Genomic DNA, 139,420 nt, shown 5'->3' on the forward strand with positions numbered 1-139,420 from the left:
CAGAACATACAAGGCAGAACTAACAAGGCTAGGAGCTGGGAACAGGTAGTATCAGGGACCAAGACGATCTGTGTGTCTGTCTGTCTGTGCATCTCTCTCCACCTGGTTGACTGTCTCTGCCCGTCTCTGACTGTTTCTACTCCTGCTTCTTTCTGCTTGTTCATCAGCCCACATGGACTCCCCGGCAGCTGCTCCAGCCTCTGGCATTATGGAGCCCTTCAGCTTCAGAGACCACCAGCAAACAGACCCGAGGCCCTGGGCCTTGCTCTTCAAATTCTGCAAAAAGATCCTGATTGGTCAGGCTCATGGGTCAGGCATCCAATCAGCTGTGGCCAGGGAATGAAGAGGTCGTGTGGTACCAACATGGCAGCAGGGCCACCATGAAGCTGTGCTCTGTGAATGGAAGGAGAAGATGGTGGTGGTGGTGGGGACCGAGGAGGAGGAGGGGGAAGGGGAGGCTAAGCTTGAAGGGAAAGCAGGTGAGGCAGGCAAACTGACCATGAGCTTTGTAACAGTGATGCTTTTCCTTCTTGCCTTGCGCTTTGGCCTTAAGAAGCCCCACGTGGAGCCTCATGCATGGGAGGTGTCTGATTGCTCAGAGGCCTGGAGGCAGACATACGCGTTCTGAGACATGTTAAATGCACATCATAAACACGCGGGTGTATTCCTTCAGGGAGCCTCCCTGCACTGGCTTTGTCCCCAGTGAACTTTCCTTCCTGTCACCCTCCTAGGCTAGGTCCCTGGATTTAGTACTTGGAATTTCAGATTAGAAGGAAACTTAGAAGCCACCTAATCCAGCATTTTCCAAAGTATGTTCCATGAACATCTGTTTTCACTTGCACCTCTTATAAAGGATTCCCCGGTCCAGTGCGTTTGAAAAACACTCCTTAGGATGCCTTCCTCTTGGGGAATCACAAAGCTTCGCTACTCACTGAAGGTTCTGACAAGTCCTGCAGAAAAGGAACCTGTCTCCCTTTGCTAGGCCAGGGCTGCCCAAAGTTTCCTATGGAGCCCTTTCTTTCACACAATGAGAGCATCTCACTGGAATTATGGTGTTCACTGGAACCCATTTCAGCAAATAGTGAATAGTGCTGGACACTTCCTTCTATTTTGTGTATGTGCAGACTGTGCATCTGGGTGGTTAGGCCCAGATGGTAACTGAAAACCAAAGCCTTGAAAAGATGGGAGTTTCTTTCTCCCTTTTGCGAAAGACGTTGGGAAGTAGACAGAGTGGTGCTGTGACTGGAAGGGCTTCTCAGAGGAGCCTGGAGAGCAGCAGAGAGGCAGGGACTGGAGGAGAGCAGGGACAGGATAAGGCCGGGCTGGCTGTCTCCCTCCCCAGAGGTCACCTGGGAAGCCTGCATTCTGAACTTGCTGAGACACCCTTGACCTGGGATGTGTCGGCGGCACAAAAATTCAATTCATTTAGGCTCAAGTAGCTGTCTCTGGGGAGTCTTTCCTCTAACACCTGAACAGAGTGGCTTGAGGACCCTACCCCTTGTCCTGGGGGAAGCCCAGCCTCCCCCCACCTCATCTCCAAGGACTGATGCTGGGGCTGGCGTTCCTCCCGGCTGCCACTTGCTCCCATCTTTTCCTGCTGATGAACATGTCCACTCGGAAGACTGTGACCTGTTGCCCTACGAAGGATCCATGTTGGGCTGTCTTTCTGGTTCCTTCATTCTGTCCTCTGCCACTACCCCAAAGATGTGGTTAGGATTTTGCCAAGATTTGGAGGGATGAAGGGCGATTACAGAACAAAGCAGGGCAAGTGACAACTGCCAATCACATTTCACTGTCCTGAAAATGAATTGGCTGCCCCTACCTCACTGGATTGCCCCTTCTTAGGCACTTATATTCGTCACTCTCTACTCATACGCTTTCCCTTGCCACTCTTCCCTTCCCTTTCCCGGTTGCCGTCTTGAAAGTTCCTGTGACTTTTTCATGCAGGATAGTTTAACTCTCCTCTTCTCACCCAAACCAGGTTTGGCACTTAGCAATGCCAAAACTCACCAGGGACCTGTGGAATGAAGCAACGCCCGGGACCTAGGGGGAACCAGCAAAATTTGGGCATTCATTATTTCTTCAGTATACCCCAGATCATACTCTTGGAAGCCCTCCCACCCTCTTACTGATCACAACACGTCACAGGGTAGAGATGGGACTGGGCCGGTTCCTCTCGTTTCATATAGAGCACCTCCTATGGGCAATGCTGGGTACTGCATCTAGAGATGTGCGTCAGACAAGACCCCACCTCAAGGAGCCCAAACTCTAGGAGGGAAATTTAGCTCCCTCCTTAAAAAATAAGGAGTGCCAAGTGGAGAGAGGGGAGGGGACCTTGGCTCTTTCAGAGTGGTCAGAATTCTTCAGATGGGAAGGTCAAGGAGGGCTTCCTCCAGGAAGTGGCATTTGAAGGGGGCCAGAGCAGATGGCTTATCTTGGGGGCAAGCGTGGGACAGCCAACCAGGGTGATTTTTTTTTTTTTTTAAACCTCCCAACTCCACGTCTAACAGATTTCACCTAAACCAGCCTTGCTAAATCTCAAGCCCCATGAAACCCGTTTCTGTTATAATCTCTCTCTTATCTCTTCCTTGCCTTCCTTCCCCATTCTCCTCCCCTACAGGATGGGAAATCTTCAAAGAAAAAGATGTGTCACTGTAAGTATACAGCCCAAGAAGTGGGCCAGATAAATTATTAAAACACATAAAAAGACAGCGAGTGGTGCGGCAGGAAAACGGCAAAGGCCGAATAGCCACCCCAGGTGGACAGTGGGTTGGTGGCCCCTGGGGAGCCCCTCCTCAGAGGCCTGGACAGGCTGAGGTTTTACCACCAGGCCCACCTCTCCTGTGTCTCCCCCCAGGGTCAGGTTGGTGGGGGTGGGCGTGTCACGATTCCAAGAGCAGCGAAGTCCTAGGCGCCTGCTGGGCTGGGAAGGGCCAGGCTGAAGGTGGAGGGGGGCCTTTGCGTCTGGGCTGGACATTTGGGATTTACTTCCCCCAAGACTTAAAATGGTAACTGCAGTTTTAGTTCTTGCTTTTATCTCTTTTTGAACTGTAAAAAGAAATTCCCAAGGGGAAGAGGGGATACTTTTTTCTCATGCAAGAAGAAAGCCATGACCGGTTTAAGGAAGTAACCAACTTTCTGAGCACTGTGAGAAAGACCGCTCAGAGTTTTGCTTTGATTTAGATGCACCCTGGAGCTGGCGGAGGGCGGGGGTGAGAGAGACAGAGAGCACCCCCAACCGAATTCCATTTCCTTTGGAGGGGTCTGCAGGAAAGCTCCTACTGGAACTCAGACACACAGAGCCCCCCACCTCCCTCCTACTTCTGGTCCCTATCATCCTGCTCTGCGTTTCCATTTTCCTGCAGCTCAGGGGTTCTCACTTTGGCACTATTGACACCTGGGGCTGGACCACTCTTTGTTTTAGGTGGCTGTCCTGTGCATTGTAGGATGTTTAGCAGCAACCCTAGCCTCTACTTGCTAGATGCCTTCAGACATTGCCAAATGTCCACCAAAGTGCAAAACTGCCCACAGTTGAGAACCACTGCTATAGCTGGTGATGCCTTCTCACTTACCATACTGTTTGCCCATTCAATTATGTTTCTTCTCTGTCTTCTTCCCAGTAGAGTGCAAGATCCATGAGAGTGGGGATTGTTTGTTTTGTTCACTGATATATCTTAAGTGCCTAAAACAGTGCTTGGCACACAGCTGGCACTGAATCAGTATTTGTTTCCAGATGGGTGAGTCTCTCTCTAATGGTGGAATGTTAAGTTTGGACAGTGTTGGGACAACCTGGTGTAGTAAAAACAACATGGGCAATGGAATCAAGGGGCTTGGGTTCAGTTCCTAATCAGGTCATTGCCTAGCTGTGTGACCTTGGGCACGTGACTTCACCTCTCTGAGCCTAGTAGTTCCCTCCTTTGTAGAATAAGTACGAGCCTGCATCAAACAGTGGTTGTAAGAGTTATACATGACTTAGGACAATGGCTGACACACAGTAGGTACTGAATAGAGAACTGCAATATAAAATGGACAATAATAATGTTTTGGGGGGTCCCAGCACTCCTCAAATGAAACCAGCCTGCTATGAGCGTTAATGTACCTGCTTATAGGATTAGTCTTCATTTCCACACAAATGGGTGTGTAGAAAGCAAGTTTGGAGAAAGGAAGTAAGACACTGTTGGGTGAAGGGATTTATGACTCTGGAGGGCCACGCAGTTCCCAATATCCTTTTGAGACGTGTAGGTGCTCCAGAGTTATGATGTCCAATACAGTAGCCACCAATCACCCACGGGTATTGGTCACTTGAAATGTGGCTCGTCTGTGTTGAGATGTGCTCTAAATGTAAAATGCACACCAGGTTTTAAACAGTGCAAAACAAAGAATGTACAACATCTCATTATAAGTTGAAATTAAAGCGTTTTTGATATATCAAGTTAAAGAAAATATATTAAAATAAGTTTAATGTTTCTTTTTGACTTTAAAAAAAAAATGTGGCTACTAGGAAATTTGGAAATTACATATGTTGCTCACATTATCTTCCTTTTCGGCAGTGCCCCTCTAAGGAGTTGGCAAGAAGGGCAGAATTGAGCCTCCATTTTACAGACCATAAAACTGAGGCTCACACAGAGAATTCAGTCCTAGCACAGAGTTTTCTTTTCCCACGCCTAGGCTACCGAGTACCAGGAAGACCTTAACAGGCCCACAGCGTCCTTAGAAGAGCAGGCGTTCTCTCTGAGAACCACAAAGGTGGAGTGGAACCCCTTGATGTCGCCCTCCCCTCCGCAGAGACCTCCCCAGACAAAACAAACAAGCCCTTGGTCTGGCGAACTGCAGCGGGGAGCGGAAACCAAGGAAGATCAAAGACCCAGCGGTTACCCCCTTCCGGGCTGCACAGCTGGCAGCGCGCCCCGACCCCCGGCGGGCACCCACGGGCCCCGGGATGCGGGGACAGCGATTGGCTGGCAACTCGTGGCTTTCGGACACTTGTAGCCGCCGGGAGTTGGTTGGGTCCACAGCTGGTAGGAGGTGCAGTGGGGGCTTCTCCTGCACAACCAAATCAAAACGTAGAGAGTCGGAGGAGAAGGTGGGCGGGCACGGGGCGGGTAATAAGCGAACACTTTCTGCAAAAGTCCGATCGTGCAACGGAAGGGGCAACGCTGCGGGCGCTCCAAGCAGCGTCTCTTCTCCGACCTCAGTTTCATCACCTGTAAAGTGGAGTCGCTGAGTCCTCCTGTCCGCTGCCAGGAAAAATAGAGCGGAGGGAACGCACAGCCCCGTGAGCCAGAGGAGCGGTTACTGCAGAGCGGGCAGGACCCAAGAGGGTGTCTGTTCCAATACTCCTCCTGGCCAGAGCTCCTCCGCCTCCCATCACCCCCCCACCCCCGGTCCCCAGTCCCGGGTCCCCAGCCCCCGGCCCGGGTCAGAGACCGCAGCCTGGAGGGGGGCGCTGTGTCCAGCCCTGCAGCGCCTCTCCACGCCCCGCCCCCAGCCCGCCGGCCCCGCCCCCAGGCTTCTCCCTCCGCGGCCCGCCTCGCCTTTGATGCGCCGCGCCCGGCCAATGGGCGCGCGGGGAGGCGCAGGCTGCGGCGGCGGGCTAGGGGTTCGGCGCGCCCGGGCGTCAGTCCGGCCGCGGCGACGGCGGCAGGATCGTGTCGCGGCGACCTTTCAGGATCCGCTCGGCTTCGGGGCTGCTCCAGGAGGAGGAGAGCGAGGCGCGGCGCGGCGAGCCGCAGGGCCCGCGGGCCGGGCGCATGGCTTAGGGACGCCCCCTCCCGCAGCGCCCCCAGCATGGGGAAACTTCACTCCAAGCCGGGTCAGTGTCCCCGCCCGCGTGCCGGGCCCCTGGTCCCCGCCGCCCTCGCCCCCGCGATTGCTAACTCTCTGCCTCTCCTTTCTTTCCGGCTCCCGCCGCCGCCGCGCGCGATGTGCCTGCAGCCGCCGTGTGCAAGCGCAGGGAGAGCCCGGAAGGTAGGGGCGCGCGGGGCACGGACCGGGGGGGATAGACTGGGAAGCACCGCGGACGGCGGCGGAATGGCCTAGCCCGCGGATCTTATTACCAGGGCCACCCCCACCCGCTACTCCAGTCACCAGTCCCACAAACCCTCTCCTTGGAGCGGACTTTGTGTCCCCTCCTCTGTCCATCCTACCCCCTCCCCGCTATCCTGTGCTCTCTCTTCTGACTCTCAACCCCTCCTGTTGCGGTACCCCGACCCCGCACTCACTGCACCCCCTTTTCAGGCTCCTAAGCCCCTTCTCCAAGAGCCTGCGCCCTCTCTTTCTGGCCCTCAGCCCCCTCTCCCGAGATCTTGGCTTCTGCGCCCTCTCTCCCGACGCTCAGTTCCCCTCTTCCCCTCACCCCGTGTTCATCCCTCCCCTCCTCAGTCCTGGCCCCTGGCGCTCGCTCTTCTGATCCCCAGACGCGTCTTCCTGGGGTCCTGCTTCCCCCTTGGCTCCGCTCTGGATCCCCGCTCTTGGGGCTTCGCTGAACTCCCTTCTCCTGATTACCTGCGTCCTTCTCTCGGGTTGTGCGCGGCTCCCAACACCCTCCGGGTCCCTGCTGCCTCTGCCTCGCCCACTCTTTCTCTCCTCTCTCGGGTAACTTTCAGCCTAGGGGCCGGACTCAGGGGCTTCGTGTCGTCCCCGCCTCAGGTGACAGCTTCGCTGCGAGCGCCGCCTGGGCTCGGAAAGGCATTGAGGAGTGGATCGGGAGGCAGCGCTGCCCGGGTGGCAGCTCCGGATCCCGACAGCTGCGGGCGGCTGGCACCGTTGGCAGAGGAACGCGGGTACGATCCCCACCTACGTCCCTTTCAACCTCAGAGATGCTTCTCCATACCTACCCCCCGAACCCCAACTTTTAGCACCCTCTCGGCGCAGCTTCTAAGTCCAGAAATCCCTTCTCAGCTGCCCCTGACCCACCAGTATGATGACCCTGTACACCCCCTGCCTTGAGGAACCTTATTGGTGACACAGGTGGCAGTCTCCTGTTCAGTTGGGGGCAGAGGGCTGCCGTGTGTGTGTGGGGGGGAATGTCCTAGGTGATGTGGTGGTGCAGGTCCAGTTGATGGGGAAGCTTGTCTGCGCTGGAGGGATCTGGGGGCCTGCTCTGACTTCTACCTTGTTTCTGTGGCCAGCGCTCAAAGGTGGATTTGGAGTTGGGGCTAGGGAAGTGGGAAGGCATCTGGGGGTGTCTGGGTGGAAGGCAGGACCGTGCCGGCCTCTGATGTGTTCCAAGTGTGTGACATTCATCAGTACTATCTGTCCTGCAGCCCCAGTAGAGCCGGCTGTGATCTGGTGGTGGGCAGAACTTGGGGGGTACTGAGATCGGGGAGACCCCTTGGCTTGGCCCACAAGGAGAGAGAGGGCCTCATTCTGCTGTAGCCTGGGCCTGCCCCTAGCCCTCCCCCAGTGGGTCCCTGAGGTTGGAGTTGTTCCTAGGGGAGCAGTAGATGTGACAGGGGAGTGAGTGAGTCCAGCCTCAGCTCCTGGCCTGGCACTGGTGTTCACAGATGTCCTATGGGCTCCAGAACTCTGCACAGGGCTTTCAGATGGTCTGCGTGGAACTCGAGCAAGCCAAGGATCAAAGGATGAATCAACTTTTTGATGTGACATTTAATTTTTTTTTTTTAACTTAGAGGAGAACAGACTGAGTCTCAGGTCTGGTTAGTTCTTTGGTCTTGTCCATGGGCTGGGGAGGGGCCAGTGGACTTTTCAGCTGTGTGTGTGTGTGTGTGTGTGTGTGTGTATGTGTGTGTGTGTGTGTGTGTATTTGGTGGTGGGACCTGGACTGGGTGCAGCCAGTTGGAGGAGGTGAGCCTGTGGATAGAGTCGACTCTTGTGCACGTATGAAATAACCCCTGCATCTGGAAGAAGCTCCCATCTCCTCCTGCACTGCCACTGCTGAGCTGGGGGCCTTCTCTTCTCCATTTCTCTTCATCTGTTGGCTGGGTTAGAATTGGAGCTGCTGTCCCCCGGGAAAGGCCAAAACTTGGTGGGCGGGGGCACTGCAGTTGGGGCCCTTTAAAAACAGAACTCCAAACTTCCCTTTCTTCCCCCACCATTTCTAGTTTTTGATCTCCTTATTTATTTAAAGCCCAATGAAAATGATCCGATTTAGCCATATGAACAAATGCATTTGCAACTGAAGACAGAGGCCAACTGAGTGGATTTCCATTAATCAAGTTTTGGGTTTTTTCAGCCTGTTTATTTTTACAAAGTATTCCTGCAGAATGACATTTATTTGCAGTCCCCCCTGCTTTTTTTTTTTCTTTCCTAAACTGCCAGGGAGCTTGCTCCATGCTTTAGGGGAAACTTGAAATACAGCGAGGGCTTACTTCAATTGACTTTTATCTTCAAAGCCATAACAAATGTTACCCGCATGTTTTTGGTAGGTCTCCTTGGCATCCAGTCCTGGAGGATGGGAGGGAGGAGGAAGGAAGGAGAGGAAAACAAAAGTCTGTCGTTTTTAATTAAATAGTAGTGTTCCCAGCAAGAGGAATGCGAGCCAGTAAAAGTTGCCATTGGGGGAAATGAGGGAGGGGAGGGAGGGGGCCCCAGTTTAGGACTATGGCTTTGGTAAAGTCACGGAATTCTGTTGCCTGGTTTCTTCCCCCATCTGAGGACAGCATGGGATGGTGCTTGCCCCTCCTTCCCCAGCCCCCTCTCTCAGAGAAATGCTGAGGGGTCATTAGTGTTTGTTCAAAGCACTTTTGAAGATGTGAGACACAGAGCCATCAGCATGACATATGTTGGGTGGTGGAGCGTGGGACCTGCCATCCAACATATTAAGGGGAGGGAATCTCTGCTGCCTTGAGAGTTGTGCTTGCTGACTGGGACCTGGATGCCTGGGTTCCCACCATCGCTGGCCTCACTCCTGAGCCTGCAGAGGTGGGGATGGCCCAGGGAGAAGTCAGCGTGAGCCCAGGGTGTGGGGCTGCCCCGTGGAGGCCTGTGAGGTGATTTCAAGTGGTACCTGGAGGAATATTTCTTATCTTAAGAGTTACATTTTTTTTAACCAGAAAAATATAAATAACTGGGACATAAAACCCTTGAATTCGCAGATATTATTGCTTAGGAGGAAACTAAGTGGAAAGAGATAGTCTAAAGTCAATTCTGAGAAAAATATTAAGTACAACTGGTCAAAATTGTGAATGAGAACGGAATGCCCCACATTTGGGAAATGTTGAGATACTGAACAGGATAGCAGTAGGCAACCCCCGGTCTGTTTAATTTCTGTGATTTCCAGTGGCACGGAAAGGGTGGCTCCAGGTTCTTCCATTATCTCATCAGGATGTAGGAGGGCGTGGGCTCCAAAGTGTGCTGAGTTCCAAGGACTGGCAGAGGTCCCCTCACCAGCCCCAGACCCGTCCTGGGGTTGGCCTCTGTGTCCACTCGGTCACCCGGCCTTTCACCAAAGTGGCGGGGGGCACATTCATGGCTCATCCAACCAGCATTTTTACTGCAACAATAACTACTATTGATTAAGCGCCTGTGTGTGTCAAGCACTTTGCTTACATTATCTTAATCCTCCTCATAACCCTGTAAAGTTGCCAGCCGGCTGGTGTGGACTCTGGTTTTCTCCCATTCTGGACTACTTTCTAGGACAGTGGAAACCATGTGTGGTAAAGTTCCACACGAGAACATCTGCCTGGAGGGGGTCGCACTTATTCATTCCTGAGAGGTGGCACCCTGGCCGGCTGCCGAGTACTTTGGGATGAGGCAGGTTGTGGGGCAGGCAGAAGCATGAGGGGCCCCTGCTTGCCCTCTTCCTCTCTGAGGGAGCCTGAGTAGCTTAGTAAATGTTTAAATTGGGTCTGAGTTTCATGCAAGATCCTGGGATATGAGAGGGTGACCTCACCGGCAATTTAACCCATGCCTGCCCTCCCAAATACAAAACTAAATGAGGTCAGTCTCGGCCACAATAGCTTGTCACCTTGTATAAGCCGTTTTACCTTTGTCTACCTTACTTAGCTCATCTGCAAAATGGGTGTAATAACATGCTTATCCCTGGCAGGGTTCTGGCAGATAACTCTTCACTGAAAGTAGAACGTGGGGAGAAAAGTACTGGCAGGTCCCTGAGGCCCTGGGAGAGGTGGAGATGGGGGCCCATATTATGAAACCAGAGGCTCCCCCTCCCCCATACTCTGTAGCCTCACTTGGAGGGACACAGGCTAGGGCTTCTGCCCTTTCAGTGGGTACATGCTGAACTTCAAGGGAATATGAGCTTGGCAGAGAAAAATAATGAGAAATGTGACCTGTACAAGTACTGCAGAAGATGACTGATACGTGAACAATTTGTATGCCAGACAACAATATGCTAAACAATTAGAAATTAAAATAAGCATAATAATCTCAGAGATAAAGGACAGTATTAGAAGCACGAAGCAGCAACAGGCAGTTACAAGAGAAAACCAACTGGAAATGTTGGCTCTGGAAAATATAATGGGTGAAGTTAACAAGTTTAGTAGATGGATGGAGTAGCGTAATGGACGCAGAGATGTTGATAGGAGAACACTCAGAGAAGCAGAATCTGCGCGTCTGTGTACGCTCCTGCAGCGTGTGCACACGTGCGCATATATGAATGTGTACAACTGGATTTAAGACCCTCCCCTCCCCCACCCCCCAGTTTGGTCCTTTTGTTCTTTTATGGCAGAGCCGCCTGAAGAAACAGGCTGAGAGCTTCGGTGCAGGCAAGTCTGCCTCTGGATCAAAGGTGGCTGCCAGGCGGTTTGGTAATTTGATTAGGGGGCACCTAGTGCATTTTGATGTTTAGGGAAGATTGGGAGGGTGCAGGCCCTGTTGGAGCCCGTGGGGATGTATGGAGCTGGGCGATGAGATTGGAGGCTGGCCCAGCTGCTGCCTGAGTGCCGGATTCCAGGGGAATTACCCTTGAATGATACCAGTTGGCACAATTAAAAGGCCCCATGTCTTCACCATATGGAAAGTGTTAGGCCTCCTTACGTGGTTTCAAAGCTATGTGCCGGGAGGTGGACTTGACATTTGAGGTAAAGCATAAATTAAATATTTGGTGTTTCAGAATTAAAAGATGATTTGCTTTGAGGCCAGTGGAGGCGTTTGGACCTCCACTCACTGGCTTCTTTGAGTTCTCCACGGAGGGTGCCCTCTGCCCCTGGCACCCAGGCCAGCTTCATAGCCCCACCTGGCAGCTTTCTGGACCCCTGGGGAATGGGGAGGAGAGCTGGGGCAAGCTGGAGCTGAACAGAGTGCCAGGTGGGGCTTCTTGTTTCTGGTAGGTCTGGATCCCTCAGGAAGGTGGGAGGTGGGCAAGGTTGTCATTCTGGGTGCTTTCATTCATCTCTGTGATGGGGTCTCTGGTAGAGGTTCGAGGAGTGCCTTATCCTCCCTTCGAAACTTTTCTTCTTTGAGAAGGACACTGGTTCCCCGAGTCAGGCTGTGTGTGTGTTGTGTCCCTCGAACTCAGGAACAGACCCTCTACATTCATATCTTGTACAAACTGTCACAAACTCAGGGGGAAGCTAACCCAGGAGACAACCTCAGCATGTCCCACAAGCTCCTAGCCTTGGGGAAGGTTCCATCCCCTCACCCAGTGGGAGTGTCAGAAGTGAGGAGAGAAGGTGGGTGATAGACAGAGTGAATTCCTCCTCATAACAGGAAGCTTGGGCCCCTGGGCTCAGGGGCCAGACTGTCCCTTGGAGGGCTTAAAACAGCAAGGCTAAGCTGTCAGCAATGGAAGAATCACTTTCTGAGGAGTCCATCTTCCTTGTGGCAGCCCTGGGGCACATGGTGGGCTCTCATGATATATTTGCTGAATGAATGAATGGAGATAGATTAAGTCACCATCCCTGCCTCTTCCTCCCCCAGGTTCTCTTCCCCAGCCAGGTGGAGCTGGAAGTAGGAATAAAGGGGAGAGTGGAATTAGGCCTTTTCTTTCAGACACTCAGCTATTAATTAATTATGATCAATAATGAATTGTTATTAATTATGGATTCCCTAGCTGTGCTGGGCATTGAGGCTACAGTGGCAAATCACAGCGCTGTGGTGCCTGTCCTCCCGTAGCTTCCAGTCTAATAAAGGAGACAAAGAATAAGCGTGGTCACAGGCACACTGGCAGACAGTAACACTCATGAGAAGCTGAGGCAGTGAGGGAGAAAGTGTGGGAAGAGGGGATGGGTTTGTGCAGTGGGAGCTGGGGGAGACCCCTCACTCGCTAGTGTCCATGGACGATGCGTGGTGCTTGGGTTGGGCCCTTGAGAAGGGACTCTGGGCTCCAAGTGGCTCTGCAGCCTGTGGGGTCTGGAACTCTCTCTGGTGCTCATTCTTTCTGCAAAGCCCCCCATGTTAGTGGCTCTTGGCACGTGTGAGCTACCTTCCCCTCTGGACAGGTGGGTGGGGCGGAGCCAGGCGGGCAGCCACCAGCGCGCTCTGTAGGGCTGATTCGCAGGCAGCGTCATGCACAGGGACTTGGGGCTTTACTCCAGCTGTTTGGGAGGAGGGGCAGCCCCTGCTGCCCTGCGGGGGAGGAGGGTCAGAAGCCCAGCCGTGGTGGGATGTGGCAGCCTGAGCGGTGGCATTGGCAGAGGGAGGCACCCCAAGAACCAGGGGGCAAGAGGCAGTGACAAGCCAATCCCAGACAGAGCCCATCCTGCCCCAGAACTGCTGTGAACCTGTGCCTGAGGGAGGAGGGTCTTCTGCCTCAGTTTACCAGATGTGTCTGAGGAAGGGGCATGCAGCCTGACTCTCTGGGCCATGAGGCAGGGGCCCACAAAGAGATCTGCAGGCGCTGGGGAGTCAGGGACCCCTCAGTCCTCCTTGCTCGGGGGTTCTCGCAGCCTCACTCACTGGCTGTAGGTTCACAACTTTGGAATTTTTAGGTCGCGCGTTGGATTCCAAAGCAGGCACTTCCGGCTGCCTCCCTGACTTACCGCTCTCTTTTCCACTCACGTATGTTCTTTTTGTGGCTCTTGTCTCTCACAGACATTCTTTCTCTTCCTCTCGCTCTCTCTCCCCCCTCCCTTCCCCACCCCCTCCCAGAGGAAGGAAAAAATTCAGACTCTCACAAACAAAATATCTGCCATTCCATCTGAGGGAGAACTGAGGCAGAAGCCCAGAATATCCTGGAAGAAACGCCAGAGAGAGCTGAAGGCCTCAGTTGTTTAATCTGGAAGGCAGGCTTTGATGTCACCGTGCTCCGTTTATCCTGGGAAGCTGCCTGCTTCTTTATGGCTGGCTTCAGACTCTGTGCATGAAAAATGGCCGAGTCCCTTCAGGAGCTGGAGGGAAAGCCTGATCCCTCCCCAGAGGGCAGGCCTGGTGACGCTGCCGCTCCTGCCAAGCCCAGGTGGGCTGGGGAACCTTTTCCAAACAAGCATTTCCAGAGACATAAGTAATTCTTTGATAACTTCCCGGGAAAGCAGAGGAGGCTCTTTATGCATGTGGGTACCCGTCACGGGGCTTCGCGAGGGAAGCCTCAGGTCCCTCCACTGAAGTCACCCTTAGCCCCAGAAGGGCGGCACACAGGAGCTCTCACCAGACGGCTCTGCCCTCTGGGGCGCGTCCTGGATGTGTGTTTGTTTAGAGGGCTCTGAGGACTTGCTCTGGGCTTCGCTTTCCTTACTTGTTGAGCCATGTGGGCTGCGGTTTGTGTGTGGCTGACGCCTTTCAGAGGATCCCAGGGTAGTGGGTGGGCTTCACAGCGGTGTGCCATCAGCTGAAGGACCCCCCCCCCTTCTCTGGGCCTTGGATCTTCAGGCTGAGAAGTAGGATAAAATCATGTATTATAATTTAGAAACTATGTAGTAAATGCATTCTATTCAAGTCATTCATGCATCTGTGCAATAGAAATTGAGTACTTGCTTTAGGCCAGGTATACATTTGCTCTGTCAGTAGAGCATGGTCCTGGTTTTCATGGACCTTACACTCTAGTAGGAAAAGATAAATATTTTTAAAAGCAAATTACACAACCTAAGCTGTGATTTATGCCTCAAAGGAGAAGTGCTGGGTGCTTTGAGAACATTTAATAGGAATCAGACCTAATCTGGGTGGCTGTTCATTCTACAGATATTTGAGCATGGGTAGGATGTTGTAGAAACTATGAGGAAGAGAACATAGTTCCTGCGTCATAGAACTTGGAGTTTAGTGGAACTAAACTTTCATCTTTGCCTCTCATCTACTTTTCTTATCTTATTGCATTGGTTAGAATCGCCTCAACTTACTTAATAACTATTAAGTATGATGTTCATTGTTTATCTAGTTAAGAAAGCTTTCTTCATCTCCTGGATTGCTAGGATTTTTAAAACCAGGAATAATTATTGAATTTTATCAAATGCTGTTGGGGTGTTGATGGAGCTGGTGATTCTTTGCTAATATAATGTAGATTTGTATGCATGATTTACATAACTCGATTTCCTAGTGTTCAGCTTTCTTTGCACTCCTAAGTTAAATCCCTCTTTGCCATGATAGGCTGCTGCTTTAAAATGCTGCTGTATTTGATTTGCTAATATTTTACTTTGCATTGATATTCGTGTTTGATTGGCTCATGGTTTGGGAAGGTAGCTCTCGAATAATGAAGACGATGTTCAGGGAATGTTAGAGGATGCTCTGGGGGCTCTAGAGCAGGAAGTACCAACTGGTCCAGGGTCAGAGGGTAGTCTCAGAGGAGCTGGGATTTAAAGCCAAGGTGCATGGGGGGAAGGGTGGTGGTGAGCAGGGCAAGGGGAGAGGACATGTAACAGCCATGAGTGTTTGCCGGACCGACCGGCCACGTGTGAGAAAGCCCTGTAGAGAAGAGGGTGGTTCATTTGAGATGCTGGTTGAAGTTCAGTTGGCTGAAGAGAGGTCACAGCCTGGGCCTGGGGCCCTTCTCAGCCATGTTACGGAGCGTGGTCTTTGTCCAGAGGGGAGACAAGTGTGTGAAGGGCCTGTGTGAGGGGCCAGCAGGAAAGAGGTGAGCTCTGTGATCTGGGGGGAGAAGGAATGTGGGGATGGGCTCTCCCTCGTAAAAATACTTGGGAGGATAAAGAGGAATCAAGTGACTGTATTCTGTGGGCTCAGTGAGAGATTCTGGAAGGTCTGCATTGGTCCAGGCACAGTGCTTGGTTCTCGAGTGTCACCCAGGGGACTCTTGAGGAGGCCGTAAGCAGGTGAAGGACCAGGAGAAGTAGATTAGGACATCAGGCGGTGTAGGGTGGTGCTTAAAGAGCGAGAACTTTGGAACCCGACGTCTTGGGTTCAGATCCTGCTGCACCATTTGCTAACTGTGGGACCTTGGGCATAGTGTCGAACCTCTGTCAGCCAGAGGTCTAGTGGGAAACAGATGTACTCCAGAGAGTTTAAATGAAACTAGCTTCCAGAGGTATGGGCAGGGTTCAGGGATACTTTATGGGGCGTTGAGGTACCCAGGGACTGATGGTCCCTGGCAAGAGTGGGAAGCTGTTACCACCCCTAGGGCAGAAAGGGCCAGGGGAGGAAATGTTGGATATTTTAGATTGGATCCCTGTAGGAACCACAGCTGACGATGGGTGGAGACCAGGCAGAAGCTATAAAGATGGAGGATTGACCACAGTCAGACACATGGTACAGAAGTAGTGAGGGAGTGGAGAAGAAATACCCTAACTTCCATCTCCTCGTATCCTCCCGTTTCCTGCCGGGGCTTCGCATTGGCTGAATTCAGAAGCCAGAGGCCAGAAAGCTCCAGTGAATTGGTCCACAGGGTCAGCTTCCTGGAGGCACGGGGCAGTACAGAGAGGGTGGGGAATGGAGGGGGGTGGGGATGGCAATAGAATAATCAACTCTGCTTGTGTTTCCTTATCTGTAAAGCAGGGATGATAATAGTACCTGCATCATAGGGCAGTTGTGAGGACTCAAACTGTAAAACAGTTGTAATGTCAGGCGCACCGTAAGTGCTCAATACAAGTTCGTTCTTACAGTTATAAGACCAGGAAGAGACACAGGGTTATGGAGATTCGGGGAGGTGTTTCTGAAGGAGGTGGCATGTCAGTATCGCTCTAAGGACAGTAAGACTGGGACCAGGGGTCAGAATCTAAAGGCCAGAGAAGTCATATTCACGAACGCAGCAGGCTGGGAGGGAGACATCTGGGAGGTGGGGGGACTAGGGTGCCCTGGGGACCACATGTCCTGAGTCAAGAGAACAGCGTCCCTCAGCCCCAGCCAACTGTCGTCACGTGGGAATGTGGCCCTGGTATTGCCATCCTCTCGTTAAGAGAATCCAGCCACCTGGATTTTTATGTGAAATTTTTCTAATTTAAAAAATTATCATCAACTACATACAATTTTTCAAAAACACTTTTCTGGGTGGACCCAGACAGCTGGAGTTGGCCTGGCTTGTGACTGTCGATTTAGACCTACAAGATTTTGGTGGGGTATGAATATGTTAGTGATAATAGTCCGTACAAGGGAATATTAAAAGTGCCTAATGGTTTACATGCATTGTTTACATGTATTATTCACCCTGTGTACAGACGAGGAGACGAGCTCAGCAAGTTAAGTCCTGAGCCCAAGGGAGAGCGGAGTCAGGCTGCCTCCAAGGCAGAGGGTACAGACCGAGCCGAGGCTGGGTGCTGGGGAATCATGGGTAGCATGTTTCAGTTGCCGGGGAACAGGATAGGAGGGCAGGTGGGGTAAGTACAGTGTAGATGTGGTTTGGGCCACTTTATACTGAGGCCCAGCGTGTGCATGTAGTAGGTGTCGGGAGTGTGTTTAGAGCTTTCAGGATCAGACTTCCTGGGTCCAAGTTCCAGCCGCACCTCTCCCCAGCCGAGTGGCCTTGGGCCACGTGACGGCTCATTGCCGGTCCTCAACTTTCACAGCTGGTGGAATGGGCAGTCATGGTGGCTACCTGATGGAGTTGTTCGAGGATTGAAGTGAGTTCACTGGCAAATCAGGGAGGATAAAGCAGACGTCACCCCTCCTCTTGCAGCTTTCTCGTGTGGTTAGCTAACGATCACCCAGATGTGCGCTAAACGTGATGAAGGGGAAGAGCAGGGCGTGGTGAGAGAGAATGAGGAGGGTTCTACTTTGCACTGGGGAGTTAAGTTGTTGAGACCCAAAGGATAAATAGCCAGGTGATGAAAGGTTTAGTAAAAACATCTCAAAGGGAAGTGCAAAGGCCAGGAGGCACGACTGGCAATAGAGAGTCTTCAACCCACTTCTGGATGTCTGGCTTAGGACAGAATCCAGTCTCTGAGATGTTCAGGCAGACATACGCGGTCCGGCACCGGGGGTGGGTAGCTCTTGGTGGTTGCGGGACGCAATGCTCTATGTTGCCACCTGTTTTGTTTCTTCGTCCACCTGCTGCAAATCTTCTTCCACAGTTTTATTTTTATCGATGTCCGATCACTCCAGCTTCTCTCCTTTCTGGCTGGGTGGGAGGTTGGGGAGAACCTCTTGGTCCCATGAAGTAGTGTGAGCCGGGAGCTGATTGGCTGGTCTGCCACGTGCTGCCCAAGCCCCTGGCCTTGAGCTTGAGTACAGAGCTGGGGCCCTGGAGAGGGTAGGGCAGAGCATAAAAGTCCCTGTCAGCAGGATGGGCCTGGCCACCGTCAGGCTACAGGTGAGGCTGGGGAAGACTGGAACCTCCCAAACGGGCTCAGACCCAGGGTGTATCTCTGACTGCAGAAGTCTGCGCAGGCTGGTGGGCCCCTCTCACGGAGGCTTTGGCGGATGGTGGCTCCACTGTGTAGGTTTGGGGGTGCTACCTTGGGGTACTGAGGCCACTCCGGGCCTGGCTTCCAGAGGTAACCTTGTTACAGGGCAGTTTTTGACCTCGACCTTGTTTTACCCTTCTTTCCCCTAGGGATCTAGATAGACTTCAAAAGCAAAAAGATGATGTCAGAAAACTACTACAAACCAGGAACGAGGCTGCCTTTTCAGTGCATGGTGGGAGCACTTATCTTGCTCCCCTGCCCTGGAAATCCCAAGGAGCCCACTGCCCCGGTCAGTCTTGGGTATGTGCCTCCTTTCTCAGTGTTCTGTGGCGGCAGCCTCAGTGTGACTGTTAAGTGCCTGTGTATGCTGAGCCCTGTGCTGAACCATAGGTGCAGCATTAAGTGTCTGCTATATGTCAGGCCCTGGGCCAAGAGCTGTCCCTACCACTCAGTTCTCACAACACCATTATGAGGCAGGTACTATTATTATCCCCATTTTACTGCTGGGGAAACTGAGGCTTTTTTTTAAAAAATTATTTATTTATTTATTTTTGGCTGCGTTGGGTCTTCGTTGTGGTGCACAGGCTTTCTCTAGTTGTGGCGAGCAGGGGCTACTCTTCATTGAGGTGCATGGGCTTCTCATTGCAGTGGCTCCTCATTGCAGAGCATGGGCTCTAGGCGCATGGACTTCAGTAGCTGTGGCTCGCGGGTTCAGTAGTTATGGCTTGTGGGCTCTAGAGCGCAGGCTCAGTAGTTGTGGCACATGGGCTTAGTTGCTCTGCAGCATGTGGGATCTTCCCAGACCAGGGATTGAACCCATGTCCCCTGCATTGGCAGACGGATTCTTAACCACTGTGCCACCAGGGAAGTCCCGGAAACTGAGGCTTTAAAGAAATCTACCGTCTTGCCCAAAGTCACTTGACTTGGAAGTGGAATCTTGCTCTAGGAAGATTCAAATTCAGATCAGTCTGATTTTAGAGCTATCTTAAATCATTATAAGTGAGTTTTTTTTTTTCCTTAAGCTGTATGTTATAACCCCATTCATGGCTCATGAAATCCATGTAGTGACCAGCATTAAAAAAAAAATGAAATAGACAAAAATAAAAATATAAGAGAATATCCTATATAGTAATAGTAAATATTGCTTTGTGTAACTTTCTGTTTAGTTTATAGGTGTGGATAGCCATGTCTATAGATGATTGATAGATAGATATGGACATGTAGACATGGGTATCCATACCGATAAATAGATAGATCTATTTATAGATAGATATGTGTATATCTAAACGCACATCTATACCCAAACCCATATATACAGAGGCCCATTATAAAACATAATTCTTATTGTGGGTCACTATCAAAGTGTTAGAAAACACTGGTGTTTGGTCACTGGTCTAGACTCTGAGTCTGAATACCTGGTTTCAGGATCTAGCTCTGCTTCTCACTAGCTGTGTGACCTTGGGTAAGTTCCCTAACCTCTCTGTGCCAAAGTTTTCTTTCTTGGCTTCAGAGCCTTTTGGTTTGTTGACTTTTTGGCCAGAACAGATTGTCCCAGGATTGCCATGGTTGCTGTCTTGTTCATCAACTCCATTTGCTTAGGGCATGAAGAGGGCTCTTGAGGACCCTGATGTCCTCTCACCTTAGAAACCAGCCTCTGAACATGGCAAGCAGCAGTTGCACCCTGGCAACTAAATCTTTCTGGACAGAACATTGTTTTGGGAATCCTGAGCCTGGGGGTGGCTGCAGCGTAGCTATTAGGTATCTATTGTGATCTCTCCTGGCCTTTGCTTCCTCCTCTCAGAATGTAGGAAAGAAAAGGTGGCTGTCTAGATTATCTTTTGCTGTGTGACAAGTTATTCCAAAACTCACTGACTTGATATTTTATGATCTGCTTAAGATTATGCAATTTGAGCAGGGCTTGGCAGGGGCAACTTATCTCCAGCTCCATGTGCATAGTTGGGTTGGCTCAAACAGCGAGGGGCCACCTGCCACAGATCCACTTGGCTTATATGTCTGGGGCCTCAGTTCTCTTCCAGGTGTCCTCACCACTGGTTAGCTCGGGCTTCCTCGTAGTACGGCGATCTCAGGGTAATCAGACTTCTTACACTGTGGCTGGCTTCCCAAGAGTGCAAAAGTGAAAACTGCCAGGTTCTTTAGGTTTAGGCCTGGAATTGGCAGTGCCACATTCTCTTTGTTAAAGCAAGTCACAGGTCCAGCCCAGGTTTAAGGGAAGGGATTACACAGGGGCCTACATACTGGGAGGTGTGATTGATTGAGGGCCATCAAAGTAGTGTACCAGAGAGGATGTGGTCTCCCAGAGAGAAACGGCTGAGAGACTGAGTAAAAGGACTGAAAGGTGTCCATTGGATTTAGGGTCCTGGTGGTCTGGTGGAGTTGAATTTTAAGTATATTGTATTTGAGTTAATTTAAATGTAAATTTAAATAGCCACGTGGGGCTAGTGGCTTCTGCCTGGATAGCACAGCTCTGGACCAGTGGAGGAGATGCAGCACTGCGGTACATCAGGCTAACCCCCATCCCGAGGCGGGTGGGAGGGGCTATTTACAGCAGGTGATGGTGGAAGGCGAGCTCTGCCCCCAGGAGGCACTGGTGAAACCCTCCCTGGGGCCTCTCCAGACCCTGCTCCTGGGAGGCACAGCTTCCCTTGAGCTTGGAGGGAGGAGGCCCAGGCTGGCCACTGCTGGGGTCAGTGATGGGAAGGATGGTGGGTCTCCCAGGTAGGTGGATTGGTGTACCTTCTCCTGGTGTCATAAACTGGGGCCTTCTTAGCTTTCTCAACCTTGGAGGGCCTGCTTGGCATCTGCTTCTGGGCTTCATGGGTGAGGACTTGTCCCCTTGGCTCTGGTCTGAGGAGCTGGAAGGCAGAACCCGTTCGTGGGGCTGGAGCTCAGCACTGAGTGGGACCAGCTTTTCCCCGGGAGTCAGAGGCTGCATTCATCTCGAGCTTTATGGTTGGCAAAGCCTTACTCGCAGTGATCTGTCAGGCATTTACTATTTGCAGAAACCTGGCCAGGATCAGTATTAATACTATGGGGAAACCGAGACCAGACTGCAGAGTCCATGGGGCAGGCTCTGTGTGTCTCCCTGCTGCGTCCTCAGGGCCTTTTGCACTGCTTGGCACGTGGTGGGTGCTCAAGGAACATTTGCCTGGTGGATGTGGTTCAGGGAGGCCTAGCAGCTTGGCCAGAGGGCACATAGCCTCTGGAGGTCCTGTCCTTCCAAATTCCACCTCCTTTTGGCCTTTGATGAGAGCCTCCACTTGCATCTCCCCTGCCTTTCAGAAAGGGGCCTCGCCAGTTTTCTTTTGGTAAATGAAATCATGCACACGGTGAAAAACAAAAGGAAAAAAATTCAAAACAGTACTAAAAGGTATGTAATAAAAAGGAAGGCTTCTTCCCACCTCTGCCAATACCATTGGCCTCCCAGCACCCCTCTCCCAAGGCATCTGCTTTTTCTGGTCCCGGAGGTGCTTCTAGCCGTGCTCTGTGAGTATGGGCCCTTATCCCTGCACAGACAGTAAGCAGTCCTCTTGGCCAACAAGACTGGGAAGCATTGGTATTTGTAGGTTAATTGAAAAATTCATTTAAGGTGGGGATGCATAAAAAAGTGATAGAGACTTTATTTTCTTTTAACCTAAGTTGCATGTTATAATCTCGTTCTGCACCTTGCCTTTTTAACTTAACAGTGTATCTTGGAAATCATTCCATATCAGTGCATATAATCTAATTGCCCTTCAATCTTATTGCTCTTCATGGCTCTCAAGGCCTTCCATTGTAGGGATGGACCATACTTCATTGCACTGATTCCCTGTTGTTGGGCATCTACGTTGTTTATGGGCTTGTGCCTATAGTCTAAAGTAGACTATTAGATCAATGTGGGGCATTTCTGTAGCTGTGCTTCTGCACACACCCCTGCTGCCCCAGCACACACACTGCACACCTGATGTGAGCTCCAGGCATGGTTCTACTTCTTTTCTGGCAAAGCCAGAGTTTCTCCCGCAAGCCAGGGTCTTCAAAATCCAGGAGGGCAGCAGCTTCAGGGGGGTCTGTGGTTAAGTAAGTGCGACCTTTCTCTGTGTGGATGAGTCAGAATCCTTTGGTTTTTAAGCCCATCTCAGCTGTTTCGTACAGAAGCACATTATTGGCCTGTGTAACGGGGAAGTTGGGAGGGTGAATTGAATTCAGGGACATCTGGGTCCCAGCTCCAACTCTGCCCTCAGCTCTGGTTTCTTTTGGGTCGGCTTCATTCTTGGGCAGACTCTCCCCAGGTAGTGGCAGTTCGGCTCCCAGCGGTCTGGGCTTCCATCTCCAACTAGAAGAGAGAGTTTCAGTCAAAGCTCAGTCTGGCTCCCATTGTTTTGACTTGAGTCACATGTCCATCCCAGAACCAAACCCTCTGCCTCTGCCGGTTCTGGGTCACGTGGCTACCCTCAAGTGGGGGCTGGGATCAGCTTCCCCAAACCTCAAGGGCTGGGAGTGAGGGGGTGGTTCCCCAAAGAAAAACCACCTGTGAGGGAAAGGCTGCAGAATGCACGCTGGGTGGACAGAACCAACATCTGTGCGTTGTATGAAACTCACCGACAGCAGCTCCAGGCAGCAGCTGGCAAGCGTGGATGGGAACAAGGCGGTCTGACAATTAGCTGACTGTCCGGGGAGAACCGCTCCTTGCCATTGGATCTTGGAAGAGCCTGGGTGATTTGCTGCCTCCTCCGTGCAGCCCACATGGGTCACAGCTTTCCTTTCAAGCTTCTAGCCCCTCCATGATGATCCTAGGTGATTCTTAACCCTTAGGGGGTAGGTAATAAGACCCTTTTGGGAATCTGCTGTATTGGATGGTGTCTTTCTCCTCAAATAAGTGCTCTTACACCTTTACCCCCAATTTCAGGGCCCCCAGGTTAAGAACCTCTGCCTCAGTTTGTATGGATATTTTAAAAACCTCATTATTTAACTTTTTTTTTTTTTTTTTTTCCTATATGGGTCTTATCTACTCCCGGGGGCACAGAGCTTTGGACCTGGTCTTCAGATCTGGGTTTGTACTGAACTGTATTCACTGTGGGCTTTAATTTTTTTACCTGTAAAATGAAGGAAAAAAGTATCCATCTCTTGGAGTCATTTCAAGGATTAAGTGAAATAACTTATGTTGTGATTTAAGGCTCAGCATGCAGTAAGCACTCAGTAAACATACTCAGTAGTCCGATAAGGCCTCTGGAGCTGCTGATACGTTCTGGAAGATTCCCAGTGAACCCACGCCATCTCTCTGGGGCCCATGACAGTCTCTGGAAGGGGCTTGGTTGCTGTTTGATGGATGAAGAGGTTCAGAGAGAACATCTTTGTTCACTCAAGTGTTCCCTGGAGTGATTGTTTTTCATTTCCAGGTGGGCAGACTAAGGCCAAGGAGGTTTCAGTGACTTATCCAGGCGTCTTGGGGTTAGTTTGGGTTAGTTGTGAACACTTTTACATCGTGGTCTTAGGACACCCCTCACTTATTTTATAAACAGTGCCTCCTGCATGGCCACGGACAGGCCACCGGTGACAGCTCACCTGTGCATGATGCCTGCCTGCAGGAGTTCCCTGATCTCAGCGGCGTCCTTTCCGGCCCCTGAGCCCCAGCCAGTGGCTCCTCTGCCCGCCTGGCTGGACACCAGGTCTCGGGTGGTGGGTATTGTTCTGTAGAAATGCAAACTGGTGCTTTGAGAGTATTAAGACACAAAGTCCCTGTGGTTAACAGCAAATTAATCACAGCGTTAAGGAGGGAATGTCTGGGTAGACGTGACTTCATGAGCTTGTCATAAAGTCTGTCCCTGCCATGTTTCACTCTCCAAGATTTTTGACTTTCAGAAAAGGAACCACAGATAGAGTTACCAAGTTTTACAGAAATATTTTTACTGGGCAGAAGATTGCTTTCTGGTGAGAGCCAGCTATTTCAGGAGACAAGCAAAGAGCCCTTTATTCTCACGTTCTGTGGGAGGAAAATATTATGCTAGGAAGCCCGCTTCTTGGACGGGCTGTTTGAGAGGCCGGGCTGCATTTCTGGAGTTGGGAGTGGGTGACATGAGATGGTGTGGGTGCCTGGGGGGCTGCTGGGTGTGCCTCCCTGGGGATTTCGGGCTCGTTGTACGGGCATAAGGGAGCCTAAGCTATAGAGCAGGGAAGGGAGGTGATCAGACCTGGGCTTTGACCTGGGAGTGCATGGCAGAGAAAGGAAGAAACAGGGTTGTACGCCAGTGTGGGAGCCCCCCAGCTGGAGAGCAAGCCTGGGGTCAGCTGGCTCTGCCATTTACCGCCTGTGTGACTCTGGGTCCTCACCCCTCTGAGCCTCCATTTCCATATGTAAATTGGGGAGAACGAAGTTATCCACCACATGGGCTTGTGTGAGTGTTAAATGAGATCATCTATGTCAAGCACTTTCTCATTTACTCAATCTGTGATATCCAGTGGTGACTGTCAGAGGGAGGGAGATGGACCTTCCTCCTCCACATTCTGGAACCAACTCGTCCTGCAGCTCATCCTTTGCTGGTGCCTTGGAGTGCAGTGGGCATATTTCCTGGTCCCAAATGTGACTTCCGGTTGGATACTGTGGCGGGGGATTGGAGATCTGGGTCCCTCCAGCAAACTGGAGATCTATGAGCCTCGTTCCTTGAGCTCTCGTTTGTACCTCAGCTCGCGGAAGGGACTGTTTTCTCCTGGAAATTAGGGGGAAACAATATGGGCTTGATTGTATTCAAGGAGGATGGGTTTGACCTTTGCGGATTAAGACTTTGTTCCCCCCTCCCCCCATGATGTGGAAGAAGGATGCCTGCCAAGAGTTTTGTTTGTGTCTGGAGCAGCCATGTGTCTGATAAGGAGACGGCATCCTTGCCCTCTTCTTGCTTCTGAGCATAATCCCTTTTAAGTTGGGCAGTTGGAGAGGGGTGATTTATTTCGTTCTCTTCCTCACCTCCCTGTCGTTATTTAGAATGTGAGGGAGAGTTTATCTTGTTCTCCAGGAGATCTATCGTTTCAGCTTTGGAACGGTACCCAAGTTTATAGAATGGAGTCTGGTGCCCAGAGCCTTCTGGTAAATATTTTGGGAAGTGGGATTCCTCTGGCATTATAGCCCGTGAGTTGGGCAATGGGTGCTTTTCCACGACTCGAAGATTGAACTTGACCTCTTCTCATACAAAGCCCTGCACATGGGCTACATGGGGCTAATTGCTAAGGCATCTCAGCGCCCAGAATTCCTGCCTCTTAGGGGTTCTCTTGTGCTGTGCCTTCCGCCAGGAATCCATGCATTGCTTCTTCATTCGTTGCAAATGCACATGCCCCTTCTTTATCCTCAGAACCTGGCTTCCTTCTTCCTTCTCATGTAGCCTCCATCGTTCATCATAACCCCCCCAAAGCCTTCCCTCAAGGCTGCCCTCCTTGTTGCTAAAAGCCTTTCCATTGCTTTGCTGATACCTCCTGTGTTCTGCCCTGGGTTGGCCAAGTCAGATAGGATGGCCCTGGACAAGATCCATGTTCTTTCAATCTGTTTCCTCATCAATAAAATGGGATGGTAATATCGATCTCCCCCCTGCCCCGGAAGAGTGGAAGGATGAAAAGATAATGAGTGGGAAGACTCAGGGCCTGGTGTGCAGTAGGGTTTGGTAACTATTTCGCTCCCCGTCTTAAATTATAAGCTGCTCGAGGGCAAATGCCAGTTCTTAGTCATCTTCATATCTCCTTGAGAGCATCTCAGCCTGGTGTCTTGTTCATAGTAGGCCTAAGAACACAGTAAGTAGGACCCACTGGTTAGGAGTGGTGGTGACTCTCCAAAGGGTTCCTTGGTTGAGAAAGTCTCTCAGAGCATCATTTTCAAGGCTTTGGGGAAGATAAACAATATTGCTTTAGCTGAGGGGTTAGGGCATGGGGGTCACTGTCCACTATGTGGCCACTAGCCTCACATGGCTGTTGAGCATTTGAAATAGGGCCGGGCTGGGTTGTAAATACCCAGCAGATTTCAAAGGCTTCGTGTTGAATCAGAGAATGTAAATTTCTCCTTAATCATTTTTACATTGATAACAAAGAATGATGATATTTTGAAATGGCAAGATTTTTGATATTTTGGCTTAAATAACATTATTAAAATTAATTTCACCTGTTTCTTTCTCTCTTTTTTTAATGGGGCTACTAGGAAATTTAAAATTACACATATGGCTTGCATTCTATTCCTACTGGGCAGCGCTGGTCTAGATTCTAGTCCATTCGCAATGGTGATGATATTGCCCCCAATATATGTGTGTGTGTGTGTGTGTGTGTGTGTGTGTGTGTGTGTGTGTGTGTGTACACACACACATACATACACACAAATGGACAAACAGTATACCTATGGTATACCCAAATTTCATGTTGGGGTGATTAGGAAAAAAAGTGTAAGTAGGCTCAATATGGGGTAGGGGCAGATAATAATGAATGAGAAGTGCTGCAGAGACAGCCAGACCTGATGCAGTTGCTGGCTTTGCCACTTACTAGCTGTGTGACCTTGAGCAAGTTCCTTAACCTCTCTGTGCCTCTGTTTCCTCATCCGTAAAATGGGAGGAGAAATGATACGTACCCCACAGGGCTGTTGTGTAGATTGAGAATGCCCGTGAAACACTTAGGACCTGACACACACAGAGCAGGCAATCAGCAGGGCATTATTACCGTGGTTTATACTGATATGTAGTAAGCGAGCCCTCTGGAGGCAGAACGCAGTAGGACTTCCACTTCCAGAATTTGTAGTGACCGTAATGTTTGTTAACCTCGGTTTCTCCATCTGGAAAACGTGTCGCTGCTGGGGGGACTGTAACATCTGTGCAGCGCTTCATGCTGAGTGAGGAACATGGCTGCAGAGTATTTGAATGATGTGTTCCCCCTACTCCCAACCGTACCAGCACCGTGCCAGGCACTGAGGGATTTCACACCGAGGGCTGGTCACCGGTGGTCTTATCCGGGCTCCTGGCAGACCCTTCAGGCCGTGCGGGTGTGCAGCTGTCAGGGCTGGGCCACGGCTATGCTGGGCAGCTCCTCCCTGGGGCTGCCTTCAAAGGGAGAGCTGGAAGGAAGGTGGAGGGGGAAGGAGGGGCTGCCCATTGACTGCCTGACACAGACAATTGGATTAAAGGTCCCTTTCAAGGCCTTGGAAATTGTCAGTGACACGGGCCCTGGCTTGGGGACTGCAGATGGCAGCCTTCCAATAACTAAACCAAGTTCCCTCTTCTGAGATCATGATTTGAGAGACACAGTTGCTGAGGCTCTGCCTTCTGTGGGAGGAGGTGATGGAGAGAGGCCGGTCAGCAAGGCAGCTAGGATGAGGATGGCCAGCCGCCTGCACGGCTGGGTGGACCCAGGCTGTATGTACATGGCGGCTTTGGGGGTTGCGCGGGGGCCTTGGGAGTTTCAGGTGGACTGAGACCTGGGTACCACTGCTTGGTACCTCCTCTCAATGTCACTCACACATCCAGACATAAGCTGTCGGAAACTGCCCTCTTCATCTTCCTAGGGAACCTGTGAAGGTTCCTAGGGACCTCCCTGGCCCAGTGACTGGCCCTCTGTTCACCTGTTGTTCAGGTCAGAACCTGGAGGTCATTCCCAACTCTTCCTCCCCTCCCTCAACTGAATAGCCAACAGGTGGACAGCTTTTGTCAATTAACCAGTGCTTTCTCTTCCACCCTACGTGTTATTTGGGGGCTGGAGGTTGGGTGTTGCAGGGTCATGTGCCCCACCCCTTTCCTTAGTGCTCTAGCAGGGCAGGGGCTCAGGGAGTCTGCAGTGGGACCGTGGAAACAAAGAAATCCTCTGTGCACAGCTAGCCCCTCCCTAAAAATGGGTGCTCGCCCCCAACCCAAGCTCCTCTTAACCAGCTTCGCGGCAGCATGGTGTTGGGGCCCAAGTGTGCCTCTGAGTCAGGCAGAGCTGGATCCAAAGCCAGTCTCTGCTGAGCCCAGAGGTTGTGGAGGTTAGAAGGGGTGCTGACGTGCCCATGCAGAAGAGGGTAGGCAAGTGGGCTCTGGAATTGCATGAGTTTGAATCTGGGACCTGTTACCTACTCGTTGTGTGACCTAGGCAACTTTCCTAATCTTTCCTAATCCTCAGTTTCCCCACCTGTAAAATGGGACTACCAGTTCACCCTCCCTCTTGTGGTGGGTGTATGAATTCAGCAAGGTCGTGAACCCCCGTGGTCTGGCATAGATGGTGCTCAGTAAAGCCGCTCTTATTACAACTACTAACTATTCCCCTCAAGTTTTCTTATGAGGGACAAGGAGATAGAAAAAGGCAAAGTCTTTCTGGAAGTTTTTTTCCCCTCTGGACAAATGTTTGTTATTTCCCTCCTTTCTGGAAAAGCCCCAGCCCTATCCTTCAGTACCACCCTATCCCTGTCCCGCCGCTGTCCCCCCGCACCCTGTCTGGTCACCAGGTAACTCAGTTTCTCCAGCTGGAGGGTTGCTATGGAGACCTCCTTATGCTGAAATTGCCCTGTGGCAGGGTGGATGTCCCCAGTTTCCCCTCTCAGGTCTAGGGGCTATGGTCAAAGGTTAAGGGGACAAGAGAAGTCTCAGTTTGGAGACTCTGGACATCCATCCTCCCCTTAATCTGCTCTGTGGGGTGAAGGTGGATCATGGGGGGAGGAGCCAGCGAGTACTTTCTTGGGTCAGATCAGAACTCTTTCTGGTCTCTGCCCCGCCGGAGCTCCCCTCGGGGCCTCTCACCTTGGCTCAGGTCTGGGAGAGGGTCCCATCCTGACAGCCCTTTGGAATCTGAGACCCTTTGCAGATGTGCGGCTTCCTGGGGGGATTAACACCTTCTATGAGCACAGCTTCTGGGCCGTCTTGAGTTTTTCTGGCAGCTGTTCCTAAGACTGCCTCTTGTGCACCTGGGGAAATGAAACAAATAAGTCACTTCTGGGTTCAAGCCCTGGCAATTCTGATTCAGTAGGTGTCTGAGAACCCTTCTGGAAACGGGTCAGGCCCATAGCCACAGGGATTGAGTGAGAGGAGGCAGCAGCCCAAGGTGTGTCAGGGTGCTGTTACCCCAGATGGGGGAGGGGTATCTGGCCATGGGAAGGACAGCTGTCTTGTCTATCATCTATATAGACATCCTCTATATCTGGGGTGTGGCCCAGGAGTCACTTTTTAACACATACGTACGTAAATGTGTATGTATATACCTATACCTCTCCACATTTTATTTGTGCCTTATCACAACTTTTTGAGGGAAGCATTCTCACTCGCATTTCACAGATGGTAAAACTGAGGCTCTGAGTGACAAGGTGCCTTCTTCCAGGTCACATGGGTACAGCGTGCTGGGACTGTATTGGATCCAGCCTCAGGACTGCCCACGTTCATTCTGCCTCACCACTGCCTCTCTTGGGACTCAGTGTTCCTGCCTGTCAAATGGGTATCCTACACTGACCTCGACCGCCTCCTGGGCAGGCAGCGCTTGGAGAGTGGGGCTGGGGATCGAAAGCTGGCGTGTGTGCATCAGCCCTCTGGGGCTGGAAGCCCTGAAGTCAGGGCTTGGGGCTGAGGTGTCCAGGGAGGGCCTGTTTGGTTTGGTTGACATTTCTGAGGGATGCTGGGCCTCGCTGGTGCTCTGGCTGAGCAGACACAGCCGTCTCCCTCCAGGGACTAAAATTAGGATTCCTCGGCTCTTGGCTGGGCCTCCTCTTGTTTTTGGAAAGACTCCATTTTGTTCCTTCTGCTGCCGGCGGCCGAAGCCCAGCCGTGGCCAAGTGACTGTCCTGCCCGGTCTCCACTCACACGCTCTGGTCTGCATTGATCTCGTTGGAGTTCATTAGCAGCTGGCCCCGCAGGCCTGGCCTCCAGTGGGCAGGAGGAGGTGGCAGGGGTGTGCCAGGACCAGGGGGTCCCCTCCCCACACCCCTGCCTCGCAGCCGCCTCAGGCAGAGGCCCTCTGAGGGAGGCTCCGGGGTTTTCTTTGGCACTCAGGGAGCTAATGGCTCCCTCTCCCTTTTCTTTGGAGCCCTGTAAAAATAAAAAGTTAAAAGACCCTCAAGTTTGAACAGGAAAACCAAATACATGAAACCAAGCTGTTTCCACGTGGGGGCTACAGACTGTGAACACCCAAGTTTGAAACTTCCTCTCGTCGGAATTTATGGAAGCCTTGGAAGCCTTGGAAACTTTTCCTTTTCCCTTTAAACATCAGAATTGGCTCAGGGCATTCTTTCAAAGCATAACCCCTGTGCTGCTCACAGCTTGATTTAATGCAGCTTGAATACAATAGTAACTTCTGAACCCGCTCTCTTCAGAGAGCGCTGGAAAGTTGTTTCATGACACCAGTAAGTAGGGTTTTTTTTTTTTCTTTTAGCCAAAAAGTATATTCTAAGATTTATTAGATTCTCCACTTCCCTCCCCCTAGTAACCCAGATTTTCACTCGAAGTAAAGGAAACTTGCTTAGAACAAGTTCTTTAACTAGGGGCTACAGAGCCCTGTCCTCCGGGGGAATGTTGGCACTAAAAGATTCACCAGTGCCCAGAGGCTGGTTGTCGTTATAGGTGGGTGTTTCACAAGTATCTGCCTCATAGGCCAGAACCACACAGGGCCTGGGCTCTAGAAACATCGGCAGGAGGGTGATTGTGTTTTGGGGAGAGGGGGCTAAGTCGGGTGAGTGAGGAAATTCAGTTTTTCTGCAAAGGGAAACTGTTCTTCTGGGGATGGTTTGTCAGTCTGTGTTCCTGGGAGAGGGTGTTTGCAAAGCAGGTGAGGTGGTGACATTAGTCCCCCGGAAATAACTCGATTCCTTGTGCGTCTCCACCTTTGGAGGAGGAGCGGGCTCTTCCAGGCTGGGGGGTCTGAGCTTGGCTTGTCGGGAGCTCAGGGCCTCCAGTGTCGGGAAGTGGGTTATGTCCTTTCTCGCTGTCCTTCTTGATTTAGCAGAGGCTCGGCCGGTGACCTGCACACACGTTTTTTGGCTCTCGCAGCATAAGCAGATTCTTTTTAATTAGTTAGTTGGCAAAATTTAAACACTAGGACATTTCACGTGAGAATCCAGGTATGAGAAGATGGAAGATCTGAAAGCACGAGGCTTACATTTTGGCCTGGCCACCCCTGGTCACAGCCTGATTTAGAGCAGCGTTTCTCGATGGGATCGCGGACATTTGGCAATGTGTGGAGGCGTTCTTGATTGTCACAGTTTGGGTGGGTATTGCTACTGGCGTCTGGTACGTAGAGGCCAGGGGTCCTGCTAGACCCCCTACAGTGTGCAGGATGGTCCCACAGCAAAGAACGATCTAGCCTCCATAGTGCCATCGTGCTGTAGGGGGCATGTGGGCTCCACGGGGCTGCAGAGTCCCACCAAACCCACCTCTGGCTTCTAGACAATTCTGAGTTCCTGAGATTGGTCACTAGCTTCTGGGCTTATTCCTGCCTTTTGTTCAAAGTTGGAACTATGTGATAATTTGCCCTCGCTCCCCCCCAGGGCCCTGCTCCGGCCCTAGATAAATGGCTGCTTGGTGACTGGCAGATGTGTGTACTGCTAAGCATGCCCCAGAACTGGTGGGAGAAGCAGCTTTCCCTAGCCCCCACGTCAGATCCCATGAAGACAGCTGGCCACTCACCCCTCCTCCCCTCCCCCAGGCTGCAGAGAAGATGCAGATCCCCCACCCCAGTGATAATAATGCCTGATTTAAATATTGATAACTAGTGACTAATAAGATTGTTGGGAGAGCTGGGTTAGAGAGCTAGATTTGGATGTGAGCCTCCCAGGTAGGCTCAGGAGACACCAGAATTTGGCCCGAGAGACTGTGGGTTGACACATGACTCCCAGCAGTGACTGTTGAGGCCCCCCCTGGGCACAATGAGGCTGCATGAGGCACGGCCTCAGCATCCCCTTTAGGAGGTACCAAGTGTGGTGGGAGGTGCACAAAGTGATTTGTGGGAAAAGGTGTGAAATACAGGAGGGCTTGATGGAAGGAACAGTGGCTTAGATCAAAGCCCAGCTCTACCTCTCCCAGCTGCTTGACCTTGGACCTGTCATTGCATCTCTTGACCCCATGGTCCTCACTTATTGATGGAGATGGTGGGAATACCCTTCCAGCAGGTCACTGGGTGGGTGGGCTGAATATACTCGGAAAATAGCTATTGTTTTTTTCCAAAATAAGTTTTCATAAGGCATTCTTGATCAAGGTAGTAGGTGTAATTAAGCACCCAGGGGTCTTAAAGTTGACCTCTATTTGGGGGCTTTCAGGAGGGCTGCATGTAGGAGGAGGTGGCTGATCTGACTTAGCAAGGTGAGTTTTTTCTGTATTGCTTTGGCCTTGAGCTGCTCACCCTGGCGAGGATCTCTTTTCTCAATCCATGGCATTTTCCTTTCTTTCTTCCTCCTGGTTTAGATGGGGTAAGCTTAGTTGTAGCAAAAACGTAAACCTTGATATTACAGTGGCTTAACACATAAGAATTTTATTTAACACTCACGTACCAGTCAAAAACAGGTATCTTACTTAGAAGTTGACTGTCACCCATGTGGTGATTCAGTGGCCCAGGCTCCATCCATCTTGTGGCTCATTCATCTGCTTCTCTGGTCCTCTGCTTCCAGCTAGTGACAGGGAATGAGAAAGTGGAAAACTGTACGCACTACTTAAGATCCCTGGCTGTGAGATGGTGTGTCATCACCTGGTCCCATGATGCAAGGGGTGCTGGGAAATGTAGTCCTGTCTGGGCAGCCACCTCCCACTGACAACCCCACACTGTGGAAGGGGGAGCATGACTCTTTGGGCACAGGTTTCCATCTCTGCCACCACCCCAGCTTGAGTCCTGTGCCCTTTACTGGGGCTGTTGGTGCCTGGGCCTCTTTTTCTGCCGATTTCCTCACCTGGCTGTGTCTAGCTCTGTGCTCCAGAATTTTCTGCCTCTTTTCCCATGTGGAGTGGTGTTGCCCCTGGGGGGCTGCTAGCGCTTTGCGGAGAGACTCATACTCAGGTTCCAATTGGATGCCCACTCTGTATGCATTTCTTGCACTGCTGTGGTTGTCCATCTGATTCTAAGAAATGTATGAGACGAATATACCTTCCCTCATGGTTCAGAAAATGCCCAGGAGGCCTCCTGCAGGCCTGGGTCCTCCTGGGCAACTTGGAGAACCAGCCTGATTACAGCACAGGCTGTGTCTGGTCACTGCTTTCGTGAGCCTCTACCTGTTGGGAACGCAAGAGTTGCCATGTCCCTAGGGAAAAGTCATTTTACATCCACGGGCCTCATCTGTGAAAATAAGTAAATGAGCATTCAAAGAAAGCCCTGGCTGTGTTATCGCACGGGCCGTTCTGAGGATCCAGCAAGCTCGTGGTTGTGCACGTACTCCTGTAGTCTGACCTGCTACACCCAGGTTTTCTGTCTGTCCCCTGAGCTAAGCCTTCCTTTGTTAAGTATTTCCAGGTGGGCCTTTTGTTTTTATTTTTGGTTTGAGAATGGATCCCATTTCTGGAAGGGACCTTAACGTTATGATGCCGTGAAGGGTCCTCCTGATGGCCCGGCCACTCTGGGCTCCCACTGTGTGCTGGGCTCATAGCTCACCCTTGCCGCATATGTCAGGGTGAGCCCAGGCAGAGGAGAGGGCCCGGGGCTTGGGGTGGAGCCTTCGCAAAGGAAAAGCCCACATCTTTGGGAGGCCTTCATTGCATCTGGCATAAGAGCAGGTACACATAGGGAATGCAGTACACATGCTGCGTAAATGCAAGGGACAGCACCCAAGATGGCAAGGACACTCAAACCCTACAGCTCTGCTTCCCAAGGGTGCCTTAGCCAGAGAAGCTTGGGAAACAGGTGATAGCACCAGGTTAATGAACATTTTGCTCTCTTCCTTTTGGCAGAGATTGCAAATTGGTGGCCCAAATGTAGCCCCCAGGAATGTTGTATTTGACCCACTCAATTAAAAAAGGAAAAAATAGAACCAACATCTAAAAATGGGGGATTTCACTTAGAAGTCCAGATTTCTGACTTCTTGTTATTTTTTTCACTTTTTAAAAATAGAAGTATAGTTGACGGACAGTATTACATAAGTTACAGGTGTACCACATTGTGATGTGGTGACACTAGCATCAACTTCTTAGCCTGGCAACATTCGGCTGGAGCCGAGAGTGGCCGGGGCTCTGGGGGGCACACGCCACAGCCCAGTGTGCCCACCAATCCTGTTTCTCTCTCTCTTGCCCTTTGTCGCTGCTCTTGCATATGTTTTCCTGTAGAGATATGTTTCTTTTCAATAAATATTTCTATTTCTCTCATAGAAAACACATCTCTATCAGAGATGGGAGGAAAAGATGGTTCTTTGTTTTAAGAAAAATGAGAGAGAACATATTTCACCTTTTCATGGAGATGAAAGTTTCTATATGTCTCCCAGGCAAATAGTAAACCTGGTGCACTTCTCTTATTTGGATAACTGAATTCCTATAGGATTGTGGCTAAGACATCTGCCCTATGCTGATGCCCTATGTTTCCTGTAGGACAGTATTTCCCAAATCCAGTATCCCACTAGGGTTTCTGGGGGTAAAAAGATCCTGTGCTAAAATAGGTTTGGGAAACAATTGATACAACACCAATTAAACAAGTTTCTTTACTGCAGGACTTTTCAGAGCCTTTGTAGTGCTAAGGTGCATTGTGAATCTGGAATATGGGGTTTTAGTATAACTCAGTGTTCCTTCAATGTGGGGACCAGTTTCCCAAGCTCCCCGCTGAGATTTCGAGTCCTCCTTGCTATGTGCGTCCCCAGCCACTTGCTCAGAAGCAACTTGGATTGAGCAAAGCTGGCTGAACAGCCAGGGCCCACTCTCTGTGGTGGGTCTGTGGCTCTGTGTACTTTGTGGGCTTCTACAGAGCTGGTGACTTGTTTTTCTGATCCACGATGATGTTGGGCAATTTTGCAACAGCTCTCTGTCTCTGTGAGCCTACAGGGCTGGAGGAGTGCATTCTGGGGAGGGTGGAATCGTGGGGGTAGGGAGATTGCCTGGTTGACCTCCCTGAGCTATGCATGCTGTAAGGTGTATTTCTTACCCAGTAATGCATTTGTCTCTTTGCCCAGCCATAGTAAGGCAGCTCGTGGACCAGATGCCAGCCTTGATCTGCTGAGTTCCCTGGGCTGTTTCCGAGAAGGCCAGAGTGCGTTGCCCGCCCAAGGATGTCTCAACTAATTAGTCCATTTGCGCCGATGCGCCTCAGATCATGAATTTAGAGCTGTCTGCTAATTATGCCTCAAATGTGATTTTAGTTAAACGATTAAGGACTCTCCCGGGGCGGCCCTCCCTACAGCAGTCCCTCAGGCCTCTGCCTAGAGCTCTTGCCAAGATGAGATTCTTTTCTGTCCCAGGGCTCGAGGGAGGCTAGGTCTTGCAGGTACCCATTTCCAGACTGAGGTCTTTGCAAAGAACGTGGTGGCCTCATACCTTCTAGATGTCCCTGTGTGTATGCAGGGATAGGAACAGCCCTGTTCACGGGTCCTCTCACTCATTCATTCCGGACAGGACCTCAGGGGCCTCCGGTGATGCAGCAGGGATTCTGGGGTCCAAAGCCCGCTGCCTTCACCTTGGTGTTCTTTCCAGACCTGCCTGTGGTTCTGGTGGGAATGCCCATTTGCGTATTCAGTGTATGTGCTGCAGACCCATCCCAGGCCTGCTGCCTAGTGTGGATGAAGGTATAAGATGTGTGGCCGCTGCACTTCAGGATGCGGACTGCTGCTGACCTGGGTGTTGGGTTGAGTGGGCCGCGCGTAGGAGGTAGGAGGTTGTGATGGATGAAAGTGGCTGCAACTTCTTTGTCACCCGCCCCCCGCGCCCCGACAGTTTATTCTCCTACCCTGAATCTGCACAGGCCCTGTAACTGCTTCACTCTGTAGAAAGCACTGGAACACCTAAGAAGGCCTGGCAGCTTCTGCTATCATGCTTTAGAGAGCTCCAGGCTGCCCTGTGAGAAGTCCAGCAGCCTGGCTGGAGAAAGCACGTGCAGAGGTCACACAGAGAGAGTGAGGCTCGGAGGCAGAATGGGGCAGGAGAGAAGGCCGGCTCTGCCAGTGTCTCAGCTGAGCCTGGCCCTGCAGCCATGCCTGCCAAGGGGCCAGACACGGACTCACGGACTGAACCCTTTTACGTGCTCCAGCCCAGTGGATCTCCCAGTGACGGCAGCCGCAGCCTCCATCTGCCAGCAGCCACGTGAGAGACGTAGATACGATCAGCAGAGCCGCCTGGCTGAGGGCTGTCAACCTACAGCATTATGAGAGATAAGGAACTGGAAGTTTTAAGCTCCTACGTTTTCGGCAGTTTGTTACACAACAGAGAACCAAAGCAGAGTTGTAGCTTAACATCAGCTTGCATGGGAGAAAGCTGATGTGTCCCCCGGCACGTGCTAGAGCATTGCCTCATGAGTGTGGAAGAGAGCGGGGGCGGGGCAATAAATGGTTCCACCTAGGGGACGCGGTGCACAGGTGTGATGGAGTGACGAGGGTCACGGCTGCAGATGTGGCCTGATCCCTTCATGGGTGTTGTCCAGAGTTCCAGACGCATCTAAAAACAGAAACTCAGTGACAGTCCCTCATTTAGCATCAATGCCTTGATTTAAACGGGTTTCTCATTCACAGGAGCATGACTGTTCACTTTGTTAATCTCAGGAGGTTTTTTCCCTTTGTCAAAGAGAATAGGCAGTAAGAGAGAATATGTATGTGTGCATATATATATGTGTGTGTGTATATATATAGTGAGCTATTGCTGTGTAACAAATCACCCTAAGGCTTAGTGACTTAACACAACCGTTAGTTATTCCTGACACATCTGTGGATTGGTTGGAGCAGTTTTATTGATCTGGGCTGGCCTGGGCTGATCTGGATTGGGCTTACTTGTGCTTCTGAGGGCAGTTGGCCGGTTCACTGGCAGCTGCCTGGTCTAGAGAAGAACTGTATGGGACAAGTTGACTCCCCTTCAGGTGCTTGTCACCTTCCTCCAGCGGGCAAGCCCAGACATTTCTCATTATAGTGACTGGCATCTAAGAAAGGAAGTGGAAACCCCAAGGGCCTGATCAAGTCTTTGCTTACATCATGTTTGCCACAGTCCGCTTGGCCAGAGCAAGTCACATGGCTAAACTTAGAGTCATTGTGGAGGACACTGCCAGAGGGGGTGCATGCAGGGGGCTGTGAACCAATCGGGCCATTAATGCAATCAGCCTGCCACAGCTGGGCTGAGGGGTCTTTTCCCTGCCTACAGGCCCTGGAGTTGCCACTTTCTAAATGTATGTGTAACTTTCGTCATCATTCAGCCTGTGTCTCAGTTTTTTCATCTATAAAATGGGCATAATAACAGAAGGGATGTTGCAAGGGTTTAAAAGGAAGGTAAGTAGAAAGCATGTAGCACAATGCCTGGCACGCAGAGTAAGCACTTAGCGAGTGTCAGCAATTATCATAATTATCGGGCAACTTAGAAGTAACCCTAGGTCACAGGCACATTGTAATTGGTAGCGATTGGGGCTGGTTGGTTTCTCATCTTTGACCTCCATGAATGAACGAGTGGTCTGTTCCACCTAGGGTGGCCCCCGCTGAGCCCACCTGTCCCTGACTGTGGATGGCAGGGGCCTTGTGACACCCTAGCCCCCATCCTGCAGCACCTGTATCCCTGAGGGCTCTGGATTGTCACCTGTAGATGGTAACAAGTCCCAGACACCCAGACTGAGCTCCCAGACATGGGCCTGGGTGCACACGGGCTGGCTGCACAGAGCCTCCTGATGAATGGACCTGCGGTGGGACCAGGTGGTAGCAGTTTCTTTGGCTCCCTTGAAGAATCACGGACAGTGGTAGATTCCGGCTCCTGCTCTGGATAACAGAGAGGGTTCTTTTTTGTTTCTTTTTCCTTAAAACTTGGCCTTTCATGGGATTTTGTTCCAGGGTGGGGATACCTGTCTCTAGATACCGATTTTGACCACATGGTGTCTGCCACTGTAAAGGCACTGAGGGCTCAGGAGGGGTGGCCAAAGCCCCTCGCTGGCGTTTGTACCAAACGTGTGGCTGAAGCAGGGCCTGGGGACACTGGCGGTTCCAGTTCGTCCGCTCAGCAGCTGGCGGGGCCTTGGTGGGAGTGCAGGAGAAGGCGCCCTAGCAGCTGGGCTATGTCAGCCTCGTGGAGACGAGGTCCCTGCCGGCCAAAGAATTCTGGGCCTAAGTCTGAGATGAGGCTGCTTTGGAAGCACATCCCAGGCCCTGGAAGAATCTGAGCGCCCTGGGCAGTGGGCCTGACTGGGGACTTAGGGCCGGAATGCCGGGAACTGAAAGCTGGCCTGACTTCTAAGGCCTGAGGAGCTGACTCTGTGGAGGCCTCACTGCCTCCAAGATGCAACCGCTCAGCTCTTACCCAGGCAGGCCCTTCCCCTCCTCCCCACGCTACCCTCCTCAGCTGTCAGGGTCTCCCATCCTTCCTCTCTGTAACCCAGCCCCCTGGGCTGGACACTGTGATCTGTGTCGATTTTTTTCTCTTCTCTCCTTCAAATCTGGTAATAGTAATAAAAATGACAGCAGCAGGATCTGTGGTGATAACAGCCACCGTTTACGCAGAGACTTCTCTATGCCCTGACGTGCCAAGTGTTTTTGTTTGTTATTTCACTGAGTGCACTATTTCATGAACATACATACATGGTAAAGCTCACCACTCCTTTGTATTACAAGGATGTTTTGGTCCACTTTTTTTTTTTTTTTTTTTGTGGTACGCGGGCCTCTCACTGTTGTGGCCTCTCCCGTTGTGGAGCACAGGCTCCGGACACGCAGGCTCTGGACACGCAGGCTCCAGACGTGCAGGCTCAGCGGCCATGGCTCACGGGCCCAGCAGCTCCGCGGCACGTGGATCTTCCTGGACCGGGGCATGAACCCGTGTTCCCTGCATCGGCAGGCGGACTCTCAACCACTGCGCCACCAGGGAAGCCCTGGTCCACTTTTTTTTTTTTTTTTTTTGGTCCACTTATTTGTGTTTCAATGCAGTGCTTACTGTGTGCCTGGCACAGTTCTAAGTGTGTTTCATGTGATAGATGTTGTTACTGTCCTCATGTCCCAGACAAGAATCTGAGGCCCAGAGTGGTCCATTCACGTGGGGAGCTGTGACTTCAGCTCCAGCAGTCAGGCTCTGAGCCTCGGCCGTGCTGCCTCCAGACCAGGGCTGTGTTCCTCTGAAAGATTTCCATGGTCTGACATTTTTAGGAGATAAGTTCCCATCAGGGTTTAACATTTTCACCATGTTCTGTGAGCCAAGTCCAAATTGCAGTTACTTGAAGATGCCAGCGAGTGGGGTCTGCTTACCTATGGCCTTGGCCCATGGGTGAGGGAATGGGGGCTTCTTTCCCAGGGTGAAAGCTCGAATCACTGAGCCACAGAGGTATTGCCTTGCTTCAGAGTAGGGGTAGGGTGTATCCCCACGCCCCCTGCCATCCCCAGCCAGGGGTCGGTTAGCTCTACCTGCTCTCTGAGGACAAGCAGTGCCACATGTCTGGGATCCAGGATGAGGAAGGTGCTTGGGCCAGAGGGGTAACAATAGGTCCCATCATCTGTTCGGACTCCTAAGGCCACAGAGCCTTCCTAGGTTCCCATGGCTCATTATCCACAGCCAGCTGTTAGTGGGGAAGGAGGGCATTCTCACCTTCCAGTCCTCCAGCAAATTTAGGAAACATCTTCCTGGCCTTGGGATTAAAGAGGAAAGTCCAAGCCAACAAACTTGATTCCTTCATGAAGCAGGAATCCTCTCCAGTACACTTTGGACAGAAGGCCACCCAGCCTCTGCTTGAATACCCCCCTGTGATGGGGAGCTCACCACCTCAAGTGGCCTCTTTCTTTGTTGGATGGCTCCAGCTCCTAGAGGGATAGAATGTTTGAGTCCTTTCTGCCATGAGTTCTGCTCTGCCTTTAAGAGGCACCCAGAATTGACCTTCTCCCTCTACCGAAGGGAGGAAGCCAGACTCTCCCACACTCTCCTGCAGGTCAGCTTGAGTTTCCACCTCTTCACCATTGTGCTGTCAGCTCTATCACTCTGAAGCTGTGTGCTCTGGAGTAGGTTACTTAGCCTCTCTGAATCTTAGTTTCTTTATCTATAAAATGGGGATTGCGATAGTTCCTATGTCAGTTGCTTGTGAGGATTACTTGAGTTAATATTGTAAAATACTTAAAACAGGGCTTGGTACCTGCTAAGTAAATAAATATCAGCTCTAACTATGCAGTCATCTTTCTGGTTATCATTAGACTAGGGCTTCCTGAACTTGAAGGTGCATATGAATTGCATAAGGATCATGAAAAAAATGCAGATTCTGATTTAGTAGGTGAGGTGGGGCCTGAGACTCTGCATGTCTAACAACTTCCCAAACTATGTGGAGACTGCTGGTCCTCAGGCCACCCTTTGACTAGCAAGGCTAGTGTATGCATTTCTTCACATATGAAATTTCATTTTCCAGGCAGGGCCTATCCTATTCTAGTGATAGCAAAATCATCACCTCCAATGATCCAGAGGTAATACTTCTATTAATGCAACCTAACATTGTATTATGTAGGGGGGAAAAAGTATTATCTTGAATATCAAGATAGCTTGAGTCCTCTGGCTTCTGAATCTGAACTAGTGATTTATGGAAAAATTGTCCTGCAGTTTGCATGTATCTTGATGAATCTGAAAGAACCTGAGGCTCTCCGAGAGACATGACTTGCTTCTGGACATCCTTCTGCTCCTGGGATGTGTCATGTGACTAAGCCCAAAGCTAAATCAGTACAGGGAGTCCCAGAGGGTCCAATAGAGCAGATTTCCTCAGGGCAGGGGTGGCCAACTCAGGCGGGTAGTGAGTGAAGCAGGCCCGGTGTGGGTGATGGGGCAGCACCCTGGTGCTGACGGGATTCCCTAATGTCCCCATGACTTGCGTGCATGGTGGGGCGGCACCTATGCCCATTCATACTTGTACTGCTCAGTTCATTCAACTTACATGTCTAAGCGAAGAGCCAAGTTTTCTTAAAGATTTAAATGCTAATTTCAAGTTGAATTGCCATAAACAAGTGGGGTTGAGAGTAGACAGTAGAATGACAGATCAGATACCCTAATAGTGGATATCATAGTTACCAGATTTTCTCTGCACTTAAAATGAAATCCGTTCCAAAGCTATGGTGACGCTATAGCTTTAACCCGTTGTTGTTTCTATATCTGACCTTTGCTGGACCACGATCTGCTCTGGGCTGACATGGAAGAGCAGTTCAGTATGGTGGTTAGAGCACAGGCTTGTGCACCACGTGGCCTGGGCTGACACTTCTTAGCCACTTGCTCAAGTTTCTTAACCGCTTCAGGCCTCAGTTTCCTCACCAGTAGAAAGGGGGAAGTAGCAATGTCTACCTCACGGTTGTTGTGATGGTTAAATGAGTTAGTCAGTGTGAAGCTCTTAGGATGGTGGCTGGCTCACAGTCAGTGCCACACAACATCTAGCCCCTACTGTTTTGCTGTGATCTCACTGTGCCTAAAAGAAATCTAGCGTCTTCTCAGAACCCAGCATCACAGGACCTTGGTTGTTGACTCACTGTTGCCTGGTGAGCCTTGGGCCTGGCTTCTTCTCCCAAGAGGATTCACAGTCATGCTCTTAGTCTTCAGGCTAAGCTGTCCTTCCTCCCAACCTCTCAAAAAGTATTCGTGGGCTTCCCTGGTGGCGCAGTGGTTGAGAGTCCGCCTGCCGATGCAGGGGACGCGGGTTCGTGCCCCGGTCTGGGAAGATCCCACATGCCGTGGAGCTGCTGGGCCCGTGAGCCATGGACGCTGAGCCTGCACGTCCGGAGCCTGTGCTCCTCAACGGGAGAGGCCACAACAGTGAGAGGTCCACATACTGCAAAAAAAAAAAAAAAAGTATTCATTACAGAAAATTTCAATACACAAAGTAGAGAGAATATGGAAATGAGTCTCCTTGAACCAGTCACCCAGGTATACCAAACAATTAACTTTATTGACTTCCTTTTTAAATATTAAACTTTACCTGTGGCTTAATAGGGCTTTTTAAGAGGTTTTCTTATTTATTTATTTATTTACACCTTAGACAAACTTCAAAATTTTTATTTTATTGTGGTAAAAACACAACATGAGATCTACCCTCTTAACACATCTTCAAGTGTCCAATCATACATTTCTGTTGACTGTAGGTACAGTGTTGTACAGCAAATCTCTAGAGCGTATTCATCTTGCTTTACCGAAACCTTATGGCCGTCGACTAGCAGCTCCCCTTTTCCCCCTGCCCCAGCCCCTGGCAATACCATTCCACTCTTTGATTCTATGACTTTGCCTATTTTAAGTACCTCATATAAGTGGAAGCATGCAGTATTTGTCGCTCTGTGACTGACATTTCACTTAGCATAATGTTCATATGTGCGGCTCATCTGTGTTGTTGAATGTTGCAGAATTTCCTTCTTTTTAAAGGTTGAATAATATTCGGTTGTATGTATATACCACACTTTCTTTATCCAGTCATCTACTGAAGGAAATTTAGGTTGTTTCTGCATCTTGACTACTGTGAGTAGTCCTGCGATGAACATGGGTTTGCTAATATATCTTTGAGATCTTGATATATTTAAAGTGCTGAAGGAAAAAAAACCTGTCAACCAAGAATGCTATATCCAGCCAAACTGTTCATCAGAAATGATGGAGAGATAAAGTCCTTCCCAGACAAACAGTAGCTGAGGGAGGCCAGTAGACTTGCCTTATAAGAAATGCTAAAAGGAGTCCTTCAACACCATAGCATAAGAAAGTATAAAACTCGTTGGGAAAGATAAATACATAGCCAAAAGTATATTAATAGATACACAATATAAATAGATGTAAATTGTGACAACCACAATGTTAAGTGTGGTGGTGGGGGGGAAGTGTTGAGTTTTTGTATGCTTGAGTTTTCAGCAACTTAAAATAGACTTATAACTGAAATATTCTATGTAAGCCCTCTGGTAACCACAAAGAAAATACCCGGAGGAGCTACACAAAAGAAAAAGACAAAGGAGTACAAGCATAACAATACAAAAATTCACACAAAAATTCACCAAAACAGGAAAGAGGACAGCAAGAGGGGTAAAGATGGGCAAAAGAACTGTAAGACTAACAGAAAACAGGGAACAAAATGGCAATAGTGAATCCTTCCCTTTTGATAGTTACTTTAAATGTAAATGGATTAAACTCCTCAGTTGAAAGACACAGAGTAGCTGAATGGATTAAAAAAACAAACAAACAAAAAAACAAAAACTATGTACTGTCTACAAGAAACTCCTGGGGTTTTGTTTGATTTTGCGTTTCTGCAGTCCAGTGTGCCCAGTAGTGCTGTGTGGCAGAAGCCCCTTGTGACCGGGGCTTGCAGGCCCCTCCCTTAGTCAGGGGCGCTATGAAGGCAGGGCTCTGCCTTGCTAGCACCATCCTGTAATTAGTGGAGCTACCTTGAGGGTTCATCTGGGAGGTGGTGGCTACAGTCTGGGCCATTCCTGCTCCCCTGTAAAGGGATTGCGCAGATGGCTCACGTGGGATCCCTCTTTTGACCCTGGCATTATAAGTAACCTCTCCTGCCAGTCTAGCCTTCCTGTTTCTGGAAGAGGCCCAACCTTTTCCAGGACTGTTGGGCCCAACCTCATCTCCCTACATCGATCCTTTTGTGCTTGTACAGATAATACAAGAACATATCAGTACCTCATGTAAGACTGGCATACACCCAATGGAAGAAGCAAAATTATCCACGGACATTTATACCCTCCTGTACGTCAAAGCCGACCAATGCTAAAGATACTCACCAACAGTCATCCTTTTTGGTGGGGAGGGGAATCATCCTTCTTTTCTATGACGAGTACCTCTTTATGTATTTTATTGTAATCTTTGGTTTTATTTATTGAACAAACCTTTATATAAGAGCTTCCGATGAGCCAGGCACGGTTTTAAGTACTTTACAAATATTACTGAATTTAATCACCACAATGACTGCACGAGGTAGGTATTATTATTTCCCTGTAATTCAAAGGTGATAACGGAGGCACAGAGAAGGTAACAACTTGCCCAGCATCACACAGCTGGTAGGTGACAGAGCCGAGACCCAAACCTGGGGAAGACTGGGCCAGAATCTGGGCCCCAGCCCACTCGGCGATGCTGCTGGTACCTGTGGCACTGTCCGAGCTCATGGCCGTTAGGACTCAACCTATTGTGAGATTAACCTTGATAAGTATTATTTTTTGAGGTGCACGTAGGCTGAGCTGCTGGGGTCCTGCCTTGGGTGTTTCATGTGTTTGCTGTTTCTCAGTCTGTGAGCTGTCCGTTTCTCACTCCCAGGGCAGGATATGTGGGGCTGGGGGAGCTATGTGCTGGGCTGATCCAGAATCTGATTGAGGGAAGCATTCAGATCCCACAGATCTCCTTCCTTCTCCTCAAGGCACTTTCGCTCCTGAGAGAGGCGGTCCTGAGAGCGGACCAGTGGCTTTGCAAGTGGACAGTAGCCCTTCATGGTGGCCTGAAGAGCAGAGGAAGGACGGAGGTCAGGGCCTGGCTGGATGGGCCCTATCGTGAGCCCATGGAATCATGGACTGTTGGAGCCCCCCGTGTACAAATGGGGAAACTGAGGCAGAATGCACAGCTCCCAGGCTAGTATCCCCCCACGCCCATAACCACTTGTCTCCCAGTGAGCAGGACTGAGGAGGTAGGGCAAGACTACAGCAGGATTTGAGTTGGTCAGGAATAGGGAGACGTTGAGGGCTGTAGAGTGGGGAGAGGGAGCCTGTGAGGATAAAGCAGTGGTGTGCCACCTGAACGGGCTGTGAGTCAAGGAGCTAGTGTGGCAGTGTCTTCCAGGTAGCTGACCTCAGGCTGGGAGCCTGGCTGGACCAAGAAATCAAGTGAGGAGGCTGCCCCGGGGCAGGTCAGGATTGCTGCGTGGGAAGGGGCTGAGCAACCCAAGGGGACGCTGTCTGCTCATGAGTGGAACAGGGCGGGCTGTGTGTGGGATGCCACGGCCTTGGTCTCTGGTTGGAGAGGCCCTTTGCACCTGCCCAGTTTGCATTCTGGGCAGTGACTTGGCTGCCGCTGCCGAGCACAGAGCTGGCCAGGGCTGCGGGGAGACGCCGGGCCTGTGTTTTGAACAGGAGCCAGGGCTGGATTTCTGGAATAGGCAACCGGCCTAGGTCCAGTCCACGCTGGCCCCAGATCAGTGAAAGCTGTCGCAGGGCCAGTGAGCTGCCGCCGCCACCGCCTAGGGGCTGCCGAGCTGGGCGGGGCCTTCTGGGACTGCTGTCCCCAGAGTCACTGGCTCTGAGATCATTATTAGCATGTCCTGGCCGGCTGGGGGCAGGCCGTGCCCCTGCCCCACACCCTCCCTACTCCGTCATCCTAGTCCCATTGGGCCCTGCTTGACATCTCACCCAGGATGGTTTTATCAACGCGGAGAAAATACAGGATCTGCAGAGAGGAGAAAAAGGAGGGTTAGCTGTTTACTTTTCTGGCTGTCGTTTTATGTGTTCCAGGCACTGTGCCAGGTCTGTAGGGCCTTCAGTAATGAGGAGGAAATGTACAGTCCCTGTCCTTGATGGGTTTAGCCACGAGGGGAGACTGGCCATCCACAAGTAGTAGTCATACAGACCACTAAGGGCAACGAGGGTGTCACAGGCGGCTGGGGGACACAGAGTGGGGGACCATACTGAGTCTGGAGGCCTCAGGGTGGCTTCTCCAAGAGGGGACATTAAAGATGAGGCAGAAGTAGCTAGAAGGAGAGAGTGGAGGGAGTGTCCTGGTCAGAGGGGAGGGTGGACAGGATGGAAGGCATTGACCGTGGGTCAGGTGGAGGTGGGTAAGGTCAGCTGTAGGTCAGGCTACCACTGGCCTGTTTACCCAAGACAGTTCCAACCACTCCTATTGTCCTGGCCTGGTTCTTAAAATTGCCCCCTTTTCACTCTCAAAAGCATCCTGGTTTGGGCAGTGAAATTATATGGGCATGGCAGGTATAGGTACTAGTATCTTTGCTTTACAGATGAGGAAACTGAGGTTCACGAGACTTGAGTTATTTGTGCAAGGTCCTGGAATGAGGATGGGACAGAGCTGGGATGGGAAGTGAGCCTGCCTGACTTGAAAGCCCAGGCTTTCCCATAATCCCACACGACCTTGCACAGTAAGGTATAACGTTACAGACATATGCAACTGAAATACTCTCTGATCATGGGCTCTGTGCCCAGCGTTGTGCCAGGGGTGGGTAGGGTGAGAGGAGGCTGAATTGAGCATGACTCATTCATGACAGAAAACAAGCTCAAACTGGCTTAAGCAAAAAGGGGACATTTAGTGGCTCATGTAACTGAAAGACTAGGGGAAGCACTAGCTTCAGGCATAGTTTGATCCAGGTGCTCAGACAACATTGTCAGGACACGTTTTCTTTTGTTTCACCTCCTGGTTCTCTTTTCCTCTGTGATGGCTTTTTTCTTAGACAGACTCTCCCTGTGAGGAGGTAAAATGTTTTCCTCAGTGTCAGATCCCTACCCTCACATCTCATTAATGTCACCAGAAAGAGAGCAGATGTTCTGGGCAATCACAGAACGTCTCTCTGGCCTTCTTGGGTCATGTGCCCAGCCTTGGCCAATCCCTGTGGCCCGGGATGTGCAGAGTTCTCATTGGTCAGGCCTGGGACATGTGTCCATCCTTGCTGGGTTAGGGGGAAAAATCAGCCCTGTCCACACCTCTTGGATGAAAATGGTGGAGGGCTAGGGTTTCCAGATAACATACGGGGTGCCCAGTTCAATTTGAATTTCAGATAAATAACACATTTTTAAAAATATAAATATATCCCAAATACTGCATGGTACATACTCATACAAAACAATGATTGAATCTGAGATTCGAGTTTCACTGAGTGTCGTATGTTTTTATTTGTGAAATGTGGTGAGCCTGTGGAGGCGTGCCTCTCCAAGGAAGATCAGAGTGTTGCCAGAAGAAAGAGGAGTGGATGCTGAAGGGAGTGGGGGGAGGTGGTCCAAGTCACAGGTGCCCAGTGCAGAGGTGTTGAAAGGGACGAAGAGCTGTTCTTCAGCCTTGGACTCCCCCTGAAGGCACCATCTGTGAAGGCCGCCCTGAGAGCTGTGGGTAGTCAGCAAGAGAAGTCCTGGGGGTGGGGGGGTGAGGTGCTCAGAGAGGACTTCCTGTACTTGAATTAGGCCTCAAAGAAGGGGAGGCTTTCTTGGAGTGGGGGTGGGGTGGATGGTGGGTGGGAAAAAATGTCTGTCCTCACCTGCCTGCCACTCAAGCCTGAACCCTGACATTAGGGCCCCTGGTACTTGACCTTGCTGGCCTGGCCATGGGGTGATGCCTTGTCCGAGACTAATGGGCCCGTCTGCTCTGTGTGAATTCACCAAATGTGTCAGGATTCCTCCAACTACCCAGGTAGTTCAGTGGAGAGATGGCTTAGGTCCACAGGTACCACGGAGGCAGAGCCTGAGACGAGGATTGTGTGCTAGTGATTCATGGAGGTCTGTTCTCTGTCTCTCCCAGGACAGGCCAGTATGGGAGGGGAGGAGACAGGACAGAGAAGGGGAAGAAGGCAAGCAAAGTGCAATTGCAGGCAAAGTCTTGGTTTTAGCCTGACCCTGTGGGGAGCTCTGGACTATAAACTGTGGCTCAGAGTCAGTCCCCACTGGAGGTGTGGAAGCTGGGCTTTCATTCTGCTCCAGGCGGTCCCTGGCACAGGGCTACCTGGTGGGGGCGGGCTGTGGGGTTTGGGGTTCTTTGACCCCACAGACAAAGCCCTAGGGCTGTTCTCTGAAGAAACCTCCCAGGTGTGGGCTGATGGCGGGGACTGCCCACTGGAGGAGAGGGTGGGGGGGTAAAAGAGACTGAGAGGTGAGCCTACATGAAAGGATCTAGAGGAGTCGGGGAAGTCCCGCATGTGGTGGACAGCTTGAAGGGTTTCCTAATGCAAATAGTCTATAAAGGCTTGAGAAGTTCCCCAGCAGATCCCAGGATTTTCCCCAGACTACATGGGCCACGGAACCCGGCTCACGGAAGTGCTCACTCCCCGGCCTCCGGTGGAGTTGAGGGGCTCTGGTCTTTATTTCCGGCCCCCGTGGGAGCTCATCTTTTGCTGCTGGTTTTGGATCTGATCACGGGTCTGCCACTCTCCAGCTTTGTGACTCTGGGCAAATCCTGTCACTTTTTGAGGCCTCAGTTTCTCCATCTGTACTCTTGAGAGTCCTTAACCTAAAGTTCGCAGAAAGGTTCCATGTGCAATTCTATCTGTATGGAGTTTTTCTGGGGGGACCTTCTTAGAGGGGTTTGGACCTTTCTGAATGAGGGTTCCAGTCTGACTCCAACACCTGTGGTCCAGGAGGCTGTGTGTGCGTGTGTTGCAGGCTTCTCTCCCGCTACACACAGGCACACACCAGGTGTCCTGTCCCGAGAGCCTTCCTCCCAGGAGGTCCTGTACCTCCCAACTGCTCACGTTCTCACCTCCTCTCTCAGAGCCTCAGTCTCCTCATCTGTAAAAGGGGGTGATAGCTCCCTTACTGACCTCCCAGGGTTGTTGGGTGAGTCAGATGACCCAAAGGCTGCAGAGGAACAAGGTACAGGTGTGATGGATGAAGTCACTGCCATGGATGCCTTCTTGCCCCCAGACCCAAAAGTATCCTCAGACCTTGGACGCTGGCCACACAGCATCTTCCAGACCTCCATGGACTTCCCAGAGGACCACTCTGTAGCGACAGTAGTCCTAGATGTGGGTTGCTGACCAGACCAACAGGGGCTGCCTTCCTGATCCCCCAAACCTACATTTTTCCCTCCCTCCCTTCCTTGCCTGAGAATGGAAACGCAGAATTTGGTGGGCAATGGTTGAGTTGGGAGGAGGGAGCTGCCACCCTCCCCCACTCCCGGTGACAGCCCAGTTTGACATGCTCAGCTGGCCTCATGCCATTTCTGGAATCAAGGCCTTGTCTGCATTACATGACCACAAAGAGGGGTCTTGCCAGCCCCTCGGCTTCCTATGCGTGCGCAGCCTAAGGCACTGGGAAGTGGCGGTTTTCTGGCAATGGTCTCTTCATGGTCGGTGAGCGTGGCATGGCTGGGGGAGGGAGCAGTGGGGTCTGGGGAGCAGAGAAGCCCAGCGCCTCCACCTTCCCTCCCAGCTAGGACCAGGAAACCACCCAGTTCACTGGAGAGTTGCAAACCTCACCATCTGTTGGGGCCAGGACGCTGCTGGCACACTTCCGTGTGCCAGTCCTTCTAGAACTGGCTCGTGGGCCCATTTTTGCTTGCTTTCATGTGCTTTCTTCCAAATGCCTTGCTATTACTTCTGATCGTAGAAGTCCTCATGCACGTTGGTGGCAAACAACTGACGACCTTGAATCCGGCGCCCAGGAACAAACCTCTGGGAACGTTCTGGTGCCAGTCTCTCCAGATGGGTCTCTCTGACTGCATTGCATGGAAACACATGCAGATAATTTGAGCAGATGCAGTCGGATGCTCTCTACTCTTTGGCAACTGCTTTTCTCTTTCAAAAAAATGCGGGGAATGTCTTTCTGAGTCAGTAAACATAGAGCCGCGTTTAGTCGTCAACATGTATTCGTTGCATGCCTCCCCTGTCAGGCACTGATGTGTGTGTCACATGGCGGTAAGTGCCCCAGAGAAAACCGAGGCAGGGAAGAGGGTGAGGGGGTGGAGGGGGCACTGCAATTTTAAATAGGGGGGTTTGGGACTTCCCTAGTGGCGCAGCGATTAAGAATCTGCCTGCCAATGCAGGGGACACGGGTTCGAGCCCTGGTCCAGGAAGATCCCTCATGCCGCGGAGCAACTAAGCCCATGTGCCACAGCGACCGAGCCTGTGTGCCACAACTACTGAAGCCCGTGTGCCTAGAGCCAGTGCTCTGCAACAAACAGAAGCCACGGCAATGAGAAGCCTGCATACTGCAATGAAGAGTAGCCCCTGCTCGCCACAATTAGAGAAAGCCCACGCGCAGCAACAAAGACCCAATGCAGCCAAAAACAAACAAACAAACAAATAAATAAATAAACAAATAGGGGGATTTGGAAGCCCTCACCCAGGTGATGAGGTGACGGTGACGAAAACGTGAAGGAGGGGTGGGAGGAGGGGATATTTGGCAAAAGCATTCCAGGCAGAGGGAACAGCAAGTACAAAGGCCCTGAGGTAGTGCCAAGCATGTTTGAGCAACAGCAAGGGGGCCTGGGTGGCTGGGGAAGAGTGACAGAAGTAACAGATGAGGGTAGGGAGGTGATGCAGCAGATTAGGTGGGGCTTTGCGGGGCGTTAGGAGGACTGGGAAATGGGGCGGGAGGTGGGTGCAGAGAATAGAAAATGATCGTCATCATCCTGGCGAGGGAGGATGGCCTCTCTGCATGGCCTGGAACACAGGGTGGATGTGGAGGGGGTGAGGACCTGGTGTCAGGGTACCTTTTTTTTTTTTTCTCGCGGTACGCGGGCCTCTCACTGCTGTGGCCTCTCCCATTGCGGAGCACAGGCTCCGGACGCGCAGGCCCAGCGACCATGGCTCACGGGCCCAGACGCTCCACGGCATGTGGAATCTTCCCGGACTGGGGAATGAACCTGTGTCCCCTGCATTGGCAGGCGGACTCTCAACCACTGCGCCACCAGGGAAGCCCCAGGGTACCTTTTAAAGGCAGAGCCAACAGGATGTGTGGTGGATTGAACAGAAGGGTTGGAATAGACGTGGCAGGATGACTCCCGGGTTTCTGGCCTGAGCAACAGGAAGGAGGAAGCTGCCCCAGTTGGACACAGGGAAGAAATCGGGAGCAGGGCTGGGACGTGTGAGGTCTGAGATGCCGGCCCAGTGGCTTGATGGAGCTGTCAGGTAGGCAGGGGAGCCACGTCATTCTTCTTCATGGATCAAGTTTAATTTCAAAATTTAATTTCTTTCTAATAGAAAAACGTCGCGTGTAGGGAATTCCCTGGCAGTTCAGTGGTTAGGACTCTGCGCTTCCTCCGTAGGGGGCACGGGTTTGATCCCTCGTCAGGGAACTAAGATCCCGCAAGCTGTGTAGTGTGGCCAAAAAAAGGGAAAAAACCCCAAAACAAAAGCAACAACAAAAAACCTTTGCCTGTTCTCGGTTTAAGAAAGAGAAAGAAGAGAGACAATACAAAATCCAAACAGTCTAGAAAGCTGGACAGCTGGAGGGACAGCTCCTCAGCTCCCCAAGAGTAGCCACTACTATTGCGTGTCCTTCCGGAAACATTCCGGAGAATATGCCTCTTTTCTTTATGAAGACAATGGGATCAGACTCTAGGCTGTTCCTCACCTGCCCACCCACCTGACAGCAGTATGGACCCTGGGACCCCTCACTCCCAGTGTCTTTAACTCTTCTGTTCTTTCATGGCGGCCTCTTGTGTGACCCTCAGGGCACTCCTGGGTCACAGGCCCATTTTACAGATGCGGACACTGAGGCACAGATTGGGCGACACATCATCAACTAAGATCCTGAATGAACTGAGTCCTCTGGGAGTCCAGAGGGGTGACCCTTGATTCTGTCCCAGTTCGGTGGAGTGGGGATGTTGGGAAGCAGCAGTCACTCCAGAGCGGGGGCAGGGGTAAGACTTCACCCGGCAGTCAAGGGGAGAGGGCTCTCCCTGCAGAGGAAAGAGCGTAGGCAGGGTTTGGAGGCCCTGAGGCAGGCGGTCCAGCCGGTGCGAGTGATGGTGAGGGGTCGTCAGAGCTGGGGTATGGGGGTGAGGTGAGGGACCAGGAGAGAGGAAGGCAGGCCTGGTGTCAGCTAGGATCAGAGGGGCAGGAAGATGACTCCTGCGAGAACTTCAGGGCCAGATGGGGTGGGCTCTGTGTGTGTGTGTGTGTGTGTGTGTGTGTGTGTGTGTGTGTGTGTGTGTGTGTGTGTGTGTGAGAGAGAGAGAGAGAGAGAGAGAGAGCCTGTGTGTGTGTAGCAGGACGGCCCCAGAGTCTGGCCCACACCCTTGTTCTCTGCTTCGCTCATGAAATTGACGAGGACTCGGGATATTCGAAACAAGAGGATCTTATTCATCTATTTATTTAAATTAGCAGAAGCAAGAGCCTAAGCGTCTCACTCTCAAGGCTGAGACAAATACCACACTTCCCTGGGTACCCTGGCCGCACGGGGCCCCCAGCTGGGCTGGCCTTGGCCCCGGGGAAGGGCACACAACCTTTCCCCACAATGAGTGGCCCGTGGTCTGGGGAGGCCCCGTTTTCTGCTCAACAGACGACAGCGCCGTCTGTCATAAGCAGCCTGGCTCACGGCCACCCTGCTCGGCAGGGCACACGCGCTGGACCCTGGCAGCAGACCTGGGGCCTGTCCCCAGGCCAGGAGCTGCTGGCAGAGGCAGGCCCAGCTGCTCCATCAGAGGCGCACCCCAGCCCCTTTGGCCTCTCCCGTTATCAGCACTCGGCTGCGGGGCACGGCAGGCCGGCAGCGTGGAGGCCAGTGGTGTGATGACCAGCGGCATGGCAGACCGGTCGCGTGGCAGGGTCAGCTGGCGGTGGCACGGCTGGCCAGTGGCCAGGCAGGAGGCAGAGACTCTGAGAGGTGCTGAGTGCAGGCAGCCTGCCGGGGACGCTGCTTGAGGCCTCGTAGGGTGACTGAGGCCCTGCCGGGTCCGGCTTTGATCAGCTGTACGGCGTCCCGAAGACAGCGGGGGTGGAAGGGGATGGGGGGGCAGAGAATGAAACAGGGCCCAGAGAGAGAAGGAACAGCTGTGCTGACGACATGCTGACTGCCTGGTGTGTGCTGCACGCTTCCATCAGTGCTCCCGTTTCCCCTCTGCAGCTGCCCCGCCGGGGAGGGGGGGGCATCGTTTCCATGTTCAGATGGGGAAACCGAGGCACAGACAGGTGAAATCATTTGTACAGAGTCACTCAGTACACAGCAGAGGAGCCAGGGTCAAAATCAGACCGTCCAGTGAGCCACTTAACCTCTCTAAGCCTCAGTTTCCTGGTGGCTGAAGCCGGGCAACAGCGGCCCCCAGCTCGTGGGGCTGTTTGGAGCATTTAGCAGCGCACGTAACGTGCTGAGCGGAGCGCTGGCACATGCCGGGCCCTAACCAAAGAAACGCTGGTTACGATTAATACAGAGTCCTTTATATTCGTGACCTCAGTTACTCCCACGCCCCGACAAGCCCGTTGGATCCTGATTTCCAATGTAGAAACTCCTTTGAACACTGACTTGTAGGAAAATTCCACTCACGCAGACGCAAGCCCCGTTCTCCGCCCAGCCTGGACAATCTGCCTTGCTTGGGTCATCTCCTCCGAAGAGCGCTGAAATCCCGGGGGCTGGAGGCTAGGGTGCCTTCTGGGTCATGCTAAACTTTGCCATCTTCTGCTGGCATCAGCCATTTTCTCCATGTCCAGAAATCACATTCCAAAAGCATGAGCTCTAGAAGGAGGGCCTGTGGTTGGGGGGGAGGGGGGGAGGAGCATCTGTTGGGCCGTGAGAACCTTCTTTCATCCAACCTCACCAGCTGCTTGCCTCACCCGCCCGGTGCCTCCCCTCTTCCCACCTGTCAGAAAGAGACTGATGGCTCAGAGTGGAGGTGGGCACAGCTTTGGGCTCCTTAAACCTTGTGGTTCCCAGAGCACGTTCCGCATTCTGCTGGGGGATGGCCCTTGAGGTCAGTGGTGGACATCTTGTATTTCAATGGTCCTGTATTTGTTTCATATGCATGATTTTTTTTTTTTGCGGTACGCGGGCCTCTCACTGCTGTGGTCTCTCCCGTTGCGGAGCACAGGCTCCGGATGCGCAGGCTCAGTGGCCATGGCTCATGGGCCCAGCTGCTCCGCAGCATGTGGGATCCTCCCAGACTGGGGCACAACCCTGTGTCCCCTGCAACGGCAGGCGGACTCTCAGCCACTGCGCCACCAGGGAAGCCCCTGCATGATATTTTTTAAAACCCCAACTCTAACTAGGACATCACACCCACTATTTTATTGATCTTCTTGCTTACGGCAAGACTAGTTTTAAAAAAAAAGAGAGAGAGAGCCAATTTAAAGAAACGTATGAAGTACTCGTGGTAGCCCAAGTGGGACCCAGTTCCGGGGGAAGTTGGGACGATGGCTTATGGATGCTGACAGCTCGCTGGGGTGACAGCCCAGGGAGTGGACTTTGCTGGCTCTTTGCTGCCTGGGGCCGGCCGTGTCTCCAGGACGGGACAAACCCATCTTTGGGGATTATTTGTACCCTGTAGGGTCTAGGACCTGGGACTCAGAGGAAGGGGATGTGGTGGCCCCAGAGTCTGGCGCCAAGGGTCAGAAGCCCTCCCCGCCGTCCCACTCCCTGCCCACGGCCCACCTTCCTGAGAAGCAATCCTTCAAGTCCAGGAAGGAAGCTCAGGCTGGAGTCCCTGGGATGTGGGCCCAGGGATTACACCTCGAGCAGATTAAAAGCAGCCAGGGAGAAATCTGAGGAATTTTAATTACTGCCGCACATCCCTGGAGTCCTGCAGACCTGGTCCTCGCGGGCCAAACACGCCGGCCAACTCTGCGGGCCTGCCTTCCCCTCCTCCACCCAGCTCGCTGGGCTCCCGCTGTGGGGCTGGGCTTGGGGACACTCGTGGAGGTGCTGCAGCAAAGCAGGCGGTGGCAGCTTCCTCCCTCTGGCTTCCAAGCTTGGCTGGGAATCTTGGGCTGGGGTTTTAGGAGACTGTGGCTTCGTGCTGGGGGTTTTGGGGGTTGGAGCTTCCGGCTCTAAGTGACCTGAATTGGTGTGAACAAGGAGGGCAATTTAGTGGCTTCTGTAACTGTCCTTCCCCAGGAAAGGCCGGTGAGGGTGGGCCTGACTCAGGATTCATCCAACAGATATTTATTGTCTACTATGCATCAGGCACTGTCCTAGAGCAAAACAGACCCGGATCCCTGCCCTTGGGGAGCCTACGTGTTACAGAAGCCTGGGGCTGAGGCCGTGAGCGAGCGCCCTCTCCCAGCCTTGGCCTCTCTCTGTCCCTGTGGGAGCTCTCTCCTGGGGTGGGCCTTCTCCAACAGCTGGACAGGAGATTAGATGCAGCCTTGGCACCAGAGAAGACGTCTTTCCCGCCAGCTCCCGTGAGAAAGATCCCGGGGATGACTCCACTTAGCTTAGCGGATGCTGGGGGACAGGTGCTGGGCCTGTAGTGCCCACGGGTGACCTGCGACCACGGGAGGCTGCGGTGTCCTCAGGGCAGTGGCTGAGGGCTCTGCCCCATTTTGCTCATTTGAGAGGAGGTACCATTTCTCTTTGGAAGCTGCCCCTTGAGATCTGGGTTCTGCTGAAATCAGGTCCCGGAAGAGTGAGTCTGTTTCCCTTCCATCCCTGGGGAGGAGGGAATCCCCAGCCCTGGAGCCAGGGCCCCCAGAAGCCCCCACTAATGCTGCTGCCAGCACCCTCTATCCCTTCCTCCCGCCCTTGCGAGTAGAGCAGACTTGGGAGGCCAGAGAAGGCTCTGAGGGGCAGAAGTATAAAAGGCCCACAAGTTAGAGGCATATGTTGGAGTTGGGGACATTGAAGCCCAGAAAGTGGACGGCCCCGGTTTTCCTCTCACTCTTGATTCCTGACTGTAGCCCAGGAGAAGGAGCCGGCCCCCTACTGGGGGAGGGGGCTGGAGCCCCAGAAGGTCTGTGCTTGAGGGCACCACGAGAATCGTCGTGGCCTGCTGCCCCTTTCTCAAGACAAGGAGCCCGGGGCCTGGGGGCCTAGCCCAGCCCTGCCACTTTTCTCTCCTTAAGTGACCTTGGACCAGCCACTTAATCTCCTGGCTGATCTTCAGTCCCCTTTTTTGTCAAGTGGGTTATTGGGTGCAGTTTTGTTAAAGCAGGTTTTAATGACCCAGGTGACACATGAATATACTTGTCTTAAAAATTACAACAATTTTGATAAAGTTGAAGTTTGTGACTCCTATTTCCCTCCATCTCATCTCCTTCCCCTCCTTGGGGGTAGCCATGGATGTTGGGTACCACGGGATATTGGGAAGTGGGTGATCTCACGGTACATGTGTGTGTTTGGTGTTTTCTTGGGTATGCACATAGCATCATACCCTGCGTGTCTTCCATGTGGCGTGGGCTCTGTGTGTCAGTGTGTACGGGTCTGCCTGACTCTTTGGAGCCACTATGTGGTTTTCCACTGCGTAGATCTAGCATACTTTCCTTTGATGGGTGTTCAGCGTGTTTCTGACTGTGGGTTGATAGGAACAACGTTGCCCTCAACATCACTGAACTTGAACATGCCTCCCTGGTGCCCACGTGTGAGTGTTGTCCCAGGGTAGACACTGAGGCATTGAATCACTGGGTATTAGGGTTAGGCTCTTCTGAGCACGTGGCAGGAGTAGGGCGCTACAGAAGGAGGAGAGAAGTTCATGCTTGTGTTCCTACCTTTGCATCAGACACCGTCCTAGGTATTTTGTCTGCACTTTCGTACGGAGTTCTCTTTGACATCGAAATCCCCGTTTTATAGAAGAGTAAAATGGGGCCCAGAGGGGTTAAGTAAAGCATCTGCTATCACTCAGCTCCCAAGGGCGGGCAGGCAGGCGCCTGCCTCCCAGGTCCGGCTGGGTTCTGGGAACGGAGCATCCCTGCCCTGACCGGCCAGAGCTTGCTCTCCAAGGGCCCTGCCCACAGCAGCGCCAGTTCCCCAGGAACGCTGCCTCTGTGCAGTGTGCTGGGAAGAGGGAGCTCGCCAGGAATTTCCTGGATCAGGTCCAGGGCAGACTGCTTGGATCTAAGGGTTACAGGGTGGCTGGGTCGTGCCTCCCACCCTTCTCTTCCCCCGGCATGTCCCAGCCCTGTGCATTCTTGGAATCTATAAGTTGTGCCGTGTTCTGTGGGCACCAGGAGTTTCCTTTGAAACCCCGTGGCACTAACATCTGTTAGCTCTTAGAGAACAGAAAGATTGACAAAGAACTGCTGGGGCAGGCAATGGGGAGAGATATTAAGCTCCGGGTTATGAAGTCTCAAAGACAAAGAGGAAAAACCCCAACCGAACTCCAGCCCGCTCCCCAAGGCCCTGTTTTGATGTGGGTTCCCGTCTCCGGAGGCCTTATAAGGCATTGTGCCTGCAGTTCTGGGCTCTGGGCTGGTGCTGGCTGCACTCTCGGCACCCGGAGGAGCTGCCCTCTCTTCCTGGGGCCCAGCATGGGGCAGAGGAGGGCAGTGCTGGGACTTGGGAGGGAGGCAGGTCCGGATCCTGTGGCCTGAGAGGACACCAAGCCCGGCCACTAGGCAGGAGGCAGCCTGGCACCAGGCTGGGTGGGGCAGAAGGTCTGGGGATCCAGGAAAGTCTTTGATGAGAATTCGGAGCAGAGGCTGAGTCTGACTGTCCTGGAGGCCAGAGCAGAGGGGGCCTGGCACCAGGGGGCCAGAGCGATGGCTGAGTGGACAAAGGGAGATGACTGCCTACCATGCCCCGAGTGTGGGCTTCCTATAGGGCAGTGGAGCCAGGCAGCCTGCCTTCAATCTTGGCTCTGACACTTACTAGCTCTGTGACCTTGGGCAAGTCACTTAACCTGTATGTGCCTCAGTTTCATCATCTGTAAAGTGGGGATAATAGTGGTTCTACCTCAAAGGACTGCCCTGGGGATTAAATGCAAAGTGCTAGAAATGTGCACCAGGCAGGAGAAGAGCGTGTTTCTCGGTTTCTGCAGGGGCACTTTGGGTCTGGTGAGCTTTGCCCAGCAACGTTCTGGTAGCCATTTGACAATAAGAGTCGGAGTAATAAACAGTAAATACTGTCTGTCGAGCCCCCATCGTGGTATCAGCTGTAATGCTAAGTACTTTTCGTGCAATGGCTTGCTCGATCTTCACACCCACCCTGAGACAGTGTGACTGCTCTCATCCCTGTGCACAGCTGGGGAGACTGAGGCACACTGGAGATAAAGCTCCTTCCCCCAGATGACCGGCTTCTGTGATGCAGAGCTGGAATTTGAACCAAGGTCTGAGCAACGCCAGTTCCACGCGGTGCACCCTCCGTGCTAGGGTTCCCACTGGGGCTCGTGGCTGTCGAGGGGTACAAGTGCCTTCCTGCAGGATGGTCCTGAAGGCCTGGCCCCAAACCCTGCATGCAGGGCTCCCGGCTGACTCTTGGCCCTGTCTCAAATCTACGGGGGAGGAGCCGTGGGGCTTTTGAGTCCTGCAGGACAGATGGGAGTACTTGGCCCCTGACCCACTGGAGCTGCTGGCTGGGCTGTTTTCTTGCACTTCTTTAAGCGTGATTCTTGGTCCCTGGCAAGTGGCAGGACTCCTGGCCACCTCTGTCCCCATGCCCACAGGAGCCCCGATTCCACTGTACAAGCTCAGGCCAGGCACTGGAAGGAGGTGGCTCAAGTCCTGGCTCTGCTGATGACCCAGAGCCAGTCGCCGGGCCTCTTGGAGGTTCCTCCTTGTTTAAAGCCACGGCTATTGGGAACCCTGTTCTCCAGAGGTTCTGGTGAAGATTCCAGTTGGTCGGTGCCTCATACATCATGAGTGCTTGGTGATGTAAGTGACTGTCATTGGCATCATTTTCCTGTCTCATTCCTTGAGGGTTGGGGTACTTTCTTTGTAGAAAAAAAAAAACAATAGCAATTCTACCTCTCACTTTACAAGTTGCAAATCATTTTTTTGAGCATCTGTTCCTTGAGAGATGGAAAGAGCAGGGCTGCTATGATGATAAAGGGAGATAATATAAAGTGCTCGGCGCATAGGAAAGGCACAATAAGTGTCAGCTGTCTTCTTATTGTTGTGGTTTATCACCATATGCCCATTTTACAGGTAAGTAGATTGAGGTTCGCAGAAGGCAGTGGCTGGCGCCACATCCAGGGCGAGGGCGGCAGTGGAGCCAGGATGTGATCCTGTGTCTGGCTCAACAGTTTACGTTGCCTCTGGTGCAGTGATTCAAAGCTTGAGGACCACAGACACGGCACTCCTCAGGCCCCGGGCTGTCTGGGTCAGTGGAGGAAATGAATTTTTACCAGAGTTGGGCACCTGCACTGCACTGTGTGTCAGCGGACCACGGTGCTGAGGGCCCTTCGATCTGTTATACAGAGCAGGGTAAGGTTTACCGGGAAGAGACCGACCCCAGAACTTGCCAGAACTCTGCTTTAATATGCAGAGACATATCTTTAATATGTCAGAGAGCTGGGTCCTCTCAGCTGACAGTTCTTCTCAGAGAGCATTGAAGCCGTCATCAGAGTGATGACTGTGGGTGTGTTATACACACCGCGAGGCATCGTTATAGGGCTTCCAGACGGCTGCTTTGCTGCTGGTGACATTTGGAGTCTTTAAACTCCTCTGAGTGTGCCAGTAAAGAGATGCAGGTGCCCAAAAGTTTCCACCTCACGGGTCCTGTCGGCCTTGCCAGGAGTGGTCAGGGTGGCACAGAGGTCAGCGCCGGCTCCCAGCCTCCACAAGGCCCCAGCACAATCAGGTGTGTCGTTTCCCTTGAAGATGGTCGCCCGCTCCTGTGAGGAAGCGCTGCCTGCCAGCCTTTCCAGGGAAGCGGCATCCGTCTTCCTCTGGCATGAAAGATCGACTCTAATTGGCTGCTGGGGCATCCCAGCCATCTAATGATGCCAGCCGAGTGCGGCCCTTTCCTGTCACCGTCTCCCAGTTCCCCCGTCAACTCCAGCTCTGTTAACACAAACAGCCAGTTTACAAGCCCAGGAAGTGTTCGGTGATTATAATAATTGGCAGAGGAGGAGAGAGAAGACATCCTGACTTTGAGGAATAAAGCAGCCTGGTTTTGAAGTCCATGGGACACCAGGAGTCTGAATGACCACATTTGAACAACCTCTAAGGAAGAGTGTGTAATGCCCCAGAACGATTTGAAAGAAGAAAGAGAACAGAGAAAACCATCTCTAATCCATAAAACGTTAGCTGTTCATCTTTAAAAAACATGCATGCGAGAGACTTATCTCCAGCTGTGTCCAATTGATAAGATCAGCTATACAAAGCATTGTTTTTCTTTTGTTAATCAAGGCGAGCTCTGGTTTTTCTTTCAAGCATCTCCAGTGCAGGGTTTTTTTTTCTTCTGATTTTTCAAGAAGAGGGTGTTTTTTCTTTTTCTTTATACTTTTTTTCTTTCTTTTTCAAAAGGAGAAGTTGGTGAGAGCTGCTGAGTTTGGGCTTTTTTATTGCTTGCCTTTTTGTGGTTCAAGAAGCGCTGCCACAGCATCCTGTGGGCATTAAAAAAGATAAAGCGGTGTGACACCCCACCCCCCCAACCTCATCGCTCCTCCCCCAAAGAGGAGCGTTTCCCAGCGTGGGTTCCTCAGAACGCAAATCCCATGTGATGCTTTTGAAAAACAAAACTTCATGGTCTAAATAGGTCTGAGGGATGCAGCATAAGCTACTACTTAGATACCCGCAGCAGCCGTTACCATAGTAAGTCCTGCAGTAAGGGGTCTCGTTTACCTCTGTTTAAAACAGTCTTTTTTGATCACTTCACTCCTCCTGGCAGAATACCAATAAATACAGAAGACGGTTTGACAAGCGCTAGTCTGTTCTCCTCTGTACCTAGAGTTGTCCTGCTGGGGTGGGGTCAGATAGATGGGACCTTTATTGCCATCCCAGAAATTTCCCAGCCTCCCAGCCTGTGGACCAAACAAACTTCCCTTGCCAGGCTGACAACACCTGAGTGGCAGCCTCACCACTGATTGGGAGCAGCTCTGCTACATGGGATGAGATACCGGACATTTTTAACTCATGCTTGGGGACCAAGGCAAGGCGTGTGCAGGCCAGTAGCTGGAAGGTGTGTGTGTTGGGGGAGATGCAGGAGGCGTGATTGAAGGTCAGTTGGAGGCGGAGCCTATAGCTTTCTAGATATTGTGCTGAAGAGTTTGGGTTTGTGTTAGGGAGCCTGCCCTATAGCACACCAGGTCCTCGTTATAAACCCACCAAGACAGCCCACCTGGGACCCTCTGGTAGAGGAAGGATCCAAACTGAGGTCTCTTCTTGGGACCCACAGGGGTGGCTATGGTCCCGAGTCCATCAAGTTGGCTCAGAGGGATAGAGGAGGGACATTTTCTGATCTCATCTTTATCTTTTTCCAGGGTGGAGGGTGGAACTCCCTTTCCGGGGGAGAAGTGTGGTCCTGTGTAATGTTTTGTGGCGGGCTAGAAGCTGAGAATAACTTAGTTCCTAGAAAGTAGTGCAGCGATTAACTTTTCAAGTGTGATAGGATCTACATAGTTGACCTAAATTCCAATCAGAACAGGGTCCCTGCTTCTTTGCGACCAGCCACACACACGTTCACAATGCCACCTTGGCCGTAATGATGCCAGGTTCCTACCTGACCCCAATACTCCTTTAATATCCCTGCTTTTTCTTCCTGTAGGAGCTCGTGGGCGAAGTTTTCAGAGAAACGCTCAGCGAGGAGGAAGAGGAAGACTTTCGGTTAGAAGGTATTGGAGTCCATTGTTTTCTTCCCAAAGGCAGTGAGGTGGGGAAGGGCCATCTGGTCTACCTCATGCCCCAAGTACCCTCCAGAAAACCGGCAGACCAGGTGGAAGAGGACAGGACTCTGACTCTCGGTGGGGGTGGGCTGGGAATAGGTGGGGTGAGAAGCAAGAGGGAAGTGTAGCATCTCGTAGGTCCACTCCGGGAGTGGATTCAGACTACCCAGGCTCACATCCTGGCCCTGCTCCGTGTTAGCCGTGGGGTCTTGAACAGGTTGTTTGACCTCAGCTTCCCCGTTGGAGGTGAGCATAGTGACCACTCATAGGCCCCTCAAGCAGAGTTAGGTATGTAGTGAGCACTGCATGAAGTAACCCTTGTGTTTCTCTGCTTGTGTCACTCACCTGGAGCACGGGTATGTGCACACGCACGAACACTCCCAGCCCCTCCCCGCTCTCCTCTGTAGCTCTCACTCCTTTCTCTCTTCAAGGAGAAGCACTGCATTGTAGAAAGAATTAGGACACTCGAGCAGAGGGCCGGCCAGCCACTGGCATGCTGATTTGACTTTGGGAAGCCATGTACCCTTTCGGAGCCCAAGTTTCCATGTTTGTAGAATGGGAATGAGGGCCTTTTCCTGCCTGATTCCCTGAGCTGGTGAAAGGACCGGATGGGATCGGAAAGCATTTGCTGAAAGGGATAGCGTTTCCCTTTTTTACTCTGAATCAGAGGAGAGCATCACCGAACTGGGACAGCCTTATGACAGTAAAGCCCTCTCTGCTGGGACCAGGACAGGCAGCTGTTAGGAGAGCTGGGGGCCCAGGGGTCTCTGGGGGGAATCTAGGCCTTGGAGGGCTTGTAGGGCCTTGACAGGAGAGGAGACTGTGCCGGGAGGTTCTGGAGCAGAGCCTGGGCCAGACCTGAGGACTGTGGCCACGTGGGGCCTGAGAGTTGTGATAAATGTAGAATCCCTGGCTCCACCCAGGCTACTGAATCCAGTCTGCCCTGCAGTAGGCTCCCCAGATAACTTGTATGCTCATTGTACTTTGAGAAGCGCTATTTTGAGAGATTCATTCAGTAGCCTGGGAGCTGGAGGCTGGCTGGAGACCCAGATATCTCTCAGGCTTTGCTTAAATTCGAGCAGGTCCTGAAGAGAAGGGGAACAGACAGCTCTGTCCAGGCTCTGGGGTGTTTCCCTTGAGCATGTTTGCCTGTGGATCTGGTGGCTACACTCAGGGATTCAGTGGCTTTGATTCTCATTGTGCCCTGGGCTACCCCGAGCCTCAGCTATTATCCTCAGCTCCATGGAAAGACGCTGGGGCTTGGTACCTAGAGTAGATCTGGGCAGTCAGGTAAAGGTCTGCAGGATGTAGGGTCTGGAGGCTGAGGTGACCCCAGATATTGATTACGTGGGCTTCAGCACTCATTCCATTTTCTATTCATTTGCTCATTCACCTGGTAACTTAGCAAGTTCATCCTCTTGTTCATTCATCCTTCCATCTATTCCATCCACCACCTATTCACTTTCTATCCAAGCACCCACCTGTCCACTCATCTATCTATCCATTCATCTACCCATCACTCACTCATCGCCCACCCAATAATCCATGACCTACCCCATCCAGCACTCATCCATCCGTTTGTTGCTCCCCCTATCACCCAGCCATCACTGCCTATTCATTCATCTACATACTCTTTTGTCACCCATCCATCAGCTGGCCAGCCTTTATCTATCACCTAGCCACCCATAATCCATCCTCTGCCCATCTCTTCGTCATCCATCACTCATTCCTTAACCCATTTAACCATCCTCCAGTTGCCATCCACCTATCTCACCATCTGTCTCTCTTCATCATTTATTGGGTCCCTGGTCACTACCCCAAATGAGGCACCTCTCTGGCCACTGAGGCTCAGTCTGAAATCATGTAATTGATTTCACATGAGGCATCTTTCCCTGCAGACATGAAACGGCCTGCCCACAGAATCCACCTCTCCCTGCTTTGTTTGATCTCTCTGTGCAGAGCATGCCCTGTTGTAATGAAGTAGGAAGAGCACTTGGCCTAGGAGCCCATAGACCTGGCTCCCCTGCCCGCTCCTGCAGTGACTTGCTGTGGCTCTTGGCCAGGCCCCTCCCTCTTGGGGCCCCTTCGCCCTCTGTGACACGATGCGTGGGGATGTGGACTCTGTTGCTGCTCAGAGGACGTGGGCACCTTGCAGGAAGGATGAACTGTGGTGGGGTGGTACTTACAAACATTGGTTGATGGATGGGGGATAAATAGGAGGTGCCCGAGGGTCCCAGCTCCTGTCGGGGCAAAGTGCGGAGATTGGTGGCACTTGGTCTGTCCCTACGGCCCACCAGCTGCAGGTCGAGCTTTGAGGGCAGCCTGGGCACCTTGCCAATCACTCATGGTGTCCAGGCACATCAGTGCCACCACTGACGAGGGGAGGGGCTGGGAGCCACTAGCCTGACTCAGTTTCCCAACTGAGGGGTTAGATCAGGTTGCTGGTGGTCAAGTTTCCAGCCCTTTTCTTCAAACAAAAGCTTACACAGAAGCACAAAAGTAAGACAGACCAGGTTGCCGAGAGATGCGGTGTGTTATATTCAGTATGTTATCTTTTATGTTAAAAACGGTACCAGACAATACTCTGTATTTCCTTGTATATATGAATGTATACCACATATGTATGTATACTGTTGTGTAGCTAGAGGTCTAGACGGACAGAAACAGTAGTTCCTTCTGGACAGGGGAGGAAGAGACTAAAATTGGAAAGCGTGGTCAGAGGATTGTAGTATTAACTGTAATTCACGTTTTAAGTTTTACGAGAAGAATGTGATCATATATTCCTTTGAAATGAAAGACTAATAACAGAATTAAAAAGTGAAAATAGTGTAAATAAAGCAGTAGGGTGGGACTGCTCTGGGCCTGCCTGTGTGGCCCCTGAGACTCCTTGGAGGTGATGCTGGCCCCAGTGACCGTCTGTGGTTCTCCGGCCACCGTTGGCGCCAGGTCCGAGGCGCCCCCTCCCGCCCCAGGATGAAGGACATGGCTGTGGACGGCAGGCCACCCCACGGCTAGGCCTGGTGAGAGTAGCTCTGCCGAGTCTGGCCACGGAGAAGCGTCCACCTGGCCTGGAGCTGGGGCTGTGGGCATCCCTCTGTGCCTCGGGCCAAGGGGGAGCAAGCTGAATCCTGAATCTCTTCTTTGTCTTCCTGTCGGCCAAGTTCATTGCCTCTTGGCTGGCTGGAGGGCTGTTAAGGGAAAAAAAGGCCATCTGAGGCGTGAAGATAAAAAGAAGTCTTCTAGCCATCCCAGGGGAGGATGGCTTTAGCTCCTGCGTTGTTATGTAAAGCCGGCCCTAATCCAGCGTCTTAACTGCCTTAACTGGCCAGCTGGGAGCTCACGGGATGGGAGATTAAGGCTGGGCTTGGAGCTAGGGCTGGGGCTGTGAGCTCCTTTTGAACTGTGCAGAGAACAAAGTAAGCATGAAAAGTCCCGCGCTCCAGAGCTGGCCGGGTGTGGAGGGCGGGACCCGCGGCTTGGGAGCTGGGGGGGTGGCGGGGTGGCCAGAGGGACCTACCTCTGCTGACCCAGCAGGGCGCTGAGGACTGGGGAGGGTCATCCCACACTTCACTCCAGTGCCCACCCGACGTCCCCACCTCCCCAGTTGGGCAGGACGACAGGTGGTGGCAGCCTGTGGCTTGTGGCCCGAGGTGGACATTGGTGTCAGGCATCCGGGAAGCCCTGTGTCTGGGGGTGTCCTCCCGACCCAGCAAAGACTGAAGTACTGTTCCCGTCAGGAGGGAGAGACCTGGTCGCAGGCCCCTTCTCTCCAGCGTCTTAGCGCTCTCACCCTCAGCCTCTGCCCTCTGAGTGTCAGTATCGTGGCTGTTTCTTGTCTGTTGACCTCTTCGCTTGGAGGGGACAGCGGGCAGAGTGCAACCAGCTTGGCATCTTCCATAGAAAGTTGACTCCACAGAACCCAGTCCTGCCTGCATTAAGGAGCAAAAGCCCCTGAGTCAGGCGGCCCTTCCCACGGAGGCCAGGCCCTCCCTCCAGGCTCCCAGGGCTGCTGCCAGGCAGGCCTCCATTTGGCCCAAGCCGGGTTTCGCCTGGCAGAGTCCGTGGGGTCTCTGCTTCTCTGGCTGTGGTCCTGCCGAGCAGAGCAGTGGTGTTGGGACTGAGACCCGGACGGCTGAGCAGCCCCACTGTGAGTCCAGGGCCTGTCCCCGTCTGCATGGCTCGAACGTTGTCTTCCTGCAACCCCATCGGAGTGCATGAGAGGCACCCTTCTCCCTTTATTCTGAAGTCAGACCCCAGATCCAGCCTGGCTTTACCACCACTCACTGTGTGACCTTGGGAGAGTCACTTAACTTCTCTGTGCTTCAGTTTCTTGTTGGGGGCAGTCATAGTATTCCTTCCTCAGAGTTCCTGTGCAGATGGCGAGGTTATGTAAGCCCCGAGAACAGCCCTGGTTCAGAGTATGCCCGTGTCTGTGAGCTGTCCTGACTCTTGTCTCGTGGGTTCCTCTTTCTTGAGGGGGAGCCAACTGGTGTTTGTAATTATTTACTAGTCCAGATCAAAGAAGGCCTATTTTCAAAGCTTCTTTAATCCTATTAGACTCTCTGAGTGTCTCCTATCACTCTCAGTGTGCAACATAGCCTGGCATGCCGTAAGTGCTCAATAAATACAGATCTTCCTTGACTTACGATGGGATTATGCCCCAATAAACCCATTGTCAGTTGAAAATATCGTTAGTCGAAAGTGCATTGCGTACAGCTCACCTACCGAACGTCATAGCTTAGCCTTGCCCACTTTACATTAGCCTACACTTGGGCAAAATCATCTAACACAAAACCTATTTATAATCAAGTCTTGAATAGCTCCTGTCCTTTATTGAATGCTGTACTGGAAGTGAAAGACGGAATGGCTGTCTGGGTACAGAATGGTTGTACGTGTATGGATTACTGACCCTTGTGATCGTGTGGCTGACTGGGACCTGGGACCCACTGCTGCTGCCCAGCATCACAAGAGGGGTCGACTGCGCGTATCGCCGGCGCGGGAAAGGATCCAGCTTTGAAATGCGGAGTACAGTTTCTACTGATTGTGTATCATTTTTGCACCATCGTAAAGTTGAAAAATTGTCAGTGGAGGACGTCACGACTGTGCTCACAAGAAGAATGAAGCCAACACCGTGAAGTCACTGGAGGCAGGCCCCCAGGCAGGCCCCATGTGCCCCCCTTCAGTCCATCCAGGCTCCCAGGCATGAGATGTCAACCATTCGCAGAGCAGAGGAGCCCTTGGGAGGCCGTTAGTCCCCTTCCTTTGCGGTAAGAAATCTGAGGCCCAGAGAGGGGATGTGACCTGTCCAAGGTCACACAGCAGACTGAGGACAGTCTCTTCCTCACTCAGCAAGTATTTACTGAGTACCTGCTGCAGGTGTGGGGCCTTGCTGGGCTCTGGGTTCGAGCCACCCACGAGGTCGGCAGACCTTGCTGTCAGGGTGTCGACATGGAGGAGGCAGGGTAGTGGATAAATAAGCCAGGGAGTGAGCACACAAGGCTCTGGGAGTGGCGCTCTGGGAAGAGGTGACACCCAGGGAAGGGTGGAGTGTGACAGGCCTCTCTGAGGAGGTGACATTTCAGCGGACATGCACGTACCAGGAACGAGCCGCCATGGGAGAATGTGAAGGGTGAGCCGAACCCCAGATGGGAGGAACGTGGGGTTTAGGGGAGCACAGAGGGGAGGCCCATGTGGCAGCAGGAGACCTGGGGGATGAGCATGGGGCCACGGGCTTGGGTTTCACGCTGCTTTTGGAGAGAAACTGTGGGAAAGTTTGAGGTAGGAGAGTGTCAGATTCTGACTTCCATTTTCACCAGTTAATTGTGGCTCCTGGGAAGGTTGGGTCATTCCGAGGAAGGAAGGAAGCAATGAAAACAGGAGGTGATTGCGATAGTGCAGGGGAGAGGTGATGGCCTTGGCCTAGCCTGGGGCTGAGGGGCTGGAGAGAAGTGGATAGGTGTGGGGGAGAGGGGGGAGGGCTGGGAGACAGGAGGTGGACGGTCGGGGGCGGGGGAAAGAAAGGGATCCCGGGCACACCTTAGAGTTTTGGCTTAAGGAACTAAGGAAATGTTGCTGGTACTTCTGCGGTGGAGGTATTGGCAGGTGACAGTCAAGGCTTTCGTTTCTGGATATGTCAGTTTCAAGATGCCTGTTTGACAGGCAGGTAGGGATGCTGAGTAGACAGTTGGACACCGAGTCTAGAGTTCAGGGATCATTTGGGGAAAAGAGAGAGAGAGACAGAGACAGAGAGAGAGAGGGAGAGAGTGAGGACTTCTCAGGAAGTGGCCACAGATAGCTCCGTGGGAGTCCTGGGTGAGGATGGTCAATTGGTGGGGCTGGCCGGTGGTTCCCATAAGTCTGGAAGGAAGGGGAGTTCACTGCAGAGCAGCAGGGACCCCCAGACAGAGGGGGCAGGCAGGCCACACCCCGCTGGCTTCTCTCCCTCAGTTCAGAGCCTGTCCTGCCGGTGAGTGTCAGTCGCCCAGACTCCACTCCAGTGCAGTCCCCCCAGAAGCCCGGGCTTCAGCCGCGACAGCAGTTTCTCTCAAGTCTGTTCTTCATAAAAGCTCAGCTTGAACAGTGGAAATTCTGACTGGTGTCAGATACCGAGGAGGCTTTCATAGTTTCAAGTAGCTCGGGGTTAGATTTTAAAAGTTGAATTTCATCACATGTTTTAACTTGGGCGGGAATGGGGGAGAGTGGAAGGGACATGATATTTTTAGCCCAAAGAAGGCTTTTTTCCCTTTCCCTCTCCCTCTCCCGGCATTTCCCCCTCCTTCCCCCAACAGATGTTTCGTCTCAATCCTATTCAAACCTCAAAGCAGAGTGGCCATCAACCTTATGCTCTGATGAGAAAAAAAGGCCAGAATGCTATTTGTTGGGAAGGGTTTTTTTTTTTTTCCCCTTTCTTCTTTCCCCTCAGTCACAACTGGCCCTTAAATAAAATCTACTTACAGAAAAATGTAACCTGGGGAAGCAGGAGTGAGGAGAAAAAAACCCAGGAAGGGGTAGACACCTGCTGGTGGAAACTGCCAGAAACCAGCTTCGAGAGTATTGCACTGGGTCAATTATATGTTGTTGTTGGTTTTGTTTTTCCTGAAAAGCAAGGGCTCCAAGTGATGGATAGTTAAGTCAGGATTCTTTGGGTTCTTTTGGATATGCAACCCAAACTCGCTTAAGATCTGCCTCATGAAATTGAAAAACTCTGGAGTAGATCTTGCCTAAGAAGGGCTGGTTGGATCCAGGAGCTCAAACCATGTCATCAAAACACACACACATACACACACGTAGTTCATCCTCTCTCCCTCCATCATCTCTCCCTCTGCCCTCTGTTAGTCTCTCCCACTAAGGTGGCCAAGATGACTACCCTGATCTGGGTGTTCACATCCTACAAGCTGAGCTATCGCAGGTGAAAGAGAGCTCCCAAGTCCATTATTTCTTGCAGAAGTTTGATTCTTACTTTACTGGACAAAGTAGGTATAGATTTTGTGGGACCCAAGCTTATCCAGTTTGGTGGGGTCTTCTTTAAGAAAAAGAAGACATGCTTCTCTTTCATAACTATGAACCAGTTATATACAAATATATGTATTTATATATTACTGTTTACAATATATTTCCCACTAAACCTAAATAAATATATCCCCAACTCACCCTCCCCTTAGCGTGATTCCAGAAATGCTTGTGTTCACTCCAATACCATGTGACACAAGGGGACGTGTGGGAAGTCAGAATGGGAAGAAACAGTGTTCTTAACCGATTGAGGATAAAATATCTAATTTTGAAAGTGCCACAAAACCAACCAAACAACCAATGTCAACACATTCCAACTTGGAAGAGGCCCGTGCAAGCGAGAGGCCCAGGAGCTCTAGCTTCCTTAGCTCCACGATGAACCGTCCTTTGCCACTGAGCTAAGTCACAGGGCCATCAGGATGAAATAAGCTGGTCGGGTCTGGGCGCTGGGCGCCTCCTGGAACCTCGGAGTGGGATCAGCCCCTGGTAAACCAGATGGATTGAGATGGGGGAGGGGTGGCCCCCTAGAGAAAACCCAGATGCTATTATCAGAAGGGGAGAATGGTTGTGGGACAGGCAGGAACAGGTGTTCACTATTGTTGGGTGACAGAATGGAGAGAACAGTGGCTGGGGAGGCAGGAAACTGGGATTTTAGTTTTCTGTTCCTACACCGTCTGCGTTCACATCCTGATTGTGCTGCTTCCTGTTGTTTCATTTTGATGATGATGACGATGAGACACTTCTACGTAGGGTGACAGGCACCGTAATGTATGTTGGAGCTGCAGCAGGAGTATTCGGTCAAATGAATAATGATAATGAGAGTATAAGCGGGGATCACTGAGCAGGGAAATCTAACCTAGCCCCCTGAGGGCATGAGGGCATTTCTTCTCAGAGGTAGGGACATTTACAGTGAAGACCTGAAAGGTGGACAGGCATTGGAGAGACAGAAAGAGTGTGCTCTTGGTGGGGAAAAGCAGCTCGGTGGAGAGATGGGGCTGAGAGACAGCAGCGGGGAAATGGCTCAATCAAGTTTGCTTTTTACACTTCGTTCCCTCTTGTAAAATGCAAACGGTAACACACCCCGCATGGTGCTATTAGGAGGACTTAATGGAATAACGTGTGCACCCACTAACTTTACCAGCTTCCACGTACAGCCCGCTGTCGTGTGCAGGGACAAATAGATTTGTGTATGTCTAGACCCTCGTTCCCCGAGGAGAGCCTCATGCAGATAATGCAAGAAACCATTTGGCCTGGAATGCACATATGATATCTTTCTCTTTTTACTGGCAGTAGATTTACCCTCCTAATTATATTTGGCATAGGCTAATATTAAAATTCATCTGCATTCCCTCTAACAGCTGCTTTCGGAGGGTTGGGGAGTCAGAAACATCCTGGCAAGCCACCCTGAGCCTAAAATATTTGTGGCAGATAATCTGCACGTGGACAATTGAGAAAGGCCTGTGGCTACATTAAGGCCAGGGTCCAAGCTCTGGCTTGTGTTAAATCTTACTTACATTGTATCAACCGAGAAGAACTTGCCAGGTAACCAGGCTAAGAGAGGTGTGCACCTGGCATTTCAGCGTTAGTAATTTCTGGTCTTTGGTGGGGCTGATTTAATCATACATGTTTCAAATTTGTCTCTTCTTCCAAAGTTTAATATCAACCAGGCCTTTCTGGATTGTGTTAAAATAAGCTGGCATTGGCTGATATCATCCAGGGTTTGGATTTTAGCCGACATCTGGGATTCAGGAACAGACCTACCCCCTTTAAACCACCCCCTTTCCCATGCCAGTTCACAGTCTCAATCACACCAGATTCATGGTGTTTGTTATGCAGCCTGCCTTCCGTCCACCTGTGGGTGGGGTTTGCTGCAGTGGACCTCGCTGGAATGGAATATCTGCTCTGTGCACGTACGGTACATGCTAGGCACTGTGGGCAGCCCAGGAGGCAGCAGCTAGCAGAGCCAGCTCTCTCGAGAAACTTGCATTCTGCCTGCGTGGATGTGACCGGCTCCCGTGAAGCCATCAGGAGATCCCAGATAGGACTGCAGACTGAATGGGTTTAGACAGCCCTCTGCTAGCAACAAATGCATCTGTACAAATTGGAAAAAGGGGCCCCTCCTCCAGACATCTTTCTGCCATCTGTCCGAAAACGGTCACAAGCAATACACAAATCTAGGATGTCCGGCCTATGAACAGCGCCCCCTAGAGTTGTACCGTGCACAGCCGGCTTCTCAGAGCCGGTCTCCCAATGACCCCAAATGACCCTGACCCCAAGGCCAGGGGGGGAAGAACCCTGGGGCGCTCCTCCTGCTCAGGAGGGTGGGGCCTCAGGAGGCTGGATCTGTTTCATTTCACAGCCCTTCTTCTTCTCATGCTTGGGCGGCGCCAGCTGTCAACAGCTCAGGCTGGGTGGGCTATGCCGTCCTGCTCCCTGGGTCACTGCTAAACAGTCCCGAGAAAGTGACCGTGGCTGTCCCAGCGTGAAGTCCCAAATAAGCCTCAGATGCCTCCCATTAGGTCCCTGGGTGGGTGTCAGGGACCCATGATCAGAGTTGCGCCCATTCCGGCATTTCCTACTCTCCGGGGTGCTCAAGCACTCTCCTCTTTCTCCCTCTCTTCTGCCCCACCCCCACCCCCTTTTTTTAAACTGGGGGAGGGGAGAGGGAAGAGACTGTCTTTGATCTCAGCGGAGGAAAAAAGTCTGTTCTGTTCAGGCTTTTGGCTAACACAACAAACAGTGTTTAAAATTTAACTTTGCTTAATTAATTAGTAATTCTGTTTAATGCTGTCTGATCTCCCTCCAAAAGGTATTTTGAAGCTTGAGAAGGGAACATCAAAGGGAGCCGGGTGAAGATGGTCAAGTAATGCATTTAATCTGGCAGTTGCTAGGGGTGGAGAGATGCCAGGTTGGGAGCTAATGTGGGACAGAGCCATCATCTGGTAAACACAGACGGCCGGCTGGCTCCTCGTGGCTGTGGCCATGGTGAGAGGAGGGATAGGGAACAGCTTCCAAAGAGAAGGAGCTCCACACGCTGCCCCAGACTTGTTTGAGCTGAGACCTGGTTTTAAGAAAGCAGAGTTGACGTTTCCTTTCTTCCATGGCTACTGTGTATGGTTGGGCAGGTTGTGGACTGCACAAGGATTTCCAGTCAAGCAGTGAGCAGCAGGCGAAGCCTGCACCCTGCCTATCAAGGATGTATCCTTGTAGGTGTGCAGAGCTGCACTTAACCTAAGGCACAGTCCACATGCTTTACTGTAAAGGGCTGGGAAAGTACATGTTTTAGGCTTTGTGGGCATTAGAGTCTATGTTGCAGCTACTCAACTCTGCTTCACCATAGACAATGGATGTGAGTGTCTCTGTGTCCCAGTAAAACTTTATTTACAAAAACAGGCGGTGGGTTGGCTTGCCTCTCGGGCTGTAGTTTGCCAACCCCTGCTCTAGGTCACCAAGGGTGCTTCATAGGCAAGTGAAAGGCTTTGGTTCCTCCTCTCTCTGTCCCTTCCCTTCCTTTTTCTCCTACCCCTTGCACGGCTTTCCTTTCTGCTTTCAAATTAGCAGTGTTGTTACTGTTGCAATTGAAGAGTGATCAGAGTTCCCCTGAAACTATGCCCCGCAAAAGATCACCTCTGGGGGCGGGGGGTGGGAAACCGGCTGGGCTGAACAGGAATAGGAGACAGGGAATGCGCTTGGACTCTGGTGCTAAAACCCATCTTGACAAAAATATCTCCAGTTGATTGAACCCAGGCAGCCTGTGGCGAGCCCCACTCACCCTTCTCCCACCTGCCCATGTGCCCGAGGACGGATGCACGGAGGGAGGACGATTTGTTCTGCACAGGGGTGGCTGGGGCAGGTGGCAGGTTTTCGTTGTTTGGTTTCAGTGGGTTGTGTGGATGGAGAAGCAGGGTCCCTGAGTCCCAGCCCAGGCCTCTGGCATTGGGTCTGCATGGCTTGCTGATTGGTTATCTGCCACCTCTTCTGGCCGCTGGGCAGGGGAGAGTGAAAGAAGAAAGACTTTCTTTGGTGGGGACAAAGGGGCGCTGACTGTTCCTGGCCCCCAGGCCCCAGGGCAGATGGCTTGCAGGCCTACTACCCGGCTGTACCTGTCCCCATGCTGGGAAGCGGCCCCGGCTGGGTGTCCAGGTGGTTTTCTGAGCTAGGGTGGGATGAGGGATCGGACCCCCCTGGTGAAGAAAGGACAAAGCCCCGGTCTTTGGAGAGGACATACGATGAGGATAAGGGATGGAGGGGGATGTCCCTCTCCTTCCTGGGAGAGGAGAAAGGAAGGCAGGAGGGGAGGACCTGAGGAAGGACCGGGCTGTTTGGGTGTCAGGGGGAGGGGTGGTCCAGAGAAGGAGAGAGCAGGGACAGAGGTTTCTTTTCTTTGGGTTTTATCAAGTGGAACTTGAAAAGCAACATTGAACCTGAAGGTGGTTTTCTGATAACTTCCCTTTGAACTTGAAGTTTGGTTTCGATAAGCCTGGCCAGCTTGCATCTCCAGCCAGGACCTCGGCAGAGGGAGGCAGCAGCTTTGAAGATGGAGCTGGCCTTTGTTTTCTTTCTTCTTTTTCTTTTTCTTCTTCCCATGATGGTGGCAGCTCTGGCCCAGCAGTGCACTGATAGATTTGAGATGGAGGGATCAGGGCGGCGCAGGCCGTATGCTTGGCTGTCCTTGGGTCACTGGCCAGTCTCCCACCTGACTTCCCTGGGGCTCGGCGTCACACCAGAGCGGGACACCTCCTGGCCCTGGAGGTGTTTGCTTTGGAGGAGCAGGGAGGGCTGGACTTGGTTTCATCCACTACCCCAGGAGCGGTCAGCACCAGTGACCTTCCCCTTGCAACCACCCCAGTGATGGGGATGCCAAGCGCCCCCACCCGGGAGGAGCCAGATCTTTTAGGTTTATTCTCATTGGCCTCATTCTGTGAAACGACCAGGGAGGAGCCAGGGTCTGTGACTGAGACGGGATCTCTAGCCAGAGCCCCTGACAGCTCTAGGGAGTTGTTGCCTTGCTGCGGGGACGTGCAGAGCCGGGGGCTCCCTGCATCCCACTGGGTGTGAAGAGAAGGACGGGGACACCCGGCGGCGGCTGCCTCAGCCCCCAGGCCCAGCCACGAGGGGAGCTGTGATGGGGCTGGGTCAGTCGCTGGCTGCCATGGCCTTCCTGTCCCCGCCTGTCTGGCCTGTGACTGGAGCATCCTTATCTTTATCTCCTTCCTCCCTGCCCTGCTCCCCACCCAGGCTGGTATGACGCTTTGTGTCTGTGTGTATCCCAAAGCCTCAGTTTAAAAAAAACTTAGCTGCCCACTTCATGATTCCTAAAAGATTAAATGTGTCGGGACATCATTCCCCGGACTATGACTACTAATGGCTGGACCCCGTGTGCTGGCCCTGGCTGGGTCTTAGCCCTTTCAGTCGTAGCTCCTTGAATCCACACAGGAATCCTCTGGGGAGGGGACTGTTATCAGCCCCATGCTACAGTTGAGGAAACTGAGATGTCTAGAGAAGTTATGTGACCTGCCCAGGGCCACACACAGTGTCGGGAGGGTCAGAACCCAAGCAGAGACTAACCTCTCCCTGGGCTGGCCCAAGTCTCCTGAAGCCAGGAATGGCATGGAGCGGTCGAGAGCACGAGCCAGGTCGCTTGGGTTCAAATCCCAGCCCCGTCAATTAGTAGCAAAGCACTTAACCTCTCTGTGCCTCAGTTTTCCCATCTGGAAAGTGGAGCTGATAGCAGTCACTGCCTCACAGGGTTGCTGTGAGCACCGAGGGAGTCGCTGAACAGTGTAGTCAGCACTGTGTGAGGTCACTGCCTCATCTTTATGCACGGAGGCCACCAAGCTGTGCGGGGCCCCACGGGAAGTGCTTTGGATAACTGCCGGGCCCACAGGGCAGAAGTGAAGCAGGAGAGTTGGGGAACTTCCCCAGCAGCCACTCCTGGGTCCTGGTATGCAAGGGTGTGTGAGTGCGGTGTAAGGACGGTGCGGGGGGAGGCAAAGCCCCCCACCTAGTTTCCTGGCCTGGTGGCTGCATTTCTCCAGGCTCCTGACTTCCCAAGGAAGTCCACCCACGGTTGGGGCCACTGCCCAGTCATCTCAGCTCCTTACATGGTCCTCCTGGGCCACCCTGAGTCAGGCATAAGGGGACAGTTCCTCAGGTGGGAGCCAGGCTCCATTTGCTCCCCTGTAAAACAGGACAACAGAATCACTGCCCCAGGGCAGCTGAGGGAATCTGAAGAGAGGAGCTGTGAGGCTGGTTTGGAAAGCACATTTTTGAGCAAACTTGAGTCCCCTTTATCAGGCAGAGACAGAAGGGGCTGAAGGGGTCTTGTGGGACCTTCAAGATCTGAGGGAACCTCGTGGGCTGGGTCGTAGCTCAGAGACGATGGCTGCTCCCCTGCACCGTTCTCCTGGCACCTGTTAGGGGTATCCACGGGAAAATGGTGTCCACAGGCCCCGGGCTTTCATGCCCACCTTCCCACTGCTCCTGGGAGGACGCACAGGGACCATAGAACCCTCTGCTCAATACTTTTGGCAGAGGGAGGACCCTCTAGGTGAGCAGAGGCAGAATGAAAGGCCCAGGGCGAGCCGGCTCCTGAAGATACCATGGTGTGCCTGCCTGCGTGTCTGTGTGCGCGTGTGTGCTCGTGTATATGCCCTTCACCTACCCCAGTGAACTCCATTTCTATCACTCCCCATTTCTATCCCTCTTCCTGACCACCCACCAGTGCGCCCCATGCAGGTAGCATGCAGTGTGCCCAGGCAGGTGGCATCTTCGAGGACACCACAATGTCCTCCTGGAAGGCAGAGACTGCAGAAAGTGGCTGTGGTCCAGAGCTCCCCCTGGGGGCTCCAAAAGCACCTGTCTGCCTTCATTCACTTGCCCTTTGGCCCAGCACTGCCCTGGGTGGCCTCAGGATGCTTACCTGGGCTGCAGAGAACAGAGGCCTGAGAGGCCCACTGGGGTGACCTGAGCAGCGGGCAGAGAGGCACCCTGGGAAGAGGGTCTCCCCTGGGGCAGCCCTGGGCATTAACGGGGCCAGAGGACAGAGCAGTTGGACTCCAGCAAACCGGCAGGGCAGAATGGGCCGCACGCCATGGTGAGGACATCCTCGGGACAAAGCCACAGGGAGCTGGTGGCCCCGCAGCCCGGCACCTGGGCTTGGGAGGCTCGGGACCCACCTCCTCACGCTTTCTCCCTTGCCTCTCCCTGCAGTGGCCCTGCCTCCCGAGAAGACGGACGGGCTGGCCAGTGGAGATGAGAAGAAGATGGACAAGACAGGCGAATCCTGCCCGGGCTCCAAGAAGCAGCTGAAATTTGAAGTAAGTTTCCTTTCCTGGTGCTGGGCCCTGGATGGAGGTGTTTTCTCTTCTCGGTGCTGCTTTTCGAGGAGGGAAGCTGAGGCCCATCCAGATTTGAAGGCCCCTCCCCTCCTGGGTGAATAGCCGCCCTCTGGGAGAGGTTTCTACTGCTACCTCTGGGGCCGCCCCAGCTCAGCTCAGGCCCTGGGGACTCACCTCTGCCCTCCCTTCTCAGCTTGGGGCCCCTCTCAACATGGAGTGGTGGCCAGAGGATGCCCCTGGGCTGTGGCCTGGTGGCCTGGGGGAAGGACAGGAGAATGAATGGGGGAGACGACACCCTGGCCCTGGTGCTGCTGTTACTGCCTGGGTGACCACCCTCTTCTCTGGGCCTCAGTTTCCTCATTGGTGAAAGAAATCTTTGCTTCTAGCTCCCAAGGCTGTTCTGGGGAGCATGTGGGGACTCCCAGGTGGGGTGTGGACGACCAGGAGACCTGGGGCAGGTCCCTGACTCTGTCTGGGACTCAGGTGGTCAACACCAAAGGGTACATGCGTGCCCAGAGCCCACAGTCTGTCTGTCCTGCCTCCCCGAATGGAATATTAAGCTCCTTCTGTGTACCAAGCACAGGGCCAGGTCCTGAGAGCAAGACCTAGACCTGCCCTCAGGGAGCTTACCGGCTCCTCCCCGCCCTCCTTTTACCCTCACCTCCTTCCTCCTCTGTTTCCTTCAGGAGATCACTAGGGCATAGCTCTGGGGCCAGCAGGGGGGGACCGTTCCCAGCTCTGCCGCTGCCTCACTTGCCCCCCCCCCCCCCGTGAAATGGCGATATCCGTCTTATTGGGATGTTGGAATCATGCTGAGTTAAGGCGTCTCAAGTGCTTAAAAGGGTGTTCAATTCAGAATGAGTACTTCCTTTCCTCCTTCCACCCAGTGTTGATTGACAACTGCGGGTACCAGGGAACCCGGCAGTGAACTGGACATGGTTCCTGCCCTCCTGGAGCACAGCATGGCAAGGGGGACAGATGAGTGACCCGGGCCCAGTAACTGCACAGTTGGTGACGTGATGGGGATCTGGGAGCATGGAGGGGGACAGGGAGGTCACCTAAGCGAGGCCGGAGGGCTGCAGGGTGATGGGCATTTTGGCAGTCCAGACACTCGGTGCAGTGCCCGGAGGAGGGAGCCGTGGCTGCAGGCAGAGGTCTATCTGAGCCTCTGGGCACAGGAGCACGGGTTGGGAGCGGTGATGCACGGGGGTAGCCTTTGGGCTGAGGAGGACGCTTCTGGTGGAGGGAACAGCAGGGCAGAGTCCTGGAGGCTTGGCAGTGCCGCTGGGCTGTGCGGGACAGCCAGCTGCGTTGTGCAGGGAGTCGGGGGGATGACGCAGGAGGGTGGGTGAGACAGGTCGCCGAGGGCCCTGGATGCGGGCGCTGAGGGGTCAGGCGGCATCTGGTTGAGGAGCTGTGGGTGCTAAGCTTCTTCCTGAGCTCCCCGACCCCGGGTCCCTGCAGGTCTTCTGGGGGTGCTCGGCAAAGCCAGTGCCAAGCCCAGCGGCAGAGGGAAGGCCCAGCCCCAGACGTCTTCCCAGGAAGCCCAAGTGGGTCCGCTTCCGGAGTGGGGCCGGCTGTTGCCTGTGACTCATCCATGGTCCCAGAGGAAGACTCACCTGAGAGGGCGGGGGCTGGGGGGACAGGAAGGTGCACGTGACAGAGGTCACGGGACGTGGGGGTAGTTACTTAACCCGTGTTTCTGAACTTCTAACCCGAGCTGTCTTTGGAGCCAAGTGGAGGGGCTGGGAGAGGGAAGCAGGTAAACACCCTGTGTGTGTGTGTGTGTGTGTGTGCGCGCGCGCGCGCGCGCGCGTAGGTGTGTGTATGTGCGTGCATGTGCGTATGAATGTGTGTGTATGCACGTGTGTATGTATGTATGTGTGAGTATGTGTATGTGCACGTGGGAGTGTATATGCATACGTATATGTGTCCGTGTGCGTGTGCTCGCAAGCACGCACCCGTGTACAGGCATGTGTGTGGGCCGATTGCTGTGCTGCACGACGCAGTGCCTCAGAGAGCAGAGTGGGCACTTGGCAGGTATCAGACAGGCATGTCACAACTGAGGGAAGGCCAACTTTGAACTCAGCGTGGGCTGCCCGAGAACTGCTGGAGGGAGCCGGCTTGAGCTGTGGAAGCCAGGGGCAGGGATGCCGTGCTGGGGCTCACTCCCAGCAGCCTTGGGAGGCCGGGCACCTCCGCTTTCTGGGGGCTGAGCGTGTTCTCATGCAGAAGGAGAGGTGGGCCGAGGCAAGACGTGGAACAGGATGGTCTGGGGGTGTCGTTGCTTGTTTTCACAGAACTGTGGCTCTCAAAGGCCGTTTTTGGATTCTCTTTCCCCAAACGGCCATCCTTTCTGGATCTCTTTGTCTGGGGTTCCGCCGGCCCCCGCGTATGTGCCGCCAGTGACGGAGCCCCCGCTTCCCAGCTCCAAGTCCCTGTGGTTGGACACCTCGGGTTGTGGGAGTGATGATGATGACGTCATCACTGTATTAATCATTCCAGCAAACACAATAGCAGCTACTACCATTAATTAGGCTTTTCTCTGTGCCAAGAGGCATACGCACTTGTTTCCAGTTCTCCTAATGCCGACCGAGACAGGACTTGGGAGGTGATCCCAGGGGGTAGCAGGGAAGCAGGGGCATCCGTGACGGGGGGTTGATGGGCGGGTCACGGGCAGCTCGGCTCTGTCTGCTGGGGCCCCTTGGAGAGCCACTTGGAATGCGCTCAGGTGTGTCCCCCGGCCTGGCCCCTCCCTTGTTCAGGTTGACTCCTTGGGGCTGCCTTCGGACAGGGAAGCCGGGCGCCTGAGGTGGGAGGTCGGGGACTGCCCACTGCAGCTACAGGGGAATGTGGAGGGGGCCGAGGGGACGTGGGACAGAGCAGTTACTGTTCCCAACGACCTTCTGAGGTCGATACCATCATTTTCCATAATTTATGTGAGGGGAAACTGAGGCCCAGAGAAGAGCAGGGCCGTGTCCAAGGTCACGCAGCTGCGGAGGGCCAAGCCCGGGCTGGCCCCTGGGGCAGACTCTTTAACTCTTAATGCCCCTCCTGTCCTACCTTCCAGGTCAGGTGGCCACCCTGGTAGTCCCGTCACGGCTCCCTGAGTCACCCCTGAATCTTCCAGTAGCGTCTAGCCCTGGGTCCAAGTGCATTCTTCTTGAGGCCACAGAGCCTCCTCCCAGAGCCCCCCTTGTGTGTCCTTGGCCTTTGAAGACCCAGAGACTGTCTGCACCCGGCAGGCATCTCTCCCCAGACCCACGCTCCCCTGCCCGGCTTGGCCTCTCTCCCGGGCCCATCACGTCTTGGTCATCACGCTCTTATTTTTTTTTTTAAATAAATGTATTTATTTATTTAATAAATTTATTATTTTTTTAAAATTTTTTGGCTGAATTGGGTCTTCGTTGCGGTGCGCGGGCTTTTCTCTGGTTGCGGCGAGCGGGGGCTACTCTTCGTTGTGGTGCGTGGGCTTCTCATTGCGGTGGCTTCTCTTGTTGCGGAGCACGGGCTCTAGGCACGCGGCCTTCAGTAGTTATGGCACGCGGGCTTCAGTAGTTTTGGCGCGCGGGCTTCAGTAGTTGTGGCACGTGGGCTCAGTAGTTGTGGCTCGCGGGCTTCAGTAGTTGTGGCGTGTGGGCTCAGTAGTCATCACGCTCTTCTTCACACAGAGTCTGGGGAGGACAGGGGGAGGTGGCAGCCCCATGACGTGGCCTATGGGTGTTCCAGCCTCCGTGTGACCAACCACGTTCGTCTGTTGTCTGTTTGTGTCCAGGAGCTGCAGTGTGACGTGTCTGTGGAGGAGGACAGCCGGCAGGAGTGGACCTTCACTCTGTACGACTTTGACAACAATGGCAAGGTCACCCGTGAGGTGAGTGCACCCGCCTGGCCTCCCGCCAGGCCACGCCCTCAGGCGCAGGCCCATGGTGAGCCCACCACTGCTGTCCCTTCCCCGTCTCCTAAGGGTAGGTGGGGAGGGCAGGAGCAAGGCTGCTGGGAGCTTCACGGAGACCTGTGAATGGGGAGGGGAAGGGCTGCCGGGCTGCTCTTGGCCGAGGCACCATTCCTGCTGCAGAAGAGACAAGAGGCAGGCGCTGAGCCCAGGCCTCCCTAGAGGAGGACTCTGGGCCCCAACAGAGTCCTGTCCTGCCTCCTTCTCTCTCTGGTCCTGGAGCTCTGAGATCACCCCAGGCCACTTCCCACCTCGGCCAGTCTGCCCAGGAGCTGGGGTGGGCTGGACAGACAGAGGCCAGGCAGTGCCTACCCCCATTGATGCAGGAACGAGCAGCCCCAAGGGCCCGGCCAGCAGCTCAGTTCACAGGCCTGTTCCTCCTCCCCCTCCCCTCCGCCTACATGCCTGTGTCTCTCTCTCCCTCAAATCTCAAATCTCCCCACATCTCTTTCCTCCCTCGGTTCCTCGCGCCCTCTCTACATACGTGAGTCTGCGCATGGCGCACCTGCTGTGTGCATCTCCTATGTACCGGGTGCACAGTGGGCAACAGCACAGACGCAGTTTCTAGCCGTGTAGCTCCAGCAGTCCGCTGAGGGAAGCAGAGCCCGAACAGTCACAGGGTCATCGTAAGCTGTGACGTGTTCAGTGATGGAAATAAACAGAGCGGTATGAGCGAGATGGGCAGGAGTGTCCAGGGAAGCCTCTTGGAGGAGGTGACGTGGGCGCTGAGCTGGGCAGAGCCCTGGGCCGGGGAGAGTGAGAGCGCTCAGGGCATTTAAGGAACCGGAGGAGACTGGTGCGGTGGCTGCTTATCCAGAGAGACAGGGCTGCAGCCGGGAGCCGGCAGGACAGCTCACGCAGGGCTTCTCAGGCTCCAGCCAGCATCCTGACTTTGATTCCAGGTGTTAAGGGAAGCCAGGGGAGGGCTGGTTTAAGCTGGCGAGTGATCTGATCTGAATTATTGCTGACTGTTGCTGCCTCTCTTATGCCTGGGTCTTGGTATCATCCCTTTTGCCTCCTTATTGCCTCTTCTGTCCTGTTTCTCTCTGACATCCTCTCCCTCCCCAGGAGGCCCTGGTGTTCAGGTGCGCTACCTGTAACAGATCTGCATAGAGAGAGGTCTGAGATGAGCATGGCTGGCTCCACGCCCACCTCTCGCCCAGCACGTGAGGGCCTCAGGGTGTTCCCAGGGAGAATTGAAGCTTTGCTCTCTTATCTCCCTGTCCCAGTTCAGGGCTCAGTATTTTCTTCTCTGTAGATAGTGCAGGAAAAGCTGCCAGAGGGGAGACCTGGGTGAAAAAAGCCCACCTCTTCCTCAGGCTGTGGTTTAGGGGTTGTTAGAACAGGTCGGAGGAAGAAGCTGTGAGTGAATTTTAATCATTCAGGACTCTTTGGGGCATCAGTGACAGAATCCCAGCACAAACTACAGTAAGAAAAAAAAAAGAGGACTATATTGGCTCATGTGACTGAAACTTCAGTCCACGGGCACTGACTTCAGGCATGGCTGGATCCAGAGGCTCAAGGTCTTCAGGACTAGCTGTTCTTCAAGGTTCTCTTTCCTCTGTGTTCCTTTATTATCAGGCCTGCTCTCCCCTTGGCAGTAGCGAGATAACAGCTGATAGTTTCAGTCTGTATTCCATGCTCTTTGCAACCCTCCCAAATTCAGAATGTCAACTGGAGTTCCAGAACCGAATCTGACTGGCTTTGATTGAGTCACATGTCTGCTCCTGAACCAGTCATTTTTGCCATAAGTTTGTGATGCTTTTAATGGCCAACTCTGGGTCGATGTGCTCATTCTGGAGTCAGGGGAAAGTTATTTGACCCGTGAGTCACATAGACTGCAAATGGGGCGGGGTGGATTTGGCTTACAAAATAAAATCAAGGTGCTGTTATTAGGGGAAGAGAGAATGGATTCTAGGGAGGCAAAGCCCCCAGAGAGACCTGGGTGTTTGGGAAGCAGTGGAGACCCTTCCTGGTTTGGGACCCTGGGGAGATGAGGGGTGGTTTAGGTGAGACCCCCAAGTGCCCTCCAGCTGTGATGCTTTTTGTTGGGGGTTATTGTTTTTCCATAGCGAGGAGCCCCTGTTTCCCACCCCCCTGCCCCCACCTGTTAGGGAATGGAGTCATTATCTTCACAGGGGAACACATTACAGGCTTGAAGCCTGCGTAACAGAACTGAATTGGGGTGGCAATAGGGGGCAGCCAGGCTGGGCTTCTCAGAGGCGTGGTGGCCTCTCCCCTCTTCTAACACGTGCGGCGGCCCAGACGACTCAGCCTCTGGTAGCCGTCCTCTTCCTTTCTAGCTCAGAAGAGGCCAAGGGAGCCTCAGGAGCTGACTGTAAAAGGGTTTGCCCCCCACCTCGGAGACCTTACAGAAATCTTGCAGGCAGACACTGCATTCTGCTTTCCTTTACCCCTTGCTAACAAGATGAATAGAAAGGAAGTGAGGCTTTCCAAGGAGGGTGCCCCAGCTCGGCCCCTGGGGTGAGCCTTCACTGGTTTCTTTCTCCTGCCCAGCAGCAAGGAGGTTGGCTTCCAGTCCAGGGAAGACCCAGCCTGGTGTTTCTTTGGGTCTATTTTTAGCCCCAAAGCCACTCCTCAAATCTGGCTATAAATACGGTTCCCCTCCACACCCTCTGACCATCAGCATGCATGTTCCTGTGTGCTGGGGCAGACGCGCTCCCGCCTCCCTGCAACCACAGCCTACAGCTTCCCAACTCGGAAGAAAGAACCTGTTCATCCTTCAGGTGTTCACTTGTACAGTATTTACAGGCACCTACTCCTCTCCGTTCCGGACCCTGTGCGGTCAACAGGGCTGATTTTTCCAGCTGGGATAGACAAAGCACACATGTTCCTAGACCCCGAATCAGCTGGAACCCTCGGGGATCACACACCAGGGCCCCAGGCCTGGTATATGATGCTTAGGTGATGACGTTCGTGGACCTCACTTTCCTCACCTGTAAAATAATGACACCTCCTTCACAGGCTTCCTAAGATGATGAGAAAGAGTGGGCAGTCATGGTGGTGCAGAGCAGCTCAAGGGAAAGAGAAGGGGGAAGAGGGGTCCTCCGTGGGCCTTGCCAGAAGAGCTGGGATCCCCAGGGAGCCAGCAAGTGAGTAGCTGGAGCCCAAGTCTCAGCCTGGCAGCCCCACCGTCCCAGGCTAGCCCTCAGGTGTTCTGGCCCAGCACAGGCAACAAAAGCAAAAATAGATGAATTGGACTACATCAAAATTAAAAACTTCTGTGCATCAAAGGACACAATCAGCAGAGTGAAAGGCAACCTATGGAATAGGAGAAAATATCTGCAAATCATGTGTCTGAGAAGGGATTAATGTCTAGAATATATAAAGAGCTCCGACAACTCAACAACAAAACAAACAACTCGATTAAAAAATGGGCAAAGACTAACTAGATATTTCTCCAAAGAAGATACACAGATAGGCAATAAGCACATGAAAAGATGCTCAACATCACTAATTATCGGGGAAATGCAGATCAAAACCACAATGAGATAGTACCTCACACTGTCAGAATGGCTGTTATCAAAAGGACAAAAAAATAACGAGTGCTGGTGAGGATGTGGAGAAAACAGAACCCTTGCGCACTGTTGATGGGTTTATAAATTTGTTCAACCACTATGGAAAATAGTAGGGAGGTTCCTCAAAAAATTAAATATAGAATTACCATCTGACCCAGAAATTCCACTTCTGGGAGTATACCCCAAGGGCGTGAAAGCAGATTCTTTAAGAGATACTTATACAGCCATGTTCATAGCAGCATTATTCACAATAGCCAAGAGGTGGAAGCAACCCAAGTGTCCACTGATGGGTGAGTGGATAGGCAAAATGTGACCTATCCATACGATGGAATATTATTCAGCCTTAAAAAGGGAGGAAATTCTGACACATGCTACAACATGGACGAACCTTGAGGGCATTACGCTACGTGAAAGAAGCCAGTTACAAAAAGACAAATGCTGTATGATTCCTAGAGGTTATCGATGAGGTTCCTAGAGGTAGTCAAACTCATAGAGACAGAAATAAAATGGGGGCTGCCTGTGGCTGGGGGCAGAGGGGAATGAGTTGAAAAAAATTACCTAGTTGCCAGTATCAAAGATTCTGAAGATTTAACAAGAGATTCTGGGTTTCTGGCTTCTCTGGAATGACCCTCAGCCTGCACTGCCACATTACAAGTCAGTTGAGCTGGGCGGCTGCCACCTCCTGTGGGTGGGAACAGTACCCCAGTTGGCCCCAGCATTCCTGGTCATCCATCCACCTACCCGCATGGCCGTGGCAGTGCTTGGTGTCACCTCTGCCCAAGGGCTTATGGGTGAGGGGGCAAAAGGGGGCTGAGTCTGTCTGTGTTCATGAAGAGTCTCTGGGCAGATAATCGACCATCTGTGAGCCTGACCTATAGAGGGGAAATACCTTTTCCAGAGTTTTCCAACATCATTCAAAGCAGGAACCCTCCCCTTAGCAGATGGCCGGAACAAAGGGAGTCCTAGTGAGGGGAACCTGCTTCCCCCTCCATCACCCAATCAGGATTGGAGAGCACTGTTCTGGTTAAGGGGGTAACTGAGGCCCAGAGAGAAGATGAGATTTGGTCAAGTTCTCACAGAATAGTTTATCTTTGTGGACGCATCCACTTTTCCATTTTTCATGCAGGAGGTGCTCATCAGACCAGAAGTAGATGCTGTTGACGCCCACGCCCACAGTATCTGAGGCCCTCCTCCAAGTTCACCTGTTAGTGCCCCGCATAAGAGCTTTCTCTGGTGCCTGGGAGACGGCTTACGCTTTTCAGTACAGCCTGGAAGTCTGGGGGATGTAGCGTCCCTGGTGCAACTCTCCACCCATAGCATCCCTGGGGCAATTCTCTACCCCTGAGGGATGATAGTATTTTTTTTTTAACATCTTTATTGGAGTATAATTGCTTTACAGTGTTGTGTTAGTTTCTGCTGTATAACAAAGTGAATCAGCTATATGCATACATATATCCCCATATCCCCTCCCTCTTGCGTCTCCCTCCCACCCTCCTTATCCCACCTTTCTAGGCGGTCGCAAAGCACCGAGCTGATCTCCCTGTGCTATGCAGCTGCTTCCCACTAGCTATTTTATATTTGGTAGTGTATATATGTCAATGCTACTCTCTCACTTTGTCCCAGCTTACCCTTCTCCCTCCCCGTGTCCTCAAGTCCATTCTCTACGTCTGTGTCTTTATTCCTGTCCTGCCCCTAGGTTCACCTTTTTTTTTTTTTTAGATTCCATATATATGTGTTAGCATACGGTATTTGTTTATCTCTTTCTGACTTACTTCACTCTGTATGACAGACTCTAGGTCCATCCACCTCACTGCAAATAACTCAATTTCGTTTCTCTTTATGGCTGAGTAATATTCCATTGTATATATGTGCCACATCTTCTTTATCCATTCATCTGTCAATGGATACTTAGGTTGCTTCCATGTCCTGACTATTGTAAATAGTGCTGCAATGAACATTGTGGTACATGACTCTTTTTGAATTTTGGTTTTCTCAGGGTATATGCCCAGTAGTGGGATTGCTGGGTCATATGGTAGTTCTATTTTTAGTACTTTAAGGAACCGCCATACTGTTCTCCATAGTGGCTGCATCAATTCACATTCCCACCAGCAGTGCAGGAGGCTTCCCTCTGGGATGGGAGTATTCTGAAGCAGCTTCCACAGTCCCTCCAAGGTCCCCGGTGTTCCTGAACCCCGCTGCCCACGGCCCTTCCTGTGCACTCGGGTCATTCACTCTCCCTCTCCCTCACTCTTGCTTCCCCTTCCTGTGAACCCCTGACATCCTAGTGTTTGCCTGAGGCTGGGCTTTGGGGGAACCAGGGGGAACTTCGGCCTTTCAGATTCCGGAGGCCCTCCGATTCCTTTGTTTTAAATGCACGTGGGTCTCTGCTTCCCTTGCCACCCAGGACATCACCAGCCTGCTGCACACCATCTACGAGGTGGTCGATTCCTCCGTCAACCACTCCCCGACGTCGAGCAAGACGCTGCGGGTGAAGCTCACCGTGGCCCCCGATGGGAGCCAGAGCAAGAAGAGCGTCCTTCTCAATCACCCCGGTGAGGGCTGGAGGGCCACGCTGGCCACGGGAGTCGGTCCACTCCCAGCTCTCAGGGAGGGTCAGAGCCCCACCTGGGAGGAGTGGGAGGGAGTCCTGGGGCCTTTCCTGCGAGCTGCTCTGTGGACAGGTGGCATTTGAGTGGGTCCTTGAAGGTTGGATAGGGAAGGAATTCCAGATGGAAGGCCCTGCATAAGCAAAGCGCTGGAGGTGGGCCTGGGCGTGGCAAGCAGCCGCAGTAAAGGCTTCTGTGATGGGGAGTGTAGGTGGGCGGGGCCTCGAAGGCAGCTAAGGAGTCTGGGGAGGAGGTGAGTCCGGGGGAGGCATCAGGCCGGGCAGGAAGCTGCGAGACCCCTCTATTTAGTCCTGGCTGGGAGAACCCTCCCCGCAGAACCATTGCGAAGCTGCTGTGGGCCAGTTTCAAGGGCTGTGTGCTAGGCAGCCTGGGTGGGGCCGGGAGGCCGATGGGTGCAGGAACAGGCTGCTCACCGGGCTGTTTCTCTGGTGGGACTCAGACCTGCAGAGCACCAGGCCCAGAGCAGAGACCAAGCCCGCCGAGGAGCTGCGAAGCTGGGAGAAGAAGCAGCGGGCCCTTCTCAGGTAGGGCGAGCGCGGGCAGAGCCGGCCCAGTGCCTCTGAGCACGGATTGAGCCCCAGCTGTGGACCTGCCTCTAAGGGATTCCTGGCAGGAGGCTGCAGTCTACATTCTCCTTGGGGGCAGGGCGTAGCGGGGTGGGCAGTGATTTCAGAGGTCAGGTTCGCAAATCAAACTCAGTTGTCCAAAGAGCTAAATGGAGGTCCACGTTGCTTCATCCAAAATGCTTTGGGCCAGATTTGTTTTGGAATTTGGCATTTGTTGAGTTTTAGAAAGGTGCTCCCAGTGTATTTCTATCTGGGATCTGCACAGCACCCCAGGGCTTAGCACATAGATATTTCTGCAGGGACACATATAAATATTCATGCTAAGTGAGAGAAAGACTATAGCTACCTTCGCATCTGTTTAGAGCAAGCTTGGCTGCCACATGGGTTATGGAAGATCTTTGTTTTCACGTGCTTTGGATTTCAGAATTGTGGATAAGGGGTTGTAAAGCTGCAATTATCTTTCACCTGTTGTTATTTAACTGCAAGGAAGGAAGTGAGGAGAGGGAAGAAAGGAGAGAGACTGGGTAAAGAAAAGTGCTGAGTAAACAGTAATATAAAGTAACAGTAATGTGGGACAGTATCTACTGTGAACATGGAGAGGTAATGACTGGGATTTGAGAAGCAAATAGGGGAAAGAGAGAAGGTGGTCCAGGCAGGGACACAGCATGGCGTGGGGAGAGGGCTAGGAATTGGGGGTGCCCAGGCTGGCTACAGATGTGGGGGGCTGCCCTGGAGGAGCAGGCAAGCTAGTGTGGGCAGATCACAGAGGCCCTTGAAGGGGAGGGGCAGGGAGCCCAGAATCCTGCAGTGGAAGAAAGGTCACCTCTCTCCCCCGCCCGCCCCTCCCTGCACCTCACACCACACTGGGAAGGCCCGTTCTGAGCTTTGGGCAGGTTATGGAGTGCTCCAGCCTCAACTCCAGTGGCTTGGGGGCTTCAGTTCTCCCCACCCCGTGGGGAGCCAGGGAGACGTTAGGAACACATGGTTTGAAGCCTGGCTCTGGAGCATCCTTAAGTTTTGACCAGTTACCTTCTCCTTTGCTTTGGGCCTGTTCAAAGCATGGTCCCTAACCCGTCCTCCCGGAAGGCCCAGGGAGGCCAGGCAGGGGAGGAAGAGGAGGGACAGAGTGCCGACGTGCTCACTCCCTCCCGCCCCTGCTCCCAAGACCCAGACAGAAATTAACAGAGGGTCCAGAAGGGTTTGTCCTGGTGGCTTCCCAGGAGCTCGTGGGACCACTCCCACCGCGAGGCCAGGGCCCACCCTCTCGCTTGTCTTCCCTGATAGGTTCCAGGGTGACAGCCGTCTGGAGCAGTCCGGCTGCTACCACCATTGCGTGGATGAGAACATTGAGAGGAGAAACCACTACTTAGATCTCGCTGGGATAGAAAACTACACGTCCCAGTTCGGGCCTGGTAAGGGAGCTCCTTCACCGGTGAGGGCGGCCAGGGCAGGGCGTGGCGGGGCGGGCAGGTGGGCTGGTGGGGGAATGTGTGTTCGCTGGCCCCCTTGGGCTGGGGGAGGACCTAGCCTTTACTGGACAGAGTATAGAGTTTTCTTGGAGGAGATGGCATTCAAAACATTTAAAACATTAAAACATGCACAAAGTTGAACAAAATCAAGTAGTATCCGAGGGCTTATAATTCAATGAAAACAACAGTTCGGTGCTGCACCCCGACCCACCCCTCTCTTCCAGTGAGGACCCTGGGCTTCGTTAAGCAAAACAGTGCTCTTTTTTTTTTTTTTTTTTTTTTTTTTTGCGGTACGCGGGCCTCTCACTGTTGTGGCCTCTCCCGTTGCGGAGCACAGGCTCCGGACGCGCAGGCTCAGCGGCCATGGCTCACGGGCCCAGCCGCTCCGCGGCATGTGGGACCTTCCCGGACTGGGCACGAACCCGTGTCCCCTGCATCGGCAGGCGGACTCTCAACCACTGCACCACCAGGGAAGCCCAGGGCTCTGTCTTTATCAGCCCTTGACATCTCAGCTCTTGCTAAAATAGATGAAGACACAGTCCACTTAATTTCACTCCCCACAACGCCCTTCTCCCCTTCCCCCCGCCCCCGCCCCGTGTTTAATTCCTCTCTGAGTTACCTCTATAAGTTAAGGAACATGCCTGTAGATTTCCTTTGTGCTCCAGTGACCTTAGACAGTTTTAACAATGTCCCTGTCTCCTCTCTTTCCAAGCTCTCAGAAGGAGAATTAATTATTTTTAAAGACCTAACACAAACAGTTTTTCCCACTTAGCAGATGGCAAAGTTCCATTGCAGAAAAGTTTCCTCCAAGGCAGAGGGAGGAGCAGTGGGCTGGGTGTCGGGGCATGGGGTTAGCTCTGATAAGGAGCAGCTGCCTCTGTCAGCCTGGGAGAACTGGGGGCGGAGTGGTTTCCAGGGCACCGTGTGACACCAGCACACAGTAGGTGCTCATTAAACATTTGTTGAATTGGTTCCTAGGCTCCCCGTCAGTGGCTCAGAAGTCAGAACTGCCGCCCCGCACCTCCAACCCCGCTCGATCTCGCTCCCACGAGCCAGAAGCCATCCACGTCCCACACCGAAAGCCCCCAGGCGTGGACCCCGGCTTCTTCCACTTTCTTGACACCCCATTCTCCAAGGTCTCGGAGGTCCAGCAGCGGCTCCGGGGTGGTACCCAGGACGGGAGCAAGCACTTTGTGAGGTCCCCCAAGGCCCAGGGCAAGAGCGTGGGTGTGGGCCACGTGGCCAGAGGGGCAAGAAGCAAACCCCCCATGGGACCTGCTGTCCCTGCGGTGTCCCCATCCGCCCACCTGGCCGCCAGCCCGGCCCTCCTCCCCACTCTGGCGCCCCTCGGGCACAAGAAGCACAAGCACCGTGCCAAGGAGAGCCATCAGGGGTGCCGGGGCCTGCAGGCGCCCCTAGCCGTGGGCGGCACCGTCGTGGGGCGGGGCCACGTCAGGGAGCTGCCCGCGGTGGTGGTGTACGAGAGCCAGGCCAGCCAGGCGGTCCAGAGACACGAGCATCACCACCACCACGAACACCACCACCATTACCACCACTTCTACCAGACCTAGAGCCCCGCCCCCACCCTTGCCCCACCATATGAAGGACCCCCCTCCCCCTGCCCCCAAGGCATTATTATTCTATTAATTATTGTTATTATGACGATTATTGTTTATTAATAATTATTGTTACTCCACTAATATTCAGCTAGCCTCCATGTAGAAGATATATGGAAACACAGAACTAAACTTTTATTTATATGTCGTGGGGACTGCATAACTTACCCAAGAAATGACTCTGGGTTTGGAAGTGGCCTGTAGTGGCAGAGGCTCCCTGGGGCTCCGGAGCTGCGGTGTCCACGCAGGCCATTCCACACGCTTCCCAGCCCCGGGCAAGCCCTCGGCCAGAGCTCTGCCCCATCCCAGTCTCTTCCAGGAGAACACCCTTCCCTGGCCCGGCTTCCAGAGACCCTTGAAATCTCCGAGAAGATAAACAGCTGCTACCTCTTAGTATGATTCTGATTTTATTTTGCCCTTAACTGATTGTAATGTGCTACAAGGGATTTCAGCGGACTGCGCGACCTTCCCAGCTGTTGTGTTTTTATGTCCCAACCTAGAAAGCTTAGCTGTCCTTTCTGGAGTTATCTTTCACACCTTTCCAGTGGGATCACGCCTCTGCCCCAAACCAGTCCCATCTTTTCTGTCGTGCGCAACAGGAAAATACATTTCTCTTTTTTCTCTCCTCCTCCTCTCTTTAGAAAGATACACACCCATATTTAAAGACTGCCCCTGCAACCAGCCTTCTCATTTTGGAAACCTCCGGAGAGGGAACCAACCACACAGACAAGTGTGGTTTTCCCAGATCGGGCAATTGTGTGTTGTTGGTTGTGACCGAAGATGTGGAAACCTGGTGTCCTACCATTGGCAAATATATACATACCTACGTGGTTCTCTAACAGAGCTTTCTGTATCTGTAGATAGATGCCCTCTGTCCATTTCTATGTATCTTTCTATAAATATACACTCTCAGGTACCTTTTCTGTTGTGCAGAAGTCCGTGCTTTGCTTCTCAAGACACATCCAGAGAGAGCCCAGACGTGACCCTGTGTGCCTCCTGTTGGGGCGCTGTTCATTAGATGCCAGTGGCCACCTGCCTCTCATCAGGGATCCTTTCTCGAGGTTCGGGATCTGGCTGGTTTTGGAGAGGACTGTTGGAGTACAGAAGCGTGGAGGGAAACGGGGACAGTGGCCAGAGCTGGGACCCTGGAGCAGTGTCCTCTGTAGAGCAGAATTTTGTTTGCTTGAAACCCGGGGAGGCCAGGAAAAGGACACCTGTCAACTAGTCAGGGACCCTGGGAAAAACTGATGACACACACACTCGGATTGGGTAATGGGGTGAGCTTAATAAAGGGAATATTTACATAGTGTGGGCAAAGCCTCCTGAAAGATCATGTGCTGGCACTGTGGTACCACTCCTGCCCCTGGAGTGGAGGGCGTGGGAGAGAGTCATCCTCAGCAGACACAGAGGGGTGGGGACACCTGAAGGAGCCGTGACCTTCACTAGAAGATTGCAGCCAGCCTGTGAGGACCCTACAGGGAAATGACTTCCTGACCTCACTCTCCTGCCCGCCTGTATCCTGCGGAGGCACCGTTGGCTGAAGCCACCAGGAGCCAGAGAGTGAGGGAGCTATTGATGGGGGTCACACAGGCGTTCTGCCGGGGAAGAGGAGAGTGGAGGGTGAATCTGGAGGGACACAGGAAGAAAAAGCGGCTCCAGCTGCCTGCCTTTCTGCCACTTGGTCTCCCAGCTGGCACTCCCTTTTCCAGAGCCTCTGGTGTTGGTTTACCGTGGTTGGTAAGGAGTTTCTTTTTGAAGATAGTGTGCTGACTTGTTGTCACTGTATTAATTTTATTAGTTACTGGTGTGCCTGGGACTGGATTAGTACAGTTAATCCTTATGACAACCCTGAGGCAGCCGGTGGAAGCTCAGGGAGCACAACAGGCTCAGGGAGGTTGAGTAACTCTCTTGAGACCACACAGCAGGTGGCAGAAGTGGGATTCTAGTCTTTCCCAGGATCCCTGAACCAGTGGATTTGGGCTTCCCTTGTTTAGGGCTATGGGCTTCTGTCAGTCAGGAACCTACTCAAACTGACAGGAATGTAACCAACCCAGGGAAGGCAGGGAGGAAGCTGGCTTTGAGAGGACAGGCTGTGAATGAAGCTGAGGCTCGCTGGTTCTCATGGCTCCCTTTCTGGATTTCTACTTCTCCCCCGACATGCTTTGCCGTGGTGTGGGGACTGCTGGCCCTTTGGGCCGCACAACCAGATGGAAAAGGATTTCCCACTAGGGCGAGCCCAAGGAAGGATTCTAATTGGCTGGGCTTGGATCTGGTACCCATCCCTGGACCAATCACGGTGGCTCCTCTGGAGTCACACGTCCAGCCTGTGGAGAGGGGGAGGGGCCTGTGCCAGAAGAAGGAAGAGGAGGGGTGCTGAGCAGACCAGAGCAGATGGCGCCCCAGGAGAATTGCTGCAACCATGGAGACAAGCCAGGCATCGGGTCCACGCAGGGAGCCTCTCTGTGGCCTGGTGGGCTGAGAGCGTTTCCGAAGCCTCTGAGAGGAGGTCCCTGCCATCTCTCCCAGCCCCACACCTATCAGGGTTCTGTTATTTCTTGGTACCTGGAATTTACCTAACTTTAAAAAGTAGTAACGTGCACATGTAGAATATTCAATTAGTACACAGAGGTGTACAGGAAGAAGTACACATCCCTCTGACTTCCCTGACCCCAGCTTCCTGGGGCCCTTTGGATGTGGCGTGGTGGTGTGAGCACAGATGTCGGTGCCCAGCTGCCTGGCGCAAATCCTGACTCCTTCCCTTAGTAGCCCTGTGTACTTCTCAAGCCTCAGCTTCCCCTTTATAAGGGGGGTCAGAAGAGACCTACCCCACAGGGTTGTTGTGAGAATTCAGCGAGTTAAAATGGTGCCTGGCCCACAGGAGCACTATGGAAGTGTCACTGCCATTTTTTTTATAAGAATAAATACATTTAAATGAGATATCTCCCCATTTAAATTCTGTTGATTTTTTTTTAAAGACTTTATTTTTTTCAGAGCAGGTTTAGATTTACAGCAGAATTGAGAGGAAGGTGCTGAAATTTCCCATATACCCTCTGACCTCTGCATGCATTGCCTACCCCATTGTCAACATCACTCAACAGATAGTACATTTTTTACCAAAGAAGGACCTGTATCAACACATCATAATCACCCAGAGTCCACAGTTTACCTTGGGGCTCACACTTGATGTCATGCATTCAATGGGTTTGGACGAATGTATAATGATGTGTATCCACAGCTATAGTATCGCAGAGTATTTTCACTGCCCTAAACATGCTCCATGTTCTGCTTATTCACCTCTCCCCCACCCCTAGTTTTATTTCAAAAAATATTTCAAAGTTTGAAACAGAAAACCGTGTAACCGTGAAACTCACCACCCAGATTTTACAAATGCTGACATTTTGCAGTATTTATTTCAGATCTATTTTTAAGAAAGAAAACACTGCTGTTACTGCTTAATCCTCTTCCCACCACACCCTTTTATTTTTACCCAAGGAGTAGCATAGTATTCATACTTAGGCCCTTTTTCTCTGTGACCTAATGTATTGGAAGAGCTCCCCGCATCCATCACAGAGCTCTGCCCGCTCCTCTCTAACAACTGCTCAACCCCCTCTTGGTCCAAGGCGCTGTCGCAGGCTTGCCCATCCCCTCCTGCAGGCAGGTGGGTCTCATCCTAGGCCACGGCACATCCTCGTGCCTGGGGTTGTCTCAGTGCCCACAGGCCGGAGCACTGACAACAGACCGCCAACGCGGAACAGCTGAGTTCAAGAGCACGTGTGATTTCAATGTTGATCGGTTGTAAATGAGCTCTAAAAGAAGTTGTACCAAGTAATTGGAAGTTCAAGGAAGAAGAGAGAAAAGGAAGAGAAGGAAGGAGAGAGGAGGGAAAGAGGGAAGGAGGGAGGGAGGGAGGGAAGGAAGGGAGGGATAGAGGGAGGGAGGATGGAACGAACGCACGGTCAACCATGCTTCTTGGTGAGGTTTTGAGCACATTTTCCTGCAGGCTGGTGGGGGTGAGTTTTGTCTTGTGTGCAAATCTGACACCCACTGCGCAGGAGTTGCCCCTGCTTCCCCAGGACCTGAGCTCTGAGCACCGGGGCTCCCTCGCTTGCGGCTCTGCCAGCCTCACGCACGCTTGCACAAAGCACTGGCTGGTCGCTAGGATGCCCAGTTCCGCCGATCTGTCACTGGCACCGTGGACGTCTGGTTAAGGCAGCCAGCTGGGCCGAGGCTCTCATCACCCAGGGCGCGCTGGGGATCGGGGAGCCCCGGGGGCCTGTGCGCTTCACACCCAGCCATGCCAATTACACTTTTTGGCAAAGGAAACAGCTGGGAGCAGTTTCTTTCACTCTCCCCCACCCCACTTTATTCTCAGGGCTTAGATGTCAAATCATTACTGGGCCAGAAGGAAGGCAGCCTTGCAGGTGACAGGAGGAGGGGAAGCCTGCCTGCCCTAATAACCCGGCTTCTGTGAGACCTGTCAGCGCTCCTGGGAATGAAAGGGGGCCCCAGAGCTGTGCTCGGTGCCGGAGGGCTGTGGCATCCCACCGCTACCGTCCTCACCTCCTCACTGAAGGTAGGGCTTCACCAGCACGTACAGGAGACTGCAGGCCCCAAAGACCCCAAGGCGGCCTCGCCCCTGGTCCAGCCAGCCCCAGAATCTGCCCTCCCAGCCCCTGCCTTTGCTCCCCAAGGCCCATGGGTGTAATCCCAGCCTCACCCCTGCTCCCTACGTGTGCATGGCTGTGTTTTGCAGAACCAATACAGGCGGTTCAGCCAGATGCCTTATAGCCCCTAAAAGCTGTGTATTGACTCCTAAATGCTGTACAAGGGCACCCTCTCCAGTCATTAAGGCTTCATCACTTCCTACAGTCACGCCTCTTATGTGGGGGCTCTGATCTGGCTCTTGGTCTTGTCACCTTCTCCCAAACCAGCAGACCTTTGAACCTGACCCCTCTTCTCGGGGGAATAACTTTACTGGTTAATGCATGTCCCTGCCAAGGGTTTTCTGCACCCAGCATCTTCCTTTAGCATGAGAAGGGGGGATGGGAGTGAGGTCCATCTCCTAGCAGCAGAAGGTGACCTCAGAAGGGGAGGAAGTAGCGGAGGCTGGCCTAGACTCCCCGTCTCCCACCGAGCACCCCCCTGCCCCCGCAAGGGGTTTCCTCTCCCCTCCACGTTCTCTCCGTAAAGTAGAATTGTGATGCATCCAGTCGGTGAGCCTGACAGAGACAAGAGGATCTCCACCTCGACAGAGACCCTCCAGACTTGACTTTGCCATAGGACAGCCTGCGGGTGGGAGCTGGGGGTGGGCGGGATGGAATGCGCACAACCAGTAATTCTCATCCTACGAGTGCTTCAGAGTCACCCGGGGAGATTTTTAAAATACCGGTGCCCAGGTCCCACCTCTGATGGTGCTGATTCCCTGGCCTGGGCACCAAGATGTTCCAAGCTCCCGTGTGGCCAGGCTGAGAACCCAGATGACCTCAAAGGGCTCCTTTGAGGGCAATACCTAACTTCAGGGCCCATAAGAATCTCCCAGGGAGCATGTCAAATGCAGAGACTTAGGCCCACCCCCAGAGACTGAGATTCCATGGGCCTGGGGGTGGGCGCAGGGATCAGTGCTTTGAACACGCTCTCACCCCAGGAAATGATGTTGCAGCTGGGCCCATAGAGCACAGTGTGAGAAACCCAGGGCCTTGTCACAAGCAGGGTGGGACCCCAGTGGCCCGGCCTTAGGGAGTATGTGCACTGAGGTATAAGCGAGACAGAGAGAGCTCCCCAGGCCCCTGTCCCAACCCCCGGAAACCTCCAAAAAGCCTCACGATGTTGGGGCAAGTGGCCATGACCATGCCAGAGGACAGGGTGGAGACTTCAGTAACAGCCCTCCCGGGGTGAGCCCAGTTCTTTTCCTAGCTGCCCTGCCTCCTGGGCCCTCAGTAATCTACCACCCTCCCCTCAAAGCTACAAGCGCCAAAGAGACGGATTTAATGGGACTCAAGGCCTGTGCTCCAACGGGGGCAGGTCCACGGTGAGCCCTGGTGTGGGGATCACTGCTCTCCTTCGTCCCTCGGCTCTCTAGGGAAACGCCAGTGGGCCCTTCCCTGTCTTCCTGCCTTGCTTTGAGGCCCTTGCTCCCTGGGGAGGTACTTGTGCAGCTGGTCAAAGCCAGCCTTGGGGAAGGGGGGCTCCGTGCAACCACCTAGCCGTGCTGCTTTGCTGCGCTACAGACCAGCTCTTGGTTCACAAGCCTACAGGTGCCCTGCTGAGCCCCTACTCAGACCTGCTTTGGCTTGGCGGACGGAATTTGAGGAGGTGACAGGATCCAGTAGCCAGACCACAGAATGCAGGCTGGGGGCCTCGGCTCAGAAGGGCAGAACCGCCCGTGGTTGAGAGTATGGACACTGGAATCAGGCAGACCTGAAGTGAGTCCTGGTCCTGCTACTTCCTAGCTGTGCCACCTTAGACAAGTGACCTGGCCTCTCTGTGCCTCCATTTCCTTCTCTGTAACATGGGACTGATCAGAGTATCCAGCTCACTGTTAGGCTGTTGTGAGGATCAGATTCAATGATCTCTTGGGCTTGAAGCGTCCAGCTCAGAGCCAGGCAGAGCAGACCTTCAGGACGTGGCTGCTACTGTTATGAGAATCCGGCCCCGCCGGGCTTGTGGGGAAGGAGGTAGAGTCCTGAGTGCTGAAGGGTGCAGAGCCCCTGTGGAGCAGTGGCCGCAGCGTGCCACCTCCCCACCTGCCTTGTTGCTTTTCCCTTCCACATGCGATGAGTTCACTCCATTCCTTCCAGCCCCAACCTGCAGTGTGAACTTGGGCAAGCCCCGGCCCACTCTGGGCCTTAAATCCCGAATCTGCATAATGAGATTGCCCTTGGCTCTGACAAGCTGGGCCTTGGGGTGGCAGCTCTGTGCCCTAAAAGGATGAGGCAGCGAGTGGTGGGACTGGCAACCTAAGAGCCGTGCCCAGCAGCTCCTTCCCCCGGGTGGGGGGCAGCCCCAGGAACAGTCCTTGGCTGTCCTGCGTCTGGGCCTCTCCTTTGTCCTCCAGGAATCGACCAGGCCCTGAGCCCTAGGACTGCAGAGAAATCTAAACCTCCATCCCTATCACTCACGGAGCCCTCATGGTACGTTCAGCCTACATTTGCCGACACCCTTAGAAGAGCCTTGTGAGGAAACAGAGGAGGAAGCCGAGTTACGGTCCAGCTAAATGACGTAGCAAGGTTACCGCTAATGTGTTAAACACAGTGTGACACCTGTCCCTGGAGAAAAGCTGTTAGTCCCTCACCCCTCCCTTGCCAGAAACCTGTGGGCACTGACAAAGATTAGCAAAGACCAGTCCTACCCCTCTTCTGCCATCACCACAGTCAAGTCCAGGGACATGTGAGTGCAAGGAATGTCTGGGAGATGGGGCTGCTGGTCTGGCTCGAGGCCCCAGCGGCAGCCAAACGGTGCCCACGCTCTCAGGACGCCCTGCCGCTCCCCTTCATTCACAGTGTTGATTCCGTTTGCCATTACAGCAGAGCCTCGTCACTCACGGTATTTACTCTCCGTAAAGTTATCGCCAACACTGATTTAGCCAGGTCTTAGGGGAAATATAGGGTTAGGTTCCTGCGAGCTTCTGGTCACAACGTCTCCATCAACTTTTTGTTGTGTTTTTGTTTAAAGACACCTTGTTTATTCTACAATGTTGATTGGTTAACATTGAACTCAAGGCCCTCAGCCACAGTAGCCCACGCCCGAATGAAGCTTGTGTTGCACACACATTCATATTTTCTCCGTAAGGCACACCACAGCCTTCCTGCTCTTAGGGACACTAGACAGCCCTTCAGCCACAGCTAACACAAAGCACAAAAAATGCAAAAAGCACAGCGCTGAATAGGCCACGGAAAGAACACGCTTATAGTGTGAGAGCTGAAACGGAAAGGCAGAGTGTTGCCTTGTTGGATGTCAGCTGAGAACGCACGCGACTCGCGGCTCAAATTTTTCGGTGCTGTGCGCGTGACCACGAATGACCATGAAAGCGCCGTGAGTATTGATTTTGAGGTTACAAGTACATTTTAGTGAGTAGGCGAATTCACAGATAAAGAGTCTGTGAGTCATCAGGATCGACTGTGTAAGCTCGCTTGTGCCTCTGATTATTTGGTTAACATCTGTTTCCACTAAAGTGCTATCTTGTTCACCAAAGATTATTTTGTAATCCCAAAGGCCCAGCAAAGATAGGTGCTTGTTAAATATCTGCTGAGCTCCGGAACGATAGCAAGTTCCTGGCCTGCCCACCCGGCCCCAAGCCAGATCTAGCATATGGCCGGCTCTCGGCACTCAGCACATCTCTGTTGATTGGATTCATGAGGACAACCAGGCAGGGGACACCCTCTCACGGGGTCCTGCTCAGGCTCCTTGACGTGCTGATTCCGCCTCCAGGAAGGGGTAGCAGCCTTTGGACAGACTGAAACCCAGGGACGTGCCAGGGCCGCTCTGGGTGGCGCAGAGCTGAGGGGCAGCATCCCTGGGCTTAGCCAGTGGGCTCCCAGCACAGACCAGGGACACGGGTCTCAGGTGACTTTGAGTGGCTCTGTCCCCAGGCCACATCCTCTCCTGATGGAGAGTGTACTTGGCCATCTTAACAGAGGTCACACGATTCCATTTCCTCTGGCTCTAGTCTCAAAAAGCAGCATCTGATTGTGATTTGTTCAGAAATTCCTAGCCAGAATGCCAGAATGTTCTAGTGTGGTCCATAGGACCTTTTTTTCCTTCCTCCTGCCTCCCTCCCTCCCTCCTTCCTTCTTTTGTTGCGGAGAAAGAATCTGGCATTTGAGTACCCCACTCAGTCTTGCTTTGCGGTTTGGTGACTGCAAGTCAGTCTGGGGTCAGACCACCCCTGTGGTGACAAGGAGAGGCCAAAATCAAGCCTGGTCAGAGCAAAGGGTGACCCAGACTTGGTGCTCGCTGCTCAGAGAGGTCCTTCTCAGGGCCAGGCGGCCCTTCCCTGGACCACACCTGTCTCACGTTCATCACCAGATTCCCCTATCCATTCATACTCTCAGTTACTTACTGATCAACTGCTGCGTGTCAAGACCATGCTCAGCACAAAATAAGACAGGCCTCCTTCCTCCCTCCCTTCAGAGCTTTCAGTCTCCTCAGGAGACAGCGGTCACACCAAAATTATATTGTTATCAACTGTGATAACTTTTGGGGAGACATGTGAGGGAATAACAGAGGGGACGTGATTGAGATTGGGGCTTGCAGAGGGCCTCTCCGGGAAGCCACATTTAGGTGGAGACCTCAACAATGAGGAGGAATTAGTCTGGTGAAAGCTAGAGGAAACAGCTTGTACAAAGGCCCTGAGGTGCAAGACCGGGTAGGCCATTGGACACATGGATGGAGGCCAGAGAGGCTGAGCACGGACTAGACAGAAGCCCAGGGTGGGCAGGGTCTGGGGGGCCACGGTGGAGAGTTTGCTCACGACCCTGAAGAAACATCAAGAAGTAGGAGGGTCAAACAATAGGTCGGAAGGTGGGCACAGAATATGACCATCTGGCCGCTTAGTGGAGAAGGAACTGGAGCCAGTAGCCTGGAGAGGAAGCCCTCATCATAGGACACAGGCCAGCCGGGTTCGTACAAGTTGCTTATGACATTCTCACCCATAAAAGTGCCGGGGATCCACTTTTCTGTCTATACCCGGGTTCAGCAATACCTTCTCTGCTGTTGAACAACGTCGTAAGTGTGAGAAGGAACAAAAAGTAAAGTTGGGAAGTACGAGAGGGCAAAGGCAGAGAGAGACAGAGGCCTCAGATTGCTGAATTGGCGCCTGTGAAGGCAGAAAAGGAATGGCTGACTTATGTCCCTCTGCCAGGAGAGGGGAAAGAAGGGAGGCATGATATTGACTTAAACATGGGGGATTTAAAAGGCCCCTATGTTCCCACTTTGTGCTTTGCTTCTAACAGACAGCCTGGGACCTTTGAAGTCGGTCTGGCCCAGTGGGGAGCAGGCTTCTGTGGAGACAAGATGCTAACAGGGGCGGGGGAAGGGGGCCAGGGGGCGGCCGAAACTCTATTAGGCATGCTCTAGCAAAAAGAAAGGCAAATCCAATGATAATGTACATCTGTTTCAGGGAATTTATAAGCTTTGAACATTTTTTATGGGCAGATAAGTGGGTCCTTTTCTTACCATAACTTAGAACTTCAAAGCTGAGTGTGTGGATAATGCAAATTGCTGAAATATGAGATTTTCCCTACAAAGAGGTTTCCAAAAAAGACGAGGAAGCAAAAAAAAGAGACCGAGAGAGAGAGAACGAAGGCTAATTGATGCCACAGTCTTTTATGTAGATGGCAAAAACGGGACAGAAATTGATTTTTATGAAAAAAGAAATTGATGGGAAAGATAGGGCGAAGAGGAGGCCACGAGGCAGGTATGGGGGCTGAGACGAGGACCAGCAGGCTGGCCTAGGCTGTGGCTTGGCCCCGGCGACACATGACCCCTCCCTCTAGGAGTCCTCACTCTTAATGGGGAAGACGAGACAAACGGACACAAGGACACTTCAGAGCTATCCTAGGCAGTGTCAGCCCAGGGCCTGATCCATCCCAAGTCCAAGGGGGCTTCGGGGCAGGGTAGCGCCTGGGGGCCTGGGGAAGTCAGGAAAGGCTTCCCGGAGGAGGCAGGCATGATGGGGCTGTGGGGGGGTGTGGGGGTGGGATTCTAGATGGCGAAGCAGCTGAATCAGGGGACCCCTGGGTTATGCCTCGGCCACACAGCCCCCATCACACTCAGCCCTCTGTGCCTTTCTTGTCTCCACACCTCTGCCCCCAGCAAGTAGCCTGTGCGCTCCTTGAGGGCAGGGACGTAGTAAATAATATACGCTGGCTGAATGAACGAATCAGTGAATGAATGGCATTCCGAGTCAACCAGCTCCATCTTTTCAGTACTTCATGTCTATGGTGGAAGACTCAGACTGCAAGGGAAGATGGGGGCGTGCTTTGGTCCTTGTGATTGACCCCAATATCCTTTCTGCCCCTAGGTGATTAGTCTAAGCCAGTCTTTTTTTTTTTTTTTTTTTGCGGTACGCGGGCCTCTCACTGTTGTGGCCTTTCCCGTTGCGGAGCGCAGGCTCCGGACGCGCAGGCTCAGCGGCCATGGCTCACGGGCCCAGCCGCTCCACGGCATGTGGGATCTTCCCGGACCGGGGCACGAACCCGTGTCCCCTGCATTGGCAGGCGGACTCTCAACCACTGTGCCACCAGGGAAGCCTGCCAGTCGTTTTTTTAAACTACATTTTGGTTCTAATAATTAGAACATAACCAAATGTGAATTTTTGACCTTGTAAAGTTGTTCTTTTGACATTATACATTTGAGTTCTTTTTCCTCTTTTTTCTGATCTTCTTTTCTTCTCTCTCTACTGCCCCCCTCCCACTCCTCCTCTTCCTCCTTCTCCTTCTTCTTCAACAAATTCACAGATGTAGGAGGCCTTTTCTATTAATCGCATTGCTGGTCTCGGCCAGTCTTGGTAAAGCCATCATCCCCTTTGCCAGTGATGGGTTCAGGAGAGGTCACGTGACCCTGTTCTGGCCAATGAGGCCTGAAGGAAAGTCTCTTGAGGGGCCTGTAAGGCGTCATGATGACAGCCGTCTGGCCACCAGCCTGAGGACCACAGAGCAGGCGCGGGGAGAGCCCGGGCCCGAGAGGATGTCATTGAGCTCCTACTTGTACAGTAACTGGTGGTACTCAGCATCTGCACTTCAGTTGTTGGGCTTTTCTCAGGAGAAGATCGTGAGATGTGGATTTGAGAGCAAGTTGTTTATTTTGAGGCAATCCTGGGAAGTGCTGGTAGGGGAGTGAGGAAGGGGACAGGGCAGGAAAGATACCTAGAGCTTGATTCTGCTGGGAACCCATGTGAAACGCCCATCAGAGTTACCTACCCTCAGAGCCAGGAAGCTGGGCTATTTATCCACCCATTCCCACCAGTCTTTAGTTGAGGGCTGCTCCCACCACAGGCAGGGGGAGCTCCGGGGGCCAGACGGAGCCTTCCATCACAGGCGCTGGCAGCTGGGGAGCAGACGAGCAGACACAGAAACGCTTCACGCAGGGGACTCGGGGCCAGGCCCTGGCGTTGTCTGTTCCTTAGGGTTTCTGTTGCTGACAGCATCTTAATCACTGCTAGGTGATCATGGAGGGCCTCCAAGGAAAAGGTGAGGGCTTTGAACATGTTCCTGGGAATCCAAGGGCAGACGTTCAAGGTGTGGGGCCGTGTCATGATGAGGACGTTAAAGACTTGGAGGGTGTGGAAGGTGCCTGGGGCTTCGCTACAGGAGCTCGACATCTGCCTTTACCTGACATCCAGCCAGCATCTTAGGGGTTGTCAGCACTCACCTAGATCCAATCTCTAAACTTTGTAAACCAACCCCCTCCCGGAAACAACCTCCTTTTTTTTCTTGTCTTAAGCTACCCACTCCTGAGTCCCACTGTGGACCCAGAGGTACCCCACCCTGGAAGCCACAAAAACTGCTACCTCCCTCTGTCCTTACTCCTGTCCTTCTCACACTGGTTCCTTTTCGGTTCTTCCTGACTAGCTCCCTTTCACTCCCTCATCTTCACTTCCTGCTTCCTCTCCCATAGGCTGTGGTCTGGATTTCCACCACTCTCTGTCCAATACCCTCTACTCCATCACCTCTGTCTTTCTGCCCCATCCATATGACAGAAGCCAACTCTGGAAAAAGTAAAGCGCTCAGGATCAAGAGCTCTGGGGTCAGATGGACAATTATAATTCTCCCCACCAAGTTGCCACTGACTTTTTTGTCCTAAATCCAGTGGGAATTACAGTGGCTACCTTTCTTGACTTCTTGGCTGTGTTTCACGATGGTGACCATACCCTTCATTTCAGAACACCCTCCACCCTTGGATTCTGTGCCCAGGATGCTAGTTGCTCCCCTGTATCCATTCTCCCTTTGTTCTTGGTAATAGGATCTCTGGTTTTGAATTCAAGAATAAAGATGACAGTTTTCAGAATATTTTGTCACTAAATTTTGTGACTGAATTCTAGTTGGTTTTATGTGGCAGTTCCTGGAAATCTGCCTTAAGAGCTGCCTTGTTTATTCCTATCATCCCTTTTATTCTCCATTCCTTCTTCCATTCTGCTGCCTGGAAAGCAGGTGTGATGACTGTAATTCTAGCCACCATTTCGGACCATGAGGACAAGTAGAACACCCCAGAGATGGTGGAGTGGCTGGCAGAAGCCTGTGTCCTTAAGGGTTTAGAGGACCAGGGCTTTTATTCCAGACCTGGAATCTACATTTGGACTATTAAATGAGGAAGAAATCAACTTCTCACTTGTTTAAACCACTCTCCCTTGTAATCAAACTGAATCCTAAGTGAAATTGCTTCCCGGCCATCAAGCCCTTTTGGATTTGCTCCAGCCTCTCTGAGCTGCTTTTAGCAGTCAGCTTTGCCTAATCCTCCTTTAAAAATTGCAGCATTGAAACTGGGTACATGGGACCTCTCTGTACTATCTTTGCAGAATCTGTAAGTATTTCAAATAAAAAGTTTTAAAAATAGTGGCATTGCTTCAATCTCAGTTTTGGCCTCCGTGTCTCCTCCATGGACTCACTTTCGGGGTTCTCATCCACTGCCACGGCCTTGATGGCCGTCTCTAGGCTGTTGACAAGGAGTTCCAGCTACACGCCCCTGAAGGAACTCATCATCCTACCTCAAAACTTTACTGTGGAGGTGGTGGACCTCTGGGAGGTGTACGGAGTGCTCCCGGCGTGTCCACCTGCAGGACGAAAGGCTGGAGCATGTGCTCACTGGTTCCAGACTGTGTCTCAGGGTGATGCCTCCTCAATTCCAGGCTGTGTGCTTGCAAGCAGACTCCCGGGGGACTGGAGGGGGCCCCAGGAATTTGCAGGGAGGCAAGCCTGCCAGGGCAACGGGAGTCTGTGCTTGCTGGGCTGTTCCTCAGAGTTGCAGCTGAAGTTGTAGGTGGCCTTGGGTCTGTGGTGCATCTGCCCCACTCCCTCTTCGAGACCTGGCTCCTCTAGCAAGCCCCCCTTGACCCCAAGGCTGAGCCATGTGCCCCTCCTGAGCCATCCACGCTCCCCCCACATCACAACTGCTTGTCTGTAAACTAAGGCATACATGAGATGCGGTGATAGGGCTTAAAAGCAGACTGTGGAAACAAAGTTGGAGCAGAGGCAAGGAACCGTAGAGATCCTTTAAATTTATAGAACACTGTAATAGGGCTTTAACAGAATCTAGACGGGCTCGGGGACCCACGGAGTTGGGGTGAGGAAGCAGCCACTTCCTCTAGGCTCTCTGAGGTGCCACGGTATCCAAATCCCACTGGAGGTAAAGCACTGTCCATTTAATCCTCACTTTATAAGGTAGGTTTTCTATCATGTCCATTTTACAGATGGAAAAGGTAAGGCTATGAGGTTATACAATTTCTCTAGGGCATTTGACCCAATCAGGTTGCAAAGCTTGTGTTCTGTGATATTCTCTCTCTCTCTTCCTTGCCCTCCCGCCTCCCTTTTTTTTCCCTGAGCATCTCTTGACCATCCAAGATGCAGGGGCTGTGGTGGGCATCACATCTGCTCCCATCCCATTGGCCAAAGCAGGTCACAGGGCCAAGCCAAAGGCGATGGGGCAGGAGAGCACCCTCCACGTTAAGGGGGTGATGGGGAGGGAAAGCTGCTGGACAGTCGTGCCAGCTCTCATGCCTGCAAATAGGGTGAGGCCGCTCCTGGGGGGTTAGACAACCAGCGTCTGAGTCCCAGCCTGGCTGCCGACTTGCTCTGCAGTCTTGAGGAAATCATTTCCCCTTTGTGAGCCTCAGTTTTCCCACTCATGCAATGGGGTTAATAATACCATAAGTGGCTGGCTAGTGTGACCGGGAAGGGGGGCTCCACGGCTGCCGGCAGTGAGGATGAGGACAACACACAGTGGTTCAGAAGGTGGTGACCCCAGTTTCCTCTCCACATCGCCCCCCACCCCGCCACCCCACACACACTGATTTAAATCCGGTTCGATCCGACCTGGGCTCCAGTTTGACCAGGTGCCGGGGGGTGGCAGCTGCCCCAGCCTCACTTCCACCACCATTCTCTGGACCCCATGCCTGCTCAGACAACCTGTAGGAATGCTCTGGAGGCCCGCGGTAGCTTCCCGTCTCACGGTGGAGGGCGGGCCCGGAGGGGTTGAGATGGCCAGGGACAGGCAGGCAGGCTGTCCCATAAACAAGTGGGCCAAGCGTCACGTGCCGCCGCCAACGGGTGGCTTCAGATGCGGGGATTATGAGAAGAGAGAATACAATTTCCTGATAAAATAGAAGAGGCGATTAAGTTAATGAAGGATCATTTTGCTGGTTTGAAAACTATAATTAATGGGCATTAATTGTATATTTAGAAGTTTAGTGTGGTGTGGGCTCGGGAGCCGTCGTCAAACACAATGACGCTGTAAGCGCTGCATAATGAAGATAGGGCCCAGATGGTCCTCAAAGCCCCTAACGAGAGCTTGGCGAGGGGCTGCTGTAATGATAAAAGATGCCACTTGCTGCTCTGCTCTTCCTTTAACGACATCCTTTCCGAGATGATGCTTATCATTCGTACTTTCATCTTCAGTTAAATAGCATATGGCCGCGGCTGATTAAAACCCCCTCCTGGTTTTAATCAGCAACTGGGGATCAGGTTTCTAATGGTGGCAGTGGTGGCCTTGCTGGTCCCGTGGTAAGCTTTTCAATCGCATCTAAGTCTGGAGAAAGGGCAGTGGGGGTGAGGGGCTTGGAGCTGAACTTGTCCATGGCCCAGTGGGTGGGAGAGCTGCTATGGCCCTTCTGGAGTGACCTGAGCCAGCAGCCGGTTTCAGGGATGCCTCGGAGGTCATGCTGGGTTGCCTCAAGTTATCTTTGGGGAACCACGTTGGCTCGAGGCCAGGCACGGCCAACCTTGGCTTTGGCCAGGAGGCTGGGCTGTCAAATCCCCTCCTTATAGAAAGTTTAAAAGCTTGAGGGAAACTCTGCAGGGGCCATTCACCCAGGGAGGTCTGAAGAGACCAGAGCCACTGAAGAGGCTTGAACCATAGAATCAGACTGATGGTGTCTGGATCCCAGCTCCACCGCCCAGGGCTGTGAGGCTTCCCCAGTCTGTGACTTCCTTTTCTCATTGTAATTGGATGACTTCTGTTACTCTCTTATTATCCCCATTATACAGATGAGAAAACCGAGGCTCAGTCAAGGGATGAAAGCTGACTAATGTCAGGACGGAAGGTGACGCTGTAACAAAGGGGGCGCAGAAATGGGGTCCTGGGAGACTTCGATGAGGGTCTGCTTGATCTTCCCACCCCCACCCCCCCACCGTGAGCTCCTTAAGGACTGGGACCAAGTCTGTCCCATTCATGGTGGTGGACCCCATGCTGTGCAGGGGGCAGGTTCTAAGTCATTCCTCAATAGGTGTTTGGTGACGAAATGAGTGATTCCAGGGTGGTGGCAGAGTGGACCACAGCTGGGGGTGTCTGAGAGGTTCCCCCGTGTGTCCCAGCCCCCTCGCAGCTACCTGGGGCCACAGGCTGGTCCTTGTTGATGGATTGCCAGTGGAAGTGACCTGGGTGGAAGGATTTAAGAGCTTGTGCCCATCCCCCCAGTCCTCCCCGCCCCTAGAGCCTTGTATTGAGATGGCAGAGCTGCAAGAGCAAAGCAGCCTGGTTTGCTAAGATGACGTTGCAGGAAGAAAACCATCCTTGAAAGTCACCTGACTTGCTCTGGACTTTGCAAGAGGAAGAAAGTAATATGCGATGTACAAAGCCACTGAGAGGTCAGGTCTGTGTGTTACTGCCAGGATAACCCAGGCTTATCCTAACTAATGTGAGGTGGAGTTACTGAAAAGGAGTTGGGGACAGAGCGAGGGCTGTGGTCAGGGATCTGGCTGGCATCTGCTCCTAGCTGGTCTGGCTATGGGTCATCTGGTCAACCATGGCCCAGTGCTCACACCCTCTGGGCCGTGCCCTCCTCTCCATATGCTGGGCCTGGCAGGATGCTTCCCGGGGTTTCTTCAGTGGAGGAGGGTCCCCAGGAGGAGGCTGAGGCAAATGGGCTTGGAGGGGTTTGGAGGTGGTGGCCATCCCTTCCTTGCCACCTTGCTTGCTGCAAGCCTGTAGGAGAGGCATGGAGCCACTGTACTGGTATCTATAACTGCTAAGTGTCCCTGAGACGCTTGGGAACAGGAAAACTCAATAGCTGGGCTCTGGGCTCCCTGCATGTCTTCTCAATAGTAAATAATTTACTCTCTTCACTGAGCACATTTAATTTATTGAAATGTCTAAACCAGTGGTGCTTAAGCTTTGTTCAGCATGAGAACCCCCTGGAAGTCTTTTTAAAACACAGATTGCTGGCCTCAAACCCAGTTTCTGATTTAGTAGGTCTGAGGCGGGGCCTGAGGATTCACATTTGTTCTTCCCAGGTGATGATGCTGCTGCTGGTCTGGAGACCACACTTTGAGAACCATTGGTCTGGGGCATCTATGGCCCCAGTTCTTGGAAGACCAGCCCCTCTCTCAGGGGCACCTTGCCCTGGCATTTGTGGTTTCCTATGCATCCTGGTCTCCATCATGTCCCCACACTGCCAGCCTTCCCTCCCACTGCTTCCGGGGGCTCTAGTCCACCTAGATAACTAGGGAGGCCCATGAAAGGTGAGCTTCCTGTGATAGGTCTTCCTCCTGACCTCTGGGGCTGGCTGGATATAGCTGTTCCCTTGGTCCCATGACACACAGCCTCTCAAATATTTGAAGGCAGCTATATAATCAGGACTCTTTTGGTTACAAGTGACCAAATCCCAACTTAACCTGGTTTAGCCTAAAAAGGATTTATTGGCCTTTGAAAGATCCAAGAGGTAGACCTAGGGCCTTTGGGCATGGCTGAATCCAGGATCACAGTCAACGCCAGCGCTTAGTCTCCCTCTCTCCTAGCTGCAAGGCGGAGGGTTAAGTGCTGAGTGTGTGTCAAGATGAAGAGATGAGAGTAGGAGTGTCAGATGTTCCTGGCCCTGGCTGCCTCAGTCCCTGAACCTGGAAAATGGGACTGTCATGTTCAAGGAGCGTGAGTTGCAGGAGTCTCTAGGCTTTGATCCATTCCTCTGGGCTATCTCTTGGGTGGGAAGATACCCAGGCAGAGACAACCCCGGAGGTGTGACCCATCCCAGGAACTCTCCATGTGGTATCCTACCTGAGCGAGTCCCAGTTTCCACAGCTGGACTTGTGCCCGCTAACCGAGAGTCTTCCAGTGTTGGCATGTGATGAGCCTGGAAGGGGCTGAAATTGTGTCTGGAAATGTAGAGAATGGAAGAAACTGGATTTATATCCTTGGGCATAGGGATATGCATCCTCACTATAGGGAGTGAGGTGCTTGAAGACACAGGTTCAGATGATAAGAGATGATCATGAAATGGCCATCTGTTGTCAGAATGAAAGAAAAACGTCAACAACTTAAGCAAAAAGGGAGTTTATTGCCTTCGTATTCAGGTACAGTTTGATCCAGGAACTTAAGATCATCAGGACTCAGTGTCCGTCCACTTCTCCCTCCACTTGGGGGCTCCATTTGCTTAGTCCCTCTTGGGCAAACTTCCTAGCAGCTCCAGGCTTACATCCCTGTCCCACCAAGTCCAGCTGGAAGAGCTGTCTTCTCTCCCAGTAGTCAATCTAATTGGAGCCCCAAGATCGCTTCTGCACAGTTCTGATTGGCTGATACGCCCACCGCAATACCAAGTACCAGGGCCAGGAGAATACAAGGTCTAAGTCCCGCACACAGCCCATGGCCGAGGCTGGAGCCAACACCTCCTGAAACAGTTGAGGGTGGAGGAAGGGTAGTTATCCTAAAGCAAAATTAGGATGCTCTGTCCAGGAGAAGGGGAAATGCATGCTGGGAAATGATCAGCCTGCCTGAGGTCCCCTCCTCCATCCCTGCCTGTAGCCTCTACCCTTCTCCCTGCACTCAGCCCCCAAATCCTAAAGGCCACCCAGCCCCAGACGCCCTGCGAGCCTTCTTCCCCCAAGAGAAAGGAAGCGGGCAGCCACCACATTCTCTCATTAGTCTCTCTGACATCTTTTGTCACCTATCAGGGGAACAAGCAAGTGCTTTGATCACAGCAAAAGGAGAAAGAGTATTTAAAACACCGCCTGTGAAGATTTGCTGAGCGTAAGGTGGGAAAGGCAGTCGGTGACAGTTTTCAAAGCAGAAACGTGATTTCCAGTCTTGCTTGTCTGAGGGTTGTTAAGGAGGATTCGCCTATAGCTTGGGTTATTAAATGGGCCAGGAACCCTGAGGTTGCGGGGATAGGGGGGTCCCCAAGGGACTTGGTGGAAGGGAGTTTCTGGGAGGAAGGCGGCAGCCCAGCCTTGGATTCATCATGAATCACAGACCTGTGAGGCTGACTGGTCAGCTGGAGGGGAGAACTGGGCAGGGAGCCCAGAGAACTGGCCTCGCCACTAGCCTGCGTGGGACTCCAGACACGTCCCGTCCCCAGTCTGAGCCTCCGTGTCCACTCTGTATCAGGGCCCGGACCAGAATTCAGAACGCCCTCCTTCTTTTTCTCGGGACCCGCTGCCGTATGGCATGTGCCAGATATGCCAGTTTCTACCATATCCACCATCACCTGGCCATTATTCACGAAGATTCCCTTTTCCTGACTTAAGTGCATTTTATTTAATAAGGAACAGTTATGTCACCAACATAAATGGGAAAAAAATGAGACAGTATCAGGTCCATAATAAAAAAAATAACCATAAAAATAAATACAGTGAAACACAACGTCAGTAAGTTCTAGCCAGACAGTCTTGTCCACCGGAAGCAACAAGAGGAGAGCAGCCACCTCTTTGTTTTTTTTGGGGGGTACGCGGGCCTCTCACTGCTGTGGCCTCTCCTGTTGCGGAGCACAGCCTCCGGACGCGCAGGCTCAGCGTCCATGGCTCACGGGCCCAGCTGCTCCGCGGCCTGTGGGATCCTCCCGGACCACGGCACGAACCTGTGTCCCCTGCATCGGCAGGCAGACTCTCAACCACCGTGCCACCAGGGAAGCCCAGCCATCTCTTTGTTAAAAGCAGAGATGGGCAAGAGTTGGGGAAGTGTCAGGGGGCCTTTCTCCTGGCCATAATTAGAGGAAGAGAAAGGGGATTGACGTCTGACTCTGGGGTGCAGGTGGTTTAAAGGATGGGGTCACTGGGCTGGCCGCACCTCCACTCTGGGAGAGACTGGTCTGGATGAGCCAGAGGGCCCTCCCGGTGCTCCAGGTGTGCACCTGGCTGTCCAGGTGTGCCCTGCAGAGTGAGTGAGTTCATTGTGTTAGTTCTTGAGCGGGGGACAGCGGGAAGTTTCCAGCAGTCTGTCTCTCCCTTCCCCCCCACCCAGCTCTGCAGCCCTATAGCCCCTCCTGGCCCCAGCGCTCTGCTGCTGCTGTTTCTGAGGTGTCTTCAGGGACCCAGGGACAGAGGTATGGGATTCAGGTTGGCCTTGCCTCCTTCCCCACTTCCTACCTTGCCCATCCCAGCAGTCTTCCCCTTTCTGCTTCTCTGCTTAAGCTTGGGTAGGGTCCTGGCCCAGCCTCCCAGAAGGAGATCTGCAGGGCATAGGGTCTGCCTCCCCGCAAGGGGTGCTGTGGCGTCATTCGATAATTATTTATGGAGTGCTTTCTCTCTGCCGGACACCAGAACAGGTTGCGTAATTTACCAGGCCGGTGCAAAATGAAAATGTGGGATCTTTTTTCCAAAAGTATTAAGATTTTCAGGTCCGTGACAGCAGAACATTAAATCAAGCGTGTGGCCCTTGTAGGCGTGGGGTCGCATGGGACTGCAGAGGTCACACGCCCATGATGCTGGCTCAGCCAGACACCCTTCTAGGTACCAAGGGCAGGGGCCTGGTGAGCTGGGCCCCAAAGGGACTCATACTCAAGGGGAAGAGGGGCAATGAGCTGACCTCAAGAGGATTTTTCCTGGGGATGTGAGCTGTTAAAGAGATAAATGGGAGGAGGCAAAAGAGTGGCGGGTCCCCAGGGAGGGTGTCCTGAAGGGCCGTGAGAAAAGCATCCCAAGCTGGTGGGCCAGCAGGAGCAAGGGCCCGACACAGGAAAGACGCTGGTGTTTCTGAGGATCAAGGGGGCCCACGCGGTGGAGGCGGAAGGGCAGAAATGGGACGAGGAACCAGATCGGCCAGGTGTGTAAAGGAGGGGAGAAGATGGACCTCGTAACACCTGGTACCTGCGAATGTGATCTTATTTGGAAATGGGGTCTTTGCGGATGTGACCAAATTAAGAGGAGGCCATACTGGCTTGGGAGGAGCCCTAATCCAATGACTGGTGTCCTTATAAGAAGAGGGAAATTTGGACACAGACACATACAGAGGAAGGTCATGTGAAGATGCAGGCGATGACTGGAGTGATGTACCCACAAACCAAGGCATGGCAAGGATTGCCAGAAGCCACCAGAAGCCAGGAGGCGTGAAGCGGGTTCTTTGCCAGAACCTCGGAGGGAGCACGGCCCTGCTGACACCTTGATTTCAGACTTCTGCCCTCCAGAACTGTGAGACAATTAATTTCTGTTGTTTTAAGCACCCAGTTTGTGGTGATCTATTACAGAATTCCTAGGAAACGAATACAACTTTCCCCCCAAACTACATGTTTGGGAATCAGGGAGGGGTGGCTCCCACAGGATGCTGTTTCCAGAAAGAGCCAAGCAGGCAAAACCCAGAGACGCCCCATGCACGCTGCCCAGCTTCCTCCCTGGCCTCTCTGGCTCCTCCTGGACCTGGGGGGTGCTCTGGAGCACCTTCTCACATCTGCAGACACCTGCAGCCTGACCATCACCCCAGAAAGTAGAAGAGGTTGGAAAAGCTGCAGGGAAAAGCTGCTCTAGGGGTAGCTGCTCCCTAGGGAGCTGGCTAAACAAGGGCTGTGCAGTGAGGTGAGGGGAGAATAAGCAAGGCAGGTGATCCCGGGAAAAAGGGTCCAGGGTCCCAGTGGACCCCAAGCTAAATATGACAAAGCAATGAAAAAAAAAGTTTTCCTGAAATGTGCTGACTGAGCGATTCTATCCAATGACTAAGGTGAGATGCCAAGTGCACCATTTTGAAAAATGGATGTTAAAAAAAAACTCAGGTGTATGCCTTCCTTTTGGAATGAGTGTTTTTATTCCTGAACACTTGGAACAGAAGAGCAAGCCCAGGGGTGGGAGGCAGCAGATCTGAGTTCAAGTCTTGTTTCTTCTACTCTAGTGCTCTGTGACCTTGAGGACATTTCTCATCAGCAAAGTGACCCGACGGGGCCACCACAGTGGTTCTCAAATAGTGCTCCACGAAGCCCTAGGGGTACCACCGATGGGCCTAAGGTAGAGCTCCCAGACCTCACAGCCTGAAAAGCTTGGCTTTGGTCTTTCTTCTGTGTTCAGTTTCTATATCACATTTCATTTGAAGAAGACTCTGTGGCTTAAAAAATGTCTGAAACTTGGACTGGATTAGCTCTGGAATTCCCTCCAACCCCAATATTCCAAGATTCCCCATCAGAATGACAAACTCTGTTCCAACACACTTCATCCTGTTTAGAAGTTGTTGCAAAGCATCCTTTCCACTGATTGTTTCCTGTAAACCGGCCTCTTGTTTATCTACAGGAACCATCTTCTGCTAGGACAGGATTTCTGCTCAGCACAGTCTTCATGCTGGGGACCTGGTGGCCCCGAGGGAGAGGAGAAGGCAAACGGGGGGGAGGGTGACCTTCTTTTGAGAGTCTAGGGACTTGGCGTCCTGCAGTTGGGGAAGATGTTCCTGGGGGAGCTGGCTGGGATGGACAGGCAGGATGACAGGCGGGATGACACAGGATCTGTCAAATGGGGATGGTAATAGTGCCTACCTCATAGGGCTATTGTAAGGGTTATGTGAAATAAGTGTGTAAAGTGCTGAACCAAAGGCCTGGTGTGATAGATTCTCTGTAGGCAGGCATCAGTAGCCTCACTGGTAATGTTGACATGGAGGCTGCTGGGAGCCTCAAAGGGAATCCAGTGAAGGCAGGGGTGTTGGGCAGACCGGCATTGATCACCCCCCATCCTGGGCATCTCCTTTCTGGAACCTCTTCCAACAAGTTCCTGGACTCCACAGTTGTCTACAGACAATGTGTCAGTTAGCTATGTCTACATAACAAACAGCCCCCAAAATTCAGTAGCTTAGAACAATTTATTATTTGGGTTCACGAATCGCATGGTTGAGAGGTGGCTGATCTTGATTGAGTTCTCCCTCATGTCTGGGAGTCGGCTCTCTGTCAGCTACACTTGGTTCTGCTCTACGAGTCTCTCATCCTCTGGTAGGAGACCATGGGCATGTTCTTCTCATGCCGATGGCAGAAGCCCAAGAGTGCAAGCAAAACACAGAAGGTCTCTTCAGGCCAAGGCTTGGAACTGGTACACTGTCCCTTCTGCCACATCATGTAGGCCAAAGAAAGTGTCCAGAACAACCAGGACTCAAGGAGTAGGGAAACTGACGCTGCCTCTGTAGTGGAGGAACTGCAGTGTCACAGGGCAAATGGCATGGTGACAGGGAGGCATAGAGAACTGGCGTCATCCCTGCAATTCACCACACACTTTATTTAAATGAGGCATCTGTAAGGATTATTCCTGAATGTCTACCTTTCATGATTTGTTCCTGGGGTTTAAGGAAAGTGTGGATTTGGAGTCCGAGCCCCACAGTTGCTGGGTGGGTGTGAAGTATCTTGGTCTGCATCGTTCACTAGTCTGAGGCCTGAAGTTCAGGTAATCACATCCCCTGACTCCCAGCCCCTCCCCATTGGTTTAGTGCTACAAGGCAGCACAGGCTAGGGGCAGAAGCCGTGGGTTCAAATTCCAGCCTTGAGTGCTGCATTACTTGGTGCACACTAAATATTGATCTCATATTGGCTACATCCATTCATTCTTTCAGAAAGTGCATAAATGCAATGGTACAGCTTAGCAAATTATTAGAGCAAATACTCTTGTAACCATCGCCCAGGACGAAGAATAGAAATTCCCATACTGCCGAGATGCTCTCCGCTGCCTCCTATCCACTGACCCTTTGTCCCTCAGAAGTAGTAGCCACTCTCTCAACTTTCATAGCAACGCTTTCTGCTTTTTTTTTTTTCCTTCTGGGAGTTTTGCCATCTCAGTAAGCATCCCTAACCTCTGTCGTTTAGTTTCTCCTCTTGAACTTCGTTCAATGGAATCACACAGGCTATATTCCTTTGTGTCTGACTTCATTCACTCAGTCTTGTTTGTGACATTCATCCACGTCCTTGTGTATAAGTGCAGTTTGTTTTCGTGGCTGTATAATATTCCAACATATGAATGTAACACCATCTACTTACCTGTTTGACTGTTGATGGAGATTTGGGTTGTTTCTAGCCGGGGAATATTTTGGGGAGTAGTCCTGCCCTGAAATTCTAGCTCAGGTCTTTTGGTGAAGATGGTGTCTCTGTATCTATGGGGTATATTCCTAAGAGTGGAATTGTGGGTCCTCAGAGAGCTGTTTATGTTCAGCTTCAGTAGATGGCGCCAGATGGTTTTCCCCAGAGTTGTACCAATTTACACGCTAACAAGCATGGTAGACTTTTCTTTAACCTCTCACTCTCTCCCCTCTTCCTTCCTTCCATTTACTTACTCATTCAACCCACGCTTTACCAACCGTCTGGAGACCGGGGGCCCAGGTATTTAAATGGTTAAAAAGAAGTCACGTAATGCTGCCCCTCCCTCTCCTCCAGTTCCGCAGGCAGATGGATGGGAAGCCCCCAGCACCATCTAGGTCCTCAAGAGATCGGAGGTGTGATCTGGGGAGAGGGTGACACCCAAGGCCTCCCTCCTGGAAAGTCACGTGGCAGGGCTTTTGTGGGTGCCCACGCCCCCACCCCGATATTGGAGAAGGACCCTCCTCCCATATGGAGGGAGGCTTAGTCCAGCCCTCTCCCTCAGAAGCCAGCGGACCAAACGTCGGGTTACAGTGGGTGCGGTCCTGCTCCTGGAGGCTCTGCGCGCTGCTGCTATTTTCATGCGGCCCATTCTGTTAGGAGTTGCGGTTTCACTGCCTCCTGCTGATCGAGGAGGTGGAGGGCGGCGGCGAGGAGGCTTCCTTCCGCCCCTCTGGGTGTGTGAGCTGGGGGAAGAGGATGAGGGAGAAGAAATCGAGAAGTGACGTCCTGAACCGCAAGTGGGGGTCGCCCGGGTACCCCAAACAACATGAGCGGTGGGAAGTGCAGTGAAGAAGCAGCGAAGCATCAGCACTTTCCCAGCAAAGCTCTTTCTTTTCAGCATTATTTCAAACCCCTTCCAACGGTTTTTCGAAGTCTTGTTTTTCTCTGTTGAAAGAAACGCTCAATTTCCCTCCTGTTTGTTCAAATGCCGTTTCGCCAGCGCAGCCCGCGAAGCTTTCGGTGCCGCCAATGCGGCAGCGCCATCTGCTGGCCATTTTTTTAAAAATTGCGGAATAGATCCTCTCCAGGTCCCGCCTCCTTCCAGAAGTGGCTGATGGAAAGGGGAAAAGAAACAACTTTCAGCACCATAAAAATCGACCAGGAAGCCTAAGAAAAATGCTCATACTCACCAGAAAGGAGGAAATGCACATTAAACCGTGGAAACCACTTCTCAGTATCACATTGAATATAGTTTAAAAATGCTAACATCCAGTGTTATAGAAGGTTCAGGGAAATGGCATCTCTCACACTTAGCTGCTGGAGGGGTGGGTTAGTACAGACTCTAAGGAGAGAGAGAAATTAATATTATCAAAATCACTAACAGTGTTTATGATTCAGAAATACCACTGCTAGAAATTGCCTTCAGAGAGCACAAATACGAAAAAGACACTGGATCAAGGCGTTGGCTGCAGTGGTGCCTGTACTTAGGAAAATTTGGAACCTTACAAGACAGTTAAACCAGTGGTGGCACATACGTTAGAAATCAGTGTTATTAAAAATAGCATGGGAAAATATTATATATTCCAGGAAAATGCTCATGGTATACAGAAAAAATTTAATCCTTCTCTAATCATACTTTATCACACTCAGTATATTATAATGGTGAATACATTTGTCCAAACTCATAGAATGTACAATACCAAGGGTGAACCCTAATGTAAACTGTGGACTCTGAGTGCCAATGATATGTCACCGTAGGTTCATCAGCTGTGACGAATGCACCACTCTGGTGGGAAGGCGATGCATGTGTGGGGGCAGGGGGTATGAGAACTATCTGTACCTTCCACTCCATCTTGCTGTGGAAACTAAGACTGCTCTAAAAAAAATTAAGTCTAGTAAAAAAAAAATTTAAAAGCCGATTACAAAACAATATGTGGTGACCGATTTCTGGTGAAGGCGGGGGGAGTTCATTGTGGTCTGCCCTGCCTGGGCTCCTCAGGAAAGGGCATGTGGGTGGGCGATTCCTACACATCCTACAGACCCGGCCTTCACAGGAGCCCTGCAGGGGACTCCTGTGGGGTTGCAGAGAAGGAGCATATGAGCCTGGCGCTGCTACAGCCATCTTATCACCAGGAGGAGTGCTTGTTGAGAGAGAAGGCTAAACCAAGGAAAGAGAAATTTAGAGAGAAAGTGAAAGTGAGAGAGAAAGCAGATGTAGAGGTCATGGTTTGAGTTTTGGGCTACAACTTGAAGCTAATCTATTCCTGGGCTTTTCAGAGAATAAATTTCTCTTTGTCTGATTACCCTGGGTTTCTGTCACTCGTAAACCCAAAGGATCCGAGTGCCCTGAACACGAGCTCCCAGCTCATTCATGTTGCAACGAGCCAGTTGCTGGAGATGGGCCACGGCACAGATGGGCTTGCCAGGCGGCTTTCAGTCAGCACCTGGAACCCTTCCTCTCAGCAGGCACAGCCAGGGGAAGGGATGTCCAGGGCCTACCTGCCCCTTTCCTGGTCCCGGGCCTGGGCTGATGCTCCTTGGGGACAGAGGAGGTTCCTGCCTCAGAGCTGTGCTTCCGCTTTCCCTCTGCTTAAAATTCTCCCCTCCCCACGCTGCGGTGGCTGCCTCCTCAGCCTCCCCTATGGCTCCCTTAAACACCTCCTCCTCCGAGAAGCCCTCCCTGACCATCTGGCTGAGGGAGACCATTCTGTCCCAGCTTCAGTTTGCTCTGCAAGTGTCTCCCTTCTGATGTTTCAGCTCCATGAGGACAGGGACCCAGTCTGTCCTGTTCACCGCTGCGTCCCCAGCTCTTCACAGGGTCTGGCATAGAGTAGGAGTCGTTGTTTACTGAGAGAGGAGAATGTACACGGTGTATGGGTAAGGCTGGTGAGGGGCCCTATTCTGCTGACTGGGCCGGTGGGGCTTGTGCAGGGCCTTTTCCGGGGAGGGGCATTATTTTGGCTCTTACCAGGCGACACAGTGACACCAAGTAGAGGACACACTGCAGGTTCTGGCTTTGACCGAACCAGAACTCTCCCTCCATTTGTGGGTCTTACCTGATGTCAGGGTGTGAAGCCCAGAACTGGAGCCTGGGTGCCACCTCCCAGGTGGGGTGAGGAGAACCAAGGATGTCAGCCAAAGCCGAAACCAGGCCCACGACTGATCAAGCAGGGCTGATACAGGGCATGGGACGGGGATCGGGGCCACGGGGCCCAGGAGAGGGAGCAAGGCCCCAACTAGTCTGAGACAACGCACAGAGAACTTCGCATGATTCAGCCCGTGCGGTCAGAAGCTGATTTCCCTTTGCGGTATTTTCCATTCCTTCTGAGTAAATCAGAGAGCAGTCTCAACGTGGTGCTGACAGGTCTCCAAGGCTTGTCTCTGTCTCTTTTAACAGAGGACATCTGGCGGCCTTAAACTCAAGGCCTGTCTCAGACAAAGGCCGCAGAGTTGTAATAACAGCGAGAGGTTTCATTGTGCTTATTTTTATAGCTACCCTCTCATTATAGCAGGTGAATCTGATTTTCCATGGAGGGTTGTAATAGGAAGTTTCTTTTTCAAATCCATTTACATGCGTAAAAGGAGACTGCTAGAAGGAAGATGGCTGGTGGATGCTAGAACAGATGGCAGCGCTGTTGGCCCCCCAGGGAGGATTCTGGGAAGGCAGCTGCAGGAGGACAGGAAGCTCTGGAGGAGCCCAGGAGGGTCTGTCTGGGGACACGGTGGGAGCTTCCTGTCCCCAGCAAGTGGAACTGGAGCTGAATTTGCTGCTCCAAAGCAGAGTTACAGCTAGGAGACCATTGCTGAGCTAAGGGAATGTAGGCAATGGGGCTGGAGCCCACCCTGAACAGAGCCTCCTGGCTAGCAGCCTAGCCGCCCTGGCTCAGGCCTCAGTACTGATCCTGTGCCCCCCAGGTCCAGCTGGGTGACCCCCCGTCGCCTCTTGGAATCCCAACCCGGGATTATTCTGTCTGCCCAGCCTGCCATACTATATCACTTTGATGTGGACACCCCAGTCCTGGAGCTGCCCCTGTCTCACCATGTGACCTGGAGAGAGCCCCTTCTCCAGGTCTCAGTTTCCCCACCTGTAAGCAGAGAGGAGTGAAAGTCTCTTGAAGGGACATATCCCCAGGGACATATCTGCAACCTTCTCCTCTCAGTCCTCCAATGTGGGGCTCAGGGAGGAGAGCACAGGCTGGGGGTGACACAGGCCTGCACTTAATTTCCTGCTTTACCTGTTGTTGGCTGTGTGACCTTGGGTAAGTCACTTAACCTCTCAGGGTGTCTGTGTCCTTGTCTGTTAAGTGGGATAAGAATATCTCTTGGGCAGAGCTGGACCACCAGTAATCAGAGAAGCCCTAGACACACAGTAGGGCTCCAAAAATGCTGGGGAGCCCCTGGTAGTAACCGTTTCCCCATCCTGGCTTGGGGGTAAGAGACCTGCCAGCATCCCAGGCATGGGGTCTCACAAGGATGACAAATCCCGTCCAAAGGGAGACCTTTGGCTCTGTGTCACAGCCAGCAGGAGCCAGAGGCTGCTGGAGCAGACCTTCCTGTGAACTGGCCCCCCTCAGGCTCCGGGGCCAAGTGCCCAGAGCAGGTTCCCGGGTGTGGGTGTGGCTGGCATGGTGCTCCCAGCAAGAGCTGCTCGGGCCCTGGGCTGAAGCATGTGTACCAGCGAGGGCCTGGGCTGGGAGGAGGTGGGGCAGGGAGGAACCCAGATGGCAGACTGCCCAGGCTCTGTGGATGGTTTTCCTCAAGGCCACTGTCAAGTCAATTCAACATGGGGCTTCTCAAATTTTAACCTGCGTACAGAGGAATCACCTTCGTGGGGCAGGAAGGAGAAGGTGGGTGAGGGAATCTCGTTAACATGCAGATTCTGGTTCAGAAGGTCTAGGGTGGAGCCTGAGATTCTGCCTGTCTCATAAGCTCCAGGTGACACAGATGCTTCTGGTCCGGGGCTCCACCCTGAGCATTGAGGGCAAGTGCCTCTCACCTTTCCTGTGGGCTCAACTTTTGAGAAGTCAGGAGAAAAGGGTCCAATCCCAGCTACCACCACTCCAGAGTTCCCTGGAAAGAAAGACTTAGCAATACTGTCGGGTGGGAGAGGGTCCAGGCAAACAGGGAAGTGCGGTACCCTGGTGGGGTCACAGTGGGCCACAAGGAAAGCTTCCTGGAGGAGGGGTTGAGGAATTCAAGGACTTGTTCCAGGAACTCAAGAAATGAGCGGGTCTCAGACTTCTGCGGCAAAGGGAGATGTCAGGAGGAGAGGCCGTTGGACACCCGGAGTGGATGAAGACACACTGTGCGTGGCCTGAAGAAACACCAGTGGACCTACAGGCCAAGGCCATCAAAAGAACTGGGAGGGCAGCATCTAGCATCACCAGGAGGAGACAACGTGGGAGGCCTGAAGCTATGCATTGTGGGTGGGCCCTTTTCAGAAGCCAGAGTAAGTCCTTTTCCTTACTCTGTGGTACCCAGCCCTTCTTTAAGGGTACTGATGGGAAACTCCCCCATATGATTTCTTAGTTCCCTTTTACCTTGCGTAAGGTTTTTTCCTCTGTCTCGACACCACACACAAGTACACTATATATATGTGATTTTCAGATGCACAGTCACCCTCCACCCCCTGCGCTTTAGCACCTCTGAAGTCAATGGCATCTTCCTCTCTATTGGCCTGGATCTATGTTCACTTCCTTCAGAATTTGCATCTGTGGTGCAAGGTACCTGAAACACCTGCATCTGAAACCTCTTTACCATGACTTCTCAGCTTGAGGATTTGGGACCACACTGTGTGTGTTTAGACCCCAAACCTGGGTGAGTACCAGTTTGCAGTTCCAGTTCTAGAGTCCGCACTCTCCACTCAGTGTCAAATTTGATTCATGCCTTTCCTCACTGTCCCTTTCTACAAGGCAGGTTTATTCTACGTGGACCATTACATTGGGAGCTAACTCTTTTTTGTCTCCCAGCTTTTTGCTGGAAACGCCTACTAAACTCCCCATGTTGGGCATTTTTTTTCTTTCTTAGTGAATATTTGGTGCGTCTAACAGTTGACAGCAGCATTTTGTATTTGATGAAATGACTTGTAAAATCAATATGATCTTCTTTACTATTACAAAAGAATTGCAGCTCTTTTTATTTTTCCGTTTAACACTTTAATTATCCACCTGCCCAGATTTCCAAGAAATCCAATCTCTCCCACTTAAAGTGTCCTTCTCCTGGAGTAAATTGAGATACTTGAAAACTTTCTTTTTCTGAAGGTGTCAGTCTGTGTCTAACCTCCAGGAAGGAGCCTGGTTGGGCCACTCTAGGTGTTGCCACATGGTGTTGCTGTTGAATATGTTCGGTGTAGTTCAGTGAATGCTTGCCCACTGCTCTTTGCTGAGCTAGATCTTGGTTCAGGCCAGTGTGGCGCCCCAGGTTACGGTTCCCAAGTTACAGCCTCACCCTGATAATAACCTCAGCCACATGGTTTAGATCTTCAGGGACTACTAGCCTGATAGGCATATGGGGTCCAAACCAGCCTGTACCATCAACTCCTGCCCTGCGCTGAACCCAGGTCACTGGCCCAGAATCCACTTCACCTGGGGGGCCTGACAGCAGACTTCGGTTAAGGGCATCCCAATCCATTGTCCTTCAGATGGGGAGGCGTCGAGCATTCAATCTCTTCTACCCAGAGGTCCCACCTCCTGTCAGGGCTATGTCTACGTAATCCAGAAAGTCCATTCAAGGGACAGTTGCCTTACAAATGGAAACCAACCCCAGGCAATGATTGCTGGTTCTAGCCCAGGATCCTCTCGCCCTTCAAAGGATGACGTATGGCTCATCCTGGGGACAAAGCTGGCTTTGAGGAGCAGTAGGTGACCTTTTGTCTTGCTGAGTTGGGCCTACCAGGGAAGAGCTAGAATACTTAGGATGATAGGTGGGAATACTTACCAGCAAGGTTGAGGGGGAGGAACAAAGAGGAAAGCCTCAGGGCAGCTAAAGAGAGATGTCTCTGAGGAAATGGATCAAGCTTTGTCTGTGATGTGCAGTTTAAACCTCTCCTCCAGCTACCTACAGAAACCCCAGTAAGGTTGATATGACTCTCCAGTGTTTTGGCGGCTGGGTTTGTGGTTTTGAGACGAAGTGGGCTTGGCATGAAGGGGACACAGGACACAAGTAGAGGCTTCCAAGGCTGCCCGGAAGCATCTCCGCTTAACATAGATGGGGAAACGGAGGACCAGAGGAGGGGCTTGTTCAAAGTCATCCCACAAGCTAGAGCCCAAAGTGGCTCTTTCTGCTCAGAATCAACCCCCAAAAGCCCACGAGCCATGGTGATCCCCAGTTCTCCAGCTTCCCCGGGGAGTGGCTCAGTACAGATACTCTTGGACGGTGAGTTCCTTCAGGGTGAAGCCCCGGGGGGCGGGCTTCCGGAGCTGGTTCTCCTCCAGTCTCTTCTGCAGGGACACAAAGTCCTTGCCCAGCTCGTAGGCCAGGCGGGCCATGGCGTCCAGCAGCGGGGCGTAGTAACGGTGGCCCTCCCGGGCCTGCAGGCACTGCAGAGCCCTCTCCCCGGCGGCGAAGGCCTCGGCGGGGCACTCCAGGTCGCGGTGGCACACCAGCATGGCGCACAGGGACGGCACCATCATCACGGGGCAGTGGGACGTCAGCTTCTCCTGTAGCGGCACCGTGCGCACCAGGATGTTTAGGGCCTTGGTGTACTGCCCCGCGCGCAGGCAGCCGAAGGCCTCCTTCAGCTCGGGCCGCGTGAGGAAGTCGATGAACTCGCGCGAGCGACGCACGCAGCGGATGGCGTAGAGCAGACCTAGGTACTCTTTGAGGGCCAGCTTGCGCTCGGAGATCATCTCCGGGGTGAAGTTCCCCATCAGGTGCTTTTTGGGGAAGACGACATCTTCGATCTCTTCCCGGAAGGTCTTTAGGAGTTTCTTCTGGAGCATCTCGAAGTCTGAATAACGCCGTTCCAGGGTGGCTTTGTCGCTGTCAAAACTCCCCGTCTGGATGACGACGATTTGGTACATCTGCGGTGCAAAGAGAGAGGGCCTTTGACTACACTGTCACGGAGGGTTTGAACTGACAGAGAGAGCCCGGGAAATAAAATAACGATGACCTTAAAGCATACCCTGGAAATGGGGGCTGGTTTTCTGCAATTCTGTTTTAAATTGCCATTAGCCTTTGCTGAGCTGTAACAGCGAATCGTGACAAGAGTCAACCGGAGAATAACAAACACAGCGACGTGGAGGCATCCTGGGGTAGAAAGGCCATACAGGAACCTGCCGTGCGGGGGACCTGGGGCGTTCTTGGTTTTAGTGGTCAAAACTGGGCCTCAGGTTCCTGAACTGGGAGGCTTGAATTAATAAGATCTGTGTTTTCCAGGTGTGGAACTCCTGGGAGATGGTTTTAGGTGATATACTGGCAGTGATGTTATAAGTAAGAAAACTATTCTCTTCTCTTCTCTTTCAAGAGAATGCTGATTAAGGGCGCAGACTGCCTGGGTTATAATTCCAGCCCACCACGGTCTAGCTGTGTGGTTTTAGGTAGGTACTTTAACCTCTCTGAGCCTCCGTTTTCTCATCCAGAGAATGAGGATAGTAGCCTGCCTCACTGGGTGAGGATTAAATGAATCAATGCACTGAAACCATGACGTGCAGTCAGCACTCAGGGTCAGCTATTATTATTACTCCACTCCCATTTGGGGAATGGTGGGGGGCAAAGAAAGGCTGTGTGGCTCTTCCATAGTCATTAACCTCTCCCCCAACATAGGCTGAAATTCCATTCCAAAGAAAAACAGCCCCAAGCCCAGCTTTCCGCCTGCCATGGTAACCAGCTAGAATTTAATAACAGCCCTGAGCTTTCCTTGTATTTACTTTTATAATGACCTTTTCTTATGCCGTGTGATACTGGTTTTCCATTGAAGGTATTTCCCTTTGAAATAAATCCATTCAGTGTTTTTAAACAGTGATCCACTTGAAAGAAAAACTGAGGTACATAATAAAAATGATATGAGGATATCAAAAACAATGAAGAAGGGACACAGATGATAATACCGGGTAACATGGGATTAAACTGGGCAGTTTGCTTCTTAGGCTTAGGCACCTTGACTCTCCAGCCGTCACGGTGCTGAGCGTGAAATCTCACTTTTGGACCGTTTTTTTGCCAGAAGACTTCTGTGAGTTAAAGTGTGTCAATCCATTTCCTGGTCAGGGAGACTGAGGTGCAACCAGCCTTGCCCAGGGCCGGGAAGGGGGCCGTGAAGGCGCGCCATCACTTTTTGATCTCTGCTTACCACAAATTTGGAGACTGTCCCCTCCTCGATGCGGGCGGAAGCGATCTCGAAGAGCAGTTTGACGTGCTTCCAGCAGCGTTTCTGGGTCCGCCAGTACTCCTGCAGCTCCCGCGTGGTCATGCTGGAGTTGGAGCTTTGGCTGTCGTGGGCATCTGGAAGGACCACACTCTTAAGGACTAGCACAGGTCAGTGTGCTTTGGGGGCAAGGACTTGGGGAGACGGCTGGGTCTGTCTGGGATGAGCCGTGGGAATCTGGAAACGCTGTGATTATCCCTCTCCTCCTTTCCACCCTGGATAGACCCAGTCGGGCATCAGTCAGACCCCTACACCCAACCTGGCTGAATCCATCTCGCCATGGGCAACCTGGAAGAGCCCAGCGTCCCCAAGAGGCTTCTTGGTGGTGAAATGCAGTGTGTTTGTGGTACGTCGTCCACTTCTGCCTGTTGCGAAACCCCATGCTCCGGAAGAGCAGGGATGTGGCTGGTGGGTTTCCACCCTCCCTACTGTCGGCTGAGCGCACACCAGCGGATGGTGGGGGGAGCTCTGAGGATGCTGGGCTCCAGGTCCAGCTCGGTCGGCCCTTCCTCTCTCCTCTCATGTCCCACACTCCCTGCTTTTTCTTGCACATACCACTTCTTCTGCCTCAAATGCCATCCTCTTTCCCTGCCTCAAAAAGTGTTTCTTAAACCTCACTTGAGCCCTAGGCCATTCTGAGAATCTTGGGAAAGCTTAGAATCCTTCCTCTCCCCAAATGCACAAACCACTGTACATTTTATTTCAAGGGACATGTGTCCCAGGAGCCCTTCTCCAATGTGTCCTTCAAGACCCAACCCATATATCATTTCAACTGCCCTTTGGTGTTAGAATGAGAGCCTCCCACCTTGTCCCTGTGCCTTTTCCATGGCATCTTACATTGTTTTCTACAGATCCGTTTCCTTACTAAACTTGAAGGCCAGCACGGTGTTTGACTGCTCCTGCTTCCCCAGTGCCTGCACAGGGCCAGGAGCAGAGCAGGCGGTCAGCCAGCACATCTTGAAGGGTTGCATGCACATGGCAGATGTTTGCTCCAGGAGCTGGTGCTATAGCAGACACTGTCAGTGCCCGGCCATGCCCCCTCACTGGCATTGACTGTTGTGGAACATCCCACTGGCTTCTTTCGGAAGCACCTGGGACTCTCCCCGTGAGGGCTTTCTTGGGCCATTGCAGCACGTTGTGGAGCGTACCTCTGCCAATGGAGGATGGGACCAGGGGATAGCAGGCTGGCCTCCTCGCCGCCGGGATGGGACAGCTCTAAGGTGTGATCCATACGGTCTCCCAGACAACCCCCATTGGGACAGAGCCCGAGTTGCCCACAGTGGTAATCTTTTCATCGACATCCCGTACTGGTTTCCTGCCCTTCCTTTCCTCGGTTGCCCACTCCCCTGCCATACCTCCTGGCCTTGTCTCCTGGATAAACCACTTGCACCGAATCCCTGTCTCAGTGTCCACTTTGGGATAACACAAGTTAAGTGAGCTGCCCTGTTTCTCACGGCATCCACTGAAGTATGCACATTTGTATTTCAAATGTCTTCAAACCTCTATCCCCCCGACCAAGCCCCAAGCCTCAAGCCCACCTAAGTGCTCTTCAGGTCCTGGACGTGGGAGGTCTGGGCCAGGGGCTGATGCTTTCGGCTTGGTCCCTGCCATGCACTGGGCTACGGGTGTTGTCCATCCAGGGCTCCTGGCGTGCCTGGGACTTGCCATGCTCCAAGGCTGCCAGGAAAACAAGAGAGAACAGTGAGTGCCCACTTGTGTTGGGGCTCCTGGTGGGTCCTGGTGGGTTCCACAGTCCCCACTGCTGAACCCTCCACTGCCCACCTAGCCATCCGCCCGACTGTCAGATGTGAAACCTGGGCCTGGCTCTTTGCTGGACTGATCGCTCCCAGGCTGAGCATGACCTTCTCTTAGAGTTAGCATCCTTATATTATCGAGTTGCTCTGAATTTTAAATGAGGTGACTTTAAGCAAAGGTAGTAGCTTAATGATGACTTGAGAGAGAGCTGCTGGCTTGTCCAGAAAAACCAATATTTCATTTCATATTACACGTGTAAACAAAATCTCAGTGTCCAAAGCAAGGAGGCTGGAATGTATCCTTCCCTTTTCTCTCCCTTCATCTTGAAGCAAACATTTACTAACAACTTGTTATACCCACTTCACATACACGCAGGCTCTTCACAGCCACTATCTGATTTGACACCCACGATAATCTATCGGGACTCCAATAACAGATAAGGCAACCGAGGTTTAGCCCGAATCACGTGGCTCGTGAGCGTGACCAGCCAGCCGAGCCAATGCCTGTGGTGTGCACGCTACACATCCTGCACTCAACACCCACCCCCTCACTTCATCTGAAGCTGTGCGTGGTAGGAGGCTTTTGTCTCCATTTTATGGTAAAAGAACTGAGACTCTGAGCTGCCCAGGATCGAGAGCTGGTAAATGGTGGGCAGGGCACCAACGCAGGCTGGTCTGACTTCAGAATCGTCTCCCTGGTACTCAGGGGAGGGTGGGCAGCGGGAGTCCTGGGGTTCATTTTATGCATAACTCTGTCTGTGACCCAGGTAAGTGAACAAGATGAGCCGGTGCCTGGAAGTTATTTAACTTCTCGGAGCCTCAGTTTCCTGCAAAAGGGGCACAATAACCTTCACGAAGCTGGTGTGAGTGTTAAGTCAGGCACCAGATCAGGGCTGCGCACACACCAGATACCGTATTAGTCCCTTTTATTAGTACCTGACCCGTGATAGATGCTCTAGGAAATATTTGAGAAATAAATGGCTGAATGAAGATGTGAGTTGGAATACAAGTTAAAATGTCTGAGACAAATTAGAAAAAGGGCCAATTAAAACATCAGCTCAGGGGCTTCCCTGTTGGCGCAGTGGTTGGGAGTCCGCCTGCCAGTGTAGGGGACGCGGGTTCGTGCCCTGGTCCGGGAGGATCCCACATGCCGCGGAGCGGCTGCGCCCGTGAGCCATGGCCGCTGAGCCTGCGCGTCCGGAGCCTGTGCTCCGCAACGGGAGAGGCCACAGCAGTGAGAGGCCCGCGTACCGAAAAAAAAAAACCAAAACAAAACATCAGCTCAGATGGAGTGAGTAGCTGGGGCACCATTTAGGCACAGAAATTCAAAATAAGAAGGGTGCAAGTGACCTGACCTCCTTCTTAACGTGCTCTTGCTGTGTCAGGTGAAAGGAACCCTGGGGGCATCCTCCAGGGGGCTCTGTGCTGGTGTCCAGTGGGGGGCTCTCAGGGACCCTCTGTCCAGCCTCATCCTATATAGATAGGAAACTGAGGCACAGAGCAGGGCATGGCTGGACCAGGGCTGCACACGCTTGAGTACCCTATAGCTTTCTCCCCTTGAGGAGTCGGGTCTTCCGTCCTGACCAACTGTGGGTCCGTAGGCAAGTTATTTAATATCTCCAGTCCTCGGTTTCCCCACCTGAGAGGTGTGGCCACCAACCCTGTCCTAGATGATGGATGGCTAGGAACAGGTTCCCTATATTCTGGTAGGTGCCCAGGCAAGACAGCAAGTGGTCCACACACTCTTATCCAACGGACTTTGGGTAGCCAGGACTCTTGGGGGCTCAGTAATTCCTGTGGGCACTCCTATGTACCTGCTTCAGTTAGCTCATCTGTAAAATGGGTGATGGCGAGTAGAATTGGCCTCAGTGGTCCCAGCCCTTCCAGCTCTGCTGTCTTGATCAGGCAGCTGGTGCCAGGTCAGAAGCAGGGCACTGTTTGCCCAGAGACCCCATGAGACCCCAGGAGTGATGGCCTTGGCTGGGTATCCCAGGAAAGACCTGGCAAAGCTGAGCATGAACGCAGAGCTTAGAATAAATATCAAGTTCAGCAGCCAAAGCCAGCTCCCTTAGGTTTTCTTTCATGGGATCGGCTGAAACTGGAAAGCGGCGGAGAGAAAGTGGTCACTGGTGCATCTATGGAGTCTCTAGTCCTCAGTTTCCCCATCTGTGAAATGGGGAAAGCAATCCTGTGACTCCAAGAGCTCCTTGGGGACAGCTGTACATGGTGTTCTGTGAGCCCTTCCCTCCCATCTCTACACCCCACAGAGCAAAGATTTCTAGGCTTTACGACAAAATATGACAAGTGTTGGTACTCCTGGCTCGAGGGCCTGTCCTTGGCCCAGCGGACAGCAGCGCCCAGCCCCTCCACCATCCAGCTCCGGGAGCAGTCACCCTTGCTCCTTCCTTCCCAGGTGCCCTGAGCATCACTTCTCCCTCTAAGGGATGCCTGCCATGTCCAGGCTTCTTCTGATGGGCACACAGGGCCCCCTTCGGAGCCCATGCTACCTCTCTGAGGGGGCAGGAGGGGACATTCCATCAGGGGTGAAACTCCAGCAGAGTAAAGCACCCTGGTCCAACCTAGGAGACAGAAGATCCTAGACACTGGATGGGGACACTCCCAAATGTAGGCATATATCAGAACTTCCTCAGGGGCGGGGGTGGAGGTGGAGGTGCCGAGGGGCAGACTTCCTGCTCCCAACATCAGAGAGTCCCATCTAGCAGGTCCTGCGGTGAGCCCTGGATTCTGCATTTTGCACCAGTCCCGAGGGCTGTGCTGATACAGGCTTTCCCTGGTACCACTTTTTGAGAAACACAGGTTTGGTAGATTATTCCCCAGGCTCAAGAGAGGTTGGAGAAGCATCTGGTACTTCAAAAGGCATTGATGAGATGGAGGGTCGAGGAGCTGCTCCCTGCTCTGCCCCAATGCGCTGAGGGGAGTCCTGCATATCTGTCACCAACCCTTCTCCCTACCACCCTGCCCCCAAGAGGTACCGAGGGACGGTTACAGGAGGCAGGGCCTCAGGCCACAGGTGGGCAGAGGCCCACTGAGCTTGGGGTCAGACACTGACCTGAGGTCTCTGGTCCTGTGCGTGTCCAGGGGTCCAGGAGGGATGTCACATGGCCCCCTTCAGCTCTCTGTTCCAAGCTCTGGGCGAGCAGGCCAGTGGCTGCCACTTTGCTAAGTTCCCTGTATGAAAACAGGAAATAAGCTGTGTGACCCGCTCCTGGTTGCCCCAGCCCATTGGCTGATGAAAGATGCTAGTGAACTCAGCTAACAGTCTGAGGCCGCCCTGCTGGGCAGGACCTAGCATGGCAGGGCGGGCCTGGATCTCAGTTCCCACATCAGCCTGTCTGACCCTCAGGGTCCTTGACAATCTCTGGCATTTCGGACCTTAGTTCCCAAAGCTCTTCAATGTGCATTATCCTACCCTACTGAGCTAGGCATGATGGGGGCCATCCTGCTCTAAGGACAGATGGGGAAACTGAGGCTTGGAGCAGAGAGCTGGTGGGATGCAGAGCCAGGGCCGGATTGGGGGCGGGTAGACTCAGAGTGCCTTTCTCTGGCGGAAGCTGCATCCCACATGCCAGAAAGTACCAGGGAAGCCAAACCTCTGGGCAGTTACGTGATTTGTAGCCAACCGTACTGTGGCCTGGAGTGCAGGAGGCTGGAACAAGACAAAAAATTAAACCTCTCCTGCTCCCCCCGCCCCCAAGAAGTCTACCATGTATCTCTCCCCAGCTATGATTCCTCCCCTCCCCAGTCCTGATTTTGATGGGGAACAATTCCTTGCTTTTCTTTCTTTTTTTTTTTTTTTTTTTTTTGCGGTACGCGGGCCTCTCACTGTTGTGGCCTCTCCCGTTGCGGAGCACAGGCTCCGGACGCGCAGGCTCAGCGGCCACGGCTCACGGGCCCAACCGCTCCGCGGCATGTGGGATCCTCCCAGACCGGGGCACAAACCCGAGTTCCCTGCATCGGCAGGCGGACTCTCAACCACTGCGTCACCAGGGAAGCCCCCTTGCTTTTCTTTGTAATTTATCACCTACTAACAGACCCCAAAACAATCGTTTCATTTGATTCATTTTTGAGTTTTATATTAATTGAGCCACACATACTCTTCGTATGCTTTGGTGCTTTGCTTCTTTCATTCCGCATTTATGTGAATAAGATTCATCAGTCTTTGTGTGTCGCTAAAGCTTTTTCCTTTTTACTGCTGTATTGCTACGTTACTTGAATATATCAGTACTTACCTTTTTTTTTTGTCTATTGGTGCACCTTTGGGTTGTTGCTAGTTTGGGCCATCATGATCAGTGCTGCTGGGAATATTCTTACACATTCATCCAATGCACATATTTATCTGGAGCGAAATGACTGGGTCTCAGAGTATGAATAGCTTCAGCTGTACTCAATCATGCCAGACACTTTTCCTGAGTGGTTGCGTCATTTTGCAATCCCACCAGCAGTGTATGAAGCCTCTAGAAGTTCTGCATCCTCACCTACACTTGATATGGTCAATATTTTTTGTTTCAGCCATTCCAGTGGGTGTGTAGTGGTATCTCGTCATGGTTTTTAGTTGCATTTCCCTAGTGACTGGTGATGTTGAGCATCTTTTCGTGGGCTTATTTGCCATCCTTATATCCTTTTTGGTGAAGGATCCTTTTTGGTTCAAGTCCATTGCTCCTTTGTTTGATTGGCTTCTTTTCTTCATGGTTTATAGGTGTTCTTTATGTATTCATGTGGGTATATGTGCTTCTCAATAATATCTTTCCCATCCTATGGTTTGCATACTCTATTATAATGGGGTCTTTGGATAAATAGAAGTTGCTAACTTTAAAGCATTCAACTGTATCAATCTTTTCTTTCATAGCTGGTGTCATGCCGTAAGACCATGGACATTACTCCTTTATCGTTCTTTCTGCAGCAACTTCACAGGCCACTGTGAGGCTTAAGATGAGTTAAGATGCTCAAAGCACTTAGGACGATGCTGGTATCTCGTAAGCACTGTACAAGGGCGGGCAATTCTTGTTTTTCTTCAAACCTTTCTAGTTTGCCTTTCTTACTTGCGGCAGTATAATGCCCTTAGAGTAAGTAGATTTTTGTGTATGGTGTGCGGTAAGAGGTCCATGTTTTCTCCCCACATGTTCACCAACTGGCCTTATTTATTGAAATGGCCGTCCAATCCCACTGCTTTGCAGTGCCATCACTGTTATAAAAAGAGTATCCACACATGTCAGGGTCTGTTTAGCTCAGCGGAAGGGGCATCAGTAGTGTGCCTCTGGCCTGCTAGCTGGTGAGCCCCTGGGGTACAGGGGCCGTATCCTGTTCACCTCCACCTTGCACTGCCCCATAGAACACCTGGTGTGGCGTGAAGATGCAGGCTCTGTATAGAGGGAGGCTAGAACTCCGTCTCTCCTCCTCTCTGAGTCCTTTCCTGGGCCTGGAACCTGCGAGATGCCACCGTAGACTCTGAGCCCTTCTCTGCAGCCCTGCGTGCCTCTCACCCCCAGCCAGCAACCATGGGGAAGAGTGTGTAGAAGCCACTGCTTCCTCTTCTCAGGGTGGGAGATGCTTTTTGGAAACCCCCAGACGCGCAGGAGCGTCTGGCCTGCATAGGAAGGACCTAGCTGGACCACAGTAACCAGGAGAGGCCACACTTGGCCACCTGCCGGGTGTTGGCTTTTCTCTGCAGGACAGGGCTCGAGGTGGCAGAGGACTTCTATATGTCTACAAAGACAGGCAGGGTCCCGCTGTCATGGTGGGGGGGGACAGGAATGGGCATCCCCGCACTGCACTACTGAAGCCAAAGGGGACACCAAGGGGCCTTGGGAACTGAGGAAGGGAAGTGCTGGCAAGTCAGAGTCTAGGTGTCTTCCCTAGAATTCACCCTGCTTGGACCCTTCATTGGCCTCCACCCGCATTCCGAGTAAACCCAGCCCCCCCACATCCCCCCGCTGAGGCCTCCGTAATCCGGTGGTTGCTCCCTTCTTAACCTCATTTGCACCCCTCCCAGCATCACTTACCACACACCAGCCATCCGGACTACTTTCTGTTCCTCAAATGTGCTTCACAGCCTTTGCGCTTGCAATTCCTTCAGCCGTCAACGTCCTGCTCTCGGTTCCTTCCACGACAGCCTCTTTTCTCTCTCATCCTCAGGGTGCAGCTCGATTGTCTCTACTTTGTGCAGCCCTCCTTGACCCCCCGTCAAGAACTATCATTGTCTCGCTTATTTGTTTACTTGTTTAGTGCCCGTCTGGGACGCCTCGATCACGGGGACTCGGTCTGTGGCAGCGTTCTGTCCCCAGTACCCACCGCAGCGCCTGCCACCTAGCGGATGCTCGGTAATTGTGTGAATGAATGAATGAGTGGGCGAACGCAGAGAAGTGGAGATCGGGCTGGGACTCCAGATCCGCCCTGACTCACTGTGCGACCTGGGCAGGCCACTGTCCTCTCTGAATGTCAGTTTCCTTGATTGCGACATGAGATTAAGTTAAGCATCCTCCCGGCACCAAAGCATGCCCCACTGGGCAGATAACAATACGGTAAACTACCACTCACTGCTGCTCTGGGTGTCTGACAAGCTTGGGTCTCCAACACCGAAACGCCGCTTTTGAGAAATTCAGTAAGAATTGATTGATCACAGGCGTGCCTCCACGTGTCTGGCAAAGAAAACCCAAACTGGTGAAGTGTTTGTTCGTAAGTAGGTGATGCAAAACCTGGTCACGTCAATCTTGTTTTTCCATAGCTGGGTATACAAACATTAGCTTTTAAAAAAATCTCAAAAGTTCTTAATACTGCAGGGTTTTAAAATTAGGGCCACAGACATGAGTGCGCTGTGGGGCACCGATGTGGTTATACTGAGACATAGCAGAGCGACGGGTGGGCCGGGGGTGGGGTGGGACTGGAGTGTGGGTTTCTATTTCTATACTGCAGGCTGGGGAGACACCTCAGCCCTTCCTGGGCCTCACACAAGCTCTGTCAGTCCTTCTGATCTGTGTAAGAATTCATGGCTAAAATGTGGAGAAAATCTAACTTTAATTATCAGCAGGACACAAACATCTTGTGTTCCTGGGAGATCTGTTTGCTTAGGTAAAAGGCTTTGGGCTTCCCTGGTGGCGCAGTGGTTGAGAGTCCGCCTGCCAAAGCAGGGGACACGGGTTCGTGCCCTGGTCTGGGAAGATCCCACATGCCGAGGAGCGGCTGGGCCCGTGAGCCATGGCCGCTGAGCCTGCGCATCTGGAGCCTGTGCTCCGCAATGGGAGAGGCCACAGCGGTGAGAGGCCCGCGTAACACAAAAAAAAAAAAAAAAAAAAAAAAGTCTTTGATGAGTTTGCCTGGGAGTTTAGGGCCATCGCACGTAGTTTGAAGGTTTGTGCCCTGCCCAGAGCGCCTCAAGAGGGCAGGAGTGGGGCTGAAATCCAGCCCTCACTCTGCTTTTCCAAGCTGGCTCCTGCGTTCCCTCAGGTAAAGGGGTCGCCTTTTTCTAATCTGAAAAGAAGGGTGATGCGAGCTGGCTGTGAGTGAACTAATGACGGAGGATTGAGAAACTGTTTTTCAAAGACAGTAAGTTCAGCTGGTGGAATATTCTGTTTTGCTGAAGTGGAATTTTTAAGCTTGGGGCTAGAAGGGAAGGGTTTGAGAAACTGAAGGTGATTCTAGAAACCATATGGGGGAGGGGAAGAAGAGAGGAGACACAGTAAGGGGTCTGCAGAAGAGGAGGCCCACCCATCAGGGGAGCTGGATTTGTTGGGTGTCTGATCTGCAGCAAAACCCGCCTGACTCACTGATGAGCTTGGAGTTGGTTAGGGCTGGAGGTGGGGGAAGGGGACAAAATGTGGGTCTGGTCTTGAGATGGGGATGGGTAAGACCAGAGGCCGTCCGAAGGCCCCAGGTGCATTGGGTTCCCCAGGTTTGAGGCAGCTCAGTAAAAAGATGCCTTCTCTGCTGTGCCTTTCCCTCATGCATTGTCTCTCTTTTAATAAGTCACTCAACAAACTTGGGCCAGGCACTGGGCCAGAGGTGGAGATCCGGCAATGGCGAAGGGATGTTTCAAGCCCTCAAGGACTCACAGTCTGGTGAGAAAACAGGATGGACGCATGAGCTGAAACAGAACACCATGTAGGCTGAGAGCAAACAGGAGCACAGGCAGGCTGCTCCTTGGTAGCTCAGAGGACTGGAGAGTTCCGTGGGGACAGTGGAAAGCTACCTGGAGGCAGGTGGGCATTGAAGGATAGGTAAGTCCCAACAAAAGGAGTGAAAGAAAGATGTGGGCTTGATTACCAGCTCCACCATCCTGTAGCTGAGTCATCTTAGGAAAATTATTTACCTCTTGGAACCTGTCTCTTCATCTCAAAAGTGTGGGGACAAAGAATAGTACCTATTCCATAAAGAGGATCGTGTGATGGATGAGAGTACAGTGCCTGGCATATAGTAAGTGCTCAATAAATAACATTCATATTATACAGAGTTTAGGGCTTACTCTGTGCCGAGCTCTATGTTTGTACTCCTCACGACAAGATCTAAGTGAATTGTCAGCACCACTTAGCTGTTAGGGAAACTGAGGCCAAGGTTAAATAACTGGCCCAAAGGCATAGAGATCTGGGATTCAAATCCAAGTTCGTTGGAGTCCAAAGTCTATGCTATTCAACCTGTTGCCTCCCACTGAGGCCCAGAGTGAGCAAAGCACAGAGGTGGGGGGACCAAGAGCTATAAGGACACTGGTGCATCATTTGGGCCTGGTTGGAGAAGGGTTTGGACACTGATGGGTGGGTGGGCTGCTTGGAGCAGGGGACCAGCGTGGAGACTGCTGCGCAATGTGAGGTTGAAGAGAGACTAGTTAGAATCATGGGGAATGGCTGGGTGCTCTTGCCAGGTGAGAGATGACAGTGATTTGGACCCAAGTAGTAATAGTGGCTATGGTAAGAAGTGGCTGATTCTGAATATGTTTTGAAGCTCAGGTTGACAAATTTGCTTCCAGGTTGAGTGTGGAGTATAAGAGAAGATGAATCGGGTAAGTTTTCCAGGTTCAGTTGCTCTGTTACTTTTCTTAAGTAATCTGCTATTACTGGGCATTCAGAAGGCTTCCAGCTTTTTGCTGTTATAGATAAGATGGTGGTGAACATCCTTGCAGACGGATCTGTACACCATCTGGAATGATTTTCTTGGGGTTAGATTCAGTGCTTCTAACCCAGCATTTCCCAGCCTCAACCAAATGTGCACCAGCAGTGCAGGTATTTACCTGGAGGCAGTGTGGGGTAGTGGTTTTGAGCATGAACTTTGATGTCAGACATCTGGGGGGCAAATCTCGGCTCCGCTGTCATGACTTGGATAAAGTAATTAACTTTTCTGTGCCTCAGTTTCTTCCTCTACAAATTAGGGTAAAGATAGTCAATATCCCGTAGGTAGGATTAAATGAGTTAGTATCTGTAAAGCACTACGTCAATGTCAGTTTTTTTCCTTGAAATTGACTTTATATTTAAAATTTTCCAAGTACAAATTTTTTTTTAAATTTATTTTTATTTTATTTATTTATTTTTGGGTGTGTTGGGTCTTCGCTGCCGCATGCAGGCTTTCTCTAGTTGTGGCGAGCGGGGGCTACTCTTCGTTGCGGTATGCAGGCTTATCATTGCAGTGGCTTCTCTTGTTGCGGAGCATGGGCTCTAGGCACATGGGCTTTGGTAGTTGCAGCACGCAGGCTCAGTAGTTGTGGTGCATGGGCTTAGTTGCTCCGCGGCATGTGGGATCTTTCCGGACCAGGGCTCGAACCCGTGTCCCCTGCATTGGCAGGTGGATTCTTAACCACTGTGCCACCAGGGAAGCCTCCAATTACAAGTGTTTTAAAAGGAATGTTTATATTAATACCTTCAGTGAAAAACTAGCAATCACTTGCCAGGAATAAGAAATCATAAAATAAAATAAATCTAACGTAAACAAAACAGTGCTGGTGAATTCTAGTTAGATAATGTCACAGAGCCAAGTAGACTAGGCAGCGTTAGAGAGGAGTTCAAGCCCTATTAGTACTAAACGGAGATGGCTTGCCTCAACTTAGAAGAATGGAAAGAAAAATGTAGAAAGAGGAAGTTTAAATGCCCTGTCCACTGTTACCTAACACGGAACCACACTCCAGAGAACTCCGTCCTGGGACTTCACAAGAGTAAGACTTTAGATGACTATGAACTTCCTGACCCACAAAGGGTGCGTTGGGTAATACTGACCCCAACAGCTTTCCTAGCTTTTCAATTCACAGGATACCTCCGTGTGTGTGTGTGTGTGTGTGTGTGTGTGTGTGTGTGTGTGTGTGTGTGTGTGAGTGAGTGAGAGAGGCTCTTCGATTCCCTCTGGTTGAAAGGTGGCTCAGGAAGGATGACATACTTGGCCCGGGTCACGCGGCACAGGCCGTCCAGCCTGCCTCTGCCCTGCGTGCTCCGCCGCCCACGGTCCGGCTGGCTCTCTCGGGAGGGGCGGGGCTGCCAGGCAGAGGGTGGGCAGTGGGGGCGGGGCACGTCGGGGGCGGGGCCGGGGCCTAGCGCCCGCGCAGCCCAGGCTGGAGCTGAGCCGGGGAGTCGAGACTCGAGCTGCGGGGAGGAATCGGGGGGCCGGGGGTGAGTGGTCCTGAACCCCGCACCGGGGCTGCAGGTGCCGAGGGTCCCGCTCCCGGGACTGGGACATCTGACTTCTGAGCGGTCCAGGCCGCCAGCCTTAGGATGGGGCTGCCTCGGTTTCCCCTTCGGGAGTCCCGGGGTCTGGAAGGAAAGGGGGGTGTTTCGAGGTTGGGGAGCCTCCTGGTGGGCTGTGACTACAAACGATGAGGGGGTTTGGGAGAGTGGGCAGAACTTCTGCCCCAGGAGCCTCTGAGGTCTGGAGAGAGACCATGATTTGGGGATCGAGGGGTTTGTGGGGGCAGAACATGCAGGTTGAAGTTTCGAGGCACCGGGCCGGCCTGGGAATGAGGAGGCCAGGCTTCAGGTCTGAGCAGGAGCTACTCTCTGTTCAGTCCCCTCCTCTCTCCCTCAGTTTCCCCATTTTCACCTTGCTTGTGGATGGGTGGGTATAAATGAGAGCGCCTGGATGATCTCTAACCCTGCCTGTGGCCTTGTGACTCTCATGGGGGTCTCCTACCTCCTCCTCCTCCCCCGTGGTGGGTGTGGAGACCCCTGCCCATTCTGCATCCCACCCCTGCCCAGACCCCCACACCAGGGCCTGCCGGCATCACATCCTTTGTGCTGTTCATCCTCTCCTTCTCTCCTAATGTTGAGGAACAGCCATCCGGTCCTACTTGCTTTGCAGCAAACTCAAAAGCCTCCCTCCATCCCCTCCAGGGAGGCCTCCCACAGCTGGACCCTTGGTCCTGAGTTTGCTCTTGCTTCTCTCTCTCTTTTGGAGCTCTTAGTCTCCTCCCTTTGGTGGGCTCCATCACCCCATGGGCTGTTCCCTGGCCACAGGGTCCTTGTTCCATAGAGGGGAGAAGCCTGCCATGTCACCCGTCTCCTGACCCCTTGGTGAAGACCCGAGTGACATTCTGGTTGCTTCTGCTCTCCTGTCCCAATCACTCTCCCCCTCTCTTGGTTACTCAGATCCCCTTAGCCAATTGGCACTCTGAGATCTGAGGCAGGAAGGGACCCCATCTAGCCTACTGACCTCCCACATAGTGCAGGATCCCTCTGTTGCATACGCTCAGTGATGGGAAGCTCATTCCTTATGAAGCGCCGTTCAGCGTCCTGCAGCTCTGGCTTCATTTAGTCAAAATCTGTGGCTTGCAGATTCCACCCCTTGGCTCCACTTCTGCCTCCTGGAACCATGCAGAGTAAATTCATTCTTTTATTCATTCACACAATCTTGATCAGTGCCCTGCATGAGACACTGGGGATATAGCAATGAAAAAAGCAGACAAAATTCCCTGCCCTCATGGGGTTGGTTTTCTAGAAAGGAGTTGGACAGCAGTCCAATAAGTAAATACAAGGTATGTCAGGTGGTAAGAAGTGCTATGGAGACTAATAAAACAGGCAAAGGGGATGAGGTATTGGTCTGGGGGTATTGTGGTTTTATATAGCTTAGTCAGGGAGGGCCTCTCTGAGATGGTGACCACCGAGCAAAGCCTTGAAGGAGGCGAGGGGGGAGCTATGTGAATAACTGGGGGAAAGGACAGTGCACCCACAGAGGGAAGAGCATATGCAAAGGTCCTCGGGCAGAAGCATGACAGGTGGGAGCAGGTCTGCCTTGTTCTAGGAACAAGCGTGGCTGGAGCAGCGTAGGTGAGGAGCCAGTGAAGGATTAGTAGGAAATGAGTGCAGACACATAAGGGGTGGGGAGGTGGGGATCCATTGCATGGGGTCTCGATGGCCACTGCAAGGGCTCTGGTTTTCACTCTAAGCACACTGAGAGCCACTGGAGGTCTTTGAGAAGAGGCGTCACCTGCTCTTACCTAGGGGTTAGCAGGTTCATCTGGCTGTGAATGGGAGAGAGAATGCAGGGAGGTGAGGGCAGAAGGGTGGGGGGACCAGTGAGGGGACCACTGCTGTCATTCTGGGTAGAGACCGTGGGGGCTTGTTACCCATGGCATAGAGGTGATGAAAAAATATCAGATTTTCAGATTTGGGATATATTTTGAAGATGGGGGTGATAGAATTTGGGATGTGAGAGAAAGGTGGAGTCAAAGGTGACTCGGAGGTTTGGGGGCTGCGCATCTTGAAGTTTAGAGCTGCCATCGGCTGAGATGGGACCTGTTTAGGGGGAAGATCTGGAGTTTGTCTTTGTGCTTGTGAAGTTTGCGATGCCTATTGGGCATCCACATGAAGATGTCCATTAGGCAGTTGCAAAAGTTTAGTGGGGGGCTTCCCTGGTGGCGCAGTGGTTGAGAGTCCGCCTGCCGATGCAGAGGACGCGGGTTCGTGCCCCGGTCTGGGAAGATCCCACGTGCCGCGGAGCGGCTGGTCCCGTGAGCCATGGCCGCTGAGCCTGCGCGTCCGGAGCCTGTGCTCCGCAACGGGAGAGGCCACAACAGTGAGAGGCCCGCGTACCGCAAAAAAAAAAAAAAAAAAAAAAAAAGTTTAGTGGGGAACTTGGAGCTGGAAATAAAATTTGGGGCTTCATCACCATATAGCTGGTATTTAAAGCCATAACAGCAGGTAAGCTCACTTAGGGAGAGTGATACAGAGAAAAGAGGTCCCACCAGAGAGTTCTGGGGCTCCTAGCATTAGGAACTAGCCAAGGAGACAGAAAGAGTGGCCAGTGAGATGGGAGGAAAAAGCAGAGAGTTGGGGTGTTCTGGACGGCAATGAGGCAGGTGCTTCAAGGAGGAAAGAGGGAGTGATTATGACAGATGCCTTTGGCGGAGCCAGTGAGGTGAGGGCTGAGAATCCAGCAACCTGGAAGTCACTGGTGACCATGACAGAAGTAGCTGGCGGCCAAAGGGGACACGATCGGAGGGGACAGGAGGGGAGAACTTCAGGACAGCAGTATAGACAACAGCTAAGGAGTCCTGCTGTGAAGGGGGCAGAGAAATGGGGTCAGATGCAGAAAATATAGTATGTGTATGTGCTGGTGAGAACTGCTCTCCCAGAGAGAAGCCCGGTGAAGGGGGCAAGAATGGAGGATGCCGCAGGAAGTGAGAGGGATGGGTCCACTGCCCCAGCAGGGGCGTGGCCCCAGCTGAGAGCAGGACAGTTCGGTTGAGCTTCCAGGGCCTCCCTCTCTTCTGTCTGCAGTGGCCCAGCGGGCTGAGATTTCAGCACTTAAGGAAATCAACCGGCTCAGGGCTCCAGAGAAACCAGACTGGCTGTGTCTCAGGAGGGAGGGCGATGTCAGGGCTTGGCCTGGGCTTGGGGATAAGGGGTGCCCACGTGGGTTACCCCTTCCACTTGACCCTCTGTTTCAACAAGGAAGTGCCCTTTTCTTTGCACAGGCCTCACCTTCCTCGAGAAAAGGCTACGATGACTCCAAAGTTGCAGTAATTGAAGCAGAGAAGAAAAGGCAACAGAGAGAGGCTGATTTAGTCTGAAGAGGGGAAGTCTGAGCAGGGAGTAAAGGGGCAAGAGGTAGGATTTTAGGGACAGTTTTTATGAGATAGGTGATGAATGGACATCTGTTTTCTCCCATTCCCAATGTAAACTGAAGCAGGAAAAACTTTGGTTCAACATAATGAGGAACTTCCTGTGCTGGTTAGTGAGGACAGCAACAGGCCAGGTCCTCTGCCCTGGATGTTTAAGATGGGAAAGAACAATGCCTTCTTAGAGACAGGGTGCTGGCCAGATTGGCCCTTGGGGATTCTCCCACCTCTGAGGTTTCCGGAAGAAGGCCAGGACAGAGT

The 139,420-nt window shown here is 52.5% G+C and overlaps 2 protein-coding genes across 2 annotated transcripts; one reads left to right on the forward strand and one right to left on the reverse strand.

Moving 5' to 3' along the window:
• The first annotated feature begins 5,670 nt into the window (after positions 1–5,670).
• NKD1 (NKD inhibitor of WNT signaling pathway 1) lies at positions 5,671–89,612 on the forward strand. The gene is made up of 10 exons (XM_060000942.1): positions 5,671–5,812; positions 5,935–5,967; positions 6,649–6,782; positions 60,883–60,949; positions 75,722–75,828; positions 79,625–79,720; positions 85,745–85,892; positions 86,407–86,491; positions 87,818–87,945; positions 88,981–89,612. Exons 1-10 carry the CDS (start codon positions 5,788–5,790, stop codon positions 89,571–89,573), a joined length of 1,416 nt encoding a protein of 471 aa, XP_059856925.1. The 5' UTR covers positions 5,671–5,787; the 3' UTR covers positions 89,574–89,612.
• A 30,542-nt stretch (positions 89,613–120,154) lies between these two features.
• On the reverse strand, positions 120,155–127,663 carry SNX20 (sorting nexin 20). Its single transcript, XM_059999145.1, has 4 exons — positions 127,626–127,663; positions 124,903–125,041; positions 123,290–123,441; positions 120,155–122,024 (listed from the first exon to the last, which is right to left on the reverse strand). The coding sequence occupies exons 2-4, from the start codon at positions 125,030–125,032 to the stop codon at positions 121,356–121,358; spliced, it is 951 nt and encodes a 316-aa protein (XP_059855128.1). The 5' UTR covers positions 125,033–125,041; positions 127,626–127,663; the 3' UTR covers positions 120,155–121,355.
• Positions 127,664–139,420: the final 11,757 nt, after the last annotated feature.

The sequence above is a fragment of the Delphinus delphis genome, chromosome 20 (genome assembly GCF_949987515.2).
Source record: "Delphinus delphis chromosome 20, mDelDel1.2, whole genome shotgun sequence".
Classification (NCBI taxonomy): domain Eukaryota; kingdom Metazoa; phylum Chordata; class Mammalia; order Artiodactyla; family Delphinidae; genus Delphinus; species Delphinus delphis.

Coding starts and splice junctions, on each gene's coding strand:
- NKD1 (XM_060000942.1), top strand. CDS start 5,788: ATGGGGAAACTTCACTCCAAGCCGG. Junction 6,783..60,882: donor CCGTTGGCAGAGGAACGCGG/GTACGATCCCCA, acceptor TTCTTCCTGTAG/GAGCTCGTGGGCGAAGTTTT. Junction 79,721..85,744: donor ATGGCAAGGTCACCCGTGAG/GTGAGTGCACCC, acceptor CTTGCCACCCAG/GACATCACCAGCCTGCTGCA.
- SNX20 (XM_059999145.1), bottom strand. CDS start 125,032: ATGGCAAGTCCCAGGCACGCCAGGAGCCCTGGATGGACAACACCCGTA. Junction 123,442..124,902: donor AGGACCTGAAGAGCACTTAG/GTGGGCTTGAGG, acceptor TGGTCCTTCCAG/ATGCCCACGACAGCCAAAGC. Junction 122,025..123,289: donor GGACAGTCTCCAAATTTGTG/GTAAGCAGAGAT, acceptor TTTGCACCGCAG/ATGTACCAAATCGTCGTCAT.